The sequence below is a fragment of the Canis lupus genome, chromosome 5 (assembly GCF_011100685.1).
Source record: "Canis lupus familiaris isolate Mischka breed German Shepherd chromosome 5, alternate assembly UU_Cfam_GSD_1.0, whole genome shotgun sequence".
NCBI lineage: Eukaryota > Metazoa > Chordata > Mammalia > Carnivora > Canidae > Canis > Canis lupus.
Genome location: NC_049226.1, coordinates 9,415,639 through 9,559,817, shown reverse-complemented (window position 1 = coordinate 9,559,817; position 144,179 = coordinate 9,415,639). Strand labels below are relative to the sequence as shown.

General features: G+C 41.4%; 3 protein-coding genes across 29 annotated transcripts in view; 2 read left to right on the top strand and 1 right to left on the bottom strand.

Annotated features, from left to right (window-relative positions):
• Positions 1 to 5,229: 5,229 nt before the first annotated feature.
• HEPACAM (hepatic and glial cell adhesion molecule) lies at positions 5,230 to 19,275 on the bottom strand. Of its 7 annotated transcripts, none has more exons than XM_038535782.1 (7): positions 18,399 to 19,275; positions 8,291 to 8,632; positions 7,332 to 7,613; positions 6,948 to 7,047; positions 6,179 to 6,465; positions 5,966 to 6,033; positions 5,230 to 5,559 (listed from the first exon to the last, which is right to left on the bottom strand). In XM_038535782.1, exons 1-7 carry the CDS (start codon positions 18,481 to 18,483, stop codon positions 5,257 to 5,259), a joined length of 1,467 nt encoding a protein of 488 aa, XP_038391710.1. In that variant the 5' UTR covers positions 18,484 to 19,275; the 3' UTR covers positions 5,230 to 5,256. The 7 variants fall into 7 exon arrangements, with proteins under 7 accessions (XP_038391710.1, XP_038391709.1, XP_038391714.1 ...); XM_038535781.1 differs by having other exon boundaries at positions 5,966 to 6,036; positions 18,399 to 19,274; XM_038535786.1 differs by having other exon boundaries at positions 6,335 to 6,465; positions 18,399 to 19,273.
• A 15,735-nt stretch (positions 19,276 to 35,010) lies between these two features.
• On the top strand, positions 35,011 to 117,999 carry CCDC15 (coiled-coil domain containing 15). Of its 17 annotated transcripts, none has more exons than XM_038535767.1 (17): positions 35,014 to 35,231; positions 35,494 to 35,682; positions 40,465 to 40,614; positions 41,128 to 41,319; positions 47,468 to 47,581; positions 52,185 to 52,307; positions 52,787 to 53,392; positions 53,955 to 54,077; positions 54,325 to 54,447; positions 56,042 to 56,116; positions 56,436 to 56,558; positions 57,012 to 57,134; positions 63,611 to 63,703; positions 65,417 to 65,520; positions 112,585 to 112,758; positions 112,905 to 113,053; positions 114,442 to 115,179. In XM_038535767.1, exons 2-17 carry the CDS (start codon positions 35,503 to 35,505, stop codon positions 114,561 to 114,563), a joined length of 2,574 nt encoding a protein of 857 aa, XP_038391695.1. In that variant the 5' UTR covers positions 35,014 to 35,231; positions 35,494 to 35,502; the 3' UTR covers positions 114,564 to 115,179. The 17 variants fall into 17 exon arrangements, 14 of the variants coding, with proteins under 14 accessions (XP_038391702.1, XP_038391708.1, XP_038391704.1 ...); XM_038535766.1 differs by having other exon boundaries at positions 35,014 to 35,266; XM_038535768.1 differs by having other exon boundaries at positions 35,024 to 35,128.
• Positions 118,000 to 133,774: 15,775 nt separating this feature from the next.
• SLC37A2 (solute carrier family 37 member 2) overlaps positions 133,775 to 144,179 on the top strand; it is a 22,572-nt gene continuing 12,167 nt past the window's right edge. The window contains exon 1 of one of the 5 annotated variants that reach the window (XM_038535764.1): positions 133,775 to 133,821. In XM_038535764.1, the coding sequence (XP_038391692.1) occupies positions 133,790 to 133,821 (32 nt within the window). In that variant the 5' untranslated portion in view covers positions 133,775 to 133,789. Of the gene's footprint in view, positions 133,822 to 134,414; positions 134,554 to 143,090; positions 143,565 to 143,591 lie in introns of those variants that run through there. The other 4 variants (XM_038535763.1, XM_038535761.1, XM_038535762.1 and 1 more) reach the window with 4 other exon arrangements.

The window sequence follows — 144,179 nt, the reverse complement described above, 5'->3', positions numbered from 1 at the left end:
CAGAGACACAGGCAGAGGGAGAAGCAGGCTCCATGCAGGGAGCCTGATGTGGGACTCGATCCTGGATCGAGGAATTGCAATCCATAAATCATAAAGACACCTGCAGTCTCATATTCATTGCAGTATTATTCACAATAGCCAAGATAGAGAAACAACCTGTTTCCATATTCATTCATCAATGGGTGGATGGAAAAGAAGATGCAGGATATTGTGTGTGTATGTGTTTCATATATTTTGAAGTTAATTCATTAGATACCCAATTGAATTTTAATTTTTTTGATGAAATAAATCTTTTAATATTATGTGGTTACCCTCTGCAGCAGACACTATTGAGGCTTCATTTACAATTCCTCAGAATTTACCTCTATGCTGAAGGCCGCTTTCTGTTTGGGGACCATATCTGGACACACGTGAGGGCAAGCTGGAAGCACCAGGAGCTAAGACCCTAAAAGAAGTCCTAAACTAAGGATGCATGCAGATCAGTACCCCAGTTGCCTTGCCTCTCAGTTAGGATTATCCTGGAATCTGTTGATCTAAAATCTGATCTCAATACTGTTCTCCCAGGGTCCCAGATAGCATTGGGCTCTGGTTTCCCAAGTATTAACTGGTTTGATCACATGTCCTTTACTAACTTTGACTGCTTTCCTAATCCACTTCCTTACTATTCTATTGATCTATTTATTTCCTGAAATAAATAAATTATTTGCACTCAAATTCAAGGCACCTCACTTAGTCCTAATATTAAAGGAGGCCATCTATCTAACTGGGATACTTTTGGGAGTCAGAGGGCATACTAGTTGCTAGGGTAATCTGAGTAAGCCAAGGCTGTCTTAGGCAAACAGGGTGTAAGGTCATCCCACTAATTAGGCTTTTTGTCCCAAAGTCCATTTGTCTTCTGTTAATAGCTATCCCAGTTTCCTCTTGCTTGCTATTTGCCTGGTATATCTTTTTCCACTACTTTTTTTTTTTTTCTTTTTCCATTACTTTATTTTCAGTTTTTGCAAATCTTTGTTTTGAGTGTATTTCATTTAAACAGCATATAGCTAGATTACTAAAAACATTATCTAGGGGTACCTGGGTGGCTCAGTTGGTTAAGCAACTGCTTTTAGCTCAGATCATGACTCCAGGGTCTGTCAAATAAACAAATAAAATCCTATATATTCCAACAGATTGTATTTTAACTGACGAATTTAGGCCATTTACAATTTATTTATAATTTAGCTTTGTTTCTACCATCTTATTTTTGGCTTTCTATTGTCTCACTTTTTCTGTTTTTTCTTTTTTCTTGGTTTAGATCGTGTTTGTTTGGTTCTTTATTCTATTTTCCCTTTTATTGGTTTGGAACTTTACCAATTCTCTCAATCGTTTTAGTGGTGACCCTGATAAGATTCCCTTGAATATGTAATAAAATCTGAAGTTACTACTTTACCCATCTTCCCCTCACCAGAGAATTCAAGGGCCTTACAAAAGTTTCATTCTGATAATGCCACCCCCCAATTTTTTAAAAAGATTTTTAAATGTACTTATTTATTCATGAGAGACACAGAGAGACAGAGAGAGAGGCAGAGACACAGGCAGAGGGAGAAGCAGGCTCCATGCACCGGGAGCCTGACGTGGGATTCGATCCCCGGTCTCCAGGATCGCGCCCTGGGCCAAAGGCAGGCGCCAAACCGCCGCGCCACCCAGGGATCCCAGACACTATTGACATTTGCTAACCTATTTACCCACTATTCTCTCTTGTATCTCAAATCTTGCTTTTCCCGCTTCCCAAAATGTGTCTTTTAGGAGTTCTTATCATGTTGATGAAAAACTGTAGTTTTGTTCATCTGATAATATCTTTATTTTACCCTCATATTTGAGAGATTTCTTTAAGGTAAATATTCTGGGTTAATAGTTATTTGTGCTCATAATTTTGAACCACTTTCTAATGATTTCTATTATTGTTGTCTAAACATATAAGATCTATCTTTCCCTCTCTGGATGCTTTTCATAATATTTTTTCTTTGTCTCTGGTATGCTCTGGTTTTACTACATTTTGTGTTAAGTATGGAAATTTTAAAATTTATCTTCTGTTGATAACCTTCCTATATCCATATATTTATGTTTATAACGAGGTCTACAAAAACTTCAGTCATTACTCTTAAAATATTGTCTCTCCTTTATCTTTCTATTCTTCCTTTTGAGTTCTTGACAAAATATGTGTTAGTTCTTTTCTTTGTGCGTGCCATATCCCTTACTCTCTTTCTCATATTGTTCATCTCCTTGTTGGTCTGTGCTTTACCCTGAAACATTTCTTCAGATACATCTTGCAATTGAATTAACTATTTTCAGCTCTACTTAATGTGCTGTTTAATTTTCTCATTTACAGTTTTTATTTCAATAAGTCCTATTTTTTATTTACAAAAGTTCTATTTTGTTCCTATTCAACTTTGGTCACAAAGTTTGACAGTCTCTTGTTGCTTGTTCATTTCTATAATTTTGTTTTTCATTTCTTCAAACATTTCATAGTTATTTTATATTCTATATCTGATCGTTTTAATATTTGAAGGACTTACTGGTCTAAATCTACCATTTCTGTCTTCTGACTCTCACTTATGGTATTTGTTTCCTTTTGTGCTTAATGGCCTTTTATGGTCAAGTTGTTGATCTTAATCTTTGAAAATTTTAGGAGATGCTTTTCTCCAGAGAGGATGTGCATTTTTATTTTGGGAGCTTGGGTCTCCTTTCTAGGATGCCAACTCAATCCAGGAGTCTCAGGCTCTGCTCCCCCATCCTGCCGACTGGCCCAAGTCTAGTCTTCCATTACGAGGCTAAAATAAACATTTGCTCCTGGATAATCCAGATTTTCTCAGTTTCTGTATGTGCTGCTCCTGTTCCCTGGAATAGGTGTCCTTTCATCCTTTTTTTTTTTTCACCTGATTAACTAATCTGTCTAAGACTAAATTCAGATCTGTTCTCCTCCTCCAAGATACTTTTGCTGACAACCCCTAATCTAGGTTAGATGATGCTCTTACATGCTCTCTCAGAACATACTGTAGCTACTTCTGTCATGGCATTTTTCACACTGTGTTGTGATAACCTGCTTACTCATCTGTCCTCCTTCATGGGGCTGTCATCTGGGTAGGGGTCATGGCATAATCACACTGTTTCCTCGGTGTCTTGCACAGGACCAAGTCCATGGTATATTAACATGTGTTTGTAGAATAAATGAAAGCATTGCAATGAATGCATGAATGAATGAACGGGTGAGTGAGTGATGATTTTGGAGTGGACAATATGGAATTTGCAAAGAGGGTGAAGGATGATGAAGGAAGATGAAAAGAAAAGGGAAAAGGGAAATGCCTGGCATTTTTAAGCTGCTTGTTGTGTTTTCCTTGCTGAAGTACAATAAAGTTGTCATTTCATTTCATCAAAAGTTTATTGAGCATCCAGTATGTGCTAGGCACTCTGCTAGATGCTGGTAATACAAAGATGAAGATCAAAACAAACCAAAAACCAAAAGCAAAACCACTTCCTTACTTTTACCCCCCCGGATTTAAGGCAGATTTGGCTTGAGCCTGGGAAGCTGGCCCCTCAGGGATTCAGCACCAAGGCATGAAGTGTGGCATGCTCTCACTTCCCCCTCACTTCAATGCTGTCTCCCAAGGCTGAGCAGCTTGTACTCCTCCCCCAAGTCCCACACCTCATACCTGCCTGAGCAACTGTCCCCTGAAGGCATGATCTCATTCTGGATGAGGCACCTGGGAAAGTTAAGGGAACAGTTCTGGCTAGCTAAGGGAAGCTGCGAAGGCACACCTACTCAAAGGAGCCTGGAGAAGTGCATAGGGACAGGGAGCCAGGAGGGGCATGCTGTCGAGGTAATTGGCCCCTGACAGGGGGGGCCAATTAGAAATGTTGTTGCCCTTGGGGCTGGAACAAAACCTGCCCCATGTGGAGTGGTGGGGAACACAGGGATTTCTCTGTGGGATGGTGGAGAGTCAGGGCTGGAGCATAGGAGGTTGGGGAGGGGCCAGGGATGCAAGGGACTTGGATGGGCATCAGGGAAGAGAAGTTAGAACACGAGGCCCTCCTTCTCTTTCAGCTTTTTAATTGCCATCACTCCTCACACAGTAGCTTATTGTCTCTCCTGCAAACTGTTCAAGAGGCGGTGACATGGGCACGGTCTGGCGATGCCATGGCCCAACCTCTCCGTATTCTACATTTGTGTGATGAGAGAGTCTGCCCTTGTCCTGTTTCCTGGGATCTGAGCAGCTGGGAGCAGGACAGGTGGGAGTCCGGAGGCCAAGAGTTGCATCTTGTCTCCCTGCCATCCTGGGGAGCAATTAGCCGCCCCCCTCCCCTTGCCCACCATTACTCTGCAGACTTGAACCTTACTCTCAGCTGAAGGAAGCCCAACCACCTTTCCCAGGGATAATGATTGTTTGAAAGGCTTGTTTTGTAAGGAAGCCAAGGAGAAGGCATAGGTGTGAGGGTTTAAAAAAAAAAAAAAAAAAAAAAAGATTCTTCACTTGATCTAGCTTTCTGGGTCAGAGGAGTGAGAACTTCCTTCTCTATTGGACTAGAGACGGAAAGAATGCTTGGTACTCCAGTGAGGGAGGTTTTGGGAGGAGGCCAAGCACGGGAAGCTTGAATCCTTTGCCCTTGCTAGGGCACAGGTCAGGGGGTCAAAAGAATGAACTTGACTCCTGCCTCACCAACCGGTAGGTACCCAGAGAAGGGTGCTCCAAGGCATGTGATTCCCGGGGTGTTCAGAATAGTCCTCTTCAAACCTAGGTTTGAAGCCGGCCTCTGACTTCCCCTACTTTAGGACAGTTGTCCCTTTTGGGCAAGTGGCCTCTCTAAGCCGAGCTTGCCAAAAAAAAAAAAAAAAAAGTGTCCCGGGAACCGGGAGGGAAGGAGGGTGGGTGGAAGCGCAGAGCTCCCTAGGAAGGGCACGGGACAGTCCGGGGGGTTAGGTTACTGTTGTTAGTTTCCATAAGACCCTGGGTTGGGGGGAGGGCTGGGCCGGAAATTTAATAATCTATACGGTCCTAAGAGGGCACAACCCCCACCCACCGAGAACACAGCGGGTGGCCCGGGAGCCAGCGGGACGGTCTCCCCTCCTGAGCCCCCCCCCCCGCCCCCCGCGGTGCCCACGCTCGCCCGCCAGCCGGACCCGCGCGCCCGGACGGGGCCCTCCGCAGGTCCGCTGCGGGCGGGGGCCGCGCTCCCCCCGGCACCGGGCTCGGCCGGGCGCCCCCGGGGTGCCGAGGCGGCTCAGGCGCTGATCTCCACCGGGCTGGCCTCGTCTTGCTCGCGGAGCAGGTGCACGCCCGCAGTCCGCAGTGAGCGCGAGGCGCTGCGCGAGCGGCCGGGCGAGCCGGGGGCGCGGGGCGGCGACGTGTGCGTCCGGCCGGTGGCGGGGGAGCGCGCCGGGGAGCGCGGGTAGCGGCGGGCGGAGCGGATGGGCAGCCCGGGCGAGCGGCCGGGGACGCCCGGAGACACGGAGTAGCCGGGCGGGCCGGGCTCGGCGGCGCCCCGGGGCTCGGCGGCGGGGTTGTCCTCGGGCTCCGGGGAGTCCTGCGGGGACACGCGGCGCCGCGGTTGGCTCGGCGAGGCCTTAGCGGGGCGCCCGGCGGGGAAGGGGCGCGGGAAAAGCCGCAGCGCGCGGACTCGAGGGCCCTGCGCCCTGCCGCCCCGCTTCCCGCCTGTCCCCGACGGCCCGGCCGCCCCAGCTGTAGGACGGCGAGCGAGGAATGGCCCGATCGGTGCCCAGAGACCGAGGCTCGCATCCCCTTGTTTGACCCTGGGCGAGCCATTGCACCTCTGCCAGCCTCAGTTTTCCTATCCCTAAAGTGGGGGCGGGCGGGGGCGGGGCAGACACTTCCCAGGGCTAATCTGAGTGAAGAGGCACCGGGGTGGTGCCGCTGTCCCGCGCCAGAACGCGCCAGAACGTGGCGGGGCCCGCAGCAACCCGCTCGCTCACCTTGTCCTTGAGGATGTACAGCGCCATGGGGTTCTTCCGCTCCTGCTCGCCGCCTCGCGGGAGGGTGTCTGCTGCACAGGGCGGAGAGTGGGGTGGCTGGCCCCGTGGGGAACCCTTTCTGCCAGCCAGCGCCTACACTCTTTGCTCCCCAAGTGGCCAGTCAAGGCCCCGCCACAACCTCCACCAAAGGATCCAGAATCCCTGGGGTCCTACCTTGGCTGCACCTTTCCCTGCTCTGCAGTCTTCGTACAGTTGGTGGAGGAAGGGGCCCTGCAGAGCTGGCTTCCTGGTGGCCCAGTTCTGCCTTTTCCCAGCAGCCCACTGATCTGAGTGACGATGGGATGGGTGAGTGGGTGGCTGGGAGCTCACCTTCTGGTTTCAGACGGTCATCATTCTGATCCATATATTCCAGGGAGTTTTGCTTCTCCAGCTTCCTCTTCTTCCTGCAAATCAACCCAGCATCCTCTGAACAGAACTGTTGAGTGTGAGCCGGAGAAGGCCTGGGGGGCAGGGGCACAAGAGGAATCTGGTGTCGGTAAAAGAGGCCTTGTCACGGGAGGATGGCACCGAGGGAGTGGCAATGGCCCGTAAGCTTTGGATTGAGTCACATTTAGGTTTGCATCCTGAGTCTGTTGGCTGGCAGCGGGGGCAAGTCACCTAACCCATCTGAGTCTCAGTGTTATTATTATCTGTAAACTGCAGATAATCGTACTTAGAAGGTGGTTCATTAGCCACAACCAGAGTGCCCAGCCCACTGAAGGGTGCCCTGCAAGCAAAACCCCTGTTAGGGCGCTGGGGCTGTTGGGAGTTGGGAGCACAGGAGGTGATTCCGCATGCAACACATGCAGTGGTTAGATGGATCTCCTGGGAAGAGGTGCAGGGCCCTCTGCGGGGATATGCATTTAGGAGACTAAGAAAAGAATAGGGCTTGGGGTGGGATCAAAGGATTAGGGTGCTCAGGGTGTGGAACTTGGGGAGTTACCCAGACTTTTTGGAGGGTTTCCAGCAGGCACAGACTGTCACCAAGGTCACAAGAAGGAATATGCCTCCTGTGGACAAGATGATGTAGAGGGAGCTTCTTCCTAGGGAGAGAGAGAGAGGCAGTGAGGTGGGAGAGACTTTAGAGGGGCAGCAAGTATAGTGGGGAGAGCTCTTGCAGGGAGAAGGAGGCCCAAGCAGCAGGGCTGGCCAGTGGCGGAGCTTGCTGAGCCCACTTCCCACCCTTTACTGGCCTCCACGGAGAGGTGGCCCATCCCTGCCTGTCTCTCCCCATCTAGGGGCACTCCTTCTGGGATGTCCTCAGTCCCTTGAGGTGCCTGCCTCTTGGGATTTTGAGGCCTGAGGGTGAGCAGACAGGGAGACTCACGGTATACGGTGATCTTGATGGGCAGGCTGCGGCCCTGGCTGATGGGGTTCTCCACCACGCAGCTGTACAGGTCATCGTCCTCCATGAGCACGCGGGTGATGGTGAGCACCTTGTGGTCGGGGGACAGGAGCATTCTCGAGTCATTGAGGAGAGGCTTGCCGTCCTTCAGCCAGGTGTAGCTGGGCTTGGTGCCATTCTCGTGGGAGCAGTTGAGGGTGAAGGCCTCGCTGAGCTCCAGCACGGTGGTCGAAGCCACTAACACCTGTGGCCTCGAAATGGGCACTGAGTCCCAGGGGTGGGGGGAAGGGAGTCTGTGAGCCGTGGGCCAAGCAGCTTCTCCCCTCCCCTTCTTGACTCCCTGCCTTCCAACACAGCGCAACTCAACCTGTGGTCTGAGAAGCCCTTCAGGGATCATCCGTCCAGTCTTTCCCCATCATCCACCCATCTGTGCATTCGTTGAGCACCTACTCAGTACAGAGGATACAGTGCTGAACAAGACAGCAAGGTCCCTGCCCTTACAGACCTTCCCTTCACTCTCCTCAAATGCCCCTTCGAGATGTCTTAAACTGGCCCAGGCTGGAGCGTATTTCAGTTGGGCTCAACCTAGGTCCAAATGTCTGGGTTGAAGTATCTGCTCTGTCATGTACTAGCTGCGTGACTTTGGGCAAGTTACTCAACCTCTCTGTGCCTCAGTTTCTGCATCTACAAAATGGGGATAATCATATTAGCTAGGCCTACATTACTAGGAGCATTAAATGGGTCAGTGTAGGTGAAGCACTTAGAATAGTCTCGGGCACATAGCAAGCACTCTACAGGTGTTCTCTGTGTCCTATCTGCCGAGTTCTAATCCTGATTGTCTCACTCTCAGCTGCCAAGAGGCTTCTGTGGGGGTGTTCCGGGGCCTGGGGGCCCCAGTCCCAGGCCCCAGGCCTGCCTCCTTTCCTGCCAGAGCACTTTACCATCTACAGTGAGGTTGATGGTCTTCTCTCCAGTGAACGTGTCATCCGTGATGGAGATCTCAACCTCGTAGGTGCCCTCGTCGGCCAGCTGCAGGTCACTGAGGAGCAGGGAGCCATTTTCGAAGAGGCGGATGCGGTCTCGGTAGTCAGGCCGTAGGGTGCCAATGACCTCTGTGCCGATGGACTGTACCACGGTCACTGGCTTGTCCCGCTTCAGCTGCCACTTCACCACGGGCTTGTCACTGCTGGTGCTGCTGTACTGCACGGAGAGCAGGGCTGACTTCCCCACCGTGCCATGGATCAGGCGCACTGGGCTGGTGATGTTCACCCCCTCCAGGGGCTCTGTGGACAGAGACCCATGGGGAGAGGGCAGTGTCAGGCCCTTGGCTTCTCACCCCTCTCCCCCATTTATGTCCTCAGATGTCTTCCTGCCTCACCCTCTGGGCTCTTCACTCCATGTCAGTCCTTCCTTCTTACCCTTCGATGCCATCTCTTCTCCTGCTATAGCTCTGGAACCTTCTGATCCACCATCACCCCTCTTACCCATCCCATTGCCCTCGGTCCTTCTTCTACATGGTCCTCTGCCTCTGGTGGTTTTCTCTGTCACCTTCCTCTTGAGGAAGACCTCCAGGTAACCTAACACTATGTGCTCCATTCACAGAAACATTTATTGAGTATTTCGCCTGTGACAAGTACTGTTCTACGTCCTTGGGATGCATCAATGAGCAAAACAGACAGACATGGACCTCAGGGTGAATTTGTCAGATTTGCTTCTTGATTGGGGATTGGGAAAGTAGGGAATGGAGCAGCATGGGAACAGAGGTTCATAAAGAAGGGAGTGTGGCACAAGGCAGTGCCAATAAAGGGGGAGTTTAGGGGCCAGGAGACAACTAGACCATTCTTCATTCACACCAAGAGTCTTCTCTTTCCTTACCCCAGCTGGATGTAGCACTTTACTAGGCCCGCCCAGGCCTGAATAGTCCTGCAGATGAGTAGTTGGTTTTGGAAATATACCCAAGATCCAGCCCAACCTGCAACCCCTAGAGAAGAGGGATTTGGGATGGACAGAACAAAGTGGTTCGAATCAAGAGGCCTTGGAAGATTGGGCTCCACCATTTACAGGCCATGTGGACCTGGGAAAGCCATCGTTCCAGGCCTCATTCTTCTCATTTAGAAAATCAGGACATGACAATTACAAGAACAACTGCCTTACCAAGCTCACGGTGGAAAAGGACAGTACTTCAGTTATCATTGTATAGTGGAAAGAACACAAGAGTGAGCATCAGAGACTTGGGCTCTTATTGTTGACTTAGGACCTAGAAGAAGTCATGTATCTGTTTGGGACTCAGATAGGTGAAATAAGTGGCAAACTGGATGTTACATCCATTTGTTCCCACCCTGCAATTCTGGGATTTTACCATCTTGTCGAATGGTTGGCCCATCTAGAGATGCATCTTGTATTTCACGAATCTTTTAGGGGCTTTAGGGGCCTGAACAGATGCCACTCACTCATGTTACAGGGTCTTGTAAAGCAATGTGACCAAATGAAGGTTTTCTGGAGAGGATGTAAGTTGGGAGCAGGGCTAAGTTTAACTAAACAGACACTTACAGGTCAGGCTTTCAGGCACTCTGCACCCCCAGCTGCTCTCTCTCATCACTGCCTCTCAAGTTCCCTCTCTCTTCTTCCCACTCTCCTACTCTGCCACTACTGCTGTTTAAATTTGGGGAAAGTGGGGCAGCCCCGGTGGCTTAGTGGTTTAGCACTGCCTTCCACCCAGGGTGTGGATCCTGGAGACCCGGGATCGAGACCCATGTCAGGCTCCCTGCATGGGAGTGCAGGGAGAGTGCTTCTCCCTCTTCCTGTTTCTCTCTCTCTGTCTCTAATAAATAAATAAAAAATCATAAAATAAATAAAATAAATTTGGGGGAAGTTATGTTGTGCCCTTCCCTCCCTTATTCTTCTCCATGTGCTTATATGACCACATTGAACCAGGAGGAAATTAAACTAAGAGGTGAGTTGTGGAGATTAAATGTAATAAAACTATTCAGTCCATTTTTGGAATAAGTTCTTTGCTGTTAAGGAGTGTGGTCGTCACCTTTGGAAGGGATCAAGGAAAGGGTAATTGCTATTCTTTCACCTTTCACCTTGTACCTTTCCTCCTCTGTATCATGAGGTCATGGGACCAGATGATCACAAGGGGTCTTCTCAACTCTGACATCCTATGATCCATTATGCCAGGTATGTTAGAATCATATCTAATTGTGGAAGAAACTATTCAAATGATGAAAGCTGCCAGGTGTATGAATATGATATGCTTGTTTGTTTTTTTAAGATTTCTCTATTTTAGAGAGAGTGAGAGAGCACATGAGCCAGCAGGGGAGGGACAGAGGTAGAGAATCTCAAGCAAACTAACCCCTGAGCATGAGGTCCAGCTTGGGGCTCAATCTCACAACCCTGAGATCACAACCTGAGCTAAAACCAAGAGTTGGTTGCTTAACAGGCTGAGTCACCCAGGCACCTCTATGCTTGTTGTTGAGAGGAGTCTTGATGTAGGGGATGTAGAATGAACAAAATCAAACATTTTTAAATGTTTTTAAAATTAAAGATATATTTGTTCCCACAAAACCATGTATAAAAATGATAACACATAAAATCTAGTTCTGGCTCCCAAATTTGGTAGAAGAGGTGGTAGGGACTAGACTCCTGTCCTCCCCAATAATTGGGATGCTACTAGGAATCCCTCTGGCTCTGTGTATCAGACTGAAATCCATTTGATCAGATAATACATAAAACTTCTTCCAGCTTTCAGTTTCTGTGATTATTTAGTTGGGATTTCCTGCTTAGCAACTGCTAGGTCCCAGGCTTGGCTTGATTTAGAAAAGCAAGCTTTCAGATTTCCCCGAATAGGCAAATAGACTTCGGTATGTGTGACTTGAGGTGGCCCTGAAAAAAGTCACTGAGTTTCATTAAAGGCCATGGTGGTGATGAGCAAATGGCTGGGGAACCTCTATTCAGGACCCAGTCTGAAGCAGCGGGGTCTGTGCATGAGGGTTGTATATGCAGAACCGTCCTGGGGTTCAGCAACCCCAAGCATCAAACTTTGACAGTTCTCATTTCCTCTTTCCAGGAGGCTGGGAAGTGACAGTCCTAACCTTAAGGGGAAATGGAAGGGATTCCTCCTCCCTGGCCCTCCCTCGAGCTTCCCCTGTGTCCTATCTCTCCTATCGCATACAAGGTCCTACTGCTCCTTTTGTGATGTCTTCCTAGTTCTGGTCAGTTCTTTCTGTCAGTTTAAACTTGATTCTTCTCCATAAAAACATTGGGAAAGTGACAGCATATGGATTGCCCTAGGTTTCACCCCCCTCTAGGTGGGCACCTTCCTCACGCACAGGAATGCGGGTACGCCCACGAATCTCAAGGATGTATGTACACATGTTCAGAAGTGAATGGAGCAGTCTTTCTCAAAAGCTGACAAAGAGTATTTTGCTGAGCAAACACCATTTCCAAAAACTCTAGCCAAAATTGGAGTTGGTATTAAGTTCAGGGTTCTACAACTTTCAAGGGACACAGAGAACTGGGACAGGTGCCAAAGCAGGACACAGAAAGGAGGAAATGGCTAACAACTACGATCCATAGTGGAAATAAAAGGGACTAGGGCTATTTGACCTTGAGAAGTGATTAACTTAATCATGGTCCTTGAGTCTCTGAGGCATCATTGTGTAGGAAGTCTCTGTTCCCACAGGAGGCGGAACAAAAGGAAATTGACATCACAGCAAGATTTACCTGTCAACTTAAACTGGGCCATGGTGGTGGGTGGCCCCTCTCAAGTAGGATTTTGAACAGGAGTGACACCAAGGAATGTTAAGTTTTAAAATATGAGAATGTACGTACCAGTAGCCTTGGGTTTCCTTAATAGCCTCTCCCTTTAAGGAAACCATCACTTACTCATTTTTATGTGCTTCTTTATGCTTAGCAAAGTTTTCCTTTTGCCAGTGTTTGCCTTAAATTTTCCTTCTAAGAGTGTCAGTGAGACGGTGCCAAGCACATATTCTAGGGTTGATCTTTATACACCACGGGCTGCTGTTATATCCTTTTTTTTTTTTTTTGGTCTTATTTGGGTCTGTCACCCCAAGGAGGTCCCTTCGGCCATCACAGATACCCTTCTCTGGCTTTTCTTAAATTCTATTATTTCTTTTTTGAGATGTGGTGACCAGAATTTAATCTGTGCCACAGCATGGTTTTCTAAAAGGAAAATATTTTGCTTTCTGCTTTTGGCTTTTAGTATTTTTCCTAGTGAATGATGCTCTGAGAACAACCCCCTCCTCTGCTGCTGTCCTATAGGTGCACCACTGATTGCATACATAATGAGGTTACTGTGTTGGGTTCTTTTTTTTTTCTTTTTTTTTAAAGATTTTATTTATTTATTCATGAGAGACACACAGAGAGAGAAAGAGGCAGAGACAGAGGCAGAGGGAGAAGCAGGCTCCATGCAGGGTCCCGGGTCTCCAGGATCAGGCCCTGGGTTGAAGGCGGCGCTAAACTGCTGAGCCACCTGGGCTGCCCCTGTGTTGGGTTCTTATGTTGGTGTACTCTTGAGGCCTTCAAGGGCTTCAAGAGTGTGAAATCATTTTAAATGTCAACCACTCAGGAACATAGGAGAAAGTGAGGAAGCAGAAATTGTGAAGAAGGCCCTTGGCATCCAGGAAGAGAGGTGTCTTTGTACCTTTTTATACCTACTTTTGTATCAACTTTAAAGAGTGTAGATGTTCAGTAAATGTGTATCTAGCTAATAGGTATTAAGATAGCACACAGATTTACCCTATTTTAGATCAGAACAAGCACTATTGTTTTTGTTTTGAAATTTTTATTCATTTATTTGAGAGACAGCAAGAGAGAGAGCACGAACAGGACAGAGGGAGAGGGAGAAGCAGACTCCCCACTGAGCAGGAAGCCCAATGCAGGACTCAATCCCAAGACCTTGGGATCATGACCTGAGCTGAAGGCAGACATATAACTGACTGAGCCACTCAGGCGCCCCACAGACATTATCATTAAGCTGTCAATTCACCAAAACTGACTTATAAATTTAATATAATATCAATCAAAATCCCAGGAGATTTGCTGTGTGATAGTGCACAAGAATAGACAAACAGATCAGTGCAATAAAATAGAGAGCCAAAAAATAAATTTATATATGATCACTCAACTTATGACAAAGGTGATCCTGCAGTGTTCTGGGGAAAGGATTCTTTTGGTAATAAATAGTGCCAGGCCATGGCAGGCTGTGTAGGAAAACTGGCCTTACCTTATATCTTACACAAATATTAATTCTGGATGGATTGTGGATCTAACTGTGAAAGGTAAAATACTATTTTTTAAAAAAGAAAACATAGAGAATATCTCCACAACTTGAAAGCAGAGACATATTTCTTAAACAAGACACAAGAGTGGTACACATAAAAGAAGAAAATGATACATTGGACACAATAAAATTAAGAGCTTCTGTTCATCAAAAGGCACCATTAAGAGAGTGAAGAGGCAAGATGCAGAGTGAGAGATATTTGCAAGGCATATATACTACAAAGGACTGGTATCCAAAATATAGTTCTTAAACTCCTACAAATTAATATTTTTTTAAAAAATTTTCAGAAAGCTTAATAGAAAATGGGAAAAAAAAAAAGACTTAGAACAAGGACTTCAGGGCAGCCCAGGTGGCTCAGTGGTTTAGCGCCACCTTTGGCCCAAGGCATGATCCTGGAGATCCGGGATTGATTCCCACATCAGGCTCCCTTCATGGAGACTGCTTCTCTCTCTGCCTGTGTCTCTGCACCTCTCTCTCTCTTTCTCTCTCAAGGTGACAGGGTCTCTCATGAATTAAAAAAAAAAAAAAAAAAAAAAAGAACAGGGACTTCACAAATAAGGATATCCAAATGGCTAATCATGATATGAAAAAGATACAACTTCATTGATAATAATGGAAATGCAATTTTAAACCATAATTTGATACCCTTCATACTCACTAGTATGACTAAAATGAAAAAGAGAAGACACAATTGGTGAAGATGCAGAGTAACTGGAGCTGCTGGTGGGAATGCAGATTGATACAATCACTTTTGAAAATTATTTGACCATATCTACTAAAGCTAAACACACAGCTATAACTCAGCAATTCTACTCCTAGGGAATATCCCCAAACAAATGTGTATATCTGTTCCCCAAAAGACAAGTACTAGAATATATTAACAACTGTATTGATAAAGCCTCAAACTAGAAACTACCAAAGTGTCTATTAAAGTTGAATAGACAAATAAATTGTAGTATATTCAGACAATGGAATACTATACAATACTGAGACCAAACAAGTTACAATTTCAATAACAACATGAATGAGTCTTACAGATTTGGTGTTCAGCAAAAGAAGCCAGATGCAAAAGAATGCATGCATATAATTCCATTTACAAAGTTCAAAGACATGCAAAATTAATCTGTATTAGAGGTTAGGATACCACTGTAACCCTGGGGGAGGGCAACAGGAAATGAAATAGTAAGGGCATGCTTCTGAAGTGCTGAAATGTTCTATTTCTTCATCTTGGAGGCTGATTACATGGGCTAATTTGTTTTTTAAAGGTTCATCAAACTGTATCCTAATGCTAAATGCATCTCTGTGCATAACTCTCTGTTAGAAGAAGAAAATAGCACCTACAATGTGGAGGTGATCTTAGAGCTAAAAGGGCAGAACCCAGGTAAGGGGCTTCTTCCTATAGGGTTCCCAGAAGATGGAATAGTTCTAGGATCCCAGAGAATGAAATTTTGCAGATTAGATTATCTAGATTTATGGCGTGCCACATTTATATCTGTATGTCAGTATCCTAGCCTCTAGAAAAACCTTGTTTGAATGTTTCATGAATGGGGCTGTGATCAATTTAGGAAAGCCTCATTTGTCCATGCTAGGGACAGAAGATTGAAGACCGAGTATTTATTCCTTGCCCCCTTTAAGTGCCTGTCTTAAAAAACTACATTTCCTAGTCTCTTTGGCACTTAGGTATGGCCATGTGACTGAGTTCCAGCCAATGGAACCAGTGGAAGTGATAGGTACTGTTTATAGGCTAGAGAAATTTTTTTTTCTCTCTCTCCTTTTAAATTCTCTACCTGAAAGAAATGGAGAAAAACTCCAAGGTGACAGGGTGTGACTACTGGAAACACATGTCAAAGTTGATGAGAGGGACGCCTGGGTGGCTCAGTGGTTGAGCATCTGCCTTCACCTCAAGTCCTGATCCCGAGGTCCTGGGATTGAGTCCCAAATCCAGCTCCCTGCAGGGACCCTGCTTCTCCCTCTGCCTATGTCTCTGCCTCTCTCTCGTGTCTCTCATGAATAAATAAATAATTTTTTTTAAGTTGATAAAGAGCTTTATCAACTTGGTCCTTGAAAAGCTTCATGGAGTAGAGTCCTTCCTCATCCCAGGCCTAGTCTGGAACTGCATTGCACTACTACATGGTTATCACCAGGAACTTAAATTTTGGAATTTATTTGTCACAGAAGCTGGTATTTTCCTAACTAATATTGTGAGCATGGCAGAAATTCCTTATAGAATTTCAGCTCTTTATTGTTTTTGAGTCCATAGCAGTACAATGGCCCAAGCCTGCACTTACCTCTTACCCATCGTAGGTCTTAACTAATATCCTATCAGCATAATTTATATTTTTTGCTGTATTTGTTGAGTTACATTTTCCCACACAGAAAATCCTTTGTCATCTTTTGTTTTTGCCTGGTCACACTGACTGACAAGATCTTTCTATATTCTTTTTCCTTACCATTCGATGACCTAAAAGAATTTAGGGACCTGCGCTGACTTGTATATTGCATCATGTATTTTGTATTCCTGATTCTTGGTCTCCATACTTTTAGCTCTCTTGATTCCTTCCACTTGTTGTAATTCCCACTGAGACCACTGTCACTAAAGCTAAAAGTTACCTCTGAATTGCCATTTCCAACAAACTCTTTTAGCTGTGATGTAATAATAATAATAATAATATAATAATAGAGATATAATTGGCCCTTGGTATACTGGACCTCTTTGACATATTTGATGCTGATTCTCTGGAAAACTCCCAACTCTCTTGACATTCTGGACACCACAGTCTTCTTATTCCCTCTCCATTTCTTTCACTTCCTTCTTGGCCTCCGCAGCGGACCTTTTTTCCCCTCTACCTTCCTTTACAAAACTTGGGGTTACTCAATGTTCCATGTCCAGCCCATTTTCTCCTCCTAGGTGATATTATCCATTCCCATTGTTTTATGTTTCATCTATAGGCTGAGAGTTTCTACATACCTCTCTTCAACCCTGACCTCCTTGCGCCCCACTCCTAACCCTCACCCCCACTTTAGGCTATTTAACATTTTCCAACAGATGCCTCATAGGCATTTCAACCTCAATAGGGACAGTACGCATTATCACATCCCCAACCCTATCCCAGTTGTCATTTCAGATTTCACATACAAATCCTATCCCCCTCTCTAGATCCTCCCACTTTCTATCAATGACTAGGTCCTGAAATTCCCTCCAAAAAATTATCTCCCCATGTCTTGTTCCCCTTATTTTTATTCTAATTCCAGTTTATGTTATTCCTCTCTTGAACTACTGCAGTAGCCTTGTTATGTGCTCCCCACCCCCAAATTCATACGTTGAAGTCCTAACCCCCAGGACCTCAAATGTGACCTTATTTGGCAATGGGGTTATTGGCAGATGTAGTAAGCTAAGATGAGGTCTGGTGTAGGATGGGGCCCTAATCTAATATGACTCATGTCCTGATAAAAAGTGGAAATTTGGACACAGACATGAGCATAGGGAGAATGTCCTGTGAAGATAGAAGCTCTGCTGCCATAAGCCAAGGAACTACGTGAAGCTATCAGAGAGACCTGGAACAGATCCTTCCTTAGAGCCTCCAAAGAAAATATGACCTTGATCTCAATCTTTTAGCCGGCAAAACTGTGAGACCATACATTTCTGTTGTTTAAACCACCCAGTCTGTGGTTCTTTGTTACAACAGCCCTAGCAAATGGATACAAGCTTCCTTTCCTATCTTATCCGCTTCCAGTTTCTTCTCCAACGCCTCGCTGCAGACCGAGCTATCTGAAGCACAGTTCTGGCCCTGCCAGTCCCCAGATGAAAAGCCATCCAATACCCATACCCCCCTTTCACAGTTTACAGATTATATCCCAGTTTCCCTAGTATGGTTTACAAGGCTCTCGCCAAATTCCCATTGATGAGTGGCTGGGCTGCTCCCAAACACATGATGCCATCTCAAAATGTTGAAATGCCATTTCCCCAACTAAAATGCCCCTTCCCACACCTACCTATTTTTCTCATCCTTTAAAAGTTAGTGCAGACATTCCCAGGACACCTCCCCTGATATTCCTCCACCCGACCCTGTACTGCCAGAACCAGCTTTCTGGATGGGGATAGGTGACTTCTCTCTGATTCTGGGCATCCATTTCTACATTTTATTAAAATGATCTCTGCGTCTGTTTGCCTGGTCAAATTGTGAATTCTAGGCTCTCCAGAGCAGTGTGTGTCTACGCCCATCTATTTAAAGATACATCCTCTAAGGAGTTGGTAGAGTTGTCAACGGCATGGGATGAGTTATGGGCAGGTTGGTGTTAGTTCCCAAAACCAAAAGGCTCATTATCTCTAAAAGGTATTTCATCTCCCTTGCTGTGGTACACTCAGAGAAGCCAGGGTGGGGGGTGGGGAGGCACAGAACCAGATCTCCCCCACCCGTCCAAGCCCCATCATGATCCCTTGGAAAGAATGCCGGACTGGCCCACGCCAACAAGACATCCCATAAGAAATGGCTCACTGCCCTCTATCTAATGTACTGAATGCCGTGGGAGCTCCGAAGTCATGCAGCCTTTTGGGGGAGGGGCGCAGGGGCTGGGCGGGAGGCACACAGAATGAAGAAATACATTCAACACTAATGCCTGAACTCACTGAGATGCTTCCCACGGCAGCTGAGCTCTCTCCCCTCCTCCCTCCAACTCCCCCTCCCTCTCTTTTGCAAGTAACGGGTCCCCTCTCCAGACCCTTTCTTACCCTTCTGGTCACCTACCTGTCTGGATCAGAAGAAGGTAGACAAAAGGAGCGAGGCTCAGGGCACTGAAGGCTCTGGATGGGGCTCCCCTTTCTCTCTTCATTTTGGGTGGCGTTCTCCGGCTCTGGTGCAGACAATTAGCATGATTTCTCCACTCTGGGCACGTCCCTTTGTACCACTCGGAGTTTCTCTGCCCGAGCACAACCCTGCCAACTTCCCTCTGAATACACAGAGCCCTGTGTATTGCTGGACTTGTTCTTTCCTCTCTTTCAGACCTGGCATTTCTAGTTTCAAAGCCCTACATCCCCAGCTCGGAAGGGGGTATCTGCTTAGGATTTAATCTTCAATGCGGGTTCTAGCCCGATGGGTCCCATCAGTTCTCTGCCTGCCTATGCTGAGCCCCACTACCAGGGGGAGATGAGGATTTGGGCTCAATGATGGGACTGGGCTCAATGATGGGACTGAACTGGATCTTGTGTCCAAACCTATCCTGTCTCCACCTCATGCTCCTTGTTGCTGCAAAGGAGGGCGCATGCCAGGGACAGACCTCCTATGAGCTCCGGAAAGGAGGGAGGGGAGCTCTGAAATAGCCGGGGAAAGAGACTCCAGAGAACTGCTGAAGAAATGCAAAATCCCCCTTTCAATCCCAGGGATGACGATTGGAAAATGGCTCAAATTCTATTATTTTCATGCCTCTCCCGGTCCTGCTTGGGATTCTCTCTCCTAGCACAGAATCACGCAGATGCTGGGGACCTCTTTCCTGGAGCCACTCTGCTCATTCCCCTGCCTCTAGCCAAGTTTCTAGAACACGCCAGAGCACAGATGAAGGTAATGCTCTAACCGCCAGCATCCTGGCGGTTCTGTCAGCAGCTTGACAGCCTACTTAATCTCCTCTTGTCTCCAGGCTGTGATGAGGAGAAACACCTAGCTCCACCTGACCCCTCACTACTGTGTCAACAGCTTTCCAAAAGTACAATCAGTGCAATGTGTGCTTACCAATTGTGAGATCTTGGGACTGGCTTACAATCTCTTGCAGCCTCTAATTTCATATCTAAAAATTGGAGAAACAGTAGCTTCCTTAGAGGAATTGTTGAGAGCATCATGACAATTTTGTACAGTGGAGTGCCTTGGAAACTCTGTGTTAGATAACATTTTAAACTTTAAAAACACTGCCTCTTCTTCTTTTTCATTCCTGTAGTAATCTTTTTTTTAAAGATATTTATTTATTTATTCATGAGAGACACACAGAGAGAGGCAGAGACACAGGCAGAGGGAGAAGCAGGCTCCCTGTGGGAAACCTGACGGGGGACTCCATCCCAGGACCCTGGGATCACACCCTGAGCCAAAGGCAGACGCTCAACCACCGAGCCATCCAGGCTCCCCTGTAGCAATCTTTATATCTTGATGAGACCAAAGTTTACAGCTCCCCTCATGGTCGTCTCCAAGCCTGGTCTTACTTTTGTAAGTGCGGTAGCTACCTCTCAAAATATTCTTGTTACAGACTGCAGAAAGCCTGAGTAGGCCAAGTTTCTAGAACTGAAGACTCATTGCCTAGCTCATCTGAACCAATGATGGGGAGTAGAGGAGATCAGCATTGGTTTTGAACTTTATGGAGAAACTCCAATAAAATATTCTGAAATATGTAAAGATTCTTTTGTTTTTCTTTCTTTCTTTTTTTTTTTTTTTTTTTTGCATTTTGCATTTTGCATTTCTGTGCCAATGACGTTTCCCTAGACAGCTCAAGGCACCTGTCTGCCTGGTAAAGTCAGTGTGGTTTCAGCAGCCATACAATGAAAAAGAAAAAGTCAGAGATTCAGCTTCTGACATCTACAATAGTATTTTAGAGTCAGTAGCAAGGCAAAAGGCTTGTGAGCTTTTGTAGAGGACAAAAGGATATTTTAATATCCTTTAACTATCACTTCCACAGATCACAGAGCCACCTGTGGATGGGATCACAGCTTCTTCTGCTGTATAGCGCAGATAAACGGCCTCTTTTGTCTGTGATGGCCAGGCCTTGAGGCTTATTGTCTGAGGCTAAAAGGAGGATATGATGTTCAGGAAATAGAAGGTCTGGAGTCGGCCTTTTTTAGCCTGAAGGACAATGGAAAGAAAAATGTGATAGCAGGTGACCTAAGTGGGATCTAACTTCTCAACATCCTCCCTCCCCCTGCCCTAGGGGTGGATCTTAGGCTCCTCACACCTGTGCAGAAGACGCAAGTGCCCCAAGGTACCCACAAGCTCCCTTCAGGGGACTCAGATGTGCCCAGGGGCCAAAGAATTGGCAACAGCTGGGGCCCCCCCCGCCAACTGCTATGGGGGGTCTGCATGTAGCTCAACAGGGAGAATGCCACACATGTCCACAGACACCAGCTGCCACCTAAGCCGTGCCAGGTATACTCCTCCCCCTACTGTCCTTAGAGAGGAGCTGGGTTGGGGGAGGAAACTAAACAAATTGAGCAAACAGTTGTGAGTCGTCCCAGCAGTGACTGAGCCACCTCAAGAGAATGTTGAAATAGTTGGGTCAGAAGGATGGATTAATATCTAGCCTTTCTGTGCTGCCTGGGGGCCGCAGGGGTGGGCGCACAGGTGGCAGGTGTGAAGGCACTGCAGCTGCTCTGTGCGTGCGAGTGTCCACCCAGCAGTCTTGCCATCTTGCTTCAGCTCTTTCTAAGCCAAGCAGACCCAAAGAGGTTCATGTCATCTGTCTATGTGCCTTTTTTCTCTTAAAGCAGTGAACACTCTGGCTGAAGGACGATGTCTTACTGGTCTCTGTGGTCCTACTGCCTACCCGGGCAGGGCGCACAGTAGGTTCTCAGTAAACAGTTGCTAAATATTGCAGGGATGAGACCCGGAGGGGGGTGCTCTTTAGGCAACAGGATACAATAAAGGATGATGGTGGAGGGCAGCTGGGCCAGAGGTATGAGTGCCAGGGAGGGCACCAAATGATGGCTGCAGATGGCAGATGGGGACATATATGAGGCACCTCTTTGTGGATTCCCAGAAATAACTGGGATTCACTTTGCGGTGGTAGAGGGGAGTTGGGGGGGGTGCTGATCTGATAAGCAACTGGGTTACAGACACGTAAGGTGAACAGTCAAACCAACTTGATTGTCCATATGTAACATGACGTTTATCTCACCTGTCCTAGCTTACCCTGTTTCATCCTTCCATATGTCCTCTGTGGGTCTATCTGCCTCATCTAATTGTTTTTTTTTTTTTTTAAGATTTTATTTATTTATTCATAGAAACAGGGAGAGAGGCAGAGACACAGGCAGAGGGAGAAGCAGGCCTCATACAGAGAGCCTGACGTGGGACTCGATCCAGGGTCTCCAGGATCACGCCCTGGGCTGCAGGCAGTGCTAAACCGCTGCGCCAGTGGGGCTGCCCTGCCTCATCTAATTGTTGAGGGTAGGCTGTTCTTTGATTTTATGGAGATAGCCTGATTATAAATGTTACATTTCTTCAACTTCAAAAGTACATCTATACATATCAGTCTGCATGTCCCACTTTGGTATCAGAAGATGTTACTGTGGCCTTTTCCTCATTAGCCCGGGAGACTCTCCAGTGCAGGGACTGTGACTCTTCATCCTTAGAAGTCTCCTCACAGGGCCCCATTCTGAACTCAGCTTCATGCGGCTGCTGAAGCAGATGATGGAGGAGGACTGCTTGGCTGACAGCAGTGATGCCCTTGCTTGGCCAAGACCTGTGCCCCTTTCTCCTCTGAGCACTTCACAGATGCATTTCTAAGGGCACTGTCCTCTTCTGAGCAGCATGGCCCAGTCCTCTTGGCTCTGCTGCACACAGTTGCTTCCGGCCACTCTTCACTTGGCACCGTCTCTGGGGCTTCTGACTCCTCACCTCAGCACTTATGGCAGGCCTGGCCTGCTGTACTCAGACCTCGGTGCTGAGCACCCAGATAGTGCCCCTGAGGCTCAGAATGGAGCCCCCAAGAGACACATGCACGCATGCACACACATACACACACACATACACACAACCTGCCAGCTTAAGCTCGCAAGTGTTCCATCCCCAGGGCAGGAGGCAGTTATACTTAGTGATCTTGAATAAGTCACCACACTCTGCAGACCATTATGGGAAATGGAGGCAGGGGGAGAGCTGGCTGGGGAATCATAAAAATGAGCTCAGTCTTCAAAGAACCAAAGGTCTAGCAGGAACGGCAAAACAGTAGATTCATTCCACAGCAAGAGACATCTGAGATGACCTTGTCTCATTTCTTCATTTCTTAGGTGAGGGGATTGATAGAGAAGTTAAGTAACTTGCCCAGAGTTAAACTGTTATATAATGATCAACCCAGGACTCCTGAAATTTCTTTATAGTAGAGGCAAGAAGAGGTAACACACACACACACACACACAAAATGGTAGCTAAGTACCAATTTTAATAACTCAGTCATTAGATTTAAGAACATCTCCACCCACCTGCCCTGTTTCTTTGTCTCCAGGCTCTAGCAAGAATGTGCTGCCTCTGATGGTACTGCGGGAGGGGTTCTGGCCTTATGGATACCACCATGACATCAGTGGTGATTTTTATAGTTAGCACTTTCCTCTTTCTCTCCATTCACTTCCTGGTATTGAGTCATAGCTGTTCTTCCACTAGCTTGTAAATCATCTTTGGTAGCAGAACGAAAAAAAGTCTTCCAACAAATGGCACCAAAATCCCTCTTCGAGAGGGAATTGTCTTTAGCCAGAAAAGAACTGAAATACATTACAGGGAGCTGGAGGTAAGGTCTTAAGCATAAAAAGTCAAGGAACAAAAAGGTAAACTGCAGGCTTTAGAGATAGGAATTTGGGGAGGGTGACATGCATAGAGGAAAGAAATCAATAGGAAGAGAGACTAAGAAAGGCACGTGGTGGGGGAGCTGAAGAAAATCGAAAGACACAGCTGTGCTGTGAAACCCTTCCTCCTCTGACTTCTTTGAAACTTCCAGAAAAGTTTACTACATGAAATGCAGAATGTGTGTGCTAGCTGATGGAATATGGTGAAGGTGATAGGACAGCCACTCCCTTGACTAGGTTATATCATAGAAGACTGGGCTCAGCAGGCCAGAAAGAGCTTCTCGTCCTACTGGCTTTGAAGATGTAAACTGTATGACGGCAAGTGCCAAGTGGAAAGGAACTGCCATTGGCATCTCGGCACCAAGGGCAACACTCGGCCAACAGCTGGCAAGGAACTAGGGACCTCAGCCCTGCAATCACAAGGACCTGAATTCTCCCAATGACCAAGTAGCCTTCAAGGGCACCCCGAGCTTTGGAGAGGAATGCTGACCAGTCAACACCTTAATTGAAGTCTGGTGAGACCCTATGCAGCCTGGAAAACTAATATAGGCCAGCGCATGTGTGTGTGTGTGTGTGTGTCGGCGTGTGTGTGTGTGTGTTTGTGTGTGTACAAACACACAAAGCTACTCCTCACTTTGTCAGGCACTTTATATCCATTTGTTCATTTAATTCTCCTAATATCCCTTTCAGGTAGGCATTATAACCCCACCCAACAAGCAAGAAAATTTCAAATTCCAGGAAGTTAGCAACTTGCTAAGATCCTGTATCTACTCGGTGGCAGAACTTGGATTAGAAATGCAGGCTGGGGGCACCTGGGTGGCTCAGTTGGTTTAGCATCTGCCTTAGGCCTAGGTCATGATCCCAGGGTCCTGGGATAGAGCGTCAGGGTCCCTGCTCAGTGGGGAGTCTGCTTCTCCCTCTCCCTCTGCCACTCTCCTTGCTTGTGCACTCTTGCTCTATCTCTCTGTCAAATAAATAAATTAAAAATATTTTATAAATAAATAAATAAATAAATAAATAAATAAATAAATAAATGCAGGCTGATCATCAATAAAGCTTGGGCTTCTGACTACCTCCCTAACTCAGCAATAGGAATCCACCTCCTGTGTGCAAGTCTTGGTCATGGTCTAGTCTTTTATTCCCAGCACCAACTCTCTGACTAGGCTCCAGAATGTTAAGGGATCCTCTCTGCCCACCCCTAAAGCCCCCCTATTATTGCTGAAGCTGTTTTCAATTCTTGGTTCCATAAAGCTGTACGTGAATGGTACTTTCATAAGTTCAATTTGCCAGAACGGAGAGAGAGGGCGGAATCAGGATGCCAACATCAGCCAGAGAATTTGTAGAGCTGCAGCTCATTGCCCGGGAAACGAGGAATTTGTGTGAGGCTTTGTGTTGAAAGGAGGCAGGGCCTAGCTGCTCCAGCAGCCACTGAACAAGAGATAGATTAGCTCTCTTTGGAACAAAACAAGCTTTTTTTGGTGGGGGGGTGGGAGGACTGGACAGAGAGGAATGGCCCTCCCAAAGGACATTTTGTCTTTCCTTTTCCTTTTTAAATTACTCCTAGGTAGCTTTACTCCAGAGTACTTCTGAGAAACATCAAACAAAGAGTGGAGATGGGTAGAAAGGCCCCTCCTGCCCTTCCCAGGGAGCTTCGTCCTGAACTGTCGGGTTTGCTGCCTGCCAATTGATTTCTGTAAATATGAGGAGTCACTCAGCGGAAGAGCCTTCTGCAGACATATGGTATCTCAAGAAAGCGTGGGGTGTGTTTGGGAGAAGCATGGGATCTTGGGACATGGCAAGGGGTACTGGGTGAATTTCAGTAAGGTGGAGAGGAGGTGCTCCCATTTACTGAAAACCACCAAAGCCTATTATGCTGAGAGTAAATATTTGACTTCTGAATAGAATTCCCGCCCCCTCAGAAATGAGGAGGAACTCAGGCTTGTGTCCCTGGTGGCTGAAGGCGTCCTATTCAGCAACTCTCCAGAAGAACAGAGGGGAAATGAATTGGTGTTAAAGTGTTGGAAAGATCACGATTTTGCTGGCTTAGGATGTAGTGAGTAGAGGACATCTCTGGAGTTCTGTTCTCGTAAAATGCCAGTACTCAAATGAAAACAGGTTGAAAAATCCTGGGGAAGCCACTACCCCCAATTCATGAAAGACTTCATTGTTTCCCTTCTTCTGGATCCTCAAATGATGTCCTCCCACCAACTGCGTCCCAGGGAGAGGATTTGCTGTCCCCCTTCCCTCTGCCTTCCCTCCCCTTCTCCCCTCCCCCCAGTGAGGGAGGCACAGAAATGGAAATTAGCCAGCATCTAATAATTCCCCACTGTATGAAGAGCACTCTGTGTTCCAGAGGTTGATAAAAGGAGGGGGGATGTGGGAAAGGGGACAGGTGGCATGTTCAAAAGGAAGAGAAGGTGCAGATCCTGTCTAGGTGCTTAAATATAGTTGGGAGAGGTATATTTTAATCTGTAAGCAAGTATAATTGCTAATACATTTGCATTGCTGTGTACACATTGCCTTTTTTTATTTTTTATTTTTTTGAGGTTATGAATGCATTTATTGACCATCAGTTCCCAGAGATGACTTTTTTTTTGACTCTCAAAAGCTGAATTTATTATGGACTTCTGAAATGTCTATTTCCAATTGCATGCTTTGATTTTGCCCTGTGATTTTTTTTATAAATTTATTTTTTATTGGTGTTCAATTTGCCAACATATAGAATAACACACAGTGCTCATCCCGTCAAGTGCCCCCCTCAGTGCCCGTCACCCAGTCCCCCCCACCCCCCTTCCACCTCCCCTAGTTCATTTCCCAGAGTTAGGAGTCTTTCATGTTCTGTCTCCCTTTCTGATATTTCCCACTCATTTTTTCTCCTTTCCCCTTTATTCCCTTTCACTGTTTTTTATATTCCCTAAATGAATGAGACCATATAATGTTTGTCCTTCTCTGATTGACTTATTTCACTCAGCATAATACCCTCCAGTTCCATCCACGTCGAAGCAAATGGTGGGTATTTGTCGTTTCTGATGGCTGAGGAATATTCCATTGTATATATGACAACATCCTCTCTATCCATTCATCTTTCGATGGACACCGAGGCTCCTTCCACAGTTTGGCTATTGTGGACATTGCTGCTAGAAACATCGGGGTGCAGGTGTCCCAGTGTTTCATTGCATCTGTGTCTTTGGGGCACATTGCCCTTTAAATTATTATTTTATTTAATCTTCTATCAACTCTATGTGGTAGAATTTTTTGTTTGTTTTCCAAAAGCAATCGTGAAGCCCAGAGAGGTTAAGTAACCTATTCAAAGCCCAGCATTAGCACAGTCCAGACTCAGCTTGTGCTTCATGGTTTGTAGTTTATATACTACACTCCAGAAAGACATTGCCTTCAGTCAGGCCCAGATGTAAAACTTCTGTAGAATACAGCAAAGCTCTGAAACAAGATGTGAAACAAAGAATGGTAAGCTGGACAAGAGGACCTAAAACAAAGCCTAATCAGCAAGAGAATGATCGGGTCCCCATAATGAGCCCCGGGACACTAATAAGATAGATTTGTGATACACAAGACCCAACAGGGAGAGAAACAGGGTTTCTTTTTCTTTCTTTTCTTTCTTTCTTTCTTTCTTTCTTTCTTTCTTTCTTTCTTTCTTTCTTTCTTTCTTTCTTTCTTTCTTCTTTCTTTCTTCTTTCTTTCTTTCTTTCTTTCTTTCTTTCTTTCTTTCTTTCTTTCTTTCTTTCTTTCTTTCTCTTTTTTTAAAGATTTTACTTATTTATTTGAGAGAGAGAGCATGAGCAGGGAGAGGGGCAGAGGGAAAGAGAGTAGCAGACTCCCCACTGAGCATGGAGCTCCACGTAGGGCTCCATCTTCCTAGGACCTGAAGATCATGATCTGAGCTGAAGTCAGACACTTAACCAACTGAGCCACTCGGGTGCTCCAGAAGCAAAGTTTCTTAAAAGAAAACCCCATGTAGGGAAGGTGGCCTTGAAAACAGGCCAAAGTTTTCAGCCCTTGTCACAGTATTTCTAGGGTCCAGCTTTGTCTAGTATAGAGATCTTTGCCAGAGTTAGCCCCCCAGGATTCTGTATCTGATTTGTTGCCCAACAAATTAAGGAGTGGGATCTGTCAAGACATTTTGGTTTTGATAGAAGTTCAATGTGAATGACTTGAAGCAAAAAAAGGAGAGATTTCTTGTACCGTATAACAAAATTTTAGAGGGAGCTCAGATAATTGGAATTAAGATGCTTAAAATCCATGTTGGCTACTACTCACCTCTTGTTTAGCTTTTGGTGTCAGCTTAATTTTCTCAAACCTTCTTATACGTTTTGATGGGGATTATGGTTGCCAGATGATGCAGATTATCAATATTGTCCAATGTAACTTCCTGTGGTGAGGAAAATGTTCTATATCTGTGTTGTCAAGTGGTCATATCTGGTGGTCATATGTCACATGTGGCTATTGAGTATTTTAAATGTGGCTAGTGGGACTAAGGATAGGAATTATGAATTTTATCTAATTTTAAATCATTTAAAATTAAATAGCCACATGCAGCTATGGATTAACATACTCGACAGTGCTTCTTGACATCCAGAGAGCAGACTTTTGATGAAGCTAGTTAAAAAAATCTTGGTGAAGGACTTTTGTTGGCCTACCATATATGACATGCACAGTTCTCCATCATTATAATCAGAATAGAATACCATTCCAGGCTGGGCCATGTGCCTAACCCCACAGTCACAGGTGGGTCAGTTTATTACCCCCCCCCCCAGCCCCAACATAGAAGGGACTCTGGGCAGACAAATTAAAATCTTCTAAATGTAGAAGAGATAACTTCTATCCTAATTCCTTAAAAAAATTAGCGAGCATTTATTGAAAACCTATTTACATATGATGCATTTCATATATATTACCTTAATTCTCACAGAAAAGTCCTGAAAGGTCAATTATTGCTCCTATTTTACTGATGAAGAAACAAAGACTCATATTATGTGATTTGACCACAGACAGTAAATCGCAGAGCTAGAATATAAATCCAAGTTTGTTTCCAAAGCTCTGTTCTCTGCACTATTAATATGCAGTCCCTAGAAGTTTGGGATGTAGAAACTGTGACTATTAATAGCAGATTATTATTACAATTATAACAATAACAACAGCAGATTATTATAAAATAATGACTTAGTTTTCTCCAGATAGTTACGTTGAATGCCTTCCTACTTATTCTATAAAAGATTTTTTTAAATTCCTCTTTTGACATTGCTTTAAAAACCTGCACCATATTTTAAAGTATCTTTAATGATGTCAACTTTTATATTTTAGGAGTATGTTTCCAGAAACAGTCAAAAGTATGGTGAATCATATAGATAACAACTATAGACAGATAAAATCATTTTGACCAAACTTGCTTTATGTTAAGACAAAGTCAAGATTCTTTGGCTTCACAGAACAGATATCCCAGTGAAGTTACCATCAAAGGAGAGGCACAATTGCATGGGTCTGGAGTAGGAGAGCCCAAACACTGGGGAAGCTCCCAGAATCAATTTTTGTAGGTAATTCTGAATCTTCCTGCTTCTCTGCACCATTCTCCTCTTTTGACCAATTGACTCTATTTTGTGTATCTCAGGGCTCTTTATGTTACAAACAGTATAAAACCTAATGCAAGTTGACATTAACTCTAAACAGCTTCAGGGGGGCTTGGGTGGTTCAGTCAGTTAAGCATATGCCTTCAGCTCAGGTCATGATCCCAGAGTCCTGGGATGGAGCCCCACATCGGGCTCCCTGCTCAGTGGGGGTCTGCTTCTCCCGCCCCTTCTGTGCTCTCTCTCTCTCTCAACAAAATCTTAAAACAATAAGGAGCTTTCATTAGCTCACCTATTTACAAAGTCTGGAGAGTAGGTAGCCTTGAGAGCTTAATCCAGAGGCAGAGTTTTGAAACTGTCAACAGGAATAAAAATAAGGACATTAACTTATGGTTAGGCCATATCCTTGAAATATGCAGGTGTCTCTGATGGAAAGGAAGAGAATAATGATCAGGAGTCAATGGCTTTTGACATTAGGACTCATATGGCCTGAGCACTGCCAGTGCTTTGGTCTCTGAACTCTTAACAATCCTCAAAGGGTGTGGTAGTTGGGCTCTCCAGGAAGCAGGTTCTGCAACAAAATTTCATGTCTAGGATGTTGATCAAGGATGTATTTGAGATTGACACCTGTGGAAAGAAGGAAGCAGGAGTAGGTAGATGGAGAAGCTGAGCTCTGATGCAGGCCAGACAGCTCCAGCTGACCCCATAGAGAGCTCTGAAGCTGAAATGATGGCTCATTAGTTGTTCCAAATTAGGCAGAAACCACTGGGCCTTTATATCTCATATCCATCAGTCACTGGATGTGGCTGCTCCTCAAAGGGAAGGGAAGGCAGCAATCTGAAGCTGAGGCAGTCCCTGAAGGAGCTGACAGCTGGAAAAACAACAAGGCTTCCAAAAGCTAGGCTGAGTCCTTTGCAAAAACCTAGTCTGCATAGACAAACAGAAGGACCCTCACCAATGATTTCAGTTAGAAAGTTTATTTGGAAAGGTGGCTAAGCAGGAAGATCAAAGAAAGACAGTGCTATGGTCTATCTCAGGAAATAGTCTAGAAAATTGGTTAGTCCTGGGAAATCCAACTCAAGTTTGGGGAAGAGAATGAAAGTAGGTACGACTCAGCTGCCTGGGGTTGAGTTCCCAACATCTAGATCCCATGAGAACAGAATAGGAGGTTTCCCAACTCTACAGAAGTTCTCCTTGGTGTCAGCCCTTTGGATTAACTGGTGGCCAAGTTTTCTGATTTGTTACCAGGATGGGTCAGTCAGCCACAAATAGGATGCTGGTGAGCAAACAGCAAATTGCCCCCTGCTGCTCCTCAAACAATCAGTTCTGTGTGGAGTGGACTGCTGCCAAGGACCCAGTGACTCAGGGCTTTGTGCAGAGATGGCCAGGGATCTCCCAGGCACACACAACAGAGATAATCCAGCTCTGATGAGGAGTTTTGTGGTACAGGATCTGAAGACTCTCATGCCAAAAACACGCATTTTTTTTTCTTTTAAGTTTCTAAGGAAAACAGACATTCCTGAGCAAACTGTTCCCTGCTGAGAAACTAACTCTGGCCAAAGAGAAGATAAACTGCATGCAAGGTCAGAAAATAGGAAAAGAGCCCAAGATGTGAGCTTCCTGGATTTAACAAGAGTATAGATTCATATGAGACCACTGGTGCAGCTACCGGTGAAATGCAAAGATCTTGAGGTAGAGAAAGCAAGGAGCTAATCATACTTCTCCCCAGTGTTGAGGGCCAGTGTGTGTGTGTGTGTGTGTGTGTGTGTGTGTGTGTGCGCGCGCGCGCGCATGTGTTTGGAGGTGTGCAATTCAATCTCCCTCCAGCCTCTCAAGGGTGGCTGTTTTCTGCTCCCTACCCCTCTGGGTGGGGGTGGGGGAGGGGGTGGGATGGGTTACCTTCTCGCTCACTCCTATCTATAGACCATTCTCTCTCCCTTTTCTTGGCTTCATCCATCGCTTTGAATCTAATGTTGTTAGACAGTACCACTCACTGCTTTCCAAGTTAATATCCTCTACCAACCTCCAGGTCTCTTTCTCAAAACTCCTTGAAGACTATTATTGTTCCTGGTTCTCACCAACACTATTCTGGTCATATATTTTGGTGATTTTTTTTTAAAGATTTTATTTATTTATTCATGAGAGACACAGAGAGAGAGAGAGAGGCAGAGACACAGGCAGAGGGAGAAGCAGGCTCCATGCAGGAAGCCCGACATGGGACTCGATCCCAGGACTCCAGGATCATGCCCTGGGCTGAAGGCAGGCACTAAACCACTGAGCTACTCAGGGATCCCCCATTTTGGTGATTTTTTAAAAAAATATTTATTTATCTATTTATGAGAGAGAGAGAGAGAGAGAGAGAGAGAGGCAGGCAGAGACACAGGCAGAGGGAGAAGCAGGCTCCATGCACCGGGAGCCCGACGTGGGATTCGATCCCTGGTCTCCAGGATTGCGCCCTGGGCCAAAGGCAGGCGCCAAACCGCTGCGCCACCCAGGAATCCCCCTTGTTTTTTATTCTATATCAGCATTCCCTCCCCTGGCCTTACCACGGACTTTGACAGTACCATTATAGGCAGTCCTTCCACACCCTCAGTTTCAAGCATCCCACTCTTGGATCCCCACCTCTTATCTTTTTCAGGGCACTCTTTCCAATTATCCTGCTTCAACAAACCTGAGACCTCCCTGGAACCTTCAATCTCTTAATCTTACAAACCTTACAATGTTGCTTACATCCCACTTGTCCTCCCTTTCCTTATTACTTATTTTAAGTTTCATGGTCATTTAATTGCTCCCTTGCAGTCATCTTCAACTCTCTTCAACTCCCTAAATTTTCATTTCTTGCTTGAGAGTAATATTTTGGTAAAGCCTCAACCCTGATTAAAATAAATTTTTCCACCTACTTTATGCTATAAGCATGCAACTGAAGAAAAATGCTCAACCATGCTGACTAGTCTCAGTTGAAATTCACAGTCATGAATTTTATATGGGTCCTTACTCTTCCAGACAACTATTTTTTGTACATTATCTTCCTTCCTCAGACCTGAACATCTCTTCCTCTATATTATTAATTGATTCCTACTTGTATTAGTTATCATTTTTCTGTGTAATGGATTATCTCCGAATTTAGTATGTTAGAACAACAAACATTATCCCACATAGTTGCTGGGTGCGGAGTCTGGCTCGGGGTCTCTTATGGTTGCAGTCAAGCTGTTGGTTGCAGTCAAGCTGTTGGCCAAGACAACAGTTTCTGAAGATTTGACTGGGGCTGGAGGATCTACTTTCAAGATCATTCAAAGGGCTGTTGGCAGAAGTTTTCAGTACTCAGTCATGTGGGCCTTTTGATAGGGCTACTTGTGACATAAATGGCCTCAGAGCAAGTGATCTGAGTGATAGTGAGAGCAAGAGCAAGAAAAATGACAGAGAGAGAGAGAGAGAACTCAGCATCTTTTACAACCTAATCTCTGATGGGATATACCATTTCTTCTGCCATATTCTATTGGTTACACAGACCAACACTGGTACAAAGTAAAAGGGGACTACACAGGGTGTGAAGACCAGGAGACCATGAGAGGCCATCTTGTAGGCTGGCTACAATACAATTTTATAGAGAAAATGCAGCAGTCGGAAGAGAACTTCCACAAGTTGTCACCACTATATTACCCAATTACCAGTGTATAGTCTACTTCACTGGAATTGTTATAATGAACCTTTCTTCCTGCTATCTGAGGCCAATCCTTCCCCTTGTTCACTAGATCCCTTTCCTTCTGGTCCACTTAAGTTCATAGTGCAAACGGTCTCCCATCTCTCTCTTGCATTGTCAGTTTTCTCCTGTCTACTGGATAATTCCCAACAACCAAAACCATGTGCTGCATTCTTAAAGAAAAGAATCATCCTGTGATCCTATCTTTCTTTTCAGCTACCCATTTCCCTATGTCCCTTCACAACAAAACTCATTGGAAAGGCTGCCTAAAATTGCTGTCTCCAATTCCTCCTCCCCTCTTTCTTAAGTGCACCCCATCAGGCTTTCACTTTCCAACTACTTCAAAAACACTGCTCTTTTAAAAGTCATCAATGACCACTTTGTTAACCCAATAAGCCAATTCTTAGTCCTTATCCAATTTGAGCTATCAGCAGGATTTAACATGAATGGTCTCTTCTCTTCGATGAAACATTTCCTTGATTTGGCTCTCAAGCTATCACACATTCCTCGTTTTTTCCCTTAGCTTACTAGCTGATCCTTCCTCCTTCTCAGCCTCTTTACTGTTGGAATTCCCCACAGCTCAGTCCTTGGTCCTCTTTTCTTATCTGTCTATAATTCAGTGGCTTGATTTAATTTCATCTCCTGGCTTTAAGCCTATAACCTAACAACTCCCAAACTCTTATTTCTAGACCAGAACTCTCTGCAGATACTTTTATCATATTATGTTCTTGGATGTCAATTCGAAAAACAAAATCTGTCTCAAACTGAATTCCTGATCTTCCTCCCAAACTTATTCTATCCACCATTTTCCCCATCTCAGGAAATGGCAATAGCGACTCCATCCTCTCAATTGCTCAGAACAAAATCGCTAGAATTTTTCTGGACTCCTCTCTCTCTCTCTCTCTCTCTCTCTCTCCACACACACATATACACACACACACACTCCATATCCAACTTTCAACAGGTCCTGAAAGTCCTGCTTTCCAAATATATCCAGAATCCAACGACTTCTCACCATCTTTACCACTACTTCTCTGATCCAAGACATCATAATCTCCTATTGGAATTATTGTAATAAATAGTCTCTTACTTGGCCTACTACTTATTTATACTCCTGCCTCATGCAGTCTATTCTCAATACAGCATCCACAGTGATTTTTTTTTTTAACAATTTAAGTCACATTATGGCATTCCTTTGCTCAAAACCCTCCAGTGGTTCCCCATCTCAATGCCTTTCCATGGCTTGCAATGCTTTATGTGATTGCCCACCCCCTAACTTTCGACTGCCTACCCCAATACTCTCTCCTTCTCTCACTCCACCAGTCACACCAGCCTCCCTGCTGTTTCTCAGCTACTTTGGAGCAATTGTGCTTGCTGTCCTCGCTACCTGGAACCCTTAACTCTCCTTTGAAGGTGACAGTAGCTTGTTCCATTGTATCATGGGAGTTTGCCTCGAAGCCTTTGCTCAAAGGGACCTCAGTGGGGGCGCCTGGGTGGCTCAGTTGGTTAAGCCACTGCCTTTGGCTCAGGTCATGATCTCAGGGTCCTGGGACTGAGCCGGGGGCTCCCTGCTCAGCGGGGTGTCTGCTTCTCCCTCTGCTCCTCCCCCCAGCTTGGGCACTCTCCCTCAAACAAATAAAATCTTTTTTTTTTTTTTAAGTACTTCAATGAAATCTTCTCTAGTCATCCTATCTACACATTCATTGCCTCTCCCCACACTTCTTTTCTTGCTATCGTAGATCACGCTTTTCTTGGGTGCTCAATAAACACAGAAAGACGCCCACAACGCTATCTTCCTTCTTTGCTTATATCAACGATATTCATCAGCACCAAGACACATTTACTTATTCATGTGTTTATTTGCTTACTTCTTCTCGTTAGACTGCAAATTCCACTAACAAGGGCTGTTTGTTTTGTTCACTGGTGTCGATTTCCAGCGCCCAGAACAGTACCGGTATGTTAAAAAGCTCCCAATTATATGTGAAATGAATGAATGCATGGGTATTTCACAGGGATAAGGAGGTGTCCCCAGAATCCCAGTAGAGCTTGGAGCAGAGAGGGTGACCTCTCACGATGCTGCGATATTCGAATTCAAGAAACTAGTAAACAGTCTCATAAAGGGAACGAGGTGTCCCCAGGAGCCGCAGCATCCACGGTTAGCTCGTTCCTCCAGGACGCCCGGCCAGGGCCACCCTTTCCCATCCTTTTCTCCTGCTTCCCTCCACCGGGACCCCCGCCCCTCCCGGTCTGCGCTCCTCAGCTCCCCCCAACCCTCTCCGGAGGGATTTTCGGGCTGGTCCCTGCGCCAGGACCACAAAAGCACCTGCAGCCGGCCACGCCCCGGGCCCCGTTACCCAGCAGCCCCGCGAGCCCACTCGTTCCCGCCCAGTCTCCCGCGCCTTCACAGGCCCCGCCCCTTCAGCCGGCCACCAAGCGGAAGTGACGTCCATGCGGAGCCCGGAGTCCCGCCCCGCACGCTTTCCCAGCCCCGGGGCGGGGACTCAAGACCGGAAGGGGAGGCTACAAGGCCGCCCGGAAGGGCAGGGGCAGGGCGGGGCGGGGCGGGGCGGGACCGGGCGGCCCTCCCGAAAGTGGCGGTTTGCTGGAGGCGGTTACCGTAGTGTCCGGAATAGTTGGAGTCGGTGGCGCGCTTCCCCCCGTAGCGGGACACCGGTTATTTGGGCCCTGCCTCAGACTCCGGTTGCCGGCCCCGTTCCCTCGGGCTGCTGCGGCCCGTCCTCCCTCTCCGGGCGGGGCCACCCGTGGGCCGCTCTAGGTTCTCTCCCCTCCGATCGCCATTCCTTCCCGGAGGCAGGCTTTACACTCTCCCTCTTAATTTCTTCCTACTCCTCTTTCCCGTCCTTCCTTCCTTCCTTCCTTCTCCGGGATTGTTCTTCCACCGCCGCCTCTCGAAGGCTTCTCTGCTTTCCTGGCGCCTCCGCAGCAGGCTTGCGGCGGGGGGCGGGGGGCGGGGGGCGGGGTGGAGCTTTCCACGCCGTCCTCGGAGGGTTTTAAGCGTTAACTTTCTGCTTGCCCAGGAGTCGCAGATGCCGGGAAGTATGGCCCCCCTCCAGAAGCCTCGCCACGCCACGAGGATGCCCCTGGCCCTAAACCCCCTGAAGAGCAAGGACGTGCTGGCGGTGCTGGCCGAGAGGAACCAGGCTGTAATGCCGGTTGGGGCCTGGGTGGAAGCGGCCTCGCCAGATAGTTCGGAAGTCCCCGCGTATGTGAGTGTCAGTTCGATGCAGGTGTAGTGGGGCCTCCCCCCCGACCCCCCCCCCCATATTAGCCCTCTCTAATCGGTGCTTAGATAAACATGAACAGTCCTTTCCCTTCTGTTGTAAAATGAGTATGTTCCTGAATTAGGATTGCAGAACGCACAGGTGTCTGCCAAAACTGTCTAATTCACAAGGTCTAGACTGCTTGCTAGGCACAAGACGGAGGCACTGGCTGTATCTTGCAGACGCCCTCCAAGGTAGTAGGGATCACAGTTGCCACAGTTGCCACACTTAGTGTGTGTAAGTAACATTAATGGGTTCCTTTTTTTTTTACATTAGTTGATTCTTAAAGTTACAGTAAGTGTGTAGAATCAATAAGACTCAGACGCAGTAAGAGAGTAAGGGAAGGAATATTAATTCTGACTGGGGTTATTCTGAGAGAGTTTTGTTTTTTGTTTTTTTAAAGATATTATTTGTTTATTCATGAGAGACACAGAGAGAGAGGCAGAGACACAGGCAGAGGGAGAAGCAGGCTCCCTGCAAGGTCCCCGATGTGGGACTCGATCCCAGGACCCCAGGATCACGACCTGAGCCAAAGGCAGACCCTCAACCACTGAGCCGCGGAGGCGCCCAGAGAACGTTTAACTATAAGGTCCAAAAGAAAAGGGACCTTTATTTTTTGTTCATTCCTATCCTGTCATATAGTAAGTCTTTAAGGAAACACTCGTTGAATGAATGAATGAGTGAATAGATGTAGAATAGATGTAGAAATACAGTCTATGATAGTCCTTAAAAATGGAAATGTTATAAGTACAGACGGTAGGGAAGAGCATTTCAGATGAAGGGAAACTTCTGCAAAGTTTACCTGTGTGCCTGTTTACCTAGTAACTCCCATATGTCACCATTAACACAGGAGGACAATTTTGTAAAGAAGATTGTTGATAGTCTTTCACTATACTGTGCCCCTTAGCTCTTTGTTGGAATTTTGTTGTGGCATTTACCATGTTATATTCATAGTAAGTTGTTTACATATCTGCCTTTCCTGATGGAGTGTGAGCTTCCAGAGCACAAGGAAAAAATCTTATTTATTAACCTGCCCCCAACTTCATTTTAGTGTCTAATAAGTGGAATGCGCAAATTGTGTGATTGTCTTCAGGATGTGTAGACAAAATATTGAACATAAGATGAAAAATATGAGTGGTCCTTGATCTCAGAGAAGAAATGAGACCTGTTTAAAGTAAATCTTAAGTAGCAAAGCAATGTCATATGTCCATTTTATTTTTTTGTATACACACACACATTCATTTATTCCTCTTCTGCCTATTTCCAAAAAAGGGTATTGTCTAAGTAGTATATGATTAAGTGCTATGACTATGATACTTAAAGAAGAAAGATAGGACTTTGGGTTGATGTGATACAGGCAAGTTAATGAAGAATTTAGATGGTCAGAGAAGGAGGATGATTCTCCCAATTAAGGAGAATGGGGAGAGTGGGAAGTGAGCAAAATGTTTTCTGGATTCTAAGGGTAGATTAGATGAATTGGAGTGGGAAGCTTCATAAGGATATGGTGGTTGATAGGATTGTAAAAAAAATAGGAGCAATAGGAACCACAGGAAATTTTGGATAAGGGATTGATCTCATTGTTTAATATTTGCAGATGAATTTAATGATAAAACAGTGTTCTGATTAGGTTAGTTGCTTCAATTCCTTTTTTTTTTGTTTTGTTTTTTGTTTTTTGTTTTGTTTGTTTTGTTTTGTTTTGTTTTGAGGTAAGGGATAGATTGGCTCATGGGAGACAAATTAGGATGTAATTATAACAATTTAGCCATGAAGTATGTATGGCATCGAGACTTATTTAATGGTAAAGAATAAAGAGGGAAAGCCCTAAAAAAGGGAGGTTGAAGTAGGAATGAAGAGGAGTAAAGGTAAGAAATAAGCCAGAAGAATTGATAAGATTTGGTACAAAGATATTTTGATGTTTAAGTTAGTGACACTTCTTTTTCATTGCTCAAATTATGACACCTTGATCATGTAGTAGCAAAATGCCTAAAAACCACCAAAATTTTCTTTTTCTATGTTAGACAATTGAATCTCATGTTCCCAAATATTAACTCAAAATATTAGTCTTGGAAAAAAATATAAACATGTCTCTTTTCCCTCATTTAAAAAATTCTGATCAGTACCAGTCAAAGGCAGTTTGATCAAGCATCTCATAGAACTCTACTGATTTAGCACATACTGTCTTGGGAAGCAACCCTTATTAACAGATGCAGCTCTTGTCAGCTCAGAATAAATGCTGAATAGTTACTTCTAGAGCATGGTAGACCTAATATGGTTATTCTAAAGGGAAACTCCTAATCATTTTGTCCCGTTTCAGAGCCATCAAGATTCCTAAAAGTACTATAGTTTCAGACCTCCCCTTCCATTAAGTAAATTAGCATCAAAAGACACTGCAGTTCTATCAGCATTTTATGGCTATTGCATTATTTTATATTTTATCTGTTTGTGTAACAAACCTGGATCCTAGTGGCATAAAGCAAAAGATACTGTGTGTCAGGATTTCAAGCAGTTGTCTGCAACATTGCATCTGAAGCCTCACTTGGGACAGCTAAAATAGTTGGAGATGTCTGGGACAAGCTTACTGGGTTCTGGCTGTTTGTTGGTTTTCTTGGTTCTTCTTCATTTGGCATCTACTGGGCTGTAATGTCCAAGATGGCTTTCTTATTCACATACCTGGCACTTGGGCTAGGATGACTAGAATGGCTAGGGGCTTGCTGGATGCTTTCTTTTTCCACACGATCTCTCTACTTGGCTAGCTTGGGCTTCCTTCCTCTCAGCATGGTGTCTAAGGGTAGAATTCTTACATGGTGGCTGGTTTCCCCAAGGGTGAGCGCTCTAAGGCGGTGGAAGTGGAAGTTGCTTTATGACCTTGCTGGAGAAGTCATGGAGCCAATTCTTCCTCATTCTGTTGGCTATTCAGAGCCCGACTACAGTCAGTATGGGAGATTACTTCACAAGAGCATAAATACCGGGAGGTTTGGTTCACTGTGGGGAGAAGGGGAGATCATCTTTGGAGACTACTGCAAAATCTAAGTATCAGTTCCATCATATGTGAATTAGGCAAAAATGTCCTTTGGTTGTTGTGAGAAACACTTCATCCTTTATTGTCCCCTTGGATAGTCCTTAGGATTCAAAAGGTCTATGAGGAGTTAGTTGTACAATTGAAACAGTATGTATTTTTGCTTAACTCAGTATTCCTCAAATTTATTTGACTCTGGGAATCTCCTAACATTCCAAACATGGGACAATGTTCTTGGGTTTTGGTGGCCTTATACAATGGTGTTTGCTAAGAAAAGTATGTTTCTAAAATGTGGTATACTCTTATCTTTGGTTTACAGTTGAGATTCACAGTTAAAATCAGTCATATACTTCAGTAAGATGTTTGATAATCAAACAGTATGGGGTTAAAAGAGGGAGCTGACAGATAATGAAAGTAAAAGAAGCAGGATGGCTTTAATTTTCTGGGACTTGAGTTACTTTCGGTCAGTTGTTCAGGCTTTACTACCTGTATCTTTCCTTTGGAATTATTTTACCTATAATTGTTCTTTGATATTTGTTTTATACACTCCTAGATATATACTTGTGTAAAATATGAGGTAGATTCCTTAGAAAATTTAATTTCTAAGGAAATTAAATAATTTAATTTAATTAGAAAATAATTTAATTTTAATTGGAATTTAAGTTCATTTGATTTTGAGAGTTAATGACTTGTGATATATTTGAGCACCTTCTAAACTAGAATTTGGAATCACTGTGTCAGAAGAAGGACTCAATAGGAGTATGATTTATTTAATTTGAAGATTCTTTTTGAAAGAGAAACATAGTCAAGAGAAAAACAGTACAGTATAGGGCATACGTATTGGAGTCAGAAACTTCTAGCTCTATTACTTGCCAGCATTAGGATCTCGGGCTACTACTGAAGATGAATCTTTCTGAGCCCCAGTTTCCTCTTCTTTAATATAGGACAGAGAATGCTTTCTATTGGAGGTAGTTTCCAGGATTCAGTGATATAATGTAGTTAAAAGTGTTTGTCTTGTAACAGATCTTTAGTAATGGTAACTGCTTTTAATTATGATGTACATGGTTGTTATTCAGGGCACTCAGAGGAAGGGAGTAGTGATCAGGGACTCAAATGGGATAAAATTTCTGGATTGTTTTGACTATGTTTTGTGATTGAGCATTACATAAATATCGAGTACCTTTATATTCAAGGCTCTCTGTTATATACTGTAGAGGCAACAAAGGAGAATTAAATACATTTCCTGCCTTCAAAGTATACCTAATCTACTGGGGGAGTTAAGAAGTTTTGCTCTCAATTAACATTAATAAGAGTGAGAGATACTACAGCATGGGAGAGCTCAGAAGAAGAATGGATTGTGGAAGGTCCTAGGTGGTTGGGTATTAGATGATCTTAAAGAGTGAAAAGGCCTTTACCTTACTAGATGGAGATGACAGGAAGGGCATGCTAGGTTAAAAATGGAGCATAAATCTGAGCGCGAAGCTATTTTACAATAGGACATATTTAGTGAGTGATGAACAATCTACTGGATTTGGACTATTTTACTCATTTTAGAAAATGTGTGATATAAGATAGGTTTGAATTGGTTCATTAAGAATTAATGAAGACAACTTTAGTTGTCAGTTCAATGAAAAATTAAGATTTGATTTGAGTGCCCCAATGGGCAAAAACTGCTGACATTTACATTTATTTTCTATCTTTCATCTTTTAAGACTTCAGCATATATAATTGAAGAAGAACTAAAGGAGCAGCTAAGAAAAAAACAAGAAGCTCTGAAGCATTTTCAGAGACAAGTCAAACAGCGAGTAAATCAGCAAATCAGGCTGAGAAAAAAGCAACAGCTTCAGAGATCTTATGAAGCAGTAAGTTCAAAAGTGAACCTGAGTAACGATCGAATGGAAACTGTGTGTTATGAGATAAGCTATTAGGCAGTAACAGAATCACTTTCTTTGGATTCTATGCTTTGTATAATTGTTAGGGAGGGCAGTAGATTTGTATGTAGAGAAACTTGTGTTTCCGTGTTATTCTGACTCACAATTTTTTTTTTTTTGCTTTCACCAAATAGTTAAAAACAATGTCAGAATTTTGGATTGGGTTTGAATTTTGGCTTTGCTGCGTGGATTGTAGTTTCTTCATCTATATTCATCTATAAAATGGGGCCATGATAGTTGTCTCATAGCATTATGAGAATTAGATATGTAAGTTATTAGCAAATAGTAAGTACCTGGCAAATGGTAGTTTCTTTGCTTGCTGAAGCTTTCTTCTTTCTACCCTGACTCTGATTTAAAATCTTTGGGGCTGCTTATGGGCGTTATTTGATTGTGCTGGCTTGGAGTAGAATCTCACTAGAAGAATCTCATTCTTCCTTTGTGTAGGCAGAAAAAGAAAGCTCTATAGCCACGCAGTCTTCAGATCCAGCACATTTAACTCCTAAAAAAACAAGTGTTTTTTCAAACAACTTGAATGCTGCTATTGGAAGTGCTAGGTTACCTCCTTCTCAGATGCTTGGAGATGGAATAGATGATAGAGAGAATCAGAATGAATTATTCCAACAACAAGCCCAGGCGGTAAGTATATACTCATTTTATGTCTATGATTTTTTTACTTATATCTAAGGTATGAAGTAGCGATTAGGAGGTATCACATTCAATTTCACTTTTAATTACCTTTGTAAAGTGGTGAATAGTGAAATGATGTTTATTTTTTTATAGATATTTTTAATTTATTTATTTTTGGTAAGACAGTTTAGAATCATCTAAAGGAAGGTGCCAAAATGTTAGAGTCAAACCTTATGAGAAAGAGCTTTAGGTCAAGATCAAAGATTCCCCCCCCCCCCAATTATACTGTAATTTTGTTATGGGTAAATTATTCTGTTTGTAGCATATGGACAGAACTGATTTCTAACCTCTGTTGCAGAAAAGTACAGTACATAGGGCATATCATTCATCATTTTTTTTTCATTCATCATTTTTGTCTCATTTTTGTCTTTCCTGTCTTTTAATCTGATTATCATAATAAATCTATAGGTCAAGTAATAATAAATCCTCAACATAATCAGAATTTTTTAAAAAAGTAACCTATCTAGAAATTGATTTTACATGTTACTTATTAATTTATCAAACATTTATTTTTTTGTTTTAGAGAAAGAGCTGGGAGGAGGACAAAGGGAAAGAGGGAGAGAGAATCTCAAGCAGACTCTGTGCTGAGCTTGGAGCCTGGTGCAGAGCTGATGTGGAGCTTGATCTCATGACCCTGAGATTGTAACCTGAGCTGAAACTAAGAGTTGGACACTTAACTGTCTGAACCACCCAGATGCTCCTTACATATCTGTTATTTAAAAATTTGCATAAATGATGAATTTTTGAAAACTACATCTGAAACTAATGTACTATATGTTGGCAAATTGAATTTAAATATAAATAAATAAATAGATGGATGGATGAATGAATGAAATTAACTACCATGAGTAGGTTTATCCACTCAAATCATTTGGCATCATACATTCAATTCTCCTTAGTGTACATGAGCTTTTTTGTCCAGTTGATACCATATTCTTCAACTCTGCTCTGGGAATTATACTTCCTCTTATTTAAAATGTATTTCTAGGAATAGTGAGAGAAGAGCAAAAATGTAGAAGTAGTGGTAGTGCCCGGGTGGCTCAATTGATTGAGAGTCTAATTTTTGGTTTTGGCTCAAGTCATGATCTCACTGATCGTGGGATCACACCCTGTGTGGAGCTCTGTGCTCTGGGGAATCTGCTTGAAGATTCTCTCCCTCTATCCCTTCCCCTGCTTTGGCTTACTCTCTCTCTCTCTAAAATAAATAAATCTTTAAAGAAAAAAAAAAAAACGATTATGTGAAAATAAAAGCTTTGCAACTGCTTACATGATCAGTCATAAGTATGAAGCAAATCTAATTGTGTTGTTAGTATCAATAGGGAAAGCTTTATACAAGCACGTGTTATATTGAGATACTTAAAACAACTTTTTTCCCTTTGCCCCAAACTATGACTCTATGACTTTTTCCTGCCATTGCTTGGTTTGTAGTAATCATTTTATAAATCGTTTTTATTTTCCTTTTTAAGATTATGAACAATTTCTTGAGCAAGTATTTATTGAGCTAGATACTGCATAAAGTATAAGGGATAGAACATTGATGAAGACAGACACAGCTGTTGCCTTCATGGTGCTTCTAGCTGTAACCTCACTGTAGTGTGGATTTTACTTCCATCTGTACAGTACATGAATAGAATACATCAGTTCACAGATCTTTGAATATCCTGTGTTTGTTAAACATTATACGGATACCAGTGAAATGTGAAATAGGACCCTTTATGGGTTTATATTTCCAAGTAGAGATATAAAGCTAACAGATCCCAAACTATTAGATATTAATATAGAGACATTTGCTCTATTTGATTGTAAAGTTGTGCTATTGGATTTCAAAAATTTTTAAATCCAAGGAAACGATCGTGGGAGAGTTCCTGGAAGATGTGGAATTGATCTGTATATTTTGAAATGATAAGGTAAATTGACTGGTTATATTCAAAAGAATTTTGAGATGGGGGAACAGAGTATATGTAATGAGCTTGGTATATTTGCTAATAAGTGATGGAACCATTCTAATTGATAGTTTACAGAGGAGAGCATAATAGAAAATGAGGTTAGATAGGTAGAAGGAAATCAAGTTATGAAAAGCCTGAAATGTCACAAAATTTTTAAAAAGTTTTTTTAAGGATTTTATTTATTCCTGAGAGATAGAGAGAGAGAGGCAGAGATATAGGCAGAGGGAGAAGCAGGCTCCTTGCAGGGAGCCTGATGCAGGATTCGATCCCAGACTGGGATCACTCCCTGAGCCAGAGGCTGACAGATGCTCAACTGCTGAACCACCTAGGCTTCCCTAAAAAGTTTTTATACCCTGCTTTTTTTTCTTTAAAAGATGAATTAGATGAGCAACCTGGGTCGCTCAGCGGTTTAGCGCCACCTTCCGCCCAGGGCATGATCCTGGAGTCCCGGGATCAAGTCCCACATCGGACTCCCTGCATGGAGCCTGCTTCTCCCTCTGCCTGTGTCTCTGCCTCTCTATCTCTGTGTCTCTCATGAATAAATAAATAAAATCTTAAGAAATGAAAGAAAGAAAGAAAGAAAGAAAGAAAGAAAGAAAGAAAGAAAGAAAGAGAAAGAAAGAAAGAGAAAGAAAGAGGGAAGGAAGGAAGGAAGAAAGAAAAAGAAAGAAGAAAAGAAAGAAAGAAAGAAAGAGAAAGAAAGAAAGAAAGTACTGAAGAATGTTCAGTGAACTAAACTACTTTTAAGCCTATAAACTTTTGCCCATACAACATCATGACAATAGATGCTTTTTAATTTTGCAATTTCTGTTGCAGTTTTTATCCACTAGATGTCACTAAGAACTAGACAGTGAGATATTGTTCAAGCACTAACTCCCTTGGTTTATCTAGAAGTGGTTGAGTCAATGATGAATGCAATTCACTTTCTGAATGTTCGTGGACTTTTCAATTTTCTTGTATTGCAGAGTGATAGAAACATAGAATCCTGGTGTTGGAGGGTTTTAAATGTTCATCTGATATATTGAAATACTTAAGGATGAAATGACTTGACATCTGGCATATACTTCAAAATAACATAAGGGTGAGGTGAAGTAGGGCATTATAGATAAAACAAGATTGCCCAGGAATTGATAATGTTAAAACTGGTTCATATATATATATATATATGCTGGTTGATCCATGTGTGTATTATAGCTTCTACTTCTCTGTATGTGTGAAGTTTCCAATATGCTTGAATTTACTCACATTTTTAATTAAATGTTGCAAAACCAAAGACATTGTCTAGTCTAACCTTTCTTTCTTTAAGGAGTTCTTTTTATAACCTCTCTTATATAAATGGCCATCTAGTTTTCTGTTAGAACATTGCCACTGCTGAGCAACTGAATGCTTCTTAGACTATTTCATTTTTAGAACTCTTGAAATTACTATAAGTATTGTTTCAATGGGGGGATCCATGGGGGGATCCCTATCTCAGCGATTTAGCTCAGTGTGTGATCCTGGAGTCCCGGGATTGGGTCTCATGTCAGGCTCCTTGCATGGAGCTTGCTTCTCCCTCTGCCTATGTCTCTGCCTCTCTTTGTATATGTCTCATGAATAAATAAATAAAATCAGCTTTTTATTTGTTTCTCGCTGAATCTTTTATTATCTTGTTTTTTACTTTTTTTCTCTCTATAATGCATGTTTTCCAGCTTTTTCAACCCTGGAAATAACAATTCATTTTGGCAGTTAAGAAAGGTTTAAGCAGTATGAAATAACCTGTTAAGTTTTCTGTAATCTATCATTGGCAAACTATTGTTTGAATTAGGCTCTTTGACTGCAAGAATTCCTTTTATTTTAAGAATATGTGTGGACCCCCAGTCCCCAGTCAGGTGGTCAGGACTACCACTCATGCAGCTCTTGGGGAACCAAAAACCAGCACTTAAAATAAAGCTGAATGACGGAGAAAAAAAAAAAAAAAAGAATATGTGTGGAATAATAAAGGCAGAATCAGAAACACACAAATCTAACCTCTTTTAAGGAGTCTGTGGCTGGATAGTTTTTCTGAATCTGAGGTAGCTCTGGTGATCACACAGCATAGGATCTTTGATCTTCACACTATTATTTAATCATTAACAGTTGATTCAGTTGTTCTCATAGGGTGACACACCTTCCCTTCTCTGATGATCCGAGACCTCCAGTGCTAAAGCTGGGCAGTTCTAGGCAAAGTGGGAGACTCAACTACTGAATCACCCAGGTGCCTCACAAAATCAGTTTCACTGAGCTGAAATCAAGGTGTCAGCAGGGCCCCTTCCACAAATTCTAGGAGAAAATTTGATCGTTGACTCTTTAGTTTTTGGTGTCTGTTGGCATTTCTTTGCTTTTGGCTATATCATACCAATCCCTGCTTCCATCTTTACATCACCTTCTCTTCTTCTGTATGCCAAATCTTCCTCTCTTTCTCTCTCATAAGGACAATTGGGATGGCATTTAGGGCCAATGTGGATAATCTAAAATTATCTCAAGATAATATCTCTAAAGGCTTGATATCTGCAAAGGCCTTTTTTCCCTATAAAGTAGCATTTACAGTTTTCAGGGATTAGGACCTGGTCTTTGAGTGTATATTATTATTCAGCCTATTACAGTCCTCATGGCTGGTCTTTGAAAGGGTCTTTAGGTTGAGGTTTGATGAAGGGTTATGGTAATGATAGAGAAATTGAAAAACTATAATGTATATTTCAGCCGTTGGACCAGTTGAAATATTTTGTTTATGGGACTAAAATCAATCTGTGACTCTAATAGAGTTTTGGAGTTGATGGGAGAAGAAGATTATCCTTATTTCAGATCTGTTACAATGGGTATTTTGAATCCTTAGTCACATTTTGCAAGCAATAACATTTACCATACTTGGTAATGAGTAAGACCAGACATATGTGTGGCTCTGTATTTTCCATAACCTCAGCTGCACATGTATCTCTTTTTGCAATAAGATTATCTCTATCTGGACCCCTTTAGCCACTCTGCTAACCCAATTTAGAGGTCCTCCTTTTAGCAGAATAAAGAGTAATGTTTCAGGCTGATTTTTCTGCCTGGAGATGTAGACCTTTAGAAGCAAGAATGAAACAGAGGTGATACACTGTAAGTAAACTGCACTGGTAGTGAGAGTGTTTTTATCCCTAGCTCACTATTAGTAAAAATCAAGGTGTTTATTATTTATAGTTGTAAATCATGGTTATGATTTGCCTTCAAGGGAGAATTGGTATCATTAAACTTTTACTGGATGGGTTAGAACTGGTCCTGGTTTTGCCATAATTTTACTGAATAGTATAGTAGGGATATGCTTTTCTTCCACATGATATAGAGCTCAGCCTAAAAAAAAAAAAAATCATACTTTGTTCATTTCTGTATTTTCTTTAAGGGAACATTTCGTGCAGATTTGTGAAAAATAGGTAGGCTATGATTCTCTGAAAAAATCAAAATAGGTGCTTACTAAAATTACTAGATAGAAGGAATGAACACAAAGTCAATGTATTTAATATTAATACTTATTATCAGCTGTTACTTGGAGTACTTGAAACAAATGGGGTGAGATGTTTGAATTTGTGTTCTGAATTAACTTAGAAAGGCTTTCTGGAAGAAGGGGGATTTGAAAAAAGACTTAAGAGCTACAGTCTTCCAGTTAGGGGTGAAGAAGGGATTCTTGTAAATAGGAAAAAAGAATTTAGAGGGACTGGGAATGGAGTCTTCTGGCAAGGAGTGACCAAAGTGATTAGGCATGCAAGGACTAGTTGAAGAAATAACTCCTTATTGAGAGCATGAATGGAAGGTAAGGAATGTATCTGCTCAATCATTTCTAAGTTTATTAATTCAGACTTTTTATCCTGATAAAGGTTCTGATATTTTTGTGTATACTCTTAATACAAAGTGTATGTTGTTAAAAAAATTTTTGAATAACAGAACTTAAATCAAGTTATGAAATACAGTATTTTAGAGTAATGAAAATCATGTTGTAAAAATACTATCAGCAGACAAAGTCTCCTTTGCAGATAATCCTCTTGTCTTAGGTCTGGCTTTTTTTAATAATAGGGGCCTGTTTTCCTGTTGGAACACTTGGTGAATTTGGTATTAAAACTTTAGCCTGTTTTTGTTTGCTCTTTCTTCCCTTTGCCTGGCAGCTTAGTCAAACCATGAAACAGGCCCGTCACCGGCTGGCATCCTTTAAGACTGTGAATAAAAAAAATGCATCAATGTTCCCAGATGGTAGAAGGAAAACCTTTCCCCCTCAAGAGGTAAATTCATTTCTAATAAATTGTTTTAAAAAGTACAGATAAAGATTTATTTATATCTCGACAGTATTGAGAACTGTAAAAATTGTTGGAAATAACCTGAAATATCCAAATAGTAGGGAATGGTTAAAAAATTACAGTGTATCTATGTATACCCATTTTAAAAATTATCATGCTTCAGAGAATATATGAAAACAAGGGAAAGTGTGGTACAAAGTTAAGTGAAAAAAGTAGGATACAAGATTATATACAATATATTCTCAATTGAAAAAACTTTATTCGGCCAATATTTATGGAATGTCTATAGTTGCCAGGCATTGTTCTAGAAGCAGGACTTTTAGAATGGAGAAAAGATAGACAAAGATCGCTCAAGGAGCTTCTGTGCTAGTAGGGAAGCAAATAATAAGCAAATAAATGTAGAATATAATTTCAAATGATAAATGCTATAAAAAAATAAAGCTAAATAAAGAGATAGGGACTGATGCTATGTGCAGAGATGAAAGCCTGGAAAGAAATGGACCCAGAAGTTAATGCTGATTATTTCTTGTTAGCACTAATTCAAAATACAAGGTTAGAATGAATAATTGGAACCTAAATGTGGAACTAGACTTAAAAGGATATTTAAGGGTATACTTGTAAAATGCCATTGTTCTGTGCCTGTTTATTTCAGTGTTCACAAATTTGGATGCTAAAAACAAACTCCTGTATTTTCTTTTTTTTTTTTTTTTTAAGGATTTTATTTATTTGAGAGAGAAAGAGCACAAGCATAGTGTGGGGGGTGAGGGGGAGGGAGAGGCAGAAGGAGAGGGAGAAGCACAGAGTAGGGAGCCAATATGGGGCTCAGTCCCAGGATCCTGATATCATGACTCAAGCCGAAGGCAGATGGCAGACACCTAACTGCCTGAGCTACCCAGGCACCCCCAAACTCATGTATTTTCCCGTGGTTACTCATTTTGGCATTAATTTCAAGTTTTGATAACATCTAGTAAAATGGACCATTTCATCCTTTTTGCTCTTTTTTTTTTTTTTTTTGGCCATTATCACCTCTGTCTCTTATTTACTTCTTTCTTAGTTTTGCTTCCTAAATATGTATATATATAGTTATATATATACATACATATGTAACTATATATATATAGTTTTTTCCTTACGTGTCTCAACAGAACCATCAAAAACATTTGTCTCTTATATGTTTGCAGTTTGTAGAATACTAACCTATAATGCTTCCCTCTTCAGTGATAATTAAGACATTTATAGTTAAATATAAAAAACAAGCGGGCATGGGTGTATATTACATATGGCATTTCATCCTAGATGCATTTAGTATGGTTACCTTTTTCTAGCATTGCCTTGTTATGATTCTCAAGATAGAGTTTCTTTTGTACCTAAATTCTTCTAAATGGCTTAGTTTTTTTTTTTTTTTTTTTTTTACAATTTTCATACCTGTGGTTTTGGCAACTACATTTTGTGCCATTGGACTGACTCCAGAGTATGGTTAGATGAAGTGATTGGACACATTCTAGTAAACCAGAAAAAAAAGGGTTATCAGATCCTAGACACTCCTATTTTATATTGTGTGGAACATTTTCAAACCTTTCAGTTGATGTTTTTCCAGAAAAAGTACTGTTTACAGGTCTGACTGAAATAATCATTCAGTAGAAGGGAAAAGGATTAAGTCTAAGATAACATCCTGTTTAAACCAGTTTTGTATGACAAAGATGCCATTTAAATGTAGTTCATTATGATGATGGTGATGATCAATTCAGACTCACTGCAGCTTCCAAAGAATGCATGTGTATTTTTCAGCTAACACATTGGAAACAAATCTATTCCATAGAAATGAGAATGATCTTATTTCTTATATCATGTATGTGGTCTTTCCCTTAAATCTGAATAGTTTTCTAGCCCCTCAGTTGTGTGAAGTGGAAATCTGCCAGTCAGAAAGGACACAATCAATAACCTGGTTGAACTCTGGTTTCATTTCCTTGTTAGACTTATTTTTACTGACCTTAGAATCTGTCTGGTTGTTATTGTTATTCCAGATTTAGAGATACAAATAGAAGATACAGTTGCTTGCATACTGTTAGGTCACCAAGACAAAATCATAAGCCTCCTAAAATTGTCATTGGTGGGGATAGGCATAAATTGTCATTTATAAAGTTAATATATTCTCTTACCAGTCTATTTTACTCCATGTTTGATGTGTGAGTGATTTGTTTGTAAATCTGAAGTAGACCTCACTATTTGTTTTTCTTTATTCTTTATTCAACCACTATAATCTGCTAAAATCATTCCAGATCTTCCTAAAAACTCAACTTAGTATCATGAGCATATTACTTTCTCTAGACCATTTATATTTGTATTAATTTTTTTTCCAGAAAGCACTTTGTAGTAAACCATCACCCCTCAAATATAGGAACAAGAGGACAGTTGACCTTTAGGTCCATCAAGATCTTTGGTCTTTTCACTACTTTGTATTACCAGAAATTTGTAGAAAATCAGGAAAGGAAATGTAAAGAATAGAGGGGAAAGATAATGGCTTGTTAGAGCCATCTACAGCTAATTAAGTTTGGGTTTAAGGGTTAAGATTGGTTTTTTTTTATGATTTTATTTATTTAAGAGAGAGAACATGTGCAAGAGAGCGAGATCAGGAGCAGGGACAGAGAGGGAGAAGCAGACTCCTCACTGTGCAGGGAGCCCCAATGCAGGGCTCAATCCCAGGACCCAGGGATCATGACTTGAGCTGGAGGCAGATGCTTAACTGACTGAGCCACCCAGGCACCGCTAAGGGTTAAGATTCTAATGTCCAGTATTGGTTTTTTTCTAAGTTTTGAGATATAATTTATATATCACACAATTCATTCATTTAAAGTAATACATTTCAGTGATTTTTTTGGTATATTCACAGGTTTATACAACTGTCCACATAATCTAATTTAGAACAATTTCTTCACCTCTAAAAGAAACCCTATCCCCATTAGCTATCACTTCCCATACCCTCCTTTCCCTACTCCTAGTCCTAAGCAACCACTCATCTACTTTCTGTCTCTATAGATTTGCTTATTCTAAACATTTCATCTAAATGGAAACATATAACATATAATATATATTTGAGACATTTTGCCTGGACACTTCCCTCGTCTCCATTAATTATTTCATTAATAATATATATAATAAATCATATAATGGTCATTTGTGACTGGCTTCTTTCACTTTGCATAATGTTTTATGTTGTCGAATATATCAGTACTTCATTCCTTTTTATTGCTGAATAATGTTCCTTTTATGGCTATATCACATTTGGTATATCCATCCATCAGTTGATGGCTTGGCTTTTATGAATAACTGCTACAAACAGTTGTGTACATGTTTTTGTGTGGATATTCATTTCTTTAGTAATAGAATTTTGGGGTCATAGGCTAACTATGGTTAGTATTTTGAGGAACTGCCAGGCTATTTCCCATCAGCAATATATGTGGGCTCCGATTTCTTCACATCCTCTCCAATACTTATTATTGTCCATATTTTTTATTATAACTGTCCTACTGATGTGAAGTGATATCTCACTGTATTTTTTTTCTTAAAGATTGTATTTATTTATTCATGAGAAACACAGAGAGAGAGGCAGAGACACAGGCAGAGGGAGAAGCAGGCTCCATGCAGGGAGCCGGATGTGGGACTCGATCCCGGGTCTCCAGGATCATGCCCTCGGCTGAAGGCGGCGCTAAACCGCTGGGCCACCAGGGCTGCCCTCTCACTGTATTTTTGATTTGTGTTTCCCTGATGACTTATGATCTTGAGTATCTTTTCACATGCTTATTGCCCATTTACATGTCTCTTAGGGAGAAAATGTCTATTCATATGTGGTGCTGATTTTTTAATTGGGTTATTTGATTTTTACTGAGTTATAAGGGTTCTTTATATATTTTGGATACATGTCTTATCAGATAGATGATTTGCAAGTATTTTCTTCCATTCTGTAGGTTGTCATTTCACTTTCTTAATGCTATCATTTCTGAAAAATTTTTAATTTTGGTGTAGTTCAACTTACCTATTTTTCTTTTGTTGCTTGTGCTTTTGATCTAGTATCTGATAAACCATTGCTTAATCCAAAGTCATCAATATTTTCTACTATGTGTCCTTCTAAAACTTATAATTTTAGTCCTTAAACTAAGGTCTAAAACCTATTTTGAGTGAATTTTTGTATGCGGTACTGAGGAAGTATTTTAATTCTTTTGCATGTGGATATCCACTTGTCGCAGTACCATTTGTTGGAAAACTTCTTTCTCTGTTGGATTTTCTTGGCACTCTTGTTGAAAACCAGTTGACTGAGGGTTTTTTGATGTCTTAGTATTATCTTCTGAGACCCATAAACATGGGATGCCTTTCCATTTATTTAGATCTTTTTAAATTTCTTTCAACTGTTTTATAGTTTTCATTATATAGTCTTAATGCTTCTTTTGTAATGTCATGTTTTTATAATACTTGATTATATTGACCTACTAAATTATCCTAATAGTGTGCTGAAGCCTAAGATTTTATTGTAATCACATTGTTTCTACCTATAATAGATACTTTTTTACTGTTGTTGATTGTGTGTTTGTAGGAACCTGACTCTGAGGAATCTTCATCTACTACGGTAGATAAGAGAGAGAAAGAAAATTTGTTTTGGGGACAGCAGCAGGATCTCCTTTCTGAAGACAGGGAGAAACCTTTCAGCAGAGTTCAGGTAAAGCAGAGTGAAAGGAGATAGTATAATAGAAATTAAACTAAGTGTGATTTAGACTAGGGATGCCATATTGTTGTACTGGTTTGGGATTATAGATTTAGGTTCTGTTAAGTCAAGCAAAGATTGTATTTTCCCATTTTATTTTAGTAATTTGTTTGACTATCATATTTTTTTTTTAGATTTTATTTATCTATTTGAGAGAATGAGCACAAGAGTGAGAGAGAAAGCACAAGCAAGGGGAGGGGCAGAGAGAGAGGGAGAAGCAGACTCCCCACTGAGCAGGGAGCCCAATGTGGGGCACAATCCTAGGAACCTGGGATCGTGACCTGAGCTGAATGAAGGTAGACACTTAACCGACTGAGCCACCCAGGTGCCCCTGACTACCATATCTCTTTGAGATTATTTTAGTAATCTTATGGAGAACCTATAGTATGGCTACTACCTGGCTTTCTATATCTGGTGTTTATGTTCACTTTTAGAAAGTACAGTTCAAAAATCCATTATTTGCTGTGATGAAAGAGGAAGAGCAAAAGCAATTAGATCTTCAGGACCTTCAGGATATTCTGCCGGAAGCCCAGGATTATCTTGCAGAAGCCCAAGGTGATCTGCTGGAAACCCAGAGTGATTTGACAGGAGTCCAGAATGTTGAGCTAGAAGCTGAGAGTGTTGAACCAAGGCTCAGTATCCAGCCTATTGATCCAGAAAACCAAGCTGTTGAGCCCGAGGCCCAGGCCATTGAGCCTAAAGTCCAGGATGTTAAGATAGAAACTCAGGGTATTTTGCCAGAAGCCCAGAATATTGAACTAGAAGATGAGAGTATTATGTCCAAAGTCCAGGATTTGCTACCCAAAGAACAGTCTGTTCTTCCCAAAGACCAGAATATTCTACCCAGATGTCAGGACCAGGACTTTCTACTTAAAGACCGGGATTTTCTACCCAAGGACCAGAATATTCTACCCAGATGTCGGGACCAGGACTTCCTACCTAAAGACCAGGATTTTCTACCTAAAGACAAGAATATTGAATCCATATTTCAGGACCAGGATTTATTACCCAAAGACCAGCATTTTCTACCCAGGGATCAGGTAAAATAGAGTGGAAAGGAGATAAAACAAAAAGAAATAGCTACTTAAATTTTGGAGTGGGGTTTGCAAGCACTAAATTACAGCTGATTTGGAGTCATAGTTGGGAAAAATAGTTTCCTCATTAATTTCTCAGAAGTCTAGGGTTCTTATTAATTGTTAAAGTATTATCAGTAGCACATTACCCCTGGCCATTTACTTTTTTTTTTTTTTTTTTGACCTTTATTAGAAAAATATTTCTGGCAGCCATTATCTGCTTTGACAGCTGAAAGATGGAAAAAGGAGTGGCCCACAAGTGTGGGGCAGTATTTTTTACTATTCAGGTTCCAAGGCCAGCCCTCCACCAGAGATCAGCTAGGCCAAAAATAAGAACCAAGGGATCAGCAGGAAGTAAATTATGGGCTTATGTGAAAAGGAGTCTACTGTTTTCTTTTCTTTTTATATCATGTTCAGTTGTATTCTGACCTCAGTTAATGCCAGAATTCTCACTGCAGCCTCAAGTATTACTGGTTAACCTGTATTTCTTAACTGAACAATTGATATCTTGTGTTTGTTCTTTCTTTAGAAAGCAGGTTTGAAGCAGGGAGCATCAATTTTGTTAGGCCCAAGAGAGAGAGAGGCATTTCCTCTGGCTGTCCATCAGGACCTTCAACACAGGCATCAAGATCAGGCCTCCATCATGGACAAGGTAGAACAGAAAAAGGAGAGAGACCAGCAGGAACTGAATTGTTCAGGGTTTAGTTGGGAACTTGCAAAGGTTGTTCTCAGCTAGACTTTGGAAATGACAAAAAGTATGGCTTTCGGTTTTATTCCATATTTCACATTATCTCGAGTTAAAAAAATTACTGTAAGGCTCTCAATAAAGCCTATAGCACTATTACTATCGTATTATTGCTGCTGGACAATTTACAGTCCGTGTTTTTGTTTTCTTTCAGAAAGTACGCTTCAAGGAGTCATACTCTGATATGTCAAGTGAGGAAGAGAGGGAAGGCTTTTCTGTGGCAGGTCATCAGTATCTGCCTCCCAACCTCCAGGACCAGACCTTCATCAGAGATCAGGTAAAGCAGAATAAAAAGGAAATAAACACGAAATAAAATAACTGGATTGTACATATTCTCGGTAATAGGTAAAGTGTAGGGACAGGTGCAAAGACCCTGGTCTGATGACCTATACCAGTCAAATCAATTCTGTCATTCAGAAGGTTGATAAATCACATTCGTATTCTCTTATGGAATCAGACTATTTTAGCTTACTAAGATTATGCTACAACTTCTGCTGGAGCCCACAGTATTACCACAAACCCACTGTCCCCACACGAGCAGTGTAGGAAGATGTGGCAAATCTTAAATTACGAAACATATGGGGAGTTTGTTAAGACTGTTCTGTACATGGCTTAGGAGTAAAAATTCAGGTCTACAGAGTTGGGCTAAAAGTGTTACATCCTTAAAAAAATAGCATAAAATAAAAACATTATATCCTTGTTCAAGTTAAAATGTATCAGAATATCTCACCTGGTACCATTTCCCTGGAGTTGTCATTGAGACCTACAGTATCCTAGGTAGTATGTTGCCCTGGTCAGACAGTTTGGTTTCTATTTTTATTCCTTTAGAACTTGTTTTTCAAGCAAATGGCATCTTTTATGAGAGCAGAGGGAATAAGTGATGAATTGGCTCTGGAGTATCAGCAGTGTGCTAAACCTAAAACCCAGGACCGAGCCTCCCTTAGAGAGGAGGTAGAGCAGAATACAGGGGGAACACTGTCTCCTTCATAAAAGAGTAACGGAGGTGAAAGTACTTAAGATTCGGGTTGGAGCTTATCAAGCTAGTTTACATGTAGGCTACATAGAATTAGAGCTGCCAGAGTGAGGCTAAGAGCAGAACATCTTCAGTTATTTCAAAATGTGCCTGAACCTAAAGTCTGTCCAGGTGGGAAAGCATATATCTGTCCTTTGGGTTGACCAAGAGGCAGGGTTTGTGTAATACTAATTGGTTAACAGCAAATCGTTCTGCATAAATTCACATCCTGGAGCATACTTGGCTTTCTGCATTTAGTCTTATGAATACTGAAGGGCTTCTAATCTTGGCCAACTGAAGCGATACACCAAAACCAGATATGTAGTTTGCAAACCAGTTATGAGGAAGGATAAAACAAGCTGTTGACCACCTCAGAACTGCCTCAACTCTACCACCTTTAGTGTTCGTGTATGGAATTATTGGGGACATTTCATAGGATCCATGTGGAAATGACATAAGCTTGTTTCCTGGCTGTACCTTGGGAAAATGCTAGCAACATGATAAAAATACTACTTTGCTGCCTTACTTCTTCCAAACATACTATTGAATAAAAGTTACCCTATACAAAAGAAAAAAAAAAAAGTACCAGAATAATCTGGGATTTGCTTTAAAATAGTCCAGGAAAAATTGGGAAAAGAGACAGATGGAAAAAAGTGTTACTAATTATTGAAGTTGGGGCATGTGTATCTTGGGATTCACTATATTTTCTTTCCTACTTTGCTTTATATTTGGGGATTTTGTATTAACACATGCAAGCACACATGCACGCCAACTCTGTTATGTTACCCTCCTATAGTAGTATTTTGGAGTTGTCACTAATCATTTCTGCTTAGACAGTTTTGTATTTTGTTGTTCCTAGAGCAAGTATATCAAGCAACCCTCATCTTTTGAGAAATGGGAGATTGAAAGAAGACTGGCTTTTGGAGTACCACCGGTATGTTTCACCCAGTGTTTAAGATCTTGCCTCTCTTGGGGAATAAGTAGAGCAGAGTATAGTGAGGAATAAGTACCCCAGAATAAATTGCTTAGGTTTTGGCTCAAGTTTAACAGGGAAATATAGTAACTACTTAAGGGTTTAGTGTTAAGGCCAGTAAATAGTGAGCAAAACTATCCTGTTCTCCAGTTCTGTGATGTATCATACCATTCTGACCTGTTGAAACTCCTTCAGGCCTCTTCACTGAAGCTCTTACCATTGCCCTGGCATGATGCTCCTGCTTCAACAATTGTTATTCAATGTTTATGTTGTCTTTTAGCACAAGAACTATGGGCAGGCCTTACATAATATGACAGAGGAGAGATGGAGAAAGGAGTTATTTCTGGAGCCTCATGAATATGTTTTACGTGATACCCATGATCCAGGTTCTGCTGGACAGCAGGTAGATCAGAGTGTAGTAAACAGTAAATAGCAGAAAGTAAATTAGTTGGAGTTTGATCTGGGCTTGCTTCTAACAACAGTGCTACAGCTGTTAGTGTTATCTCTTGTTAATACTGTTAATAATATGAAAGCTTGCGTTCATTAGGCACTTTCTATAACCAAAGTTCTAGAACTTTGTATTCATTGTCTCATTTCTCATTCTCACAATATCTGGGGAGATAGACACTATAATTATCCTTGTTTTAGAAATGAAGAAACTTATGATTGCTTTGTGGATACAGCTAAGATCCCTAATAGTGGCAAGGAGTGTAAAGTCTTTTTTTATGCCATGATGTATCAGACTATTCTAATAGACCTGTATAGAGTATGTCAGGGCTGTCACTGCAGCCTATAGTATTTTTACTAGCATTATGTCACTGCTCACACCTTGGTGATTGCTTTTGTATTTTTTTAGAGCTTATGCTTCAGGCAGCAGCCATCTGTTGGGACATCTGAAAGATGGCAAGAGGATTTGCGTCTGGATGACCATCAGCATCTGCCACCCAAGCACCAAAGAGAGGCTTCCAGCAGAAGACAGGTAGGGTATGGGTAATGGAATTTATTTATTTATTTGTTTTTTTTGTGTGTTTTTTTTAATTTTTTAAAAAAGTTGAATTTGCCAACATATAGCATATAACACCCAGTGCTCATCCTGCCAAGTGCACTCCTCAGTGCCCATCACCCAGTCACCCCAACCCCCCACCCACCTCCCCTTTCACTACCCCTTGTTCATTTCCCAGAGTTAGGTGTCTCTCATGTTTTGTCTGGGTAATGGAATTTAGACAGGATTTTTGGCACCTACTGAGCTGGGAGTGGTAAGGCTGAGCAAAAAGCAGATTTCTTATTTTATGTCATAGTGTGTAAGATTTACCCTGACCTAAGATTACTTTAGTGCTTTCACTGAAACCTAGGATATTGTTAGGAGCACTTGCTGCCTGTTGGAAAATGTATGTTCTTTTGTAAGAGGTATATTTCTGATGGCCGGTGTCTTTTATGGCATGAGGGAAGAAGAAATGAGTGGTTTCTATGGGAGAGGGGTCAGGAAGATCTTCCACCCAATGGCCAGGCCTAGATCTCCGTCTGTAAGCTGGTAGAGCATAACATGGGATCACCAAGAAATAAACTGTTCAGAGTGTAGCCTGGAGCTTATTAGGGTTATATTGCCTAAGCTTTGATGTACTGAGCTAAGATCTATAGTTTTTCAAGAAAATGTTATAATAATGTGGCCCTCTGAGATTCCTCCATGGCTTAACTGAAGTCTAGTTTATTCCCACTAGGATTTATCACTGTCTGGATAATTTCTATCTTATGATTTTATGTTATTTTAACAACAGAGTCTTCAGGCAACCAGTGTTGTTAGGATATATAAAAGAGCTAAAGAGACATTTCCTCTTGGCTCTTTTAAGAGAGCAGAAGAAAAGGAGCATCAAGACAGAAAGTAGGATTTGGGCTGAGGTTTTCAGGACTGAACTGTAGCTCTCTGTCATTTTTAGCTTGTCTTTATGAGGCTGGCCTGAAGGTATGCTGTCATACATTGTCACTTAGATATCCTGGAGTATGCCAAATCTGTTGCATATGTCTTTTCCTTTCCCTGGATAGCCTTCTGTTTTTTAGTTCACAAAGCCAGTCCCTTCTCATCCTTCAGATTTCAGCATAAATGTTACGTCCTTGGAAAAGATTGTCCTGACCACCTTATCAAAAATAGGTCTCCTCTCTTCTGTTTTTCTCTATCCTTACATTCTCTTTCCTTCTCAGTGCACAAACCAATTTGTAATAATTTATTTATTTAACATGTTTTTCCACTGGTCTATAAGCTTTATGAAGAGAGATACCTCACCTAACGTGTTTACCAGTATGTGGGCAGCCTGTAGAGTACCTGATAGTCTGGTGCCTGGTACCTGTTAGTCTCTTCTTAAATATGTTTTGAATGAATTAATCAGACATTTATTCAACACCTTGTTAGGTGTTAGCCATTGTTTAGGCACTAAATATCAAAGATACAATTGTAAATCAGCCATAGAACTCAAATTTCAGAACTCAAATTTTTTTTTAAGTCTACAGAAGAGGGACTGATACATAAGCAGATAATTATGAAGCAACATAATTAATGGTAGAGGATGCATAGGGCATTAACTGAGCACAGAAGAGGCGTACCTAACTGTGATTGAGGGTGCTGCCTTGGTGGTTGGAACCTCTTCTTGTTCTTCCACCATACAAGCCCTGATTTCCTGGGTCAGTACTTTCCCTTTTTAGGCTCCTGAAATAACCCAGCCTTATCAGGAAAAACACGTCAATAGTATAGATTTAGATCATAGTCATACTCGGTTTACAGTCACAACTGCTTAGTCCCCTGTGCTGCTCCTTATCCTATGGCCCACACTAATGATTGTAAAGCTTAGATACCTTGTAAAGTTCTTGCTGCATCCTCATACTCAGACTTTCATGAAAAAAATAGAAGCCATCATGTGCTAATTCCCTCAGCCATTTGCTTTTTTGGCATTCTTACATATTCCTACTATCTCAGAAGAAGAGTTGTCTGTCTTTGGACCACATTCTGGATTCTCTTGCCATCCTTTCTTCTGTGTCCAATTTTGAATATTGTGAGACTCTGGCCTCTCTTGAAATCCTCTAAAGAATGTTACACTTTTTGTTTTGTTTGTCCTAGCAGGCAATCAACCTGGTTAAGTTTATATTATAAGGTCTTTCTCATCTTCTCTGAACAGTGGCTTGAATGTTAGTTCAATTTTCAAAGCCTTCATTATACTCCATTAGGTCCATCTTATGCAAGAGCAACTCCGAGGTGATTTGGGATTTTAAGCCAATTCATACACAGAGTTAAGGTATCCACTTTTCTAGCTCATTCCTCTTCAGGACACTCCACCCCTACGCTCTCCACTTAACTGCAGGCCACATTTCCTGGAATCTTTAGTTAGAATCAATGAGACAGACAGGCCCATAGTGAGCTTACTCCTTGCCCAGTGCTGAAAGTCCAGTTTCCCTTACTTTTTTGAAAGCAGAAAATGTTTTCATTTTTATTGTAGCAAAAGTAAACACAAAAAAATAACCCAAAATTCCAGAAAAAAACTACCATCTGTCTCTGCTATGTATCATTTTCAGATTTTATCTATAACAAATAATTTTAAAAATGAGGTATGCAGTCAATTCTTGTTATTTGTAGTAGTATATAAAGTTGCTACAAACACTGAATTGGTGAATACTAAACCATTGTTCCTAGGGGAGATACAGAGTTAGGATTTTGTGAGCCTCTGATCATGTTTTGGTCATTGACTAATACCTGACTTTATTTTATGTGAATTTCTGTTTTGTTTTTGTTTTTTTTTTTTAAAGATTTTGTTTATTCATGAGAGACACAGAAAGAGAGGCAGGGACACAGACAGAAGGAGAAGCAGGCTGCTCAAGGGGAGCCCAATGCGGGACTTGATCCAGGTACTCCAGGATCACCATGCCAGAGCCAAAGGTGGATGCGCCCAACCACTGAGCCACCTAGGCGTCCCTGTGAATTTCTGTTTAAAGACATCTTATTGAATATATAATGTTGATTCATTAACATGGACTCTGAGCCAATAACACTATAGATTATTCCTGAATGAGCTTATTTAATATAAATATTTTATCTATAAAACACATCATAACCTTTTTATGCTTAGGAATACTAGATAGTACTTCAACACTGTGCTTGGGAGCCATTTTATCTTATTATATTTTTTATTTTTATTTGTTTTAAAAGATTATTTATTTTAGAAAGAGAGTAAGAGACCAAGCTGGGAGAAGGGCAGAGGGAGAGGGAGAGAAAACCTCAAACAGACTCCCTCCTTGAGCAGACTCCCCATTGAGCTTGGAGCCCAATTCGATGTGCGGCTTGATCCCAGGACCCTGAGATCATGACCTGAGCCAAAATCAAGAGTAGACTCTCATCTGACTGAGGTGCCCTGGAAGCCATTTTAAGTAGTGAGTGAAATCACCAACAAAAAAAGAGCACAAAAATGCAAAAACTTTGGCACTAAATAGACCTTGGAAAGAATACTTGGTTACAGTATGAAAGCTGAAACAAAAAGAGCAGAGCATCACTTTGTTCAGCCTCAGCTGGCAACATTCTTATCTGGTGACTCAAATTTCTCACAGCTCTGTACATGTCTATAAATGACCATAAAAGCATCACAAGTGTTAATTTTGGGATTACAAATAAATTTTGGTGAATAGGCAAATTCACAGATAAGGAACATAGAATGTTGAGGATTGACTCCGAATGATATAATCTATTTAAGTGTAAAAAGCAGTATTTTTGTATATTCAAAGTGTTGTGTAGAGTTTGCCACAATGAGTTTTAGAACAGTTTCATCATACCCTAAAAGTCCTTACTCATTAGCAGCCAATTCCTTTTTCCTCCACCCCTCAACCCTATGCAAACTACTAACCAATTTCTCTATAGTTGCCTTTTCTGGACATTTCATATAAACGGGACCACGGAATATATGGCCTTTTGTGACTGGCTTTTTTCACTTAGTGTAATGTTTTCAAAGTTCATTGACCTTGTAGCATATAGCAGTACTTTATCCCTATCATTAGATAACATTCCATGTTATACGTATAGCACATTTTATTTATCCACTCATCAATTAATGGACATTTGGATTGTTTCTACTTCTTGGCTATTATGAATAATGTTGCTTTGAATATTTGCGTACAAGTTTTTCTGTGGATATGTGTTTTCATTTCTCTTGAATATACTAAGGGGTGGAATTGCTGGGACATATGGTGACTCTATACTTAACCTTCTGAGGAACTGCCAAACTGTTTTCCAAAGCGGCTGCACTATTTTTCATTCCTTCCAACAATGTATGAGGGTTCTAATTTCTTCACATCCTCACTAGCACTTATTATCTGCCTTTTTATTTTATTTTTTATTTTTTTTTATCTGCCTTTTTAATTATGGCTATATTAATGAGTGTGAAGTGGTATCTCATGGTTTTGATTTACATTTCCCTGATGGTTAATGGTGAGCATCTTTTCATGTGCACATTGGCTATTTGTATATTTTTTCTTTGGAAAACTGCTTATTAGATTATCTGCCCAATTTGTAATTGAGTTATTTGTCTTTTGTGAATTCTTACTAGATTTTACATGATTTGCAAATGTTGTCTCCCATTTGGTAGACTTTTTGTTTTCTTGATGGTTTCCTTTGTAGCACAAAAGTTTTTAGTTTTAAAGAAGTCTAAGTTTACTTTTTCTTTTGTGGATTGTGCTTTTGATGTCATATCTAATAAACCACCTAATCCAGGATCATGAATATTTACTCTTTAAGAATTTTATATCTCTTATATTTAGGTCTGTGATCCATTTGGAGTTGATTTTCATATATGTATATGGTAGGAATCAAATTTTATTCTCTTACAAGTGGACATCCAGTTGTCCCAACATCATTTGTTAAAATGATTCTTCTTACCCATTGAGCACTCTTGCCAAAAATCAGTTGATTGTAAATATAATGGTTTATTTCTGAACTATCACTTCTGTTCCATTGATCTATAAGTCTATTCTTTTTTATTTTTTAAGCCTGTTTTTATGCCAGTACCATACCATCTTGATTACTGTAGTTTTGTAGTAAGTTTTGAGATTGGGAAGAGTGATTCCTCCAACTGTGTTCTGTTTCAAAACCATTTTAGCTATTCTGGGTCTCTTGCATTTGAATTTAAGGATCACTCTGTCAACTTCTATAAAAAAGTCATCTGAAATTTCAGTGGAGATTGCATTAAATCCGTTGATCAATTTGGAGAGTACTGCCATTCTATCAAGTCTTCCAACCCATGAACAGATGTCTTTTCATTCATTTAGACCTCCTTTAATTTCTTCCAACAATGTTTTGTAGGCGTCAGAGTATAAAATTTACACTAACTTTGTTAACTTTAAGTAATTTTTTTATGGCATTTTAAATGGATTTTTCCATTAATTTTATTTTCAAGTATAAAGAAGTACAATTGATTATTGTATGCTGATCTTATATCCTGCCACTTTGCTATAAGATACATAACTTTAAACTAAACAAAAAGTAATATTAAGGGCAACCTGGGTTGCTCAGTGATTTAGTGCCGCCTTCAGCCCAGGGTGTGATCCTGGAGTCCTGGGATCGAGTCCCATGTCAGGCTCCCTGCATGGAGCCTGTTTCTCCCTCTGCCTGTGTCTGTGCCTCTCTCTCATTCTCTCTCTCTCTCTCTCTCTCTCTCTCATGAATAAATAAATAAAATCTTTTTAAAAAAGTAATATTAAGCTTACATTTCTAAAAGTTAGAGGTCATACTTTGACCAATAACAAAGTAGGTGTACCAAGTTATGTCATAAGGCTTTTCTAGTAACATGGGGGGCGGAAATTAGCTAGTTTTAATCACTTGATGTTATAATATTTTCAGATTCTTATTTGAACTCATACCCACCAAAAGAGTTATATAAATTGAAAATGATTAGATTTGAGATAATAAGGAATCTGGCTTTATATCCTGGATTCAATCCTAGGCAAACTCAGATTTCAAGTGGCCACTTTAGAAGAACTTTTATTCTGAACTTTTTTTTTTTTCCTAATTTATTTGTGAGAGACACACAGAGAGAGGCAGACATAAGCAGAGGGAGCAACAGGCTCCCTGCAGGGAGCATGATGTAAAACTTGATCCTGGGACCCTGAGATCATGACCTGAGCCAAAGGGAGACACTCAACCACTGAGCCTAGGTGCCCCTCATTCTGAACATTTTGATTTGTTATTAATTGATCCATGTTTTTGACCTGAGTCATTTTCTTTAGTTTATTGGTTTTTATTTGGTTTATTCCTTCTGAATCTGTTTCTTTCATTCTTTTAGAATTTATTTTATTTTATTGATTTTTTATTTGTTTTTATCCAATTGAGGTTAAGGTTGAGGGAGAAAATCAATTGGTGAAGATATCAAAAGCATGTATAGGACTAACTTTTGGCAGTTTAGTCACTTTGTGTGACTGGACTTCTAACAGGTTTATGATGAATATCAATCAAGATTGAACACTGAATTCCAAACTCCCCTGACATTTCAGTCTGGAGTAGATCAAGAAGAAGACAAGAAAGAGGTATGTAATGATAATCGCTCTTGGACACCAATATTTCTACTATAATAGTACATGTGAAATTGGGAATAATTTCTTGTGTTCTTGCACATTAAGAGCTAATACTGCAAATTCCATGGATAAAGGCAAAGAAGTTACTTGAATCATTGTAATGTGTTGAACTTTTTTTTTTCAGGCTTCTAGGATTTAGGATACCTTAATGTAAGATCAGAGATCTGATCCTAGCGAATTTTTCCCATTAGTATGTATTTATCACAATAACTTAAAGGAAGAGTTTTAACTTATGACTTCCTTTTCATTTTTAAGATTTTATTTATTTATTCATGAGAGACACACAGAGACACAGGCAGAGGGAGAAGCAGGTTCCCTGAAGGGAGCCTGATGCAGGACTTGATCTCAGGACCCCGGGATCACACCCTGAGCCAAAGGCAAATAAATGCTCAGCCGCTGAGCCACCCAGGCATCCTGACTTCCTTTTTTTCCTCCTCAATCTAAAGTTAGTTAAACCAGCAGTTTTTAACACTGCCCACATGCCAGAATCAGATGTGGAGCTTTTTTCGAAATACAAATGCCTGGACCCAAACAGATCTATTAGATCCGTATGTGCAAAGGTAGGTTTGGGGCATCTTGTGTTTTTAAAAAACACCACTGATGCTTGTGTTGGCCTCAGAATTAAGAATCAGCTATTATACTTTTAATAATTTTTACCAGAAGGACATAAGCTACTCAGAGGGCAAAACCATGTCTGTATGTACACTAGTGCCCTTTGAGTAGCTCGTGTCCTGCGAATGTATAAACCCACAGGGCAATAGCACTTGCTTTTATTATATTTGTTCCTCCGCCCTTTTTTTAGAAGTGGGACAGAGGGAGAGGGAGAGAGAGAATCCCAAGCAGGTTCACGCCCAGCATGAGCCCAACATGGGGCTTGATCTTACAACTCTGAGATCATGACCTGAGCTATAATCAAGAGTAAGTCATTTAACCACTTAAACTATACAGAAGCCCCTATACTTGTTCCCTTTTAAAGTATGGTGCTCAGATATTCCTCAGTCCTTCTTCCTTCTTACTATATTAAGCTAGGCTTAGAGTTTACTTTTGTGTTGTAGTTTCAATTTTGAGAGGCACCTGGGTGGCTCAGTGGTTTGAGTGTCTGCCTTTGGCTCAGGTCATGATCCCAGAGTTCTGGGATCGAGTGCCACATCCGGCTCCCTGCAGGGAGCCTGTTTCTCTCTCTGCCTATGTCTCTGCTTCTCTCTCTTTGTCTCTCATGAATAAATAAATAAAATATTTTTTAAAAATTTCTTTTTGAAAATTTAAAGTGACTATTGTTTTTTTATAAAATACCTGTCACATTCTTTCCTTGGCCCTGCTTCTTTGGTACAGATTACTTGGGAACACAGAGTAAATATAGTAACATATCGTATCAAATACAGTTATTTCCTCAAGTGCTCTTGACAAAGGACTATAGTGAGGGCAAACTAAATTAGTACTTCTTTCTCTGATTTGTCTGTAATGTTTAATAGCTATGTGCTTGAGAATATAAAGCTCTTGCTGTATGTGATATTATCCTAGGTCACCATAAAATGGAAGGAAGTTAAGGACTTAATTTCATGTGACTTTTGTATCACATAGTATGTCTGTGGCACAGGCGTATTGTCCTTCCTGGGAAAGTCCTCTGAGAGCCGAATCTTAACAATTTTAACCTCTTTTCTTTAGCGTCAAAAGCAATACCTGAGATATAGACGACTTTTCATGGATATTGAGAGAGAACAAGTAAAAGAACAACAAAGGCAAAAAGAACATCAGAAGAAAGTTGAAAAGTAAGTTCTTTGATCCTTATTGTGAGCCTTAAATTACTAATTAGGATGATTATGAAAGCTAAGTTTTAAAAATAATCAGATAAAAAAATAAAAACAATCAGGCAGTGGTTTTGTCTTTTGATCCTTAGTAGAAACAACTTTTTTCATATGGATAGAAGTATGAAAAGGTAATAAAGGTCTATGGTTTTTTTTTTTTTAAGATTTTATTTATTTATTCATGAGAGACACAGAGAGAGAGAGGCAGGGACACAGGCAGAGGGATAAGCGGACTCCATGCAGGGAGCCTGACGTGGGACTCGATCCCGGGTCTCCAGGATCACACCTTGGGCTGAAGGCGGCGCTAAACCGCTGAGCCACCTGGGCTGCCCAGGGCTATGTTTTTTTAATAGACTTTTTTTTTTTTTTAACTGTTGTAAGTTTATAACAAAATTAAGCAGAAAGTACAGAGATTTTTATTTACCCCCTTGCAGTATACATGGTCTGCCCCCTCCACTGTCAACATCCTGCATCACAATGGTACAATTGTTACAACTGATAAACCTCCATTAGCACATTATAATCCATATTTTACTTTAGGATGCACTCTTGTTGTTATACATTCTTGTAGATTCTGACAAATATATAATGACATATCCACATAATATAATATCATACAGATAAGTTTTACTGCCCTAAAAATGTTTTGTGTTCCAGCTATTCATTTTTCTTCTTCCCTCCCCCCCAGCCCATGTCAACTACTGATCTTTTTGCTGTCTCCATTGTTTTTGCCATTTCCAGAATGTCATACAGTTGTTATACAATATGTAGTCTTCTCAAATTGTTTATCTTCCACTCACTAATATACATTTAAGTTTCCTCTAATACCTTTTCATGGTTTGACAGCTCATTTCTTTTTAGTTCTGAGTAATATTCTATTATCTGGTTGTACCACAGTTTATCCAGTTACCTTCTGAAGGACTTCTTGTTTCTTTTCAAAGATATGGCAGTTATAAATAAAGATGTTTTAAATATCTATGTGCAAGATTCATGTGGGTGTATGTTTTCATGTCATTTTGGTAAATACCAAGTAGTATGTTTGCTGGATTATATGGTAAGAGTATGTTTACTTATGAAAGAAACTACCAAACTTTATTCCAAAGTACCATTTTGCATTTCTGTCAGCAATGAACAAAAGCTCCTGTTGCTTCAGATCCTCTCCAGCATTTGGTGTTAGTGTTTTGGATTTCAGCCATTCTAACAGTTGTGTAGTAGTATCTCATTGTTGTTTTAGTGTGCAATTCCCTAATAACATGATGTGGAACATGTTTTCATATGCATTTTCTTTGGTGAGGTGTCTATTTAGGTCTTTGGCTCATTTTTTAATTGGGTTGTTCTCTTATTCTTGAGTTTTAAGAGTTTTTTGTAGTTCTGGATAATTGTCCTTTACCATTTTTTTTTTTTCATAAGTATTTCCCCTCATCTGTGGCTTTAATTCACATTCTTTTGACACTGTCTTTTGGAAAGCAGAAGGTTTTAATTTTAATGAAGTCCAGCTTGTAATTTTTTTTTATGTATCATGCCTTAGGTATATTATCTAAAAAATTATTGCCATACTCAAAGTCACCTAGATTTTTCTTTTTTTTCCTTAAGATTTTACTTATTTATTTGAGAGAGAGCATTGGGGTGGTAGAGGGAAGGTCAGAGGGAGAAGGACAAGCAGGCTGCCCCCTGAACAGGGAGTCCAATGTGGCTGTGTCCCAGGACTCTGAGATCATGACCTGAGCCGAGGGCAGGCGCTTAACCGACGGAGCCACCTAGGCACCCCTCACCTAGATTTTTTTGTGTGTTGTCTCTTAAGAGTTTTATCATTTTGTGTTTTACACGTAGCTCTATGATCCATTTTGAGTTAATTTTTATAAGGGGTATAAGGTCTGTGTCTGGATTCATTTTTCTGCACATATTCATTTGTTCCTACCCCATTTGTTGAAAAGACTATCTCTGCTCTATTGTATTGCATTTGCTCCTTTTTCAAAGATCAGTTAACTATATTTATGTAGGTCTATTTCTGGGCTCTCTGTTCTATTCCACTGACCTATTTGTCAATTCTTTGGCCAATACCACACTGTCTTAAAAGAGAAGTGATGCATGAGAGACTCACTTTAGCTTTAAGGACACATACAGGCTGAAAGTGAAGGGATGGAAAAAGATACTCCATGCAAATGAGCACCAAAATAGAGTGGGAGTGTCTATCCTTATATCAGACAAAATAGATTTTCAGTTGAAAGAGTCACAATAGACAAGGTCGTGTATAAAGGGGTAAATTAATCAAGATGATATAACAATTATAAATATTTATGCACTCAATATCAGAGTATCTAAATGCAGTGCTCACTTTGGCAGCACATGTAGAGAGTACCTAAGCAACAACAAATCCAAATAGAACTGAAAGTTTCATACCTTAAACAATGGATAGATCATCCAGACAGAAAATTAATAAGGAAACATATGTTTTGAACAGCCCTATAGACCAAATGGGCCTAACAGACATATGCAGAGCAATCTATTTAATAGCAGTAGAATACACATTCAAGAACATTCTTCAAGATTGATCATATGCCACTTTGGCCATGACACAAGATTTTTTTTTTTTTTTTTTTTTAATTCATAGAGACACAGAAAGAGAGAGAGGCAGAGACACAGGCAGAGGGAGAAATAGGCTCCACGCAGGGAGCCCGACATGGGATTCGATCCCAGGTCCTCAAGATCACACCCTGGGCTGCAGGCGGCACTAAACCGCTGCACTACCAGGGCTGCCCCCATGACACAAGTCTTAACAAATTCAGTGATACATTGAGTATAATACTCAATCAGTGTATCATACTGATTGAGTTGTAGTTGTTGAACCTTCCTTGCATCCTTGGAATAAATCCCACTTGATTCCAGTATAAGATCCTTTTAATGTAGTGTTGAATTCAGTTTGTTAGTATTTTGTTGAGACTTTTCACATCGATATTTGTCAGGGATACTGGACTGTAATTTTATTTTCTTATGGTGACCCCATCTGGTTTTTGTATCAGGGTAGACCTTGCAATGAGTTGGAAAGTATTCCTTCCTCTTCAGTTTTTGGAAGAATTTGGAAAGGACTGGTATTAATTTTTTAAACGTTTAGTAGAATTCACCAGTGAAGCCAGGTCCAGGGTTTTTGTTTAATGGGAAGTTTTTGATTACTGATTCAGTCTCCTTACCTGCAGTTGGTCTGTTTAGATTTTTTATTTCTTCACATTTCAGTCTGGATATGTTGCATGTTTTTAGAAATTTATTTATTTGAGTCCTCTTTTTTTTTTCTCCTGGTTAAAATAACTAAGCATTTCAATTCTGTTTATCTTTTCAAAGAATCAACTCTTAGTATCATTGATCTCTACTTTTTTCCTGTTCTCTATATCATTTATTTCTGCTCTGATATTTATTATTTCCTTTCTTCTGGCTAACTTTGAGCTTAGATTGAAATTATATCCAGTTTCTTCCAAACACATTGGTATGTAAGTAGAAATTAGTAACGAGGAAAATTGGAAAATTCACAAATATATGAAAGTCCTGCATTAACAAAATGGAAGATAAAAATCATGTGATCATCTTAATAGATGCAGAAAAAGCATTTAACAAAATTCAATGTCCATTTTGATAAAAACTCTCAAGAAACTGATATAGAGGGAATGTACCTCAACACAATAAATCCCTACATGACAAGCCTACAGCTATTACACTCCACGGTGAAAAGCTGAAATCATGGGGTGCCTGGGTGGCTCAGTTGGTCAAGTATCCAACTCTTAGTTTTGGCTCAGTTCATGATTTCATGGCTCTTGAGATTGAGCCCCTGTAGGGCCCCACACTCACTGGGGATCTGCTTGAAGATTCTCTCTTTTTGCCCCCCCCCCCCCCTTACTCGCCCCTGTGCTCTTGTTCTCTCTCAAATATTTTTTCAAAAAAATAAAAGCTGAAATCTTTTCTTTTAAGATTGGGAACAAGACAAGGATGCCCACTCTCCCTACTTATATTCAACTTCGTACTGGAAGTCCTAGCCAGAGCATTTAGGCAAGAAAAAGAAATAAAAGACATCCAAATTGGAAAGGAATAATCAAACTGTAACCATTTGCAGATTACAATATTATATATGGAAAATCTTAATAACTCTACAAACACTTGTCCGAACTAATAAATGAATTTAGTAACTCCTGTATTTTGTAGGATACAAAATCAATTTACAAAAATCAGTTGTGTTTCTATATACTAACAATGAACTATCAGAAAGAGAAACTAAGAAAATAATCCTTTTTAAAAAAATTTTATTTAGTTATTCATGAAAGACAGAGAAAGAGGCAGGGACACACACAGGCGGAGGGAGAAGCAGGCTCCATGCAGGGAGCCCAACGTGGGACTCGATCCCGGGTCTCCAAGATCGCTCCCTGGGCTGCAGGCAGGGAGCCATCCAGGCTAAACCGCTGAGCCACCCAGGGATCCCCAAAAATAATCCTATTTACAAAACTTCAAAAAGAATAAAATACTTAGGAAAAAATTTAACCAAGGAAGTGAAAGATCTATATACTAAAAGCTGAAACATTGATGAAAGAAAGCAAAGATGACGCAAATAAATGGAAAGATATTCCTATCTCATAAATTGGAAGAAATAATATTGGTAAAATGTTCATACTTTCTAAAGCAATATACAGAGTTAATGCAGTTCCTATCAAAGTTCTAGAGCAGAAACAGAAAAGACCATGCCAAATCTAAAATCTGCATGGAGCCACAAAAGACCTTGAATAGTGAAAGAAATCTTTTTTCTTTGAAGATTTATTGGTTTATTTTAGAGAGAGAGAAAGAGCACATATGCATGTAAAGGGTAAGGGGCAGAGGGAGAGAAAGAATCTCTAGCAGACTCCCCACTGAGTGCACCCCCGCCCCCAACATGGAGCTGGATCCCATAACCCTGAGATCATGACCTGAGCTGAAATCACAAGTTGGATACTCAACTGCATGAGCCACCCCGGTGACCCAGTGAAAGAAGTCTTGAGAAAGGAGAACAAAACTGGAAGTATTACACTTGCTGATTTAAAGCTGTATTACAAAGCTGTAGTAGTCCAAACAGTATGGTAGTGACATAAAACAGATACACAGATCAATGGGACAGAATAAAGAGCCCAGAAATAAATCAGTAAATTTACGGCCAAGCAGTCTGGCACATTTCCCTTACAATGGCAAAAGGATAGTCTCTTCAATAAGTGGTGTTGGCAAAACTAGATATCCACATGCAAAAGAATGCCCATAACTTACACCATCAAAAGTCAACTCAGAATCAATTAAAGACTTGACTATAAAACCTGAAACTATAAGACTCCTGGAAGAAAACATAGGGGTATGCTTCTTGACATTAATCTTGGCAACGATTTTTGAATATGACATTGTAGTAAGTACAGCACCAAAGCTAAAAGAATCAGGTGGAACTGTATCAAACTAAAAGACTTCACTCAGTATAGCAAAGGAGATAGTCAACAAAATGAAAAGGTTACCTGTGGAATAGAAGAAAATGTTTGGAAAGTATGTACCTGATAAAATGTTCATATCTAGGTTGATGAGGAACTTACAGTTCAATAGACCCAATTAAAAAATGGTCAAAGGACCTAAATAGACATTTTTTCAAGAAGACATACAAATGACCAATAAGTACTTAAAAAAGTGCTCAACATTACTAATCAAGGAAGTGCAAATCAAAAACATAATGAGATATCACATCATTTGAATGGCTGTTCTCAAAAAGATAAGAGATAAGTGCTAGCAAGGATGTGGAGAAAAAGGAAACTTGTACACTATTGGTGAGAATGTAAATTGGTGCAGTCACTATGGAAAAATAATATGGAAGTTCCTCAAAAAAGTAAAAATAGAACTACTGTATGACCCAGCGATCCCACTTCTGGGTATATACCAGGAAATCAAGTCACTGTCTCACAGAGGTATTTGCACCCCCATGTTCATTGCAAGATTATGCCCAATAGCTAGGACATGGAAAACTTTTTAAGTGTCAACAGATGAATGGATAAAATGTGGTACATATAAATTGGAATATTATTCAGCCATGAAAAAGGGAAATATTGCTGTTTCTGCCATGGATGAACCTTGAGGCTTTATGCTAAGTGAAATAAATCAGAGAAAGAAATATGTTATGACCTTACTTATGTGGGAAACCTAAAAAAATGAACTCATAGAAACAGAGATAGATTGGTGTTTGCCAGGACCTGGGGGAGTGGGGGAAATGAGATGGTGGTGAAAGGCTGCAGACTTTCAGTTATAAAGGAATTCAGGGATCCAATAATGTACAGTACTATATCATATACTTAACATTTGCTAAGAGAGTAGATTTTATATGTTCTCATCACACACACAAAAGGTAAGTGTGAAGTGAGAAAAGTTTTAACTAATACCGTGGTAATCAGTCCACACTTTATATGTACATGAAATCATTGATATATATTGTACACCTTAAAGTTATACAATGGTTTTGCCAATTATTTCTCAATAAAGCTGTGGGGGAAAATGTGAATTCCAGAGCAAAGACCTCACTTCTGATCCATCCCTGAGAGTGATTCTGCATTTATTCAGCAAACATTAATGTGGCATTTTTCATATCATGGGACTGTCCTAGGCATAGGCAGTACAAAGATAAATATAATGTAGTTCCTCTTCTTGAGGAATCTAAGGTGGATGGGGGAATAATTGTATATAAACAAGTAGTATAATTATTACAATAGAAGAATTAGGAAAAAAAATAGAAGAACTAGGTACAGAGTCCCTGTGAATACAGAAGAGGGATTACTGATTCCATCTGGAAAGTCAGAGAAATTACTACATTTCTGTTGGCCTAGATGGATAAATATGTGTTCATTGGGGAAGCAGATAAGGATGGTGAAGTAGAAAAATAACCATAAACTGAGAGTGGAAGCAAATAATCGTATTCATACAGAGTTTTATAATTTAGAAGGGCTTTCATACATTATTTCATTTGGTATTTTCCAACAATCAAACATTTATTAAGAGTATGGCACATACCGAGTAGTGCATTATATGCTGAGAATATTAAATACGAATATGTGGTAGGATAGTGGTTCATAGCATAGTCTTGGAATCAAATAGCCCTAGGGTTAAATTTACAACTTGTTAGCTGTATAACCTTCAAAATGTTTCTTTCTTTTTTTTTTTTTTTAAGATTTTATTTATTTATTCATGAGAGACACACAGAGAGGCAGAGACACAGGCAGAGAGGGAAGCAGGCCCCGTGCAGGGAGCCCGATGCGGGACTCATCCGGGGACTCCAGGATCACACCCTGGGCTACAGGCGGCGCTAAACCATTGCACCACAGGGGCTGCCCTGTTTCTTTATTTCTGAGATTCAGTATTTTTAATTATAAAATGAGGATTATAATCCCTGGCTCCTACGTTGTTGCTAGAATTAAATGGAGAAATACATGTAAAATACTTAACATTGTATTTGGCACTTAATAAAAACATGATAAATAGTACCTTTTATGGCCATGATGATGATAGTGGTGGTGGTGGTGATGATGATGATGATAATGATGGTGATAGTGGTGATAATGGTGGTAAATAGGATGATCACCAAAGGAGGCCAGACAAACAGAAAAGAGATGAAAATAATAATTATAATGCTACATGAGAAGTAAGGCAGAGACGGTCTCAGGTGGTCAAGAAAGGCTTTATATATAGATAGGTTAATACTCAAGCTGGATCTTGAATCATGAACTGGAATTTGCTAGATGGTTATAGAAATTAGTATGAAGTATAAGATATGTGTGGCAAATGGTATGAAAACTGGGGGAGGCTAAATTGGTGGAAGTAAAGGGGCAGAGGGGCTATCAAAAGGCTGTTGGAAGATTTTAAGACTAAGTCTTTTGTCAGATTTGTGTTTTAGAAAGATCATTCTGGTCAGGAGAAGACAGAAAACTAAGGCAGAGTCTAGTTAGTAAGTTATTTTAGTAGTTAAGGTAGGATATGATGGAGACATTGGGAACAGAGTCATATATTTAATAAAATTAAAGAAATAGAATCCATAGGACTCAATGACCAGTTGGGTTTGGTGTTGAGAGGAGTCAAGGGTAGTTTCTCACTTTATTCTTGGATAACTAAATGGTAGGATCATTAACAGGTATGCAATGGCCACAGAAGAACTAGATTTGACAGAAAGCTAGCAAGTTCAGTTTAGGACATTGAATGTGAGAAGCCTGTGGAACATTAAGGGAGGGCTGACTTACACACATTTGGGAATAAGGAACTAGAGTTCTGGCAGCAATGAGAACTTAAGATTTCTTTAGGAATTTTCAATATTTGTTTCAACATGAATTGGGACTAAGCACAGAGCTACTTCTGAGGGACAGATAACCAAGAGGAGCTTTCGTTGGTCTTTGGGCACTGAATTAGCAAAATTGGAAACTTTGAGGAGTCTCAGACACTTGGTTAGTTTTCTCCTCAAGACATTTGCCAAATCTAAATATGTGCAGTAAAGAAGACTAAAGGTCTAAGTTGAAAACTTCTGGGAAGCAGAGAAAAATTTTCTATAATGTTATAGTACATCTGGAGTTCAGGACCCACCAGGGTGAAAAAGGGGAGCTTGGACCCAGTGAATATCCCAGTTTTCAATCAAAAAGAGACTGAATAGTGGGCAGCCCAGGTGGCTCAGCAGTTTAGCACTGCCTTCGGCCCAGGGCGTGATCCTGGAGACTCCGGATCGAGTCCCACGTCGGGCTCCCTGCATGAGCCTGCCTCTCCCTCTGCCTGTGTCTCTGCCTCTGTCTTTCTCTCTGTGTGTCTCTCATGAATAAATGAATAAAATCTTTTTAAAAAAAGAGAGACTGAAGAGTTCTACAGGAACATGGAGAGTTCTACACTAACAAGATGGTCTAATGGTTCTAACCAACTGTAGAATAAGCCTTACCTAAACTCTAAAGCAGCCTTGATTCTGCTGAGTGCCTGACTGGAATAAGGTGATGAACCCCGCATTCTCTGCCTAGCAGAGATAAGGGTGAGCTTTTTCTGGTCATAGATAACATCATTTGGAGTTTCTAAATTTTTTTTTTTTAAGATTCTATTTATTCATGAGAGAGAGAGAGAGAGAGAAGCAGAGACACAGGCAGAGGAAGAGGCAGGCTCCATGCAGGGAGCCCGATGTGGGACTCAATCCTGGGACTCCAGGATCATGCCCTGCATTGAACACAGGTGCTAAACCACTGAGCCACCAAGGGATCCCCTCTAAATTTGTTTTAAAACAACATTCAGCATTCAATCAGAATTTTTTAGGCATGTCAAGAGATAATACCAGATGACCAAAAGCCAAAAGGAAAAGAAACAACAGAAGCAGACTCACAGATGATTCTGTATTGGTATTAGCAGACAAGGACTTTAAAACTGTTGACTAATATACTCAAGTAAATAAAGGAAAAGATGAAGAAAAGAGATGAAGATATGCAGAATTTCACAAAAGAACTGGAATCTATAAAATAGAATAAAATAGAAAGTCTGGAGTTGACAAATATAATCTTAAAATAGGAACTCAGTAGGTACACAATGAGATACCACTTCATTCTCATTGGAATAGCTTTAAAAAAAAAAAAAGAACAACGAACTTAACAGTACCAGATATTGGCAAGGATATAGACTAGTTATAACTGATGTATTGTTTATGAAAGTGGAAAAGAGCATAACCCCTTTGGAAAACCATTTAGTATTTTATATAGTGCAACATACATCTACTACTAGATATTTCCTCAAGGAAAATGAAAACATTTATGAAAACACTGAACAATGATAAGAATATATTCTTTTTATGTGTCCATGGCACACTTACCAATATTGATTATTTCCTGGGTTATTTTTCAGAGTATATTCTCTGACTATAGTGATGTTAAGTTAGAAATTAATGAGCAGTACGTTTTAAAAGAATTCTGAGTCAAAGATAAAGTTACAATGGAAATTATTAGGAAATGCTTTGAAGGGCAGCCCCGGTGGCGCAGCAGTTTAGCGCCGCCTGCAGTCTGGGGTGTGATCCTGGAGACCCGGGATCGAGTCCCACATCGGGCTTCCTGTATGGAGCCTGCTTCTCCCTCTGCCTGTGTCTCTGCCCCTCTCTCTGTTTCTATGAATAAATAAAATCTTAAAAAAAAAAAAAAGAAAAGAAAAAACGCTATTTAAAAAAAAAAAAGGAAATGCTTTGAAGAGAATAATAAGGAAGGTAAAACATATCAAAACTTGTCAGATGTAGCTAAAGCAGTGCTTAGAAGGAATGTTGGAGCCTTTAATTGCAATTATCAGAAAAAGTAAAAAGACTAAAAATCAATGTTTTAACTTTCCATCTCTAAAAAGCTAAGAATAATAGCAAATCATACAGGAAGAAAGAAGTCATAAAGAGCAGGAATCAGGGGCACCTGGGTGGCTCACTTCGTTAAGAGTCTGCCTTTGGCTGGGGTCATGATCCCAGGGTCCTGGGATTGAGCCCTGCATCAGGCTCCCTGCTGCTCCCTGCTCAGCAGGGAGCCTGCTTCCCCCTCTCCCTCTGTCTGTCACACCACCCTCCCCCCCCCCCCCGCTTGTGCTCTCTCTCTCTCTCTCACTCTGTCAAATAAATATATTAAATATTTTTAAAAAGTGTTTTTTTTTAAAAGAATGGAAATCAATGAAATAGAAAACAAATGTACAATAGAGAAAATCAACAAAGCCAAAAACTGGTTCTTTGAAAATTTAGTTTTGCCAGGGATATACCACCTTTACTAATCAGTGAAAAAGAAAAGATGGGAAATACTACCAATATTAGGAATGGAAAAGGAATCATTGCTACAGAGCCTAGAAACATTAGATGATAATAAGAAGACATATGAACAATTCCATGCTAAAAAAAATTTGATCATTTTGTTGAACTAGACAAACTCCTTTAAAAATAAAAAACCAAACATGGATGCAAGAAGAAATAGAAATCTGACTCATCCCATATCACTTAAAGAAGAAATCAGGGACGCCTGAATGACTTAGTGGTCGAGCTTCTGCCTTTGGCTCAGGTTGTGATCCCAGGGTTCTGGGATCGAGTCCTGCATCGAGCTTGCCTCAGGGCATGCTTCTCCCTCTGCCTATGTCTCTGCCTCTTTCTGGGTCTCTCGTGAATAAATAAATAAAATCTTTTTTAAAAAAAGAAAGGAAATGAGTTATTTTTTAAAAAAGATTTTATTTATGGGACGGCTGGTTGGCTTAGTGGTTGAGCATCAGCCTTCAGCTCAGGGCATGATCCTGGTTTCCCAGGATCAAGTCCCACATTGGGCTCCCTGCATGAAGCCTGCTTCTCCTTCTGCCTATGTCTCTGCCTCTCTCTTTGTGTGTCTCTCATGAATAAGTAAAGTTTTTTACATAAAATATTTATTTTTTTGAGAGATAGGGAGAGCTCACATGCATGTGAAGGGAGGGACAGAGGGAGAGGGAGAGAGAGAATCCCAAGCAGATGCTTTGCTGAGCAAGGAGCCTGATGCAGAGCTCAGTCTCATCACCCTGAGATCATGACCTGAGCCAAAATCAAGAGTCAGACTGAGCCACCAAGTGCTCCCAAAATTAAATCAATTATTATAAGATCTGTCCAAAAAGAAAAATTGATGTTCACATCCAGGCTCAGATATCTTCACTGGGGGATCCTTGCCAAATATTTAAGGGAAAAAACAAGTTTTACATAAACTATTCTAGAGAATGGAAATGGAGAATTCTTCCCAAATAATTGTAGAAGGCAGCATGATCTTAATACCAGTCTGACAAGGACATTACAAGAAAGCAACATTACAGACTGATTTCTCTCATGTACAGAAATGTAAAATTACAAGTGAAATAGTAGCCTACTCTCCTTCCAGGGGCCCTCTTGTGTTCTCCTGCCCTTGGAACTTCTCCCTGGGCTCCTGCCTCCTGTCCCAGAACAGCTTCTTGAATACCCCTGAACTTTTCCCAAGCCATGGATCCAATGGAAACAAAGCTTTTTATAATACCAATGATGATGAAAAAAATGTCTAAAATAAAACATTCCAAGATGTTTAAGAATTATCTTTGAATACTGGAAATATTTTTTTTCTGTTCTTTATGTATTTCATAATTTTTCAAATTTTTTATCATTAATATATTTGACTTTGAATGCCAAAGCAATATCTGCAGCAGCCCCCTACTAGTGAATATACTGTTTATTTTCTAATAGAGGACTTCTGAAATGTTTATGTGGCAGTACACTGGTGAGAATGGTTTCCTTTGAGGTGTTTAATAGTTTCTTTTTTTTTTTTTTTAATTTTTATTTATTTGTGATAGTCACAGAGAGAGAGAGAGAATAAGGCAGAGACACAGGCAGAGGGAGAAGCAGGCTCCATGCACCGGGAGCCCGACGTGGGATTCGATCCTGGGTCTCCAGGATCGCGCCCTGGGCCAAAGGCAGGCGCCAAACCGCTGCGCCACCCAGGGATCCCTAATAGTTTCTTTAGTATGTTTTTATTCTCACATGCTTTTTCTCCCCCTGAGATATAATATTATTGTCTTAAAAACAATTTGACAAAAATGACTGCAATGAAAAAGTGTGTGTATGTGTTTTGAATTGAGGTAGAAGCTTGGAAAAATCCCCATGATGTTGTCTAGGATAACTTTCAGCAGGATTCTTTTTAAATATTTCAAGGATCTTTTCTTAATGTTCATTAGGACCATAATTACATAATCTCCCTGGATAACAATTTCAGAATCTAAGGACGTTGGCTCTCAGGAAGTTAATTCTTATATGTAGGCCAGATTTGTCTTACTATAACCTAGTCATTTAGCCATAATTAGGATCTGATCTGCATCAAAAATTCTTTCAGTTTTCTAGTGCCCATGTATGTGTTTTACCAATTCATCAAGCAAAAGAACAGAAATTTAGTTCAGTTTATATAACTGAAGCGAAGACATCCCTGCTGTGGGTGTTTTATGTCTAACCTAAATCTTCTTATGACATGCCTACCACATGGCATAGTCAGTGGGGAATTCTTCTTTAGCTATATGCTGACCTTCTTTGAAAGCTTTTCTGCTTAAGGCTTTTGTTTTATTGCCATTTTCTCACTGGATAATCTTTTTCTTCTTTGATTTATACTCTTGACTCCAGAAAAAATAGGAAGGCCTCTGTCTTACAGATGGCATCAGAAAATTAAATCTGCTGTCAGTCGTTTGCAAATAATTAAAAATTATTTTTTTGCCTTTTCCTTGTTGAAGAAACTAAATCATATATGCCTTTTTTGCATGGAGGATATGATTTAACTTAAGGACAAAACCACTTTAACAGCATTCTAAAATGAACATACATCTGTTTTCTAAGCAGGAATTAATAATAACTGCTTTACCTCACTCAGTTGTTATAAAAATCAAATGATAATGTTTTCATTCATTAATTTAGAAGCAATTTATTGAGTATATTATTTTTTTGAATATATTTATTGAGTATATTATTATTTAGCAGCAAATTATTGAGTATATTATTATTTAGCAGCAAATTATTGAGTATTTTTTTTTTAATTTTTATTTATTTATGATAGTCACAGAGAGAGAGAGAGAGAGAGAGAGAGGCAGAGACATAGGCAGAGGGAGAAGCAGGCTCCATGCACCGGGAGCCCGACGTGGGATTCGATCCCGGGTCTCCAGGATCGCGACCTGGGCCAAAGGCAGGCGCTAAACCACTGCGCCACCCAGGGACCCCCTATTGAGTATATTATTAATTGATATACTTGATGGCTAGACTTAGGGTTGTAAAAAATGAAAGTCTGCTCTTCAAAGATCTTACTAGATAGATTTCACTCATGAGTGAGGAAGCAGATAAAAGGATAGATAAAAGGATAATAATAATACCATATTTTAAGTATTACAAGACAACATAGCATGTCGTTAAGAACATTCAGAGATATGTGTTCAAGTCCCACCTCTGCTACTTACCAGCTGTGTGACTTTGGGAAAGTTACCTCAATAAGCCTCAGTTTCTTCTAAGACAGGGATAATAGTGTCATAAACCTCATAAAGTTGCTGTGAGGATTAAATGAGGTAACATGTAAATGTGTGTAATCTGGCACAGTGGCTGCTCCATAAATGTTAGTTGCCAAGTGTTTAAGGAAAAAATAACACCAAGTTTTACATCATTCCAGAGAATGAAAAACCGGGAATACTCCCTAAATAATTATAGACACCAGTATAGCCTTACTGCCAGCCTGTTAAAGACATTACAAGAAAGCAGTGTTACAGACTAATTTCTCTTATCAACACAGGTATATCATTAGAAGAAAGAATTGCAAGAAAATATTGGATTGTAGAGACTGTTTTGAACTCAGAATTGGGGATATGGTTGTAGCAGAAGGCTACAACCTGGGCTGAGTTTTGAAGGATTAGAAGCAGTAGTATGAGACAAAATTGTAATTGGGTTGGAGAAAAGAGTGGATGGGAATCTTAGGTAAAAGGAATAACATTGTAAACGCAGTGACTTGAGAGAATATGATACTTCTGAGATGGATATGATTAGAACTAAAAGAATGGCAAGAGGTGAGTCTTAAGAAATAAAGACAAGATCATAAACAGCTTTGTATGTCACAGAAGGGATTTGGAGTTTATCCTGAAAACAGGAGCCACTTAGGGCATTTTGGGGAATAGATAAGGTGACTCAGACTAAGTGTTAGGAGATTATTAATAGGGTAATATACTTGGGCAGCCCGGGTGGCTCAGCAGTTTAGCGCTGCCTTTGGCCCAGGACGTGATCCTGGAGACCCAGGATCCAGTCCCACATCAGGCTCCCTGCATGGAGCCTGCTTCTCTGTCTGCCTCTCTTTCTCTCGGATAAATAAAATCTTTAAAAACAAAAAACAAAAAACGGTAATATACTTAGAAGATGAGAGGTGAAATTGTTTGTTTTTTTAATTATTATATAAAGTCCTTACTTTGTGTCAAGTGCTTTACAAAGATTATTGCCTCATTTAATTGATACACAGTTCGGCAGGATAACGGTAGCTGCCATTCATTGAGTGTTTATAATGTGCCAGGCACAGTGTTGTTTTAGAGGCGTTAGCCCATTTATACTCACCTCAGTAACCTTATGAGGCAAATAGTATTATTCTATAGAAAATGAGCCCTAGAGAGGTTGAGTAATTTGCCTAAGATTAAGATCACACTTAGCAATGGCAGAACTGGAATTCAATCTCCCATTTATTGGATTCTATCACCTAACCTCTTTGAAGCCTGTAACACCACCTTTCATATAAGCCAGGGCCAGCGAGGCAATACAGAGGAGGCAATTTTAAGAGCATATGATAGATAAGATTTTGTCAGCAGAGAATTCAGGGTTAAGCCCAAGGTTTATGGCTTAGGTCACCAGATAAAATCTAAAATAGATCTGCCTGGAAGGAGGTAGATGTGGAGAGGATAAGTTTAGTTTGGGGGCATACTGGGTTTGAGGTGCTTAAAGGAAATCCAACTAGAGAACCCAGTAGGAAGTATTATGTTATTTTTAATAATGATTTCAGAAATCACTAAGGAAGAATTCGTATCAGAATCAGGAAGTGAGCAGACAGAAAGGTTGAACAGAATAACAGGATCAACAAGCAAAGATTTAGACCTGCTAGATTAGACTTTAATCCTGTTGTTCTAAAGAGGAAGATTTCTTTCATGTCTTTGAGATCTAACAGGGCACCTCTTTAACCCCTGAGATAAACCTGTACTTTAATCTTACAAGCAGAATTCCTTTTATTTGAACATATTGGGGTTGACAGATTTCTGGTTTGGGAAGACAAGAGTCCATAGAGCCAAAAAGATAGGCCTCATTTTTAGTTTAAGTCTGTATTTTAGTTTTAACTTTGTAAAGGATTAGCGGTGTGGCCTTATCATATGGAAGGTGACTGAGTGACAAGTTTTTGAGTTGTTGCAATTATAAGACTTTTTAAAATGCAGTTTGCCTGTTATATTATCTTTAGGATTCTTCCCAGGATATAAATGTTGACCTATACTTGTTATTTAGTTGTGCCAACACATAGCATAGCAAATTTGCCAATAGCATAGCAAATTTACCAACCAATTTGCAATGGTTGGTATGTTTTGTTTTTCCTCTCTTTTATTGAAAGTCTGTACTAGTTTCAGAATATCTTTTGGCATAACTGCTTATAGCTGCATTCACTTCAGTGCTCTGGAAAAAAACAGTACATTGATATGTTGATTTCTGACCTAGTTTAGTTTCTATTGTGTATCAACTGAAAGTTATATTTACACAAAGTTATATATATATTTTTAATTTTTATCTATTTATGATAGTCACACAGAGAGAGAGAGAGAGAGAGAGAGAGGCAGAGACACAGGCAGAGGGAGAAGCAGGCTCCATGCACCGGGAACCCGACGTGGGACTCCATCCTGGGTCTCCAGGATCGCGCCCTGGGCCAAAGGCAGGCGCTAAACCGCTGCGCCACCCAGGGATCCCCCACAAAGTTATATTAACACAAGTTGTATTTACAGCTTCTTAAAAGTGTCAGAGAAGAATGAGAGCTTGTTTATAGAATAATTGTTTATATCAATTTTGTAAGTTAGCTTTGTCATTTTTGATTTTATGAACCTTTCTGAAACTACTATATGGCAGTAGTCCTTAACCTGAGAATCTGACCAAAGCTGTGGGTTCTTTTCCCAGAAAAATGCCTTTGAGACATTCAAATGGAGTTGTCAGACTGGCAGGTAGTTAATAGGTTTAAACCTCAGAGGAACTGTGATGGAGTTGTAGCTTTTACAAGGTACAGGTATTAGTGGGTGGTAACTGATGCAGATGGCATACATAAAGTCACCTGGGGAGAAGTTATAGCACCAGAAGTGGAGAATGCCTAGGTATATTGCATTTCTGCTTATGTACTATGACTTTTGGAGGGCCACAGACTATTTTTAATATCTAATATTTTTTGCTCTCTCAAATCCGTTTTTGCTACCTTGGGTACAATATTGCTCTCATTGAGAATGAATGTGCTAGATGGATTAAATGACCTGTAGGCCACTATTGACCTTTGAGAGAGTTGTTTTGGTGGAGTGATTGATGGGCCTCAAAGCCACATTGGAGTAGGTGAGGTGATCAGGAAATAGAGACAAAAAGTCCAGACAACTCTTACAAGATGTTTGACGTAAGGAATAACTAGGGAGGTGAAGGTGCTGAGTCCATCATTTCTAGTAACTTCTGTTACCAGATCTAAAGTGTCAACATTTGCTGCTGACGTGTTTCCTTAGTTCTTAGTTTACTTGTTTAGAGAATAATTGGTATAGACAATTATACCAGTAACTAAGCTTTTCCATTGTCATTCTCTTGGTTCCATTTAAATTTCACCATTGAAAACCTCAATTTGATTCATTACTTACAGAAAAATCTTTTACCACTTGCCATTTTCACAGCATAAGGAGTTATTGAACTAAGCAAATATAAATGTCCTCAAAATATCACTTTTCTTTACTGGCTGTCTTTGGAATCCAATCTCTATGTAGATCCCTAGCCAGGACCACCTTCATGATCTTAGGCTCATCTTTTAACTTTTGTACTCTTCTAATCTTTTCCTGTTATTCTCTTGCTTATTTCACACATTATATTTTAAGTGAGCAAGTTGACATCTATTTTAAGGTCAGTTGTGAATGATGAGTATGTGCTTGTTTTGGCCTTCCACATACTATCTTTCTCATATTCTCATTACCTTTCTCCTAATCCTGCTACACTGTCTTACATGCCTTTAAATCTTCATTTTCACTGATATGAAAACGTCTCTCTACCCAAGTTGCAATATTGAGACTTCTTGCTTAATAACTCTATTATGGTTTTATTTTGCATTTGAGTTTGAATCATATGATAAAGAAAGATATGTTTATATTTCATACTTGAGGGATATTCAATTTAGACCTACAGTTAGAGCTCAGCAAAGAATGGCAAGTGTGGGAGAACACTTGTAAGAAAATCCTTTTTTTCACTCTGCTAGAGATGGCCATGATTAGTGGTCAGAATCTGGATGGATTGAGTTCCATATACAGTACGACTAGAATCTCTTGTACTTTTCCAATGCCTGATCTTTTGGCCTTTGTAGGATGGTTTCCTGGTTTTTAATACATACCTGTGTTAATCTAACTAAAAGGAAGGCCATAATAACTCCTGGAGTAAATAGCTTGCCACAAATGGATAGAAGCCCAGAATTTTCAGCAGTCCTTGTATGAGTGTGAACTGGCCTCATACTACTATTCAGAAAACAATAGTTCTTTGTTTCAGAGTAATTTTTAGCAATTGACATCAGCATGTATTTAAAAGTTTTAGTCTTGAATCAGTCCTATATTTTAACAAATGCTCATTACTTAGGTTTTCTGATATTTTTCTCCATGAGCTACTTATTTATTTCCTCTCTACTTGTTAGGTGGGCTTTTAAAAAAATAAATACAATTAGTGTTCAATAAACTACACATATTTAAAGTATAAACTGTGATGTTTTCATATGTGTGTGTGCATGTGTGTGTGTATATATATATATACCATAGTCAATATACTGAACATATCTATCATCCCCAAGAGCTTATACTCATGCCCTTAGTAACCTCACGTTTTTCTCCCTCCCTGTCTCCACTTCCCTAGGCAATCACTGGTTTGTTTTCTGTCACTATAGGTTAGCTTGCATTTTCTGAAATCATGATGATTCCGGTCTCCAAGATCAGGTTCTTGAGTCTCAATGTCCTAGAAATGAACTTTGAACTGGAGAGAAAGAAAACAGGCAGAGTTTATTGGAGATAGCTTGGATACAAGGTAGCTGATAAGAAAGAGGAATGTTACTACCCCTCAAGGGGTACCATGTATGGTTCTGAAAGGCACTTTTCAGGCATGAGGGGCTAGGGCTGGGGAAATGTCCTTTAGTCTCTGGATCATTATCTTCTGGTCACTCTATAGTGGTCACAAGACAGTCATAGGATGCCTTTTACCATGGTCAGCATTGTTCAGGGTACCTGAAAAATAGAAATACTTGTGCAAGCCAACTTTAAATTGTTACTTCTGGGTAAACTGTTTCTTTTGTTTTTGTTCAGCCAATCATTACTCACTAACAGTTGTTACTTGCTTATTTGTTCTCTTTCCCAGAAGGAAGTATTTGTCTTTAAGTGTATGGAATACTTAACTCTTGCTTGAGACCAATGGCTTTATAGGAATTTTCTCTATACTGCCTCAATATAATACTGTACTCAATACTGTACTCTTGTGCCCATCTTATTTTATTCAACATAATTATTTTTAGATTGATCCTTGTACTATCGAGTGTTCATTCCTTTTGGTTGTGAAATAGTATTCCATTTTATGGATTGACCACACTTTTTCCATTCATAGCTTGATGGACACTTGGGTTGTTTCCAGTTTGGGTCTGTTAGAATAAAGCTGCAATGAACATTCATGCACAAGTCTTTTGAAATATGATCCTTTTCTCTTGGGAGTATACCTGGGAGTGGAATGGTTGGATCATATGGTAAGTATATGTTTAATTTTTTAAAAAACTGTTGAACTATTTTCCAAAGTGGTTGTACCATCTTATTTTACCACCAGCAGTATGAGAGAGTTCAAGTTCTTTTATCTTCATCAGTGTTTGGTATTGGGTATGGTCAGTCTTTTTTTTTTTTTTTTTTTCTTTATTACACATTTAAAAAAAAAAATTTTTTTTGGAGTTCAATTTGCCAACATATAGCATAACACCCAGTTATCCGAAGGTTGTGGGTTATTGTTAAGCTGGTCAGTCTTTTTTATTTTAGCCATTTGATAAGGTGTGTTGTGGTGTCTCATTGTGGCTTTAGTTTGCATTCCTATATGACTGAAGATGTTGAGCATCTTTTCAAGTGTTTATTTATCATCTGTATATCATTTTTGGTGGTATGTCTGTTTAAATCCAAATTTTTTAATTGTCTTATTATTGAGTTTTAAGATTTCTTTAATGTAATCTGGATATGTCTTCTATCAGATATATGCTTTGCAAAGATTTTCACCCACCCTGTGAAACCCTGTGGTTTATCTTTTTATCTTAACATTGTCTTTCAAAGAGTAGAAGTTTTAAATTGTGATGAGGACTCATTTTTCAATTTGTTGTTTAATAGATTTTTTAAGAAATTGTTGTCTAACCCAAGGTCACAAAAATTTTCTTTTTTGTTTCTTCTAGAAAGATTATTCTTTAAGATTTTATATTTAGATCCATGATTCAGTTTGAGTTAATTTTCATATATGATATGAAGGAGCTTTTTTTGCATACATATATCCATTTGTCAAAAAAGCTGTCCTTTTGGGATGCCTGGGTGGCTCAATTGGTTAAACTCTTGGTTTTGGCTCAGGTCCTGATTTCATGGCTCATGAGATCAAGCCCCACCTTGGGCTTCACGCCCAGTGGAAGTCTGCTTGTATAGTCTCGCCCTCTGCCCCTTCCCTGGTTCCTGTACACTCTCTCAAATCAATAAGTAAATCTTAAAAAAAAAAAAAAAAAAGGTTATCCTTTCTCCACTACACTGCCTTTATGCATATGTCAAAAATCAGTTGTGCAACAAACAAAAGAGAAAATTGATAGGCTGGACTTCATTAAAATTAAAACCTGTCAAGTGGAAAGCAACTCCAGAATAGGAGAATATATTTACAAATCATATATCTAATAAGAGACTTTTATTCAGAATATATAAAGAACTCTTACAACTCAGTAGTAAAAAGCAACCCAATTAAAAAGTGGACAAAAGGAGGGATCCCTGGGTGGCTCAGTAGTTTAGCACCTGCCTTCGGCTCAGGGCGTGATCCTAGAGTCCTGGGATTGAGTCCCACCTCGGGCTCCCTGCATGGAGCTTGCTTCTCCCTCTGCCTGTGTCTCTGCCTCTGTGTGTGTGTGTGTGTGTGTGTGTGTGTGTGTGTGTGTTCTCATGAATGAATAAATAAAAATCTTTTAAAAAAAAGTGGACAAAGGATTTAAATAGAACTTCTCCCAGGAAAATATATAAATAGCTAATAAGTACTTAAAAGGATGTTCAACATCAAGAGTTATTGGGAAATGCAGATCAAAACCACGATAAGATACCATCTCACACCCAAAGTATTACTATTATAAAAATAACAAATAGTAGCAAGTGTTGATGAGAATATGGGGGAATCAGAATTCTCATACACTGTTGGTGGGGATTGTAAAGTGGCATAGTTGTTTTTGAAAAATAGTTTAGCAGTTTCTCAAAAGGTTAAACAGATTTACTATATGACTCAGCAATTCCGCTCTTGGATATATAACCAAGAGAACTGAAAATGCACATCCCAACAGAAACCTGTATACATTTTCATAGTAGCATTATTCATAATAGCCAGGAAGTGGAAGCATCCCAAGTGTCCAAGAACTGATGAATAGATAAATAAAAGGTCGTATATCTGTACAGTGGAATATTAGCAATAAAAAGGAATAAAGCATTGATCCATACTACAACATAGACAGACTTTGAAAACATCATGCCAAGTGAAGGAAGCCAGTCACGAAGGCCACATATTGTGTGATCCCATTGTATGAAATGTCTAGAATAGGCAAATCTACTAGGTCTGGAAAAGAGAGTGTGGAGAGTGACTGTTAATGAATACAAAGTTTCTTTTGAGTATAAGATTTCTTTTGGGAGTGATGAAAGTGTTCTCAAATTATATTATGGTGATGGTAAGCTTTATAATAATTCAAGCTGTATCTTAGTAAAGGTATTTAAAAAGTGAGTTGTCCATATATGTATTGGTTTATTTCTGGACTTTCTCTTCTGTTGCATTGATCTATTTGTCTAAATATTCCTACCATGCTGTTCTGATTAGTGTAGTTTTGTGGTAATGCTTGAAATCACATAGTGTTAGCCCTCCATTTTTCCCCCCAGATCTATTTTGGCTATTCTAGGCCCTTTGTATTTCCATATAAATTTTAAAATAAGTTTGTCAGGGGATCCCTGGGTGGCTCAGCAGTTTGGCGCCTGCCTTTGGCCGGGGGCGCGATCCTGGGGCCCCGGGATCGAGTCCCGTGTCGGGCTCCCGGCATGGAGCCTGCTTCTCCCACCTCCTGTGTCTCTGCCTCTCTCTCTCTCTATGTCTATCATAAATCAATCAATCAATTAATCAATCAATCTTTAAAAAAATAAGTTTGTCAATTCATACAAAAAGCCTTCTTGGATTTTTTTATTTTTTATTTTTTTTCTTGGATTTTTAAAAAAGATTTATTTATTTATTTTAGAGAGAGAATAGGGGGTTCAGGGAGAGAATCTCAGACAGACTCCCCAGTGAGCACAGAGCCTGATGTGGGGCTGGATCTCATGACCCTGAGATCATGACCTTAGCTGAAATCAAGAGTCAAATACTTACCTGACCAAGCCACCCACATGCCCCAAGACTTCTTGGATTTTGGTTGTGATTGTGTTGAATCTATAGATAATTTGGGGAGAATTGGGAAGAAATAGTTAATGATAATTGAGTTTTCCAGCTCATGAACAAGGTATATCACTCCATTTATTTAGCTCCTCTTTAATTTTTCTCGAAGTTTTCAGTGTATAGGTCTCTCATGTCTTTTGCCATATCTGACCCTAAATATTTCATATTTTTGGTGCTATGTAAATGATATTTATTTTATTTCAGTTTCTGATTTTTTATTGTTGTGGGTATGTAGAGATGCATAATTGATTTTTGGGTATGGATCTTATACCCTTATTAAGCTCACATATTCATTGGAAATTTTTACATGGTGATCATAACATCTTCAAAGACAGTTGTACTTCTTCCCTTAAATCTGGTTGGCTTTTATTTTTCTTTATTGCCTGATTATACTGGCTGGAACCTTCAGTACAAGGTTGAATAGAAGTGCTCAGAGTGGACAATCCTTATCTTAGGAAAGCATTTAGTCATTCATCATTAAGTATGATGTAAGCTGTAGTTTTTACCTGGATGCCATTTATTAGACTGAGGAAGTTTTTCTCCTCCTGGTTTGTTGAGAATTTTTATTAAGAATGGATGTTAGGTTTTGTCAAAAAAATTTTTCTCTAGTGAGATGATCATATTAATTTTTCTTTTTTAGTTTGTTGATATAGGAATAACATTGTTTGGGACACCTGGGTGGCTCGGCGTTGGGCTCCTGCCTTCGGCGCAGGGCGTGATCCTAGGATCTGGGGTCAAGTCTCGCATCGGGCTCCCTGCAAGGAACCTGCTTCTCCCTCTGCCTGTGTCTCTGCCTCTCTCCCTCAGTCTCTCATGAATAAATAAATCTTAAAAAAAGTAACATTGAAAAAAAAAGAAAAAAAAAAGAAAAAAAAAAGTAACATTGTTTGATATTTGGATGTTAAACTAACTCTGTGTTCCTGGGGTATACCTCAGTTCGGTGATAATGTATAATTCTTTTAATTGATTAGATTTGCTTGAAATTTTGTTTAGAATTTACATCTGTGTTCTAAAAGATACTGACTTGAACTTTCCTTGTAATATCTTTGATTGGTTTTGGTTTCAGAGACTGATAGAATAAATTGGGAAATATTCTCTCCAATTTTTTGGCAAGAGTTTATATGGAATTTGTATTATTTCTGTCTTAAATGTTTGGTAGAATTTGCCAGTGAATCCATCTAGTTATAGACTTTTCAATTTGGAAAGGTTATTAACAACATTGTTAATGTTGATAGTAGAGCTATTTAGATTAGCTATTTTTTTTTCTTGAGTAACCTTTAGTAGTTTGTGTCTTTTAACGAACTTGTCATTTCATCTAAATTGTCAAATATTTTGGCATAACTTTGTTCTTGGTATTCTTCTATTATTCTTTTAATATCTGTAGCATCTGTAGTGATGTTGCCCCTCTTTTTCTTTATCTTACTAATTGGTATCTTCCACGTGCCTGGGTGGCCTAGCTGGTTGAGCACCTGACTCTTGATTTCAGCTCCAGTCATGATCTCAGCGTTGTGAGATACAGTCCCATGTTGGGCTCCATGCTGTATGTGGAGCCTGCTTGGGATCCTCTCTTTCTCTCTCTGCCCCACAATAGTTGAATGTACATGTCCTCTCTCAAAAAAAAAAAAAATATTATATCTTCCTTTTGTGTGTGTGTGATCCAGGTACACTCAAGATTTATCAATTTTATTAAATTCCTCAAAGACCTAGCTTTTTCTTTTCTTTTCTTTTCTTTTTTTTAACTTTCCTGTTCCCTAGTTCATTGATTTCTGCTTCAATCTTTATTTTCTTCTGCTTACTTTAGGCTTAATTTTCTTTCTCTTTTTTTTTTTTTTTTTTAGTTATGTAAAAGAGTAGGTCATTGATTTGATGTTTGTGTTCTTTTCTCATATAGACAATTAGTGCTGTAAACTTACTACTCTAGCAGTACCTTATGACTTCATTTCCATTCAGTTCAAAATACCTGTTAATGTTTCCTTAGTTCCTTCTTTGATCATGGGATATTTAGATATCCCATGTGTGTTATTTGATTTCCAAATATTTGGTGATTTTCAGCGCATCTTTCTGTTACTGATTTCTAATTTAATTTTATTGTGGCTGGAGAAATATACTATGCATGTCTTGAATCTTTCAAAATTTATTGACACTTTTTTTTCATGGCACAGAGTGTGACTTGGTAAAAGTTCTAAGTTTAATAACCTCACAATCAAAGAATGTATATCCTGTTGTTTTATAAATGTGTATTCTTCTATTGTGTAAATGTTGTGCAATGTTCTATAAATGTCCATCAAGTCACATTGGTTGAGGATGTTGGTCAGGTGTATATCTTTGCCATTTTTATGCCTACTTATTCTATCAATAATTGAGACAGGGCTATTGAAGTCTCTGTAACTATGGATTTGTAACATCTCCTTATAGTTTCATCAGTCTTTGCTTTGTGTATTTTGAAGTTCTGTTATTAGATGTGTAAATGTCTGGAGTTGTTATGTCTAATTTTTTGACTCCATAATTATGAAGTGATCTTCTTTATCCCTGAGAATTTTGTTTCTCTGAAATCTACATTGTCTGATATTAATATAGTTACCCAGTCTTCTTTTAATTAGTGCCAGCAGGGTGTATCTTTTTCCATCCTTTTATTTTTAACCTGCTTGTTCCTTTATATTTAAAGTGCATTTCTTGTCAGCAGTATATAATCAAGTCTTGACTTTTTGTCAGACCTGACTATTTCTACCTTTTAGTGTTTTAGACCATTTACCTTTAATGTAATTATTGATAAGGTATGATGTCAGTATGTCATATTGCTATTTGTGCCTTTTGGTATTTGTTCCCCTTTTTTCTTTTCCGGCCTTCTTTTGAATTACTTTTATGTTTTTATAATTCCATTTGATCTCCTTTGTTAGCATGTTAGCTATAACTTTTTTCCTGTTGTATTATTTGTTGTTCTAGGGTTTATAGGACACGTCTCTAGCTTTTCCACTGTATACCTTCAAATGATAGTAAACTACTTTCCATATAGTATAAAAATCATAGTATAAGAATCTTGCAAGAGTATACTTCCATTTATCCTATTCAGCCCTTTATGCTATTGTTGTCATGCATTTTACTTTTATGTCAAAATACATTATTATTTTTGTTGAAAGTCTATTGTTATTTAAGATATGTAAACAAGAATTGTTTTATCATAATATATAATATATAATAACAAATATTATTTTGCAACCTTTAACATTTCTTGTAGGTCTTGGTTTACTGGGGATGAATTCTTTCAGCTTTTGTACGTCTAAAGCCAACTTTGTTTCATTTTATTCCCATTCATCTGTTCATTTATTTATATGACACTTTTTTAAGTGTATGGTTTAGTAGTATTAATAAATGTGTTATATGCACATTGTCATGAAACAGATGTCCATAATTTTTTCATCTTGCAAATATGAAACTTTCAATTCTTTTAGATATAGACCCAGAAGTAGGATTCCTAGATCATATGATAGTTCTATTTTTAATTTTTTGAGGAACCTTCATTTTGTTTTCCATTGCAATTGTGCCATTTTACAAACCCACCAGGAGTGCACAAGGGTTCTAATTTCTCACATCGTTGGCAACATTTATTTTGGTTTTTTGATAGTAGCCATCCTAATGCGTGTGAGGTGATATTTCATTAAGGTTTTGGTTTGCATTTTCTGTATTATAATTGTTGTTGAGCACTACCTCGACTAGGTGTGGAGCCCAGTGCAGGGCTTGAACTCAGGATGCTAAGATGAAGACCTGAGCTAAAATTAAAAGTTGAACTCTTAACCGACTGAGCCATCCAGGTACCCTGAACATCTTTTTTTTTTTTTTTTAAAGATTTATTTATTTATTTGAACAAGCGCAGGGTGAGGCAGAGGGACAGAGAGATGGGAAGCAGACTCCCTGCTGAGCAGGGAGCCTGATGTGGAGCTTGATCTCATGACCCGGAGATCGTGACCTGAGTGAAACCAAGAGTCAGAGGTTAACCAGCTGAGCCACCCAGCCTCCCCTCAACCCTAACCCCCAAGCATCTAATATGCCTGATGGCATTTACAGATCATTTTGGAGAAATGTCTATTCAACATCTTTACCCATTTTTAATTGGATTGTTTGTTCCTTTTTGGATTATTGTTTTTCTGTACTTTACTTGAAATAATTTCTATTGTTATGCTTTTATATTTGGTTCTTTTAATATTTATCTGCTGGTAATCCCATCTAGTGTATTTTGTAAAATTATTTTTATAGAGCAGTTTTAGGTTCACAGCAACTTTGAGAGGAAGGTACAACAATTTCTCATATACTCCCGGTCCCTCAACATTCAGAGCCACCTCAGTTACCAACATCCTCCACCAGTGTGGTACATTTGTTACAAATGATGAACCTACATTGACACATTATCATCTCCCAAAGTCCACAGTTTACATTAGATTAGGGCTCTCTCTTGGCATCGTACAATTATGGGTTTTGACAAATGTGTACTGACATGTATTTATCTTTATAACACCATACAGAATAGTTTTACTGCCCTAAAAGTCCTGTATGCTCTGCCCATTCATCCCTCTAACCCTTTCCCTCCCCTGCTAACTTTTGGCAACCACTGATTTTTTTCATTGTTTCCATTGTTTAGCTGTTTTTTATTTTTTATTTATTTTTTATTTTTTTTTAGCTGTTTTTTAATGCTATTTACAGATTTCCCCCACTATCCAAAAGTGGAGCATGTCTGTGACACCTTTCATAAACTGAAATGGTAAAGCTAAGAAGCAATTACCATCAATTGATGCAAAAAATGTTTTGAGCATTTCCAGACCTAAAAAATAATCTCTCATGCTTTTCTGACACTCTAGAACACATCTTGCTAATGGATACACAAAATAATTCTAGATGAAGCACAGATGCTATCCGTTCAGAGCTGTGGCAGCTTGATGTTGAGACCCCTGAGTGTAGCTCCCAGGGAAGGAGCTTGGCGGGGCTGCTCATGCTGCCTCTATAATGGCTCACTGCAAAACAAATGCTGAACACTGTTTCACTTGTCACTTTTTTTCATAAAAACAAAAATCCTCCTCAGACTTTCTTTGAGTTAGCAAAAACAGGTACAAATATACATCTTTCATAAAAGCAAAGTGGTATAATGCAAACTGTTGAAAAGCTGAGGCTACCTGTAGTTGGAATTATGTAGTATGTAGCCTTTTCAGATTGGCTTCTTTCAATTAGTAATATGCGTTTAAGTTCCTCTGTGTCTTTTCATGGCTTGATAGCCAATTTCTTGTTAGAAATTGGCTGAATAATATTCCATGGTCTGGATATATCACAGTTTATTTATCCACTCACCTGGTGAAGGACATCATAGTTTCTTCCAAGATTTGGCAGTTTTGAATAAAGCTACTATAAACATCCATGTGCAGGTTTTGTTTGGATATAAGTTTTGAAGTCTTTTGGGTAAATACCAAGTAGCCTGAGTGCTAGATAGTATGGTAAGTGTTTAGTTAGTAAACTGGTTATACAATTTTGCATTCCTGCTAGCAATGAATGAGAGTTCTTGTTGCTCCACATCCTTGTCAGCATTCGGTATTGTTAGTGTTTATAGATTTTGGCCATTCTAATAGCTGTGCAGTGGTATCTCATCGTTTTATTTTGCATTTTCCTGATGACACATGATGTGGAGCATTTTTTCATTTACTTGGTTGCCATCTGTACAGTTGACCCTTGAGCAACATGAGGGCTAGGAATACTGACCCCCCCTGCACAGTTGATAATTTGTACATAGCTTTTGACTCCCCAAAAGCCTAACTACAGATAGCTTACTATTACCTGGAAGACTTACCGGTGACCTAAGTCGTTGATTAGCACATATTTTGTATGTTATATATATTATATACTGTATTCTTACAATAAATTAAGCTAGAGGAAAGAAAGTGTTATTAAGGAAATCATGAGAAAGAGAAAATATATTTACAGTACGGTACTGCATTTATAAAAACAAAACAAACATGTATAAATGGACCTGTGCAGTTCAAACCCATGTTGTTAAGGGCCGACTGTGTATATGTTATATGCAGATATGTATATGGAGAGAAAAATCAAGCAAATGTGACAAAATGAGAACTGGTGAATTTAGGTGAATCGTATGCATGTTCATTGTATTATTTTTTCAACTTTTCTGTAGGTTTGAAGTTTTCCAGAGTAAAAAATTCGGGGAGAAAGTATAGGATTAAAGACTCTCAGAATCAGCTCCAGCATGAAATGGCTGTCCCTCACACTTAGCAGAGGAAGTCCCTAAAATCCTAGGGTTTTGTGAGGGAAGCAGCTGGTTTACTAGGGACTGCTTTTCAAGCAGCTTCCCAGTGTGGCTGGATTGAGCCAGCTAATTGTGGGATATCAAGCCACAAAAGGTGGATAGATTCCAGTCTGTCTGATACGGAGAAAAAAATAGGTCCTATATCTTAGCCCTGATAAGAGGCCTCCATGGATATGAGTAATGGTCAGACCCAGGGGATGAACTGGGGCTAAGAAAGCTGGACAGCTGGAAAAACTGGAGCACCATGACAAGGATGTTCTCTTGAATTGCCTTTTCCTATTGAGATAAGACAGTGCAAAATAAAGCACTGGGCTCAGAAGTGCTGGCACTCAGAGCTGAGCTAAAATAGGTGAGTGCCTGCCCCTGTCAGCACCTGTGTGGTCTGCAGAGGGTTTTCTCTGGCCTCCTGTGCAGGTCAAAGGCATTGACCTCAGAACTAGAAGGCCCGGAGTAAGTCCTTATCCCACCACATGCAAGCTGTGAGGCTGAGTCCTGTTATTCTTGTTCACGCAAAAGAAGTTTACTTCTCCACCTTATTGATGGGCTGCAAAAACTGAAAACAAACCATGAAAGGACCTTTTTAACTCCTAAAGGCCAGTGAGATACCTGTTGTTATTACTTTCTAGGCATGAAGCAATTCATTTTGCAGCTTTCCCCCCTTTTTAGGTCAAACTCAACTAGATGTTTTGAGTATATTTTCATCATGAAGTTGGAGGAGTATAGCTCTTTGAAACTCTCCTGAACAGAGAGTGGCAGAGGATGATACCCCTTTTGAAATGCCTTCATGGGGACTTCAATCCCCATAGGCAAGTGGTGACTCACCCACACTATCCACAGTGCCAGCGTCCTAGCTGAGCAAACACTGGCCACTCTTGGCCACAGTGCTGCAAGGGAAGGGAATTGGGACCTCCGCTCAGTCCAAGATGTCAGCCTCAGCATCTCAAGGGCAGTGGAATGGAACTGGCAGAGTGGAAAGGGAGCAATGCCTTTGGTCTTCAGGAGGAGAGGATTGAGTTAGTGGGGATGTGCCACAGAGAGTTTAACTCCGTGCAGGGAGAACTTTCATGTGGCCCTGTCCAAGTCATAGTGGTTGCATGGAGCCCCCCTATACTACAGTTAATTCTAACAAACTCCATCACCCCTCCTTGAAGCGGTTTTGGGGGAGATACACCATTGACCAGAGTTGGATCGGATGATATGCTAGGGTTCTTCCAACCTTAACAATATGTCCCACTTTTATCTAGCAATTAATTTGGATTAATCCATCCTCTGTTGACCAGCCCTGTGACCCTTGGACATATTTATCAGCCTTTATGAGCCTTAGTTATCTCACTATAAAATGAGATTAACATCTACCCTGTGTCTCTCACAAGGTTGCTTTAAGTATCAACAGAAATAAGAAATGATGGAGTGGTTGGATGGCTTCATCAGTTAAGCCTCTTACTCTTGATTTTGGCTCAGGTCATGATCTCAGGGTTGTGAGATCAAGCCCCACATTGGACTTCAAGCTCAGTGGGGACTCTGCTGGAGATTCTTTCTCTCCCTCTCCTTCTGTCCCTCCCTGCTTTCTCTCTCTCTCTCTTTCTGTCTCTCTAAAATAAGAAACTAAATCTTTAAAAAAAAAAAAGAGGGGATCCCTGGGTGGCTCGGCAGTTTGGCACTTGCCTTTGGCCCAGGGCGTGATCCTGGAGTCCCGGGATCGAGTCCCACATCAGGCTCCCAGCATTGGAGCCTGCTTCTCCCTCTGCCTGTGTCTCTGCCTCTCTCTCTCTCTCTCTCTCTCTCTCTCTGTGTGTCTATCATAAATCAATCAATAAATAAATCTATCTTTAAAAAAAAAAAGAAAGAAAGAAAGAGAAAGAGAAAGAAATGATTCCTGGTGAAATCATAAATGTTTTCACCTCACTGTCGGTACTCTGCCCACAGTTCCAAGGTGACCAAGTGACCCTGGACTGGCTGTCCTATGGTTCAGGGCAAGGATCACATGTGCTCAAGGGGTCAGCACTGAATCAGATTTCACTAGCCATCCTCCACGTATGGCCCTTTTTGTCTTCCTTATATCTTTGTCTTCTCTCTTTTATATTCATTCAACTAGCACTTTCTGATAGGCTGCTATGTCCCAGACATCTGCTGGGCCAGGGGGAACATGTAAATTATTGCCAGTCCTGCAGGTGTGTCTTGCCTGGTGCGGGGAGAGCACAGAGAGGGGATGAGGTAAGCAGTGCTTTAAGGGAAGCGTGTGCCACAGGCTCACAAGATGCAGTCCTTTGGCAGGACAAGGCTGGAGGAGAGGAAGCTGGACAGGGCAAGGGTTCACTGGGAAGAAGACATTTGGACCTGTCTTTGAAGAACAGATGATGACTTTTTAAGTTGAGAAGGCCAGGGGAGGGCATGGAGAGCACGTGGATGTGAGCATTGAGCCCCGTGGCCTTTGCTTCTCTGCCCCTATCCTTAACCAGCTCCTCTCCAAGTAAAAAAATTTAAAAGCTACAGATGGTTTTTGGAAATACTGCTGCGTGCTCATTGGGGGCTGCAAAATAATACTATGAAATAAAGACGGTGCCTCTCAACCCTGGCTGTGTACTAGAAGCTCTCGTGGTTTGCTTTAGTTCAGGTTTCCTGGCCTCACCTTTCATGTATTCTGATTTAGTAAGTCTGGGGCAGGACCGCTGAAATTAAAATGATCTGCTTTTACAGACTTAGAGGTGGAAGTATTGTCGTATCACCTTTGTTGTTCCAGTTCCTTGCTAAAGACTACACATGTTTTATTGCAGGACATGCACTCAGTATCATTATCATCTAGTAAAGATTCTCATCTAGCTTCAGTTTTCTGAGAAGCCTAAAGGTTTAGAAGTTTGAAAAAGTGAAGGAACTGCTGTGGGTGAGATTATCCTTTTTTTCCCAGGGGAATGAAAATGGATAATGAGCAGTCCACTACTTATCTTCACTGGGTCTCAATTTCCTCATCTGTGAAATGGAAATTGAAACAGTACTCATGTCATAAGATAGTGGTGAGGATTAAGAGAGCACAGACAACATAGAAGCACACAGTAAATGCACAAAAATGATGGCTTTTGTTATGGGGGCAGCAAGGCCTGACTAGTGTTTAGTAGTGTGGGCTCTGGAGCCAAACTGCCTGGCTCACAACCTGGCAGCTACTCTCCGTATAACTTCGGTGACTCAATTCCCTTCTCTGGACAATAGGGGTGGTCGTGACTTCCTCACAGAGCTCTTATTAAATGTTACTAAATGAATGAATAAGTGCAAGGTACTGAGATCATTGGTGGGCAAATAACATCAGAGAAATATTGTTACCATTACTTCTGCTGTGACCTCTCACTGCCTTACGGTGTCACTGTTGGACATGGGTCCTACCCTGTGAGCAGCTGGTGCTTACCAGCTGCTCCTAGCAGTCTTTCAGGCCCAGCTGTGGCCCTTCAAGAAGGGACCTCCCTTTGCTAACCGTAGCCAGGGGTACCCTGACTTGGTCTCCTAATATAGCAGTTCACCTAAGCAGCATCCTGCCAGGATACCAGCTGGCCTAAAATGCTGAGTGAGACCCAGTTACAGCCCCGCCAGCCAGTGGAGCCAGAATCTCCATTCTCTCACCTTCTTACCACGGAGATCCACTATAGGTTCTACAGCTTTTCTTGACCATCTTGGACCCCTAAAAGTTCTGAGTACTTCCCTGTCCCCAATGAGGTTTGTCTTTTAAAGATGAGTCCTAGGGTCCCCACATCCCTTTTGTTCAGAAGGCTTCCTGTCCTCTGTGGGACCAAGTGATTGACCCTCATTAGGGATATTCTCCAAGAGATGACCAGGTGCTAACATATAATCTGGTGGAACCATTGCTGGGGATTTTAAGGTACTTTTTTGTGCTTAAAGAAGGAGGTGAAACCCACACATCTAATCTCTGCTTGGAATCCATATTATATGTTAATTTTTTAAAATCCCATGCATGATTCTGATATTCAGCCAAGGTAGAGAATCACTGGTATAAGAAGTGTGAGGTGTAATGGTTACTAAAATTCATCTATACAGGGCAGCCCGGGTGGCTCAGTGGTTTTAGTGCTGCCTTCGGCCCAGGGTGTGATCCTGGAGACCCGGGATCGAGTCCCACATCGGGCTCCCTGCATGGAGACTGCTTCTCCCTCTGCTTGTGTCTCTGCCTCTCTCTCTCTCTCTCTCTTCTCTCTCTGTGTGTGTGTGTGTGTGTCATGAATAAATAAATAAAATCTTTAAAAAAAATTCATCTATACAAATTGGGAGGCTGTGAGCTGACTCGCCCCAGCCTGCAGCACACTAGCCCAGGCAGTCTGCTTATCATCAGATTCTCAAGTCTCACTGATTTAGTACATCTGGGAGTAGAGGAGTGAGGAGGAATCCCAAATCCTAGTGAAATGCCAGGGGAAGAGACCTGTGGGGAGGTATGGACAAAGTGGGTGGAAGACTGCCTACAGTTTGCCTAAGCAAGAAGTTGTACAAGGCAAGAGAGGTATCTCAAGTAGGTAGGTGTCATCAGAAGGTAGAAACATATTGCGGCTCTCAAAGTTATATCTCCAATCTCTTGCCAAATAATATATCCCCTGTGTGGCTATCAAGGGCATATTTTCAGATGTGGAAAATGTATGTCCAAAGTAGGAATCCCAATATCAGAAATCTCCATGGGAGGGAGGCTAACCCTGGGGAATGCAGGCTGGAGAAACAGCTGCTGGCAGTGGTCAGCTGGGCAGGGCTGGCTCTCATCACCTCATGTCTCTTTTGTCACTAGTGACTGCCCTTTGTCCACCTCCACCCACAGATACATCAGATAGATGAGAATAGGAAAAAATGTCCTGCCCAGGAAAGCATCCTCACATGCTCCTGCCACCACTGCTTTCATTTCCCAAATGGCCAGGGAGGTCAGGCTGAGCAAGTCTGAATGAGGTCAGTAGGAGCTCTCTCTGGAATTTTTGAGAAGTTTAAGGCAAATGCCTGACCACACCTTGAGTTCTCTTTGTGAAACCTTTAGCTCTGACAGTTCACATCACATTTGCCCCCTGGATCACTGTCCATGGTTTTGTTTTTCAAGCAGTGCTCATTGTGAGAGGTAAAGTATTTCCTTCTGGCCCCAGAACAGTCAGCAAGGAAAGCCTATCCATCCAGGAATCAAACCAAGCTCAAATGCCACAGCCTCCAGAGCCCACAGCTCAGGAGTCGCTCCCATTCCTCTTTATTCTGGCAGTGACCCTAACATCTCCTCACCCCCCAAAAGAAGTCCTTTGCTCACGTGGTCATGCTTTCAAACCTCTGACTGCTCCCCAACCTTCCTTGGCCTCCTATTGGGCTAATATTTGGGAGCTTAAACAGTAGCCTTCCTGAAGCAGTGATGAGCAATTACTGGAAAGTCATGTGATTACCTGAGTTGAACCAATTTGTCAAAGACCATTTTCCTTTTCACTCATCACCTTCCCCACATCCCATGATGAGAGAGTCCCCAGAGCACAATAATCCTTTCCTGAGATACAATGTAGAGGCACCTAAGAAAAGGAATAAAAGTGAAGCTAATTTTGGCTTTTCTGGGACCAAAGAAAAGAAAAGCAGGCAGACAGGTCAGGCCCAGCTCAAGGAGGCTGGGGTAGGCCTTGTTTTGTAGTGCCAGGGTATCTGCTCAGATCACCAGGGGATTTGGAGAACAATGCCTAGCAGTGGGGCTGGGGAGTGGGAACAGAGTCTTGGCCCTGACTGCAGTGACCAAAGCCTTGTCCAGGCTCTTAAGAGTTCTCTAAAATTACAGTCTATGGTTTCAGACTTGATTTAAAAAAAAAAAGAAAAACAACTCCGTTTCACTCCTCCCAAACTAATTAATAATGAATTAGGATTCAGGGATTTCTTACAGATCCAGCAGTCGTTTGTGCTCATTACCCCTTAAAATTGTAGGCTAATTTTGGTATGCATCAGCACTTTTTTCTTGGCTTTCCTCTGATTCTCAAAGGCATCTGCTATCCAAAACTGTGCCCCTCTAGGAGTGTCCATCTCCCCCTCCTGTCCCAGCCAGGCAGGGCTCCTGTCCTTAATGCCAGTGCTGGTCAAATTTCAATGTGCAGTAGAATTAGCTGGGCATCATGTTATTTTTTTTTTAAAGATTTATTTATTTATTTATGATAGAGAGAGAGAGAGAGAGAGGCAGAGACACAGGAGGAGGGAAAAGCATGCTCCATGCTGGGAGTCTGACATGGGACTGGATCCCGGGACTCCAGGATCGCGCCCTGGGCCAAAGGCAGGCGCCAAACCGCTGAGCCACCCAGGGATCCCCATGGGCATCATGTTAAAATAAAGATTCTAATTCAGTAGGTCCGGGTGGGGCTCAAGAGTCTGCATTTCTCACAAGCTCAAGGTGATGAGGAGGCTGCTGTTCCTGGGACCACACTCTGAAGGCAGAGCTTGATGACAAGCAGTGATTCTCTTACCCCAAGCCTGGATCATGGTCACAGCCTCTTTTTTTTTTTTTTTTTTAATTTTTATTTATTTATTTATGATAGTCACAGAGAGAGAGAAAAGGCCTGTGGCAAGGGAGAAGCACTCCCTGCTATTGTGTTCAGTCGCCTAAAGCAGGCTCCTACAGCCTGCCTCTTAAGTGGTCTCTAGACCACTCCCTCTATGGCTGCTGGAGTGATCTCAGAGCACAATTCGAATCTTGTTCTTCCCCACCTTTCCCTTCTGTGGCTCCCCTCCCCCGCCTCTATGTTCAATAAAGGCACCTCAGAATCCATGAAAAAAATTACATGATTTGTCCTCATCCTATCTTTTCTTCCAATATACCTGTTGCTCCATGAATAATTAATTCTGTGCATGCTGTACTACATGAGAACAAGGACTGAGGGGTGGTGGGGGAGGGCATGAGTGAGACCAGTGTCTGAATCCTGTTCCTGCCGGTTCCAATGTTGTGGCCATCCGAAATCCAGTTTTCTCATATATAGAATGGGAATAAAAATACCTCCTTCATGGAGTTAACATGCGGAGCAAATGAGATACTGTCTGTAAAGCATTTAGCATAGTTCCCACACATAGCCACTCCTCAGTAAGCAGTTGCTGTTGTGAATTAATCATCATATGCTCTAGAGTTTCCACTTGTCACATGATTCCCTGGTTGGATGGTTCTCTTAGTTCCCCTTCTCTGCTACATCAGATGTCACCCCCTCCTCAAATCCTTCCTGACCCCTGCCCAATCCCTCAATCACCATGGGGTCTTTCACCTCAGTTCTAACACTGTAGGTGATTTCTTTCTATATTCTGCCTACAGCAATGCCCAGCATGGTTTGGGGCTCATTAATAACTGTCACTAGAAAAGTTTTATGAAACTGAATTGTGTTATTTCTTTTTGTTGTGTATGTGTTGTACATACCTGTAATGCCTACTTCTTAGTTACAATGAATATATATAATTCTATAATTAGATTTGTTTGGTTATTTCTTTTTTTCTTCTAATTTAATCCTCAGTAATGAGCTATATCTGCCCTGACAAGTTGCAGGTCTCAAGAGAGTATGGGATTAGCATGGGCACTAGCTTACATGGAAGTCAATTCATTCAACAAATATTTATGGACATCTCCCATGTACTAGGCACAATGAATGACCGTAATGCAGATCATCACGTTTGGTTGGCAGCAACACAGTGTGTAGCTTTCCTTAGGAGGCATTGTCTCTGGGACAGCTTCTGTCACCCAGGAGAGAACAGGGTCTGTGCTGAAGCCTTCCTCAATAAGCCCCGTTGTACGCCCTCAGGGAACCCATAAATACTAGGGATGTTCTCCTGTAGACCTAGGCAAGGATCCCTTGAAGCTATTTCTCAACTCCAAAGTGGTTTGGTTAACAGAATATTCTGCTTCTCTGAAAAGTCAATCCTTTAGAGTATTTGTACTCCTATCCAAGGCTCAATTCCCTAATAAGGCTCCCCACCCAAGCAGTCTCTACAGCTTACAAAGATCCTTCTCACGTACATTAGTGAGACTGATCTCTGTCACAATCCTGAGAGGTAGACGGGGTGGGGTTCTAGATCCCTGTTTTTAAGTTGAGGTGCCAAAAGCTCAGAGGAGTTAAGGGATAGACCCAAGGTCTTGTAGCAAGACCAAACACTCAAAACCCCCATCCAGATCTGCTGACTAGGACCAGCAATTCTTTCTGTTGTGACTGAATCTTGGGTCACTTACCCAGGAAATGATGAAACAGAATATAGCAAAACCTCCCTTCTGCTACTTGCTTTCAATGCATTTGCTGAAAGGGGAGGAGGGGACCAGTGTGTGAGACAGCTGTGGGAGATGTGGGGCTGCAGAGAGGGTGGCCCTTTCACGTCAGCAGGAGAGGAAACTTGAATGTACAAGATGGACCTTAATCTGATTCCTGGCCTTTCTCCTTGGCTCTGACTTCACAGACTGTGATGGGCCTCATGGAACTTTCTGGTCTGCTGGAAAAAGAAATGGCCTGACCATGTGGGTCTAGGCATAGAGGCAACCAACCAGCCTTCCTCTCAGAAGACAAATGAACTAAAGCAGGAGCAGATTTTCTTGTTATGTGTGACTTTCTGTGGCTACTTTGCATCAGTTGTCCCTTTCAGCAAGGCTAAAATTTAAATTAGAGGTCTTGTAGTTGATAGCAGCTTGATGTAGCACCTGTGATTAGTGAGATCGCCAACGTCAGGGTGATTCTCAGAAAGTTAGTCAGTATGTGGTCCAGCTGCTCTCCTGCTGTGGAAGTGTCTCTCCATTGTGACCTTTGGGATCTAGGATGATTTTTATTGCGGAAACCCAAGGTTTCCACAGATGGGGGAGATAGAGATTCTCTAAGTCCCTTCTAGGTACTTTTCAGAGATTCAGGTTCACAAGCTTTGAGGTCCACTTCTAACTATGCTGCTAACTAACAGCGTGTTTGGGCCAGTGCCTGCCCCTGAGCCTCTGTGCTGAGAGCTGTAAATGATGATGGGCTAAATGATTTTAGCTTTGAATGCATATTTGAATCCACCTACAGAGGTTTCTAAACTATATCTAAGCAGGGACTCCACCCTCAGATCCTTATTCAATTGGTCTGGGTGAGGCAGGGGACTGATAGAGTTTACAAGATCAGTCATATAGTAAAGGTAAAGAAATGGGATGGGTTAATTTCTGAGCTCTCCTGAAGACGTGGGGGGAGAGTTCAGGTGTCCATCTGGTCCACAGTCCACAAGGCACCATGTGGCCGTTCTGGTCTTTAAACTCAAGGTCATGAAGACCAGAGCAGAAAGCACTATACAGAGGTCACTGAACAAGTCCTCCACCCGCCCCTTTTTAAAAAATTTATTCAGAGAGAGAGAGAGAGGCAGAGACACAGAGGGAAAAGCAGGCTCCATGCAGGGAGCCCGATGTGGGACTCGATCCCGGGTCTCCAGGATCACACCCCAGGCTGCAGGCGGCGCTAAACCACTGCACCACCGGGGCTGCCCCCAAGTCCCTTATTTTAAAGTGGCAGGCTCCCTGGGGAGCACTATGTTCCAGAAACATAGTAAGGTAGAGCAAGCAGGTGTCCAGGCATTTGGCTCCCAAGCCCGTGGCCCTGTCTTAATGCCACACAGCTCTGAAGGAAGCCAAGGGAATTATTGGAGAGCAAAATAACACTTTTGCCCAGTTTCCCCTTTGAAGCCTTTCACCTAATGGTGTTTTGGAGTTTAGTGAATATTTACTCATTCCTTTTGCACTTAGTAACTACATGTCTCAGTTCCAGAGAAGCGGATTATTCTTATCCACAGATGAAACTACAGGTGGAAAGATTGAGACTTGCCCTGGTCACATAACATGATAATAACAAAAGCTGTGTAATGGAAACAGAAGCCCTTGTTTTCCTGGAGGGAAGATCCCTTCCTTTCCACCTTGACTTAGCTGTTCAGTAGCAGCAAGTCTCAGCTTTAGTGAGCTCCATTGAGAACAGGGGCACTCCTCCTGTCTGAGGTGCTCCTGCCCAAGAAGAGAGAGGGTTCTAGGCAACACTTCTCTAGTGGGGCAGCTGTACTTTTGGCGCCTCGGTATCTCTCCCTTGTTTCCCGAGCCCTGTCACATTCTGTCCACTGGTTTTCTCTGCCCTTCTGTTCAGGACAAGCTGTCTAGGCTGTTCCAAGCCACGTCATTCCATCTGGAAAGGAAAATGGCAGGAAAGCTCCCACCAGGGGATGTAGGAGGTGATGAGAAGGAAAAATGTTAGGCTTTCAGTTGTCCTGCGGGTCAGCAGAATAACTGCAGAGGTGCTCCAGCATGAAACCATATAGTGTGCCAGAGCAGAAACTCCTGCTGGCTCCTGCAAAGTGTTGCATGTCACTGCTTATCCTTATTTATGGCTGTTTACAAAGAGTGGAAAGACTATTTTCATGTAAATCTACTATGTCAATATAGATTTCTTTTTAGCCTTGCTCTATGGAGAATCATTTTTGAAGCCCTGCTGTTGTTTCACTACCCCTTCCCACTCAGCTCTAAATTCATTAGCAGCCACAGAAAATGTGCATCCAGAAACTGTGCATCCCATAGACATGTGTCGAGCAAGAGTTTATCCAGCCCAGCAAAGCAGCTTTGTGTGGCTTTGCTTTGAAGATCCCATCTAATGCTTCACTTTTGGGAAATTATAAACTCTCCACCCATGGAAGGTTATTGGATTGGGTTGATGACAAACCTGATAGACCAAGAACAGCTTCTATTAGACCCCACGGCTAGAGTAGCCAGGACAATGAACCACCTCCGTTAGGCTTGGGCCTCTGACAGTTGCCTGCGCTTTAGTGTTCTGTCAGTAGTGATCTGATCTGGCTTTAACTGACCTCTGTCATGCCAGATGCAGCAGCCAGCCTCCAAGGTGGCCCTTAATGATCCACATCTCTTGGTATTCACACCTTTGCATAGTCCCCTCACACAATGAAGAGACTGACCCATGTGACCAATAGAGGATCGCACTGATGGTGTGTGGCTTCCCAGGCAAGATCATTAACAGAAATTGCAGCTTCCACCTTGAGCCCTTGCATTGCTCACTCTGGGAAGCCAGACACCCTGTTGTGAGGACATTCAAGCAACACTGTGGAGATCATGTCAGGAGGAACCAACTTCCAGCATGAACTTGCCAGGCACATGAATGAGCCATTCATGGAAACAGGTCCAATCTCAGTTAAGCTTTCAGATGATTCTAGCTCCTCAGCATTTGAGTCTCAGCTGAGGCCCAGACATCATGGAACAGAGATAAGCTGTCCTCACTGTCCTTTGCATTCCTGACCCACAAAAACAATGGGATAAGTATTTTTTGTTGTTTCCTGCCATTAAGTTGTAGGGATGATTGGTGATGCAGCAACAGATGACTCTAGCCTAATTGTGTATGAATGTGAGCCATAATAAAATTGTATCTGCAAAATACATCCCACTTTATCAAGCAGTCATTCAAAGGTAGATTCTTTTACACCTACTTTCTAAATTGTATTCATGTAGTCAAGTATTCAAAATAGAAATGGGTTCACCATTTACAAGTACCAAGAAAGGCTCAAATGCACCTTGCTGCTGGAGGGGAAATGCAAAGTCAACACTCTTACTCCTCTCACCAAGCCTATCTTTATCCACTGGGATCTGACTTCAGTGTCTGCCCCTCCTTTGGAGTCATCCTCTTCTCAACTTCCAGGGGCCTCTTCATCTATAACACCAGGAGCCTATGTCATAACTCTCCTGTAGCTTCTTGATTTACCCCCTCCTTTCATTTCCCTGATACCAACCTACTGCTTCCTCCATTTTACTGGTTAATCTTCCCCCCTAACTCCCTTTTAGTCTAGCCTTCTCTCAAGAATCAGCCTTTTTTTCTTTCAGACTAAAGAGAAATGGGCAGATTATGAAGCAGTGAGCTTCCCGTCCCTGTAGGCATTAGTAGTTACAGGGTAACCGTCTAACAGGGATGGTGTGGGAGAGATTCCAGCAGTGGTCTCTGAAGCACTAATCAGCAATATCAACCTATAAGTTGTGAAAAGAATAGGTGCCAAGGTACCTTTAAGAATATCAGAAGCAGGACTGTTATAATCCCAAAATTCAGACTCATCGTAGAGTCAGAGCTGGTTAGGATCTTTAAAATAATCTACATGGCCTCATTCACTCTAAAATTTCAGTTCTCTGTAGAGATGACTCCCATTGCTTTCTCATGACTAGACCTGTTTTCCGAGAACTAGTCCTAAGTTCCCTCCAGGAACCTATACATGTGCCCCTGGGTGTATCCTATGCCTTTCAAACTCAGGCTGGGTATATCAGATGCACTGTCTCCTTCAAACCTGTATATCTTCTTCACTTACTTATCTCAACCCCATTGTCCTCTGGCTGAGTTTCCTTGTCTCTTTTCCCCATCCTCCAAATTTGTATTTTATCAGTTGCTGAAAGGTATTCTTTCATTTTAATGTCTCTCTCATTCTTTCCCTCTATATTAGTCAGGATTCTCCAGAGAAACACAACTGATTGTGTGTGTGTGTGTGTGTGTGTGTGTACATATATGCTGTATATGACATTAACAGTCAGTGTACATATAAACTATGTGTGTATAGGATTTATTTTAAAGATTTGGCTCACGCTATTACTGAGATTGGCAAGTCCCAAGATCTACAAGCTGGAGACCTAGGAGACTTAATGGTTTAGTTGCAGTCAGAACTGGGAGAGCTAATGGTGTAGTTTCCATTCAAAGGCTGGCAGGCTTGGGGGGCTTGGCTGGCTCAGTCAGTAGAGCATGTGACTCTTGATCTCAGGGTCATGAGTTCCAGCCCCATGTTGGTGTAGAAATTACTTAAAAATAAGTAAATAAAAAAAAATGTAAATAGGGGAATCCCTGGGTGGCTCAGCGATTTGGCACCTGCCTCCAGCCTAGGGTGTGATCCTGGAGACCCAGGATTGAGTCCCACGTCAGGCTCCCTGCATGGAGCCTGCTTCTCCCTCTGCCTGTGTCTCTCCCTCTCTCTCCTCTCTCTGTGTATCTCATGAATAAATAAATAAAATCTTTTTTAAAAAAGTAAATTAAATAAATAAACTTTAAAAACAACAACAACAAAGGCTGGCAGGCCTAATATTCACGAAGAGCCAATATTTCAGTTTGAGTCTAAAGTCAAGAAAAGGCTGATATCTTAGCTCAGGCCAGTCAGGGTCCCTCTTACTCTTGGGAGGTTCTGCCTTTTTGTCCTATTCAGTCCTTCAACTGATTGGATGAGGCCCACCCACATTAGAGAAGGCAATCTACTTTATGTCATCTACTGATTTCGACGTTAATCTCATCCAAAAACATCTTCATGGAGTTACCCAGAATAATGTGCGTCCCGTGATCCTTGAAATCAAGTTGAGACATAAAAATAACTGTCACGCCCTCCTACCCATCCTGGTAGCCTCTGCCCTGATTTGGGCCTGTATTAATTTGCTTCCCCTACTAGCACTCTTAGTTTCTCAACCTATAACTAGACTCAAGTCCCAGTAGGCCCCAAGGGAGGTACAAAGTGTGACCTATGAGGAGCTACACTACACTCTAAGAAAACTACATTATTTTTCAACTTATACATAGAGAAATCTGGGGAGTATGTGTAGACTAGGTGATAAAAAGGATAGGATCATGGTGGATGGAATATAAAGTTGAGTCAGACTTATTGGTATGGGCCCACTCAGCAGAGACTCCAAATTCAGAGTTTAAGATTGAAGGGTTAGAGGTCTTTAACAGTTTGGTTGGTTGACTAAACCATATACCCAAAGGTAACCTACACAAAATGAAGTTAACTGCCAGAACAGCTTTGGCATATTGTAGATGAAGGTATCCGAAAGCTTAGGGAGATTGGTATGTTAGAATGGACTTAGATAAGATGTGTTCCCAACTCTAGGAGGGTCAAGAGGAATTACATTGCCACTGTGAGGAATTTGTGAGGGGAACTTCAGCATCCTTGAAGAGTTCTGTGACCATTCTTCTCTGTAATCCAAACATTATAATAGGAACTGCAACGATCAAACTGGGATCCCTGATGCAGTAGAGATGGTGTGGTTCTGGCGTGGTAGGACAAGAGGAATGTGGTTACTATAACTGGACAACAGAGCCAAAGCAATAATCACAGGAGTCTGACTCACAGAGACCTGTGGCATCTGGCTAGTAGATTAACAGTATAAAATTTTGGCAATGTAGCAAGGTCCTTTCTCAGGGGAGCCTGGACTCCACTTCATTCAAGAGGTTCTCATTCTGTAAATTGGCTCAAGTCTGGGAATTGCTTGAATGGCCATTATGACTGTTTTGGTGATCTAAGATCTATTACCATTCACTTAACCTAAACTTTTATGCTTATAGAAAGGTAAGAGTTCATGTTGATCCGTGGGCTGTGGTCAGTGGTTTGGTTGAAAGGAATGTTATTAAAAAAAAAAAAAAAGGAAAAAAAGAAAGGAATGTTATTGGAAAGTTGGTGAAAAGGTCTGGGGAAGAGGTTAATGTACAGACCTTTCTGGGCAAAAGATAGGAAGATATTTGTATTCCATATTAATGTTCACCAAAGGGCAACCTGACCATTCAGTCAGTCAGTCAGTAATTCACTCACTCTCTCATCACGAAGGCACAATCCCATAATCGTAGGACCTTTGAACAACATGGGAGTTAGAGGCAGTTATATTCTACACTGTCAGAAATCCACATGTAACTTTTAACACTCCCAAGACTTGACTGCTAATAGTCTGTTGTTGACTAGAAGCCTTCACAATTACATAATCAACATAGCTGATTAACACGTTTTATATAATGTATATTATATACTATATTCTTACAATAAAGTAAGACAAAAGAAAATGTTACTAAGGAAATCATAAGAAACAGAAATAAAAAGAAATCCACATGTAAGTGGATGCATGCAGTTCAGACTAGTGTTGTTCAGGGCCAACACTGTATTCTTTGCTGAGGTGTCTGTTCAGGTCTTTGGCTCATTTTAAAATCAGATTTGTTTTCTTATCATTGAGTTATAAGAGTTCTTTGTATTTTTGGTTAATAGTCTTATCAGATATGTTCTGCAAGTATTTTCTCCCAGTCTGTGGCTTGTCTTCTCATTCTTTTGACGGTGCCTTTTGCAGAGCAGAAGTTTCTGATTTTTTTTTTTTTATTGGAAGTTTCTGATTTTAATGGAGCCTAGCTTAACAGTTATTTCCTTTATGGATCATACTTTTGATGTTGTTATCTCAAACATCATACACAAAGTCATGTAGATTTTCTCCTAAGTTATCTTCTAGGAGTTTTGTAGTTTTGTGTTTTACAGTTAATTCTGTGACCCTTTTATGAGTTAATTCTGTGAGGAGTATAAGGTCTATCTATGTCTAGATTCATTTTTTGCACATGGATATTCAGTTGTTCCTGCACCATTTGTTGAAGAGACTGTCTTTGTGCCATTGCATTGCCTTTGCTTCTTTGTCAAAGGTCAATGACTATATTAAGGTGGGCCTATTTCTGGACTTTTTGTTCCATCCTGTTCTATTTGTCTGTTCTCCCACCAATACCACATTGTCTTGTTACTTGGCTTTGTAATAAATCTTGAAGTTGAGTAGTGTGTATCTTCCAACTTTGTTTTTTCCCTTCAGTATTATGTTGGCTATTCTGGGAATTTTGCCTCTCCATATAAACTTTAGAATCAGTTTGTGAATATCTATAAAATGACTTGTTAGGATTTTTATTGGAATTGCATTGAATCTGTAAGATCAGGTTGGGAAGAACATAGACTATCATGTCATCTGGAAACAAAGACAGCTTTTTATTTTCCTTCCCAATCTGTTTCTCTTGTATTTCCTTTTCTTGTCTTATTGCATTTCAGTAACACTTTCAGTACCGTGTTGAAAAGGAATGGTGAGAGGAGACAGTCTTGCCTTATTCCTGAGTCTAGTGGGCAGGTTTATCGTTTCATCATTTTTTTTGAGTATGATGTTAGCTGTAGGTTTTTTTTTTTTTTTAAAGATTTTTTATTTATTTATTCTTGAGAACATAGAGATAGGCAGAGGGAGAAGCAGGCTCCACACAGAGAGCCTGACGCGGGACTCGATCCTGGGTCTCCAAGATCCTGCCCTGGGCTGAAGGCAGTGCTAAACCACCGAGCCACCGGGGCTGCCCTAGCTGTAGGTTTTTTGTAGATACTCTTTATCAAGGTTAGGAAGTTCCTTTTATTTCTACTTTACCAAGAGTATCACAAATGGTGATGGATCTTGTCCAATGCTTTTTTGCATATATCTGTAGGGCCATGTGCTTTTTCTTACTTAGCCTGTTGATGTGATAGATTACATTGTTTTGTTTTGTTTTTTTTTCTCATGTTGAACCAGCCTTGCATTCCTGGGATAAGTCCCATTTGGTCTTGGCATATAATTCTTTTTATACATTGTTGGTTTCGACTTTTGAGAATTTTTGTCTCTGTGTTCCTGAGAAATACTGGTCTCTAGGTTTTTTTTTTTAAGATTTTATTTATTTATTTGAGAGAGAGGCAGAGAGAGTACAAACAGGGTGCGGGCAGGGGGAGAGGAGAAGCAGACTCCTCATAGAGCAGGAAGCCCAATGCGAGGCTTAATCCCAGGACCCTGAGATCATGACCTGAACTGAAGGTAGACACTTAATTGACTGAGCCACCCAGACATCCCTCTAGTTTTCTTTTCCTGTAATATCTTTGTCTGGTTTTCTTATTAGGTTAGTGCTGGCCTCTTTATAGAATGAGTTAAATATTCTTTCTGTTTCTGTCCTCTGAAAGAAGATTGTAGAGAACTGGTATAATTTCTTCTACAAACCCATGTGGGCCTGGTGCTTTCTGTTTTGAAAGGTTGTTACTTCTTGATTCCATTAGATATAGGCTTATTGTCCTGTGTATTTTTCATTTCAGAAATTGTAGTTTTCACCTCAAAAAGTTTGATTTGTCTTTTTTATATCTTAACTTTTTGAACGCATAAAATGTAGACATAATAACTGTTCTAATGTGTTCCTGTGTTAATTCTAATAACTCAGTTCTAGGTTGATTCCGATTGGTCATTTTTTTTTTCCCGATTGGTTATTCTTTTCATTATGAATATGTTTTCCTGCTTTTTTGCATGCTTGGTAATCTTTTTTTTTTTTTTTAAGATTTTATATATTTATTCATGAGAGACACAGAGAGAGAGAGAGAGGTAGAGACACAGGCAGAGGGAGAAGTAGGCTCCATGCAGGAAGCCCGATGTGGGACTCAATCCTGGGACTCCGGGATCACACCTTGAGCCAAAGGCAGACACTCAACCACTGAGCCACCCAGGCATCCCAACATGCTTGGTAATCTTTGATTAGATGTCAAGCATTGTGAATTTTACCTTGTTGGTTGCTAGATATCTCTATATTCTTACAAATTTTTCTGAGCTTTTGGGGTGCAATTAAATTACTTTGGGGCTTTGCTTTTATGATTTACTAGGTTGTGTCTGGTGCAGTGCTCAGCTGAGGACTAATCATTATTCCCCACTGTGGAGGTAAGATCATCCTGAAAACTCTACCCAATGCCCTGTGTATTATGAGTTTTTCAAGTCTGATTGGTGAGAACAGGCACTATTCCCAGCTCTGTGTGAGCACAAGGCTATGTTCCTTGTTACCTGTTTTGATGATTCTGTCCCTAGCCTCAGGTTATTTCCTCAAATAAGTCAGAGTACTCTGCTGTGTATTAGAAGGAGACCCTCTACAGATCTCCATGTTTTCTCTCTTGAGCAGCTCTCTCCTTTCTAGTGTTCCCTCTTATGAACTCTAGTTGCCTTTGTGTCCCTGGACCTTCAGCTCCATCTTCATAATTCAGGGAGGCTACCAGCCTCTACCTTCGCACTCTCACCTTGTACCGCTGCCTGGAAACTTTCAAGGCAATAGGCTTGGGCAATTTTGGGCTCACTTCATTTGTTTACCATCCATCAAGAATCACTATTTCTCATTGCCTGATGTCCAGAGCCATAAAAACCATTGTTTTTGTGTTTTGTCTGGTTAGTTGGTTGGGTTGGTTGACTTACCTATTTATTTGTTGTTTAAGGTAAGAAAGCTTTTGTACTTGGATTCTTACAGAAAAACTTTTTTATATGTAACCAGTGGTCATTGGCATTTGAGAGGCTGTATATTTATGTGAGCTGTAGAATAAATTCAGATAAGCCAGCAGGAATTTCTGAGGCTATTCTAAGGGTGTTACACTGGTTTCCTGACTCTTATCTCTGGGAATTCCTTGAATCATTTGGGTCTAGAAGCTAATTCTCAATAATTATTTTATGAAATTCCTAACCATGTTATGATTTTATTCTCAGAATTAAGAAGAAAAAAGAGCAGCAGCGTTATGCTGAAGAACAGAGGATACTAAGAATGAACTTTCATGAAGAGCCATATTCAGAGAAGATGAGTGAGATACTAGCCCAGCTACAACTTGAGGAAATAAAAGGAGCCAGAGAAAAACAACAACAGAGAGAAAAGGAATGCCAAAGGTATTTTGAAAAGTTTGGCATAAAGTCTTTGTATTGGTATGGAGATGTGAAATAGTATTAACGGTTAAAGCCGGTAGTAAAATAGGAACTCATGCTCATTCTCTTCCTAGTGGTTCACTTTGCCTGATCAAACTGTATCTTTATAGATATATGGAAGCTCTGCGAGCCCAGATCCAGGAGAAAATGCGACTGTATAATATTACTTTACCTCCCCTCTGCTGTTGTGGTCCTGACTTTTGGGATGCTCATCCTGATACCTGTGCCAACAATTGTATTTTCTATAAAAACCATAGAGGTAAGCTTCTTAAAGGAATGATTGAGCCTGATGGCAATTAAAAAAAAAAAAAAAGACTAAACAATAAATGTAGTGATAATAGGAAGTTAGCATTTATTGGGTATTTACTTATATCAGAGACTGTTATAACCCCTTATAAAACAACTCTGAGGCAATAAAAACAATTATAGTGAGTTATAATCCTTTTTGAGGTCTGCTATCTTCTTGTCTCCATTTATGCTAGGGAAATATTTCCACTCCACTGTTGGGAGACTTGGATTCCAGGTTCTCCTATAAATGAAGAAATTAGAGCTTTTTTTTTTTTTTTAAGATTTTATTTATTTATTCATGAGAGACAGAAATATAGGCAGAGGGAGAAGCAGGCTCCATATGTAGAGAGCCCGATGTGAGGACCGGGAGCACGCCCTGAGCCGAAGGCAAATGCTCAACCACTGAGCTACCCAGGATTCCCTAGAGCTTCTGTTTTATGGCCATCTAAGTTAGGCCTCTGTCCAGTTGAATTCCCTGTTATCGAAAATTTTCATGACACTTAAGATAGACTTATTACCATCCATATCCATGTTAGACTCCCAGTTATGCCGAGTGACACTGAGGAATATGAGGACCCATATAAACTCTGTATTCAGAAGTTCCAGCTTGAGAATACAGAGTCCTTCTTATTAGCACTAATGTTTCTGTTTCCAGGACATCCTTAAATATATTGATGTACATAGTGTAGAGATAATACAGGCTTCATGTACACACCAAAAATACTGCCAGTATTTGTACTCCTACTGCCCCATCCGTGTGATACAAGTTTCTCATCAGTTCCATGAGTTAAATTTTAAAAACACAAATCTTATCATGCCCTTCCTCTATTCTAAAACTTTGAGGGTTCACTATTACAGTACAAAATGTATGCCATATTGGCATATTTTCTCTCTGGCCCCAGGTGACACTCGAGCCTTATCAAACTTGCTATTTCCAGTACATATCACTTTTTTATACCTTTTACACTATGTATTTTTCTGCCTAGAAGGCCTTCTTTCCTTTACTCTTATTAATCCTTCAAGACCATCCTAAATGTTACTACTTCTGGAAATCTTTTCCATCTTTTCCTAGATGTATTTTTCATTCATTCTGAACTTCTTTCTGTGATGATATTTTGTATATGCCTCTAGTTTGAGAGTGTTACACTGCAATTTAATAATTTGTATGTTCATTCTCTTCATTATCTTTTCTGTCCTCATGGAGTGCTTGGCGTGTACTAAGTGCTCAATAAATATTTATTCAATGAATAGACAAAATACCTATGAGACTTGGTAAAGAAGCAGTACTAATGGGAAGGAGATTGGGAGAGTAGTTTAGAATCTGATTTCATTCATCACTGTGCAAACCTTTATTTGCAGCATATACCCGGGCACTGCATTCTGTCATCAATTCCTGTGATATGCCTGAGGGGACCTCAGCTCTTCGAGTCGCCATGCATAATTTGGCTTCTGCACACAGACGGACTTTGAAAAATCTGTAATGAGAATCTGAATCCAATTGTTAGTGTTTCACTCTTCACTTAAAATCAACCCTGAGAGATTATTTAGGAAAAGCTGTTAAAATGTGTAATCTGGTAAGAAGGACTGTCACATATGACAGTCATCTCTATAACTAGATCATAACCATTGTTTCAGTCTCTGCTTGTAACTGAAATTGAAAGTTGACCTCCAAACCTGTGTTTTTGCCATGAACTGTATGGAGTCCATTGTTTTCAAATGATCAGTCAGACCAATAGCTCTGCTCTGGTCAGAAGAGATCATGAGAAATCTTTGAGATTCTCTCATTTTGTCTTTCTTAAAGTCTTGACTTTGAGTCTTGACAAGATTGAAAATGTCTAGATAAAGCCAAAAAGAAGATGATGAAATGAGTTTCTGAGCATCAGTGGCCATCTGTATTGCTGATAGCTTTTCTAGTTGTATATAACAATTAGAAGTGAGAAGAATCTGAATTTGATGTACATTTTTTTCTCAAGATTTTTCTCTCCTGGCTTTTAAACTTAGTACCTCTTTCCCTACTCAATGACATTGGACTTAAGACTTTTTAATTTTATAATTTTCTATTGTAAAAATAAAGTGAATAAACCCTCTGTCTTTTGAGCATCTTCTATGTGAAATCATTATCCAAAAAGTAAATCTGGGGATGCCTGGGTGGCTCAGCAGTTGAGCATCTGCCTTCCACTCAGGATGTGATCCTGGAATCCAGAATCGAGTCCTGTATCAGGTTCCCCGCAGGGACCCTGCTTCTCTCTCTGCCTATGCCTCTGCCTCTCTGTGTGTCACTCATGAATAAATAAATAAATGTTTAAAAAAAAAAAAGTAAATCTGAAGTCAAAGTGAGTAAAGTCCTGCCTTATTTATCCCTATCTTTTAAAAATCTGGTGAATGGCATACCTACAGTGCAGATAAAATAAAAATTGCTATTGTTAGCATGAATTTATTTCTTCATAGTATTTCCTGATGCAAAATATGAAAAAGCTTAGTATTGAATTAAAGATACTGAGAATTCCTTTTTCTTTTTCTTTTTTTTAAAGATATTATTTAGTCATGAGAGACACAAAGAGAGAGAGGCAGAGACACAGGCAGAGGGAGAAGCAGGCTCCATGCAGGGAGCCTGATGTGAGACTTGATCCTGGAACTCCAGGATCACACCCTGGGCTGAAGGCAAGCACTAAACCACTGAGCCACCCAGGGATCCCAGATAATTCCTTTTTCTTAGTTTTCTCTAATAATTAGTGTTGAAGAAGCACTTGAGTTATGTCTCAAAAAACTCCTAAACATCTAGCCAGGTCTTTGAAAATAAGAGTCAAAATTTACCTGTATGACAAGATTGACTGGTTATTTACCCAGATTAATAATCTAGTTCAGTCAAAATCTTTAATTATATCAATGATTCAGCATTAATGAGTTGTATTTAACAGTTTTATTGAGATATAATTCATATACCATGTAATTAACCCATTTGAAATGTACAATTTAGTGGTTTTTAGTATATTCTAGGATTGTGCAACTATCAGCCACTGTCAAATTTTAGAATCATCTTGTCATTCTAAGGGGATGCCCCCATAATCCAGCAATCCCACTTCTGGTATGTATCTAAAATAATCGGAAGCAGGATCTTGAACAGACCCTTGCATATCCATGTTCATGGTGACATTATTCACAATAGCCAAGAAGTGGAAGTAACCCAGTGTCTGCCAGCAGATGAATGTATAAACAAAATGTGATGCACATACAGAATGGAATATTATTCAGCCTTAAAAAGGAAAGAAATACTAACATGCTATAATATAGATGAGCACTAAGAATAAATATTATGCTGAGTGAAGTAAAGTCACAAAAAGGCAAATACAGTATGACTCCACTTATATGAGGAACTTAGAGTAGTCAAAGTCACAGAGACAGAATAGTCATCGCCAGGGTCTGAGGGCAGGAGGAAACAGGAAGTTGTTTAATGGGTAGAGTTTCCTTTTTGCAATCTATGTTACAATCTGTTTAGTACTATCGGAGATCTATTTTACAATGATGTGGAGACCTATTTTACAATCATGTGAATCTACTTAATACTACTGAACTGTACACTTAAAAACAATTACAGTGGTAAATTTTAGATTATGTGGCTTTTTTTAAACCACAATTAAAAATTTTAAGGAGGAAAACTCTACACCTATTCCATTCCTGTTCGCTCCACCCACAACCTTAAGCAATCACCACCCTATTTTCTGTCTCTAGAGATGCATCTGTTCTGGACTTTTCATATAAATAGAATCATACGATATATAGAATTTTTGGTGTAGTAGAATGTTTTTAAGATTTTTCCATGTTACAACATGTATCAATACTTCATTGCTTCTTTTTGCCCAGTAATACTCCATCCACTCTGTGGATAACACATTTTATTTACTCATTCAGCAATTGATGAACATTTGGGCTGTTTCTATTAATTGGCTATTATGAATTCTGCTGCTATGAACATTTATTGACAAATTTTTCTATGGACATATGTTTTCATTTCTCTTGGGCATGAATACCTAGGAGTGTATATGCTGGGTCCTGGTAGCTCTATGTTGAACATTTTGAGGAATTGAAAACTTTTCCAAAGTGGCTGCACCATTTTATATTCCTGCCTATGGTATATAACGGTTCAGATTTCTTCACATTTACCAACATGTGTCCTTACCTGTCTCTTTGATTATAGCCATCCCACTGGGTGTAAAGTGGTACCTCAACTTACACCAACTGGGTGTAAAGTGGTTTTAATTTGCATTTTCCCAATGGCTAATAATGTTGAGCATCTTTTCATTTGCTTTTCAGCCCTTTGTATATCTTTGGAGAACTATCTTTTCAGATCCTTTACCTGTTTTGTAGTTGGGTTATTTATCTTTTGATAATTGAGTTACGAGGGGTAGTATATTCTACATACAGGCCCCTTCTCAAACATGATTAGCAAAGATTTTCTCCCATTCTGGAGCTTGTTTTTTTCACTTTTTTGATGATTTCCTTTGTGGCACCAAAGCTCTTAATTTTGATGAACTCCAATTCATCTGGCTTTTCTTTTGTTGCTTTAACCACTACCTAATCCATTACCAAATCCTAATACACTCCTATGTGTTCTAAGAGTTTTAGCTCTTGCATTTAGGTCTGTGATTTATTTTGAGTTAGTTTTTGTGTATAGTGTTAGGGGTCCAACTTCATTCTTTTGTTGTCCCAACACCATTTGTTCAAAAAACTTACCTGCCCTTTTGAATTGATGTGACACTTGTCAAAAATTAACGGACCATTAATGCAGGGGTTTATTTCTGAGCTCTCTGTTCTGTTAATCTATGTGTTTATTTATTTTAATTTCTTTCAACAATGTTATGTAGTTTTCAGAGCATAAAATGTGTACTTATTTTGTTAAATATATTCCAAAGTATTTTATTCTTTTTGATGCTGTTTTAAATAGAATTGTTTTGTTAATTTTATTTTCAGATTGTTCATTACAAGTGTATAGAAAATATAATTGATTTTTGTATCTTGATCTTGTATTCTGCAACCTTCCTGAATTATTTTTTACTTTTTTTTTTTTTAACATTTTTTTTTAAATTTTTATTTTATGATAGTCACACAGAGAGAGAGAGAGAGAGAGAGAGGCAGAGACATAGGCAGAGGGAGAAGCAGGCTCCATGCACCGGGAGCCCGACGTGGGATTCGATCCCAGGTCTCCAGGATCGCGCCCTGGGCCAAAGGCAGGCGTGCTAAACCGCTGCGCCACCCAGGGATCCCTATTTTTTACTTCTAATAGTTTTTTAGGAGGTTTCTTGGGATATATATATATATATATATAATCTTCTTACTTGCAAATAGAGATCATTTTTTCCTCTCCAGTATGAATACCTTATTCTTGTCTAATTGCCCTGAGTAGAACAACCAGTACCATGTTGAATAGGAATGATGAGTGACACCCTTGTCTTGTTTCTGGGCTTAGGGTAAAAACATTTGGTCTTTCATTATTATGTATGATGTTAGCTGTGGGTTTTAATAACGGCACTTTTTTTAGATTGAGAGTGAAGTGGGGTGGGACAGTGAGGGCTGAGGGTCAGAGGGAGAGGGAAAGAGAGAATCTTAAGCAGGCTCCATGCCCAGCACAGAGCCTGACATAGGGCTTGATCTCACAATCCTGAGATCATGACCTGAGCCGAAATAAAAAGTTGGACGCTTAACCCACTGAGCCACCCAGGCAGGTGCCCCAGTAATGGCTTTTAATAAAGGGTTCCTGAATGCCCATTATTAGTTTGGGGAAGTTGCATTCTGTTACTAATTTGTTGAGTGTATTATGAAAAGGTGTTTATTTTTGTGGAATATTTTTTGTATTAAGATTATTGTGGGTTTTTTTTTTCCTATTTAACAAGATATATTACATTAATTGATTTTCAGATGTCAAGACCAACCTTTTACTCCTATAATTCTAAGTTGTATTGGCTCTTATTTGTTTGGTTTCGTACAAGATTTTGCTTATTCTCTTTTTTTAGTTTAGGTATCTGAGATAGGTGAATTAACTCGTCTGACATCAATAGTGAAATAATGATGGGATTAAATCCTGCATAAGATTAAGCAGCTTTCAAGTCTTCTTCCTCTAAGTTTAGTCTATGAACATAAATCTCACTTGGGTATGAGTATGATTTTGCATTGTAATTTGGTAATATGTAAACAGTGTTAATGATTTATTTTTGTGGGGTTCGAGAATGCTAGGATAGCTAGTAGCTACCAAGGAGTAAGCCTGAGTTTCATGATCCTTACTGATCATGTGTGGTGAATCCTGTTTGAATTGGATAGGTGCACTTTGGAAAGAAGCCTGGAATCCAAGAGTTTGCCTGAATTTACAAGTCTGTGAAATCCCAGTTGGGAGGAAACATTCTATAAGTTTTCTAAATGAGCAGGGACCTATAGAAATGAAGAGGCCTGAGTGTAAGAAGTGAGCCTTGTTGAGATAGATTTTGATTTCTGGGGGGGATAACAGGATTAAATTTGGGCCCACTATTTAAAATAGGGTAAATGGCAGACATTTCAGGTAAAAACCAACTGAATAAGAATGAAGGCATTCCTAAATAATTATTCCTTTATTCTCCTTAAACTTCCTCTAGGTTTTCCCTTATACTCACCAGTTGGTGACAATGCTTCCTTTACAACTGAAAAGACAAGCAAGTCAAAGGGGAGGTTCCCCAAGTTCCCACCACCATATCTACCTCCCTACCTACCTGTGTAGGTAGATATATAAAGCTACTATAATTTCTTCCATCTTTAAAATCAACCAACTGAGAGAGAGAGAGAGAAGAAAAGAAAGCTACCCTTCTTTACCCGCCTTCTCCTTCACCTACCACCACTTCTCTTTATGACAAAACTCCTCGAGTTGTCTGTACCTCCTCCTCCTGTTTTCACATTCTCTTTTTTTTTCTTTTTTTTTTTCACATTCTCTCTTGAATGCATTCTAGTAAGACTCTTTGCCTTCACCTCTCCAAAGACAATACTTTTTTCAGAGTCAGAGTCACTAATGACTTCCACATAGCTGAATCCAATGGTCATTCATTTTCAGACTCCTTTTCACCTATCAAAAGAATTAAACACAATTGATCACCCCATTTTGTTGAAGTACCTTTTCACCTGGCTTCTACAACACCAAATCTTTTGATATTTCTTCCAACTCAATTGGCCATTGCTTAGTTTCTTTTGCTATGTTTTTCTCATGTCCAGTCTTTCACTATTAAGCTGTCCCAGGGCTCAGTCCCGGGACTTCTTTTCTATCTATGCTTGTTCTTTTGGAAGGTCTTTTTCCTCTGATGATTTTAAATGTTCTCTGCAAATTCCCACATTTATATCTCTGGTCCAGACCTCTCTGTAAAACCAAACTTATAACCCTGACTGCCTACTTGACATTTCCATGTTGTTGGTTTCCCTCAAATTTGCTCTTTCTACACTCTTTCCCATATCAAAATAGCAGTCCCATCTATTTATGCAGGCCAAGAAACTTGAAAAAATCACTGACTTCTCTCTCTCTCTCTTTGATCCTTCATCACTTCCTCAGCAAATCATGTCAAGTCTACCTTCAAAATATACCTGTAGTTCACATTACTTATACTGGCAGATGCCTGGTCCAAACCACCAGCATCTCTCTCATGGATTATTGTAAAAGTTTCCTAAGCAATCTGTCTGCTTGTACTTTGTATGCCTTCTCAGTACAGAAACCAGATCTAAGACACCCAAAAGCAAACCTTTGGTCTCCACCCTCTACACACACATACACTTCCAAAAAACAACAACAAAAAAATCTGTTCTCCAGTCTTTTCCATCTCAGCAAATGAGCGCTTCATCCTTGTAGGAGTACTGGCCAAAAAAGCATAGAGTCAACCTTCACTCTTGTCTTTCTTATGCAACCCATATTCACTTCTTGTTGGCTCTGCCTTGAAAACCATATTCAAAATACAATTACTATTCAGTATCTGCCTCACTACATCTCTGATCTAAGTCATCATCATGTCTGAATTATTGTGGCAGTCTCCTAGTTGGTTTTCTTGTTTCTATATGTGCCCCTGATAAACTATTCTTAGTACCACAACCAGAGCAGTCCTTTCAGAAAAAGTAAGATCATATCACTTCTCTGCTCACAGTCCCCTTGGCTATTCAGGAAAAGCCAGAGTCCTTATAATGTCATACAAGGCCCCATAAAATCAAGGCCCCATACAAAGTCACTTCTGAGGGTTTATCTCCTACTGCTCTTTGCTCTTGGTCATTCTGGTCAGCGTTTCTTTGGGACAATCTAGGAACACTTTTGCTTCAGGGCTTTTTAAGTTACTGTTTGTTCTGCCTGGGGATACTTTTCTCCCTCAGATAATATTTGGCTAACTTTCTTAACCTCCTTTAAGTCTTCACTGAAATGTGTTTTATTAAAGGCCCTTCCTGGACCATCTTATTTCAAAATGTGACCTTCCTAACCACCTCCACACCCAAGGACTCCTTATCCCCTCTCTCTACCTTTCTTCATGATATTTCTACCTATGTGTCTATATATTTTACTTAATGCATTCTCTCTTTTCCTGTTGGATTGTACACTCCATGAGGATAGGGATTTTTGCCAGCTTTTGCTCAATGGTGCATCCCTAGTTCTTAAAACTATACCTGGCACATAATAGGCTCTTGGTAAATGTTAAATGAATGAGCATATTTGTTCTTTAAAAATTCCAATTATTTTGGGACACCTGGGTGGCTCAATGGTTAAGCATCTGCCTTCAGCTCAGGGTGTGATCCCGGAATCCCGGGATTGAGTCCCACTTTGGGCTCCCTGCATGGAGCCTGCTTCTCCCTCTGTCTATGTCTCTGTCTTTCTCTCTCTCTGTGTCTCTCATGAATAAATAAATAAAATCTTAAAATAAGTAAAAAATAAAAATTCCAATTATTTCTACACGATTAGTAGTTTTACCTAATGTTTTTGATCTTTACTCAAAAGGTCTTTAGACATCACTTTACTTTGTATTCTATTTTCTCATTGCCACTTAATTTGGCACAAATAATTTCTCTGGGCTACAGTATTTTCTTTTATAAAATAGAAGGGTTATTCTAAGTGACCTTTAATCTCCCCTGTAGCTCTAACATTGTATGAATTTATTAAGTATGATGTGTACTTTTGACCTCACTCAAGGTTTCCATTTCACTTGCTCTTCATGCTGAGCTTGCACTAGTGGTAGGTTTTACCTGTGGATAGTGAGGTAAGGGTGGGACGAGTTCATTCTCTGCTCTGACTCCACCATTGATCTTGTCAGAGTAGATGCAAGTTCAGTAAGTCACAGTGGAATAGAGAGCAGAACAGGAGGCTGTACATTCAGCAAGAGGGGCACAGTCCTAGGGAAGCTCAGCTGTGCTGGTCCCCAGAAGGGAACTTTATCAATTATGGAATCCATGCCAAGAGATGGAACTCACGTATGATAGAGGCCATTCCAGGGTTATGGTCATAGCAGAGGATATCCATGTACTAGTTTTCCTGCAATAAAAAAGTTGGTGCATGATATATTTTCCTAGGCGGTCTAACCAAAACAGCTTGGTCTAATTGGTTTAGTAAACTCTGTGTCCTCCTCCCTGCATTGTTCTAGTATATTGCTTTAGTATAATACTTAATTGTCTAGGCCTCACCCTTACCTAGTTAGCCCTTTTATGATGACAGGAATGAGATTGTCAACATCTTTATTGACTACCCACTGGGTGCAGAGGCTAGAAACTGCTGCTTTCATATCTTCTAACCTTTTAAAGTGCAATAAAGGAGTTATCTGGGATTACTTTACTGTGTTTACTTAGATTATGTTTTTGGAGGCAAAATATTTCTTTTAATTTCCCTCTAGGTGTAATGAATGTAATTTGCTTTGTGTTCTGTCTTGCGTGTTTCTCAGAAAAAAAAAAAAGATTTAGGAGATTGGAAATAGTATACAGGAAGATAAAACAAATGTTCTGGCATGCTAGGCCTATTCTGATAGGCAAAAGACTGAATATGTTGACTTAGATTTTAATTTTAATTTAATTTTAATTTTTTTTTTTTTACTTAGATTTTTAAAACTGTCTTAAGGTGGAAATGAGTGGTCCATTTCTGGTCTTGCTCTCAGTATTATTGACATTACAGTATTACTGATAGTGGGGTATGCTAAAGAGAAGTCAAATGGATTTCTTTTGAGTAAGGCAGTTTGGTAATACTGCATGCATCATCATCCCTTTTAGGCCCCAAGATGAGATCGGCCTTGGTAGAAGTTATCACTTAATTCTTGGCTTAGGTTCCTTGCCACCTTTAACCCCCTCCCTCCCACCAGAAATCTATAGCAATCATTAATGGATGAACCTATTAGATATTGTCATCATCTGAATCTAATTCATCCTCACATCATCACTACAAGTGAGAGAAGCAGATATTGTGTCTTCTGGTACGATGTAGTATGAGGCATATGATGCCTTCTGTAAAGTATTTTTGCCTCCTGAAAGTTGAAACCGAATATAATCAACCTTTAAGTGCTTTTCATCTGGGTTCTAGGAGAAAATTAAGTCCCCCTGCTCTAAGGAATTCACTGTATAAAAGAAAGTAACTTCTATTCACTTAGGATGATGCTATGAACCATACAAGGAAGAATTAAGAGAAGAGCCACTCAAGCCATTTTCTGTGTTTCTGGTTTAGATGAAGACAAAATGTAAAGAGAAAAGGAGGGAGGATTCCATTTATAGGAAATAGAAGGGGGAAAAATTATACTATGAGAAAGCAAAACTGGGAGGATGAGTCATTTGGAAGTAAACTGACAATTCCTTTAACAAATTAATGACTTAATTTAAAAAATGGGAAGGTAGCTCTAGATGAAGACATACTTATAGAGATAACAACCACCAAATATAATGTATGGACCTTGTTTGGATCCTGATGTGAAGAAAACAATCTATCTTTGAAGCAATCAAGAGAACTTGAATAGAATCTAAGTTACTCATTTTGGTAGGTAAGATGGTATTATATAAGAAAATACCTATACAGTTATGGATACTGAAATATATAGAGATGAAATAAAACTGTGCTTGAGGTTTACTTTAAAATAATTCAACAAAGTGTGAGAGAGAGATGGAATAAGTGTAGCAAAAGTTTGTGACTAGTGAATCTAGATGATGGGTATGTTGGGGTCTCATTATGCAGCCAGCCTATTTTTGTGCATGTTTGAATTTTCTTAAAAACAATTTATTTTAGAAACCTTGGGCCTGAAATAACCTTGTTAGCATTTGTAAGTGTCCTCCTCACTCTCTCTGCCTTCCCCCCTAAATAATAAAAGGTTTAGGTATGAAAGTAGTATCCCTTAGTAGTGAGACTTCTAACATAGTACATATTATCTGCTATTATTAGAACCTAGAGGCTGCAACATTTTGTGGCCTTTCTATAAGAAGGAGTGATTAAAAATAGAAATTAGGTCCATTCCAGCAGGCCAGATATGTATGGAAGTTCCCTTAACATAGCTCAGATCCTAAATAATCAGATAGGCTCCTAGTCACCCAGTTTTATAATCTGTTGAATTCCCGGACATATAAAAGTTGTGAAGATCAGGAATGAAAGACCACGGAGAACATGAGAGTAAAATGACAAAAAAGCACGAAATGGTAATTGTAAATAGAGCTTTGAAATATTAGGGAGAGATGAGAGTAAGAGAATATTTATATAGCTCAACTCAGGGATAGGAAAAATCACTCATATTTCTTATCTTCCCTCTGAATAGAGCCTTCTAAAGATTGAAAAATTGCTCTTTGTTGTCAAAGCGCTTTCTTGCTCTGTCTTTAAAGGCCCTTCTACTCTGGGATAATTTGTACAGTGGCTAAGATCACAGTCACAGTTTAAATCCTGGTTCTACCACATACAAGCTGTGTGCCCTTAAGCAAATTACTTAAACTCTCTGTGCCTTAGTTTCATCATCTACAAAATGGGAATAATAATAGTACTTACTTCATAGACTTGTAAGATTGTAAGAATTCAGTGCAGTAGTGCACATATAATAATATAGTGCCCGGCACATGTTAAGTTCAATTAGATGCAAGGTCTTTGTTTATACTGGCTCTTCATGGAATTCTGATGTTTCAGATATTTTAGCCAGGTACATATAGGAGCTAGGTACATATAGGAACATAGGACCCCTATTTGACCTTGTAATGCCTAAGAGAAAACGTTTCTATATGCCGAAGTCATTATGATATTTATGTTTGATTTGCATGTAGTTATTTGATTTTATTCATTGTTCCATCTTACACTGAGCTTTCATACCACTAAAACCAGACTTTTTTAAAATTGGAGAGGAGAATCAAGGAAAGAATATGCCTTGTTGCCAAGTGGTTGGGTGTGTCATTTAAATTGCAAATTAGCACACCTTCTTTATTACTCAACCAGAGGTGAGATGATGCCTACCTTTAAATCCTTCCTGCTCAGAACTGTAGATACTCTCATCTGACAGGATCCACCCACCTTATCAAGATTGGGTTATGATTCAGCTGGAGGAGGGACATGCCTTAACCCGCTCTCCTAAGTGGGCACTGTGGTTTTTTTCTAAGGCGTTCAGAGCAATTGCCATAGAGCAGACCAACTCATCTTTTTCTGTCATTAGTACTTTATGTCCAATACATAAACCTTGGCTGTCATACAGCTCTTCTAGGGTTCAAAGTCAGGAGGTCTTCTTTTGCATAAGATGAATTTGTTGTCTTTACTGTACCAGTCACTTGGGTCAGGCATAGAGCTTTGAAATATTAGAGACTGGGAGGGGATACTACACAGACACAAGGCAAAAAACAGAACTGAGACAAAGATAAGCAATGGAAATCAAGGGAAAAGAGTTTGAAGTAGAACAGGATTGGAGCATGAACCAACACAATAGGAATCAGTAGGTTAACTAGACATGGGTCTCTGAAAAATGCAGAACTGTTTGTTATTAGTTAGAGTGACAGTTAGTGGCCTACACTATAGTGTCTGTAGTAACAGCAAAGCTATTTAGTAAGGCATAGACTTACATATCGTGGCTCAGGCTGGAAAATATATTTGTGAAGTAATGTCATCTGACACAGGTAAACAGTGATACCTGAAAAAAAAAATAGTGATACCTGGAGACTTAAGTTAATGCTCTATTGCATATACATTTTCCTACCAATTCCATTTTCTAAACTCCTTACCTACCTCTTCCTCTTGACTATTGGCAATATGGAAATATATAGTCCCAGCTATTAATGAAACTTGATTTGACTCCAGAAGTAAAATGCAATTAGATCCATATAACTACATCCCTGACCTACCGAGGCCGTAGGAGATAGGGAGTTTGTTTAGGCTGTCATATAGTTCTGCTATATGACATATAGGAAGTAGGCTGTGATGCTAATTTCAACACTGATTGCTTTGAATTAATGAACCAGTTATGCTAGTCACCATGATTTGCCTCACGTTCCTGTGCTTGCTGGGAGCCCTTGCTCAGCTGAGCAGTTGGGACTGTAGATCTTGTTAGGTAGGATGATACCTACGCAGATTCACTGAGATTGGTTCCAAATAGGGTACTGACCCTACACAAATCTCATAGGTTGAGTCTGGCCTCTCCTTGGGAGTCCAGGATGCTGGGTGCTGGCTAATAGCGTAAAGGTTAAGTCCCTTAGGATTAACAGACCTCTGGTCATTTGAAATGCCCTTCCTTTTCTCAGTCCTAAAATTCTATTTACTAGGCAAAGTCCCAGTACCACCTACTCTATGAAAAGTTATTTGATTTCTCTCCATTGGAAGCAATTACTCCTCCTGCCCAACCATAGTATACTACCTTTAACTCTATGTATAAACACATATGTTTTCTGCCTTAAATGATAATTATTTATATATGTTAAAAGATAATTTTTTTAAAAAAAGTAAATAATGATCGTCATGTAGATATTAAATGAGTGTATGTTGATTTTTTTTTTTTTTTTTAGTGTATGTTGATATTAAAATGAATGTGTGTTAAAGGCTTTATTACCCATGAGGGAATAAGCAGAAGTTATAAATAGTTCTAAGAATAAGTAAAAGAAAAAATACTCCTATGGGTGAAGGAATGTTGAACTGAAAGTTCAAATGAAGGCATAACTGATCTTTTTCATAGTTACTTATGATTTGCAGAATTGTAAATTAGATCAGCTATAGACTAAAACCAGATAACCTGGAGGGCAGTTATCTAGACAATGGGTAATTTTCTACTAAAGCCCAAAATGTTTTCTACCATTTCCTTTGTTTTGGTCAAGAATAGTCTCAAAGAAAGACTACTCTTGATCACAAACTAAGGTTGGCCCTGTTAGATTGTTGTTTTGTTTTGTTTTTTTAAGATTTTACTTATTTATTCATGAGACACACAGAGAGGCAGAGACATAGGCAGAGGGAGAAGCTGGCTCCCTGCGGGGAGCCCGATGCAGGACTCGATCCCAGGACTCTGGGACTCTGGGGTCATCCCTGAGCTAAAGGCAGATGCTCAACCGCTGAGCCACCCAGGAGCCCCGGTCCTGTTAGATTGTATCTGATTATTTATATAGGTGCAACAAGAGTGCTCATTTACCGTACAGTCTTTTTTTTTTTAATTTTTATTTATTTATGATAGTCACACAGAGAGAGAGAGGCAGAGACACAGGCAGAAGGAGAGGCAGAGACACAGGCAGAGGGAGAACCAGGCTCCATGCACCGGAAGCCTGACGTGGGATTCGATCCCGGGTCTCCAGGATCGCGCCCTGGGCCAAAGGCAGGCGCTAAACTGCTGCACCACCCAGGGATCCCTACCGTACAGTCTTTTTAAATTTGTCTTGCTGGAAGTTTCTCTAGGGAATTTCAGATTTTACTTTTAAAATCTTTGTTAATTAACTGGACTGTTTAATTCATCTGTTTTTAACCTGATTGGATTTTTTTCGTTCTGAGGTTTGTGAGTATGTGTCTTTAACTTCATTTGGTGCAATAAATAGACAAGGACTTGGTAAGTCTTGAAGAACTGGACAAGGCAACACACAAAGTCCTGAAAGAAACCAATGAATTTTCTGTTTTGTTTTGTTTTTGTTTTTTTTTTTTTTTTTCTTGAGAGGCCTGGGAATATCCCCCTCTCTCTGGCTCATAAACTAAGACCCTGTCCAAGTTTATTGTTGAGAAGGGGAAAACAAGGTTTAGAAACAGTGCTCAGTAAATAGAAATGATTAGAACCTACCTTGGCATACAGTGAGCATATGGATGATATTGATTCTGGAGAAGGGAAGGCTTGGGATGGAGATGAGTTTCTCAAATGGTCTAGAATTAGGATTCTGTCCCTTGGAACTTCAGCCTGGGACTTGATTCTTGCATTTAGCGACCTGTTTGTCCTTCATGTATTCTACAAGGCATGCTGTAGTAACTAAGGGCCAGGGATCTGACGCCAGTACTCATGAGTTTCAGGGAGAAATTCTAGGGTGAAGGTATTGCTGGGCCAAAGGAGATATAAGAGAGGTTTTCAAGATGTGAGTCGTGCCTTGGGTGCCACAGACATCTAGGGGTAGCAGGGATATCTTCAGCCTTTATTGCGTGGCACTGGCTTGTTTGCTCAGACCTTTCAAAATCTTGCTAGGAAAACTTCCCTTGAAGACCTTCCAGTACCTGCCTGTGAAAAATAACATGAGTCTTTGAAGTCACATGCTTCCGATCTCTAAACCAAATTTCCAATGTTTATTTATCCAACCTGTTCTCCCTGTTTCATTCCTCTTGCTTCACAGTGTCACAATAAAAATGTATCCCCAATTGTGGACATAAGTGGGGAGGCACTCCTACACTTACCCCAGGGGCTAAGAGGGGATTTGATTTTACAAATGGACTGGTCCTTGGGGAGAGATGACACCTCATCTTCCTACCACCATCTCTGCCTGAACCAGGCACGCCAGTTCTCTGTGAGCCTGAATTTCCATGTGTGAGGAATGGGGAGACATTTTATCTCCCATCTAGTGGTGCAGAGGAAGGTGTGAGATGAGAACAAAGAACTTGGGATCTGAGGAACAGTTCTGCAGTCCAGCCTGACATTCACTTAACTTGCACAGCTCATCCTGCTGCGCCATCGCACCTCCTCAAAAGAAAAGATTTATATTTGCAAAGTAAACTTCTCATTTCTCCTGTCTCCTTTTCCTAGATTTAGCAAACTGAGACCTACCAGAAGGAAGTTGAAAGTTGGTGAAGAGCTGCTTTTTTTTTTTTTAAACAAAACTTATAAAATAATTATGCAGGAAGTTGCAAAAGTAGTTCAGATAGGTCCTGTGTAGGCTCCACCCAGTTTCCCCCAATGGTTATATTTTATGTATCTATAGTATAATATCAAAACCAGAAAATTGACATTGGCACAATATGTATGTATAGTTTTACGTGTGCCCTTTCCACATGTTGATTCATGTAAATACTGCCACAATCAAGATCCAAAATGATTCCATCACCACAAAGATTTTGATTTCAGCTCTGGTCGTGATCTCAGAGTTGTAAGGTTAGGTCCTGCATTGGGCTCTGTGCTGAGCTTGGAACCTGCTTAGGATTCTCTCTCTCCCTCTCCCCACCCCCACCAAAAAAAAAAAAAAGACAAACCCCACAAACCATAAACCCTCCTGTTATATGCTGCCCAAAGGATAAAATCCCAATCCCGTAACAGACTTTTTAAGGCTCTTGAGTATCTTACAACCAGTAACAACAGGGGCACCCGGGTGGCTCAGTTGGTTAAGCGTCAGCCTTCAGCTCAGGTCCTGATCCCTCTGGTGCACGTGCACTCTGCTGCTCCTGTCCCCTCTTCTCTACTTGACAGTCACCGAGCTATACTTAACTCCAGTTCTGCTTCTTATATTACCCGCTGTGAAGCCTTTCAAGACTTTCCCAGTCAGTATCTGATCCCTTCTCGGTGTCACCATAGCAGAATGAACATAATTCTACAAGCTATTTCTTGCTTGAATTGATTTATTCTCCTGGAGCTCTTTGAGGTGGAATTAGGGCTCTCTGCATCTCTGTCCCATTCAGCCGTATGTTCTTTGAGGTTAGGGGTAGTACCTGTCCTATTTATCAATGTATCCCTAGCACAGAGTGCTGCACCTGGCAGATAGTTGCCACGTAACAAGCATTTATTAAATGAATAGATGAATGAATTGTTACTTTCAGATACTAGAACAACCAAAAATTGTCCTCAGCTTGTATGACGAGGCTGCCTGAGGCTGCCTCACTTTTTTCATTACCATATCTTCTTTTTATTTCTGCCCACACCAACAAAATTACTTCAGGAGACTAGTAATCTAGCCACCTCCCCAGTCTGCTCCTTTCTTCCCTGCTCTCATTCCTCACATACATTCGCTACCATCACTGGCTGACCATTTGAGAGTCGGGCTGCCTCCTTGCTTGGCTGATAGTGGTCTTCAAAGGCCACTCGTTAGGCCAGTATGAACCATCCGTCCTGCCTTGAATAGAGTGAATCCCTTACTTTTGACCAGTTGTATCAAGCCCAGGACTTTCTTTGTCTTTCCTTGAAATAAAATCTTTTGGGATACATAGTCACTTTGCTTATCTATCTTTTGATTGTGTTGGCTGGGAGAAATTTAGTGAAATGTCAGCATCTGTCACATTTGAGATAATAATAGCTCCTTTCGTTCTTTCCGGCATTTTCCTCTACCCATGCATCCATCCTTGTCAACCCCAAATTATTCAACATGTGTTGTCATGATGCTTACAATAACGTCAGTGAGTAAAGTCATACATACGTAAGATACCAACATTCATGCACATTCACACACATACATGTCTACGCACACAGGATATTGAGGGTATATAGGTTAAACCTATTCAGCTATACTCACTGGTACTTTTTAAGGACTCTGATCTTGAACCTATATTTTTTTATGATTTATAATGGCCATTGGTGTCTATCCATTGTAGTCGGTATCTCATGCACATATGATTGCTCCACTTACCAAACCTACTTTATATGGCCAGGTGCTTTTTTTTTTTTTTTTTTTTTTTTTTGATTTATTTATTTATTGTAGAGAAAGAGAGCACAAGAGGGAGGGGCAGAAGGAGAGGGAGAGAGACTCTCAAGCTGACTCCATGCCCAGTGCTGAGCCCAACGGAGGGGTTTGGGTAGGGGGACAGGGCTGGATCTCATGACCCCGAGATCATGACCTGAGCCAAAACCAAGAGTTGGACACTTAACTGACTGTGCCACCCAGGCCCCCTCGGTTTTTTTTTTTTTTTTTTAAGAGAAGGTTGGGAGAGGGGCAGAGAGAGAGAAAGAGAGAGAAAATCTTAAGCAAGCTTCACAACCAGCATGGAGCTCAACTTGGGGCTCCCTTCTCACAACCTCACAATGATGACCTGAGCCGAAATCAAGAGTCAGACACTTAACCAACTGAGCCACGCAGGTGCCCCTGGCCAGGCACTTTTTGTATGCAGAATTTTTTATTCTTATAGCCACCCTGCAAGGGCAGATATTATTATGTATGTTAGAGGTTCAGAGAAGTAGTAGTGTTTGGGTCAGGATGGGCTCTGCCTCAAAGCTCGTGTTCTTTTCACTACAACACTTGGCATCTTAATTTAAAAAGCCTAATATGAAATTGAATCTTTAAAAGGTCAAAGAGTCTCTATCTCCCCTAATATCCCAACCTCTACTCCATTAATCAAGGGTCTGGGTCTTGATTCTATCACAAAAAAACATGCCATTCTCTATTTGGTAAGTCAGAAGTGGGAGGAGGGAGAGGTGTTCAGAGAATCTGGCTTGTGTGTGTGCAGGGATTTTGGACTACTGTTGACTCATAGCTTATTCTCATGACACTTGTTCTCATTAGGCCTTCTCAAGCCTTTGGTCCCTCGATCCCTTGGAAAAAAGTAGGGAGGATACTGTTACCATATCTAAAAGGACCTATACAGATCACTGGCTACCCAGAAAGTCTTGTGGGTGATCAGTAAACCAGTAGGAACTAGGAACTCCTACCCAGCAGTAGGAGCTGGCATTTGATGGGCAAGAGGCCCATTAACTGCCAGCTTCTGTCCTACGGGTGTCTGATACTCGACCATAGTGAGCATTTGGGACAAATGACAGGGCCAGCCACAGTACGAACTGAAGAGCCTTTCCTTTATTCTTAGATTTGGTGACTCCTCCCTCCCTTCCTTATTTCCTGAGGAGTGTGTGTAAGGGGTGCCAGATAACAGGAAGGTGAGTCAAGGGTAGAGAGCTTGTGTAGGTGAGTGAAAGGAGGATCTGAGCCATAACATTCTCTTTGTCACTCCTTCAAGCTGCAGGAAGCAAAGAGACTGTCTAGTCACCCCCAGGAACAAGTAAGGAACATTGGTAAGAGTGTTCCGGTGTCATCCTGGCCCCTGAACAGGGATACAAGGCTGGAATTCACAGGAAGTAACGGGAACAAGGCAAAGACTATGTCAGGACTGGCCGGGCTCCCAGCCATTTGTTGGCACCCGGTGAAGAATAGCCATGCCACCTGAGGGCATGCCATTAATGTCCCTTGGGGGTTCCAGCCCTGGGCCAGCGGGGTCCCCTAAGAGGCACAAACACAACATCTCCAGAGAAGCACGTGAAGCGAGCAGGCCTAGGTCTTATTCCTGGACTTCTTGCTGTCGCAAATGGAAAGACAGGAGGTTCCACCCTCCTCAAGTCTGGGGAGCGCCTCTGGATCCTTGGTGACGGTCCCTTCCATTCCTCTAGGACTGTCCATGGACCCCTCCCGGGGAGCATCAAGTCCAGTCAGCGGCTTTCTTGGTTCATTTGTATTTCAACTTTCTCCTCCTCTTTAGTACCTTAGAAACAAATAGCTGTCTTCCTGGGGATATCAGCTGATTATTCTAGTTTGTTCTCCACCCCTGACCTTGCTGGCTTTTAGGCCTCATGTCTACTGGGTGTTACTGACCCCAGAACTGGTCCTTCGTACATTCTGGGAGAGTGGAATTTTACCTGGGATTGTCCCAGGTAAACCAGGACTTAGAGTCGCCCTTCTCAGACGGGTAATGCCCACCTCACTGGCTTGTGAGAATGAAATGAATGTGTATCTGGGCACGGTGAGTGAGTGGGTGGTGAGAATTCAGGATGAAGCTAGCTGCTGTTCACCATGCTCTTCCTTTGGTTGCTCGACCTCTCTGTGCTGCACCTAATCTAGCACTGGTTCCTTCCTCCCATCTCCTTCCTTCTTTCCTCTATCCCTTCACCTCCTGTCCTCTGCTTGTTGTTGTCTTCATTTCTGCGACCAGACCTCTGCCCCCTGACACCTGGCATTAACGAGGTATTACAGCTCTGCTTACCCTCTTTGTGCTTGATTCCAGGGCAGGGAACAGCCAAGCCCATCATTCTGGGCCCCGACCTGTTGGGCGGATTTATTGCTCCATCTTTATGACCTTGCTCTTCAGGCCTGGGCCCTCCTAGGGGTTCGGGGTAGGGTGGTGTTAGCGCTGAAATCAATTTGCACGGACATGTTCCTAGTTTATGTTCTATTAACAACTTTACTCTCCAGGTGAATGTTTCCTTTCTGGCCCTGTAGAGTTCACCCCTCTTGGGTTCAAATCCAAAGATCTCACAGTATCTTCTTTTCATAGGTGGCAACATGCCCTGGAAATCCTCGGGCTAGAGGCCTTGAGGAGCACTTTCTAAGGGCACAGAATTCTGTGCTGCTTCCCTGCTGCCTGGCTGCAAGCCCGTCCCCGCAGGAGTAGATGGGAGGCCAGTCTCCCTGGGGAGGGGGCAGGTAGAGGCCCGCCTGGCTCCATAGGGAGCCTGGAGTCCCAGTGGGCCGGAGGGATTTGTCTGGGCCGATACTGTAACCCGCAAAGCCTCCTGCGCTCTCAGGGTGCCCGAGGGTGCACCCCCCTCAGATCAGTGCGATGCGCGGGGTGGGGTGGGGTGGGGTGGGGGGTGCGGGGGGCACCGGGTGTCATGTCACTACCCCCCCCCCCCCCCGCGAGCCTCAGTTTCCCAGGACAGAAGGACGCAGGCGGCCGCAACGAGCTGCGGGCAGCGGAAGGTCGGAAGGTCGCCGAGAGCCGACTCGGGGCTTTCGGTCCCGGCCCGGGCGGGAAGTGAGCGGAGCGGAGCGGAGCGCGGAGGCAGAGGCGGCGGCGGCGGCGGAGGCGGAGGCGGAGGCGCTTCCAGGCGCTCCGAGGGCGGCGGGTCCCTCGCGGGGCCCGAGGGGAAATGCAGGCGCCGGGGGTAGGGGGGTCGGCGTGCGCCGGGTCGGACCCCGAGGGCCTGCAGGGGCGAGGGGGCGGGGGCTGCGGGCGTCGGGCCGCCGGGCCGGGGCGGGCCGGGCCGCGGGGCATTTAAACGCGGCGGCGGCGGGCGAGGGCCACGCGCCGGCTCCGCGCCCTCCTGCGGCCGCGCCGTCCTCCCGACCTCCGGCCCTGCCCGGTCGCGGCCGCACGATGCGCTCCGCCTTGGCGCCCGGCGTCTGGTTCCTGCGCACCTTCTCCAGGGACAGCTGGTGAGCGGGGCGGGGGCGGGGGGCCGAGCTCGGGGGTCCTGGGACCCCGCCCCAGGGACGTGGGGGGGGGGCACACCTGTGGGAGCCCGGGGGCTCCTCTGCGGACCCGCCCCCCGCCAGCCTGTGCTTCCCTCCTGCCCGCGGGGGCCGTGCCCGTCGGGGTGCGGGGGGCGGGGGGCGGGGGGCGCGGGGCGCGGGGCAGGGCGGCTTCCAGCCCCCTCTTCACCGCCGGCCACGCACTGGAGCAGGTCTCTCGGTCCGCACAGTGTGTGTGTGTGTGTGTGTGTGTGTGTGTGTGTGACCTTGTGTCAGTCGCCATCACTTAACAATTTGTAAACGGTCCTGTAAATAGCCAGATCCCTGGCCCCTCTTGAGAAACAATTGAGCCACACCAGGCCCAAATTCTCAAATTCTATTACTCGGGTGGAGAATCCCCTTGAGCTAGCGCGGGTGCTCTCAAGATGACCACCTTACTGGTTTCAAGAGGTAAGAAAGAGCCTGCACGCTCAGCCCCCTCGGTCCTGGCAAATTGGGACGGCTGGTCTGTCACCCACAGCGCTGGGCGAGCAGTGACCGCCCTCACTGGCGACAGCCCCCCAGCCCTCCGTCACTCCCAGCCTTCTTCACTCTCCTACGGTATTTGATCCTTCTTGAGTTCTAGGACTATTAAAAGATACTTTTCGTAAAAAGATGAAATTATGACTGATAGGATATAAGAAATGAACACGTGTTAAAGATTTTCATTTTATTGATCCTAAGGGAGGCAGAAGATGTTATGATCAGTTAGAAAGTCTTAGGAAGAGGGGAAGAGGGAGCCTGATGTTTCTAATGGGTGTGGAGTTTCAGCTGGGGACAATGAGAGGTTCTGGGGATGGATGGTGGTGACGGTTGCACAGCAGCTCGAAGGTGCTTCATGCCAGTGATCTGTACGCTTCAAAATGGTACATGTTATGTATATTTTAACCACAATTAAGAAAGAATCTGAAGAACTTGCCCATTTATAGATCAGGAATATTAAGACCAGACTGGCTTTTCCGCAGGTTGGGAGAAAAGACTATTCATTTGAGACTGTCATTTCTTACACATGACTTGTCAGTGGCCTGCCACTCCAAAGAATTATAAAATAGTGCAAAGTCAGTGAAAGGCTAGAATCCGGGTGACTGGAGGAGTGTCCTCTAGACAATGCACAGTTTTTCAGGGAGTATTTTTTTTTTTCTACAGTCTCCTCTGCTTTGGTCAAAAATAATTGCAAAGATTATTCTTGATCACAAAATAAGGCCGGTCTCATCAGATTTGATCTGATTATGTATACAGGTACAGCAAGAGTGTTCATCTACAATACAGGCCTTGTTAGGTTGCTTCCCTGGAGGTTTTCATAAGAAATCTTAAATTGAACTTTTAAAAGCCTTTATTTATTCAATTCATTTATTATTATCTGTATTATTTACTGTTTTGAGATTAGAAAGCCAAAACACTAGTTTTACCTGCTGTTACCCATAAATGTGGGCAAATTCCTCCTTTCTTGAAGTCCCCAAAATATCCCAAGTGTACTGGTCCTGCCAGGGAAGGAACACAGTAAACAGTTTTCTTGGGAGGGTTTTATTAGTATTGGCTTCATGCAGTCAACCTTAGTTCCTTAAAAGGGGCTGGTTATATCTGATTCAAAGATCATCGTTGTCAAATATGACATTCCAGGTAAGGCCTTGGTTATATAATCAATTTTTCTAATTACATCCTGGTTAAAAAAAAAAAAAAAGGACGGGGTGCCTAGGTGGCTTAGTCATTTGGGGATCTGACTCTTGATCTTGGCTTAGGTCTTGATCTGCCTGTGGTGAGTTTGAGCCCCTCGCTGGTCTCCACACTAGTTGTGGAGCCCACGTAAACAATAACAACAAAAGGACAATTTCTTATTAAACTTTTGCTAATCACCATATGGCTATGAAAAGCAGGAAGACTCAACAAAAGTTTCTGAATTTGGAGGGTGGGGTGGCCAGGTAGGGAGAAAGAGATATTTGCAAGTGTTTCATTTTAGTTTACAAAAACAGAATCTAGTAAATTGTTATGGGTTATACACAGCTGAAGAAGAAATTGGTAGGGCTTCTTTATATTTCCAGAAAATTGAACACTATGACATCCACAATATTCCAAACAGCAATGATGGCCATCCCTCATCAGTTCACTTGGGCCTATGCGATTCTTATCCCACCGAATCTTGGGTTAGCAGTCTCATAAACCTGTCCGCTTCTTCACTAGAGTTCTGGAAATCCTGACTCAACCCACTGGGTATGTTCTTAAAGATGTATAAGCAATGCCATGAGAAGCCCATACCCAAGCATAAGTGCCTGGAACAGTGCTTTTTCGAGATAGTTCTTGCTTGATAAAAACAAAACTTTTGGCCTCTAGCTGATTGAAGAAACTTTAGGAAGCATTAGAATGAAACAAAAAACTTTCTGTAGGTAACAGAGACCTAAAGAGGCATGAATTAACTTATTACAATAATTTTCAAATGTGAGCAACCTGATGAGAATTCATGACAAGAGTGATGTGGCTAATCAGAAAATTTGATTGTTCCTAAGATATGCAAAACAAAATCAAGCCAATTAAAAATCTAGACAATGCCTAAAAACGTAGTAAGATAAATTCAAAGGAGATAGTGGACATTACATCTTAATTTATAAAAATGGGTGAACACAATTTTTATAAAGAAGAAAGTCTTGAGATATTTAAAAATCTTGAGATATAATTTATATAGTATACCAGAGATATATATACCAAGAACATCAGTTGAAGGGATTGAGTAAATATGGCATAAGTCCTACACATCTATATTTTATTTATTTAATCTCTGCACACAACGTGGGGCTTGAAGTCACAACCTGGAGATCAAGAGTCACATGTTTTTCCTACTGAGCCAGCCAGGCACCTCTACACACTGTATTTCAATAAAACTCCAAGGAAAGTCCCATGTACATCCCAAGTTGAAAATAGAAGATATTAGATTCAAATTAAAGAAGTAATATTGCAGCCCAGGTAATATTTTATTTTATTTTAAAGATTTTATTTATTCATAAGAGACAGAGACAGAGAGGCAGAGACACAGGTAGAGGGAGACGCAGGGTCCCCACAGGGATCCCGATGTGGGACTTGGTCCCAGGACTCCAGGATCATGACCTGAGCCGAAGGCAGACGCTCAACTGATGAGCCCCCCAGAGGCCCCCCCTTTTTAATTTAAATTCAATTTGCCAACATAGAGTATACCAGGTGACATTCTAAATCGGACCTGAAATCGTGACTGGCTGTGCTGTGCTGTTCTCACACAGCAGAGCAACCCTGGGATGCTGAGCACAGACCCAGAGGGCACTGAGAAATCTGTAGGAATTTCTCATATGGCATATAGTTTGTGAAATGCTTATATAAATAATAACATTTTACCTTTGGAAATTTAACCTAGATTAGGGTGAGTGTCTATTCTGATTTCAGTTATTTCCACACAGCTGGTCAATAGCAACATCTCAGATAAACCTAACCATTTGCAGCACCTCTCTTTTTAAAAAGTGAAAAAACAAATCTTTGTGATTTTCCAGGGGCCCTCTTGAATATCTCATTGATAGTTTGAGGTATGAAAGATATCCAGAAAGTTTTATTTTATGTTGCATTTAGGACTTGATTTTGGGAAGGCAAAAAAAAAAAAAATCAGAGGTTGTTAGGACATTTGAATGCTTATCATGAGTACCTAAGAAACCGTTCTTGTCTACCCATTTGAAAGTGACCATAATACATTAAAAAAAAAAAATTGAAGGTAACATTGTAAAGAAACTTAGCTATTTCCTAAGAATCTTTGTTTTTTAAAATAATGGAAAATTATTCTGTAATATACTGGATTTTTGCCATCTAGGCAGATTACCCAGGAGGTGAAAGAGTAACATTTTATAACTTCTCTTTAAGCAGACCAATAACCAACATTCAAGAAAATTTTGTCGTTTTAACAGAGACAGAGAACACCAAATTCTACTTTTGCATTGATGTATTTGACACTAAAGGAACCCTAGCCTTGTTGTGAAAATAATATGAAAAAGATGAAAACTGAGGCAGATTTTGACAAAATTTTAACATAATTACTTATTTTCAGATTCATTATTTGTGCATACTGTAATCAAATTCTCTTTTCACAAACCTTCTACAAATTAATCCACTCAGGTTTTGTCCTTTACTGTCTTCTTTCTTATTCTGGAAAGACCAGTTATTTTACTTTAAGATAACACTTCTCTTTTTTTCTTCTTCATTAAAAATATATATATATATATCATCACCATGTATGCCAAATCATACCCGTCTGCTGCTATTATTCCTAATAGAGTTTCATTCATGTATATTAATTATACCCTTTAATCAGAGTAACTTCTATTTTAGAGAAAATAGGATTGAGGAGGTTAGCATTTTAGAAGAGCTCATGAAAACACATGGCACCACTTTCTACAACCACACACATCATTTACACACTTTTTGAAGTGTGATTCCAACTACGTACTGTTGTCCTCTAACAGCTCCCAGATTTAAGACCGATCTGGATTGAAATCCTTTCACCACCATATGTCTTATGCACTTAAATTCATTAAGCCTTGGTTTCACCATCAGTAAAAAGAAGACAGGTGGGTTCTGGAGGATGGACATGGTATCAGAACATTTTTTACTTCCCGTGGCCAATGAAGGGCACTCAGTACATGTCCTTTTATTTCTTTCCTGCTGAGTATGGGTTTGGACTCCTATCAAACACTAAACATTAATGTGCCAACGGTAGGCCCATTATTATTTTGAACCCGGTGGCTTGCAGTGATGATTAAGACCTGGTCCTAGTTCCGACAACTAAGGATCAAACTCTTATCGGACTTACTGCTTTCACGTGTCCCCAAGGAGGGCGTTCAAGCAGAAGTGAGCAGAAGAAAGCAGACTTAGCTCAGCCTTCTGCGACTGGGACACCAGAGGGTGGATTTGCCCTGAACTTTGGAGTCCTTGTCTGTCCAGTGGGGAGACTAGCGGTCCCTACCTCACAACACTGTCCTGAGGGTCACACGAGGTACAATGTGTAAAGTGCTCAGACCAGGGCCAGGCTCATATTAAGCACTGACTAAGCCTTTTTTTTAAATTTATTTATTTATTTATTAGAAAGAGAGAGCGAGAATGCACAAGCAGGGGGAGCGGGAGAAGGAGTAGCAGGTTCCCCGCCGAGCAGGGAGCTTCATCCCGGGACCCCCGAGATCATGACCTGAGCCGAAGGCCGACGCTTCACCAACTGAGCCACCCAGGTGCCCAAGCCCTGGCCAAACCCTAATTATTGCCAATCATTCTACTTGCTCTTTCTACTACTTTGTGCCAGACACTGTTTATTTGTGGTTCACCGCAAGGCGACGATTTGTTTCCCCGCTGCACATGTGGGTATACTGAGGCACAGAGAGGTTGTGTAGCTCGTCCAGCCCCACATCCTTAGTACAAGGCTGAGCCGGAGTTTGCATCCAGGTTGGTCCGACTCCCAGGCTGAAGGTCGTCCTGCTGTCGCCGATCACAGGGCCATCTGGCCTCGCAGAAGTCACGTAATGCCTTTGAGCCTCCAGGTCCTCGTCTATAAACTGCAGATGGCACTGAGCCGCACCTCGGGGTGCGGGTGAAATGAGAAGACCCCGAGAGCCAGCGGGGCCCAGCCTAGGGTTAGCCCTTGGTCATCGCAGGGCTGCGGTCGGAGGGAGGGAGCAGCCTCGGCAGGAGGATGGGGTGGCCAGTGACCTGCAGCCCCAGCGCAGAGGCACAGCCAGCAGAGGCACAGAGGGGGACCCGGGTGGGTGGAGGGGGACCAGGGAAGGTGGCGGCTGCAGCTGGGGGAGCCTGAGCGGGCGAAGTCACCTGAGAGCTGTCCCCTGTCCTCCCCCGTGGGTCGCTTGCGCGGCCTGGAGGTCCTGCGGGCCGTGGGGTGTGTGTGTGTGTGTGTGCAGGGGTGGCTGTGGCTGCTGCTCATGGGCTGGGTGCAGGCCCTGGTGCTGTGCGGGAGAAGCACCCAGGACAAGGAGGCGGGGGGAGGGAGGACTGGCCGATCAGGGCCGGGTGGGGGGCAGGAGCCGTGCCCCCCCATGACTGTTGGGAAGGCCGAGGCTGCATGTCCCCCCAGGGCTGGTGGAGGGCTCGCCTGCAGGTATCACGCCCACCCTTCCAGTGCACCCGAGAACCTGCTGGACGCCGGGCGCTTCCACACCTGTCATGTGTCACTCAATCCCGTGATACTAGGTGCGGAGTGCGGTGTCTGACTTACAGAATGGCACAGCGCGGTCAGAGAGGCCGACAGCCCCAGGCCCCTGGGGCAGGACTCAGCCTCTTCCCGCCGAAGAGGAGGAAGGACCCTTTCCCTGTCCTGCCCTGGCCCCCGGCCTCCTGGCCTCCGATCAGGGCCCCCGCCGCCCAGTAGCACCGTCTGGTCTGACTGTCCCGGTAGCGGCAGAGACGTGGCCGTAAGGGCCACCGAAAGGGCTCCTTCGAATGAGCGGTGGAAAAACAGAGAGGAAGGCAAACCATGGGAGATTCCTCACTCTGGGAAACAGACAAAGGGGTGCAGGAGGAGAGGAGGGTGGGGGGATGGGGTGACTGGGTGACGGGCACTGAGGGGGGCACCTGATGGGATGAGCACTGGGCGTGGCGCTATGTGTTGGCTTGCAGAGCTGGTCACAGAGCACATGACCCTGGGGTGCTCCTCTACCCCCTCCCCTCCCCCCTTCCCTCACCCCCCTCCCCAGCTGCCTCCTGCTTCCTCTTCCTTCCTACCGTTTCCTCTTTCCCTCCTTGCAGGCGGCCTTGGGGAGGGCGGTCTGACTTAGGGCCCCGTGGACGGGTCTGGAATTGTCTGTGCGGTGGGTCAGGGCCTGACTTCTTCAATTCAGACTGTACCACGCGAGTGCTGGGGTCTGAGTGCAGCTACCCTGAAGGGACAACAGAATTGAGGACAGGCACGGGGTGGGGGGGGTAGAGTCTCTGAAGCCCACGACCCCCCATCTGACGGTGCCTGAGTTGGGGTGTGTGTTGGGGGGGCCGTAGTGCTGTTCTCCTTCTGGCTCATGCCTCGCACCCTGGATCCTTCGAGCTCAGAGGAAGGGGGATGAGGCTGAGGCGGGGGGGGACTGGGCCTCTAGAGAATCTTGAGAGGAAGGCCGTCCTCTCACGTTGCTGCTGGGACCCCAGCTCTGCCACCATCAGCACGTCCCCCCCCCCCCCGCCCCCGTGCTGTTTGCATAGCGTTGACCACCTCTTCCAAACTCTTCCAGAGGTTGGCAGCTGCCTAAGCAGAACATGGTGCCGTGGCTTAAAGCCATGTCTTTTCATCACTGTAGCTGCGGGCTAATGGCTCCCTTTGCTGGACGGGATCTTGGGACCAAGCTCTGAGTCAAGTTGATCTCTCTGAGCAAGCTCCTGAGTCCCAGCAGGAGGAAGGGTAACGACTAGAGGATTCCTCAGGCTGACTTTCTGCCCCCAGAGGGCTCTGTGCCCTCTGGGACTTGGCCTGTCCCTGCCCCATCCCGGGTGCTGGAGGCCGGGCTCCGGGCTCAGCGCTGTGCTGTCTGTTCCAGGCTGGCCTTTCCCTCCCGGGGTGTCTGCCAGCCTCCGTGGAGGATTTGGCAGGGGGTGGGGCACTCCCGCCACCGGCCTGGTCCTTATGTTCCCAGCCTCTATCCTCTTCAGATCTGCTGAGTCCCACAACAGGCACATCCAAGGGCAGGTCACCAAGTCCATTTGCTCAGGGCAAGGGCCAAGCTCACCTGCAGCCACAGCTAGCCCAGCCCGTCACATGGCTACTGAGCAGCCCTGGATGGGGTTGGAAGCCCACCCCTGGCACAGGGGGAAGGGGATGGCGACGAGGGAGCTTAAGTCCCCACTGGCCTTACAGGGTGGGCAGCAATGGGGTTGCAAAGTAAGAAAGGAGGATGCAGGTCCTGGGGGTTGACTGGGGAGAGGAGGCTCCTTTCCATCACCTCCTAAGGCCGGCGTCCCTCTCCTGTGCTGTTCCTTGTAGTTTTGGGTTGTCATCCTGGCAGTGGTAATAGGTCCTGTGCGGTTTTTGTTTGTTTTTAACCCGTTGCTGCTTTGGGACACATCGTTCCCTGTCCTTACCTCAGGAAGTCCTAGTGCAAAGTCTTAATAAGGTCGATAGTTGGACTGTCTGCTCATAGTTAAGAGAGAGCTGGTTCGCGTCCCTATCTAACTTGGTTACTGAGTAACCAGTATTGGGGTGAGGGAGGGGGGACTCTAAGAAGTGCCACTTTCTGCTAACAGAGACTTGGAGGGTCACGGCGGCAACTGGCCTCACGTCAAACAGTCCCCGGGCCTCACGGCACACAGTGCCTCTGTACCTGGCCTGCTAGCCCAGCCCTGCCCAGCACGCGGGCTGCCGTCCCTCCCCTCACACCACAGGGGGCCAGCTGCTCCCTTCCTGGGGCCCCTTATTCTGAAGAAAGGGCTTGAGAGAAGGGAAGTGAAACCTGTGGTTCTCCACGCCCAGAGCCCCTCAGCTCCTCAGCTGTCTTTCCTGTGAGAGACTAAATCTGGCAGCCTTGGTGTCAGCTTAGCTCAGCCCTTCACCTGATCAGTGACCCCAGGCCCCTTTGTACCATGGCACCAGTGACCCCAAGCCCCTTTGCACTGTGGCACCAGGGCCTTTTGCTCAGAATAGCCACCAAAGTGGAATGGAATGGAAAGAGGGCTGTGGAATGGCAAGTTCATTGGATTAATCAGAGGCCTGGTGCCAAGGGCGCTGTGCCCAGCTAGCCGTGGGACTCTGAGCTCATCCCGGCGCCTCTTCGGAGTCCAGGGAGGAAGTCCCAGAGGGCATCAGGGCCAGGCCTGGCATCACAGCACGTTTGAGGACCTCCTGCACCCCCATCTCCCAGAATCATGACTCATCTGCCCTCTTGGGTGTCAGGTTTTCTACTGGAGGTGGGGTCAGAGCTGGGTGTAAGGGCAGCGCTGGAATCTCACAGGTCAGGATATTGGTGCAGGCCCCTGCTGAACCTCCTTATCTGCTCCCAGGGAGCACATGGGCAGGTCGCAGCAGGCCAGAGTCTCTGCTCCATCGCCTTGCAAGCTCGCAGCTGAAGCAGAGTGGGGTTGGGAGGCAGATCCCTAGAGAGGCCAGAGTGAGCCTCCCATGTCCTGCCACTTAGGGTCATATTGCTGAGGGATGGAAAGGGCTTTAGGGTCCTTCCTACCCTTCCCCCTCCTTCTCCATGAGGTCTTGAATCAGCCAAGGCTCTGGATCTTTCCTAAATGCCTGCCTCTTCCTCCCGGGGTGTGGGTCCATTTTTGAGGTCTATTTTCTGTGTATTTTGTGGCTCCCGGCTGCTGACTCAGCTCAGCTGATGCTCTGCTGAGGAAGCAGACACTGACTCAGGAGGCCATCGAGGCCCTTCCCCAGACCCCCGGGGAAAGGGCAGGCTGAGGGGTTCTTTCCATCCCAAGACTGTTCCTCAGGATGAGAAGTGGGGGGAGGCGAGGGCGCATGTGATGTGTGAGCCACAGATGGAAAAGATGACCTTCTGCCCAGTCGGATGGACGAGACCCGGCCTGGGAGGAGGATGTGGATTCCGGCACCAGCT

Coding starts and splice junctions, on each gene's coding strand:
- HEPACAM (XM_038535781.1), bottom strand. CDS start 18,483: ATGAAGAGAGAAAGGGGAGCCCCATCCAGAGCCTTCAGTGCCCTGAGC. Junction 7,048..7,331: donor CATCAAGATCACCGTATACC/GTGAGTCTCCCT, acceptor CTCTCTCCCTAG/GAAGAAGCTCCCTCTACATC. Junction 5,560..5,965: donor TGTACATCCTCAAGGACAAG/GTGAGCGAGCGG, acceptor GTGTCCCCGCAG/GACTCCCCGGAGCCCGAGGA.
- CCDC15 (XM_038535767.1), top strand. CDS start 35,503: ATGCCGGGAAGTATGGCCCCCCTCCAGAAGCCTCGCCACGCCACGAGG. Junction 56,117..56,435: donor TGGCTTTTGGAGTACCACCG/GTATGTTTCACC, acceptor GTTGTCTTTTAG/CACAAGAACTATGGGCAGGC. Junction 57,135..63,610: donor AGGCTTCCAGCAGAAGACAG/GTAGGGTATGGG, acceptor GACTTCTAACAG/GTTTATGATGAATATCAATC.